Source organism: Tinamus guttatus, unplaced genomic scaffold (assembly GCF_059628265.1).
Source record: "Tinamus guttatus ecotype Peru unplaced genomic scaffold, ASM5962826v1 Tinamus_guttatus_pri_ptg000081l, whole genome shotgun sequence".
Taxonomy (NCBI): Eukaryota; Metazoa; Chordata; class Aves; order Tinamiformes; family Tinamidae; genus Tinamus; species Tinamus guttatus.
The window spans coordinates 862,006-1,006,184 of record NW_028288615.1 but is presented as its reverse complement, the minus strand read 5'-3'; the positions used below and the strand labels follow the sequence as shown (position 1 = coordinate 1,006,184).

The 144,179-nt window shown below is 40.7% G+C and overlaps 1 protein-coding gene and 1 long non-coding RNA gene across 2 annotated transcripts; both read right to left on the bottom strand.

The window, feature by feature from the left end:
• Positions 1-46,582: 46,582 nt before the first annotated feature.
• On the bottom strand, positions 46,583-98,368 carry LOC148595640 (protein hinderin-like). The gene is made up of 5 exons (XM_088520200.1): positions 97,920-98,368; positions 95,051-95,146; positions 77,951-78,135; positions 71,024-71,132; positions 46,583-46,796 (listed from the first exon to the last, which is right to left on the bottom strand). Exons 1-5 carry the CDS (start codon positions 98,366-98,368, stop codon positions 46,583-46,585), a joined length of 1,053 nt encoding a protein of 350 aa, XP_088376326.1.
• Positions 98,369-98,434: 66 nt separating this feature from the next.
• On the bottom strand, positions 98,435-141,881 carry LOC148595639 (uncharacterized). Its single transcript, XR_015913113.1, has 2 exons — positions 141,760-141,881; positions 98,435-98,614 (listed from the first exon to the last, which is right to left on the bottom strand). It is a non-coding gene; the product is annotated as an uncharacterized LOC148595639 (long non-coding RNA).
• Positions 141,882-144,179: the final 2,298 nt, after the last annotated feature.

Genomic DNA, 144,179 nt, shown 5'->3' with positions numbered 1-144,179 from the left:
TCAGTCTGGCTTTTCTCATTGCCCGGAAACGTCACTTCAAAGACAATGAAAATATACCTCAGGTTCAATAAAACAAAATTGGAATACGTACCATAGGGGCAGGTACTGGTTGTTCTCACCTGATAGGAACAGAAATGATACGGAACAGGGACTTTGAGAACTTTAGCCATTTGACTGCATGAATAAACTGCACAAAGTGACTGATGTGAAGACTGAATAAGTGTGACAACGGCATGGATAACTGTGCATACAGAATAGATAACTAAGCTCTTATATGACCTGCCCTGGTCACTGTAAAGTTACACAATTTTCATGGTAACTAGAAATGCAAATTAAGGTTTCTGTTCCTCTATTTTTCCAGTGGCTAGTCCTTTGTAAAAGTCCTGGGCATTTGAAAGGGGGGGTTGTCAAAAGCATTCATCGGTGTCCTACTGCAGCAAAGTTAATGGGAATCTTTACAATTACGTTCATGAACACCTTACAAAAGTCAACAAGCAACTGCAATTTCTTTCCCAACATTAAGGTCCTTTAGCTCTGCGAACAGGTACTTCAGCGTGTCAAAAAAGCCAGAATATCCTGTCCTAACATGCCCATCTTTCTTTTACTCAAGAAAAGACACTCTTGATATGACACATTGTAATAGACAAGCAGCTACACGCTGCCATTCTTCTGTGCAAAATCTCCTTTAGCCCCTTTATCAGGCCTTGAGTCACTCCTTTGGCAATAAGATCAATGGAAACCTCTGCATTTTTCTTCCATCAGTTAAATTATTTATGAGCTTTGAAAATAATCCCACTTTGTCTTCTAACCCTAGTTTTGCATATATATATATGTCTTTTTGCATGTCGACCCCTGTGAATTCTTCAGCTAAAATATGCATTCATTAGAAAAACATTTCAGGGTATTTTTTTCTATCCGCTTTATCTCCTCGTTTGAATATGTTGTAAACTTGATTAATGTTGCCTTCTAATCTCTGTTTTTTCTAGAGAGAACACCTGGAGCTCCTTTAACCTGCCTCAAATAAAAAATAAAACCCAAAAGCCCAACAACCCAAGCTGCAATTTCACGCCTTCACATCCCTTTCCTCTCCCTGGCCATCCATTGCTCCTCTTATAAGAGGCAAGGCACATGGGCAAAACTTGTGGCAATGAATCTACAGAGCCATGAGTTTCTTCTAAAGCCCCTTTCCTTATGCTCCCTGTAACCTACTTAGTTTTTAGCCTCCCTCTGACTGGAATAGTTTGGAGAGATTTATGACAGCAATTCTTCTGGTTCCTTTCACAATGTGTTTTTCACTATTCTCATCTATCGCACTGCCAACATGCATCATTTATTTAATACCAGTCAGTAGCCATATTAAACCTTTAAACCTTTTTTTTTTTTTTGAGGACATTTCCTCCTGTACCTGGGGAAACTGTCTAGGTAAATAAAGTCTGAGCCAACACTCTTGGACCTGCCTTCTCTGCCTCCATCCAAAGCTTTCCATGGGCATCAATCATCCTTGAATTAGAATTCTTCTCATTTCAATTATGTTAATATTGCCATAATTTCATTCTCGTTAACAGCAATTGAGTTCCAGTCTCTGCAGATGGTGGTGCTGGACAGTTACCAAGCCACATGCCATCTTGAAAGGAGTGCATGGACCAATGCTTAGCCCATGGCAGCATCACTCCTCACTGCTTCTGCGTTGCATCACTTCACTTCACCCATTTGTGAATGACATATGCTTTTACCTCATATGGGCTTTGAGGCTCATAAGCGAAATTTTTTAAAGTATAAAGTTCATTGCCCAGTTATCTCATTCTTGTTAAAATACTAACTTGCCTATTTTGATAACTTTAGGTCAAAACTATAGAGGAAATATACTACTGGTTGCTGCAAATTGTATAAATCTGGGAGTATGTTGCTAGAATAGACACCTTCCTCTCAATTTTCTAAGCAGAGGAGGTATAGAACTCTCATCAGAGCAATGTTGATGGGAAAGGACTTCTATGGTTTCCTAGTCTCACCTCCTCCCCAAAGCTTGACAGTGGCCTTGTTGTTCTCATGAATTTAAAATACCAAAGTTTAAAGAGGTAGACCTGCACAACCACAACGGTACCTACACTATGGGACAGGCATGCAGTGCAGCCCTCACCATTGTCCAACCTGGTGGGTCTACCAGGGTTTACTGTATCTCCCTTCTGGACTTCTTTTTTTTCTAATGAAAACCAGTGCAGGTAGGGAGGATGCTGTAAAGAAGCACTTATGCAAAGTGTTGAAGCATACAGAGGGACAAGGACTCCAGAGCATATTATGCACTGTACCTGCCCCATAGGGTAGGTCCAGGTCCACCCAGTGAAGAAGGCTGCTTCAGGCAGGCACACTGGATAGCTTATTAGTGGCTGCCCTCTTCAGGCCAGTTCAGAGTTAACGTCTGTGAACTGAAGACACAAGGTGATAACATGTGCAACCTCAGTATTAGAGCTCATCACTGAGCTGCAACAAGGGTGACTCAAGGAACAGTCACCACCCTCTGGCTGACAAGCAGAGAAAGCTCCTACTTAGACCTGGCTACAGATCAAAAAGCAGTACCGTGTAGGCCAAACTGCACCAGTCCCGGAGGAAGGGTTTGACATTGCAACTAGAACTCTGAAGAATGATATTATATGGATTTAATGTCTTTTTAAGCTGGGTACAAATCTAATGCAACTGATGATAGAAATTATGAAGAACTATTGTAGCCTATGAGCTAGAGAACACGCTAAAACCTCTCCAGGAGACAATATCTGAGCAGCTTCTAATGCACTTACTGCCTCTTCCCACCCCATTTGACAGCTGACCTTCCTCATACACCAATAAGACATGTTCCACAGATGGTGGCTGTACCACAGTGGTAAACACGAAAAGATCTCTGTGACAACTCAAAAAGTCAACATTTTCACTTTCTCCTATGTTTAGAATACCCTAAATAAATCAGATGATTGTCTAGGAACCTCGCCAGATCCATCCCCTTCCAAGCATTTACTGTGTGCGAGGAAAGAATGGGCACTATAATTGGAAGGGTGAGAAGTGGTTTCTCTCAGAATTTGTGTTGCATTGGGTCTTCTACAGATACACTTAGGATACATTTTTAATCTACATCAAGGACTTTGATTTGCTTTAAGGATTTCATATATTTTATAAACTGAAAGAAATAATTCACATATTTAAATGATCTCAGATATCTCAATACTAGTGAATAAATAATCTTCTAGTACATAAAAATTGGAAGAGCTGTGGCATGAAGAGCAAAAGAAAATTGTGTTTGTCTCAAGTATAAAAGTGGAATGTGCCCAGATTCTGGGACAGCTAATTTAGTGGGAAATGAATTAGAACATGAAGTTCTGAAAGAGAGTCACCTTCTAAGGGTAAAAGGTCTTGAATTCTGCTTGCTGATCAGGACAACACCAGTATTTATGCTGATGGCCCATAAGGGCATTTCTGATTCCAATTTCATTTCCAGAAAACATTAATGTTGCCTCACAATATGTTATTTGAAACAGCGCACATCGCCAGAGGTTGAATAAGACGGTTTCTCCACATTCTGGTACAGAGTACCGACACTTCCTAAATTATGCTGTTAAATACTGTAGTATGGCTATAAAATACAATGAAGGTCCATGGAAAGATGCCAGCCCTTTTCTGAGAAAGAGAAAGCACTTTTTGGAACCCTGCCTGTGGCCCGTAATTTTCACTTCCTCCTACTACAGTGTGAAGTGACATGAAAGGACTTGTAAAGTCAAGTCCAAGAGGCTGGTGGAGATTTGAAGGAGTAAAACTAAAAGTAGATTGTCGACAGCAGCATTTGACCTACTTGAACTTTATGGGGAAGAAAGGGAGGTAAAAAACTTCCCACATATTTTCCCCTGTAGGCCTCAATAAGGAAAAAAAGAAAGCTAGTCAACAAAACATTTATTTTTTAGCCTGGGTAAGACCAAAACATTCAAACTATAGAAACCTTAAAATGCCACACACTGTTGATTCACAAGCAGCAGAACTTTCCACAGAAGTTGCAACTAGAAGGATATTTCAGTATTTTATAGGAAGTAATGTGCAGCTAAGGAAAGGGCCAGCAGGAGAGAAGGGGAAGTACAGCTGGCCCAAACCAAGGCTCTCATCAGGTACTGTGGTGATTCACATGGACTCTGTGATGAAATGACCCCCAAAATGAAGTAAGGAAATAGTTTTCTTATGACTAATAACCCATGAGGGGAAAGATGGAGAAGAAGACAAAACTGATCTTGCTTTGTGGAGAATATTTCGGCAGGGAAGTCATGCCCATGTCCAGTGGCCAAAACCTGGCTTGTCTCACTGTAGAGGTACCCAAAGCCCTTCAGTGCAGGCAGTGCATGAACACAGAGCAGAGGATGCTACCTGATCCACAAAGGTTACAGTCTAACTGAGGAATGAAAAAAACCATCAGACATGAACTAATCAGAGGAACAAAGGAAAACCATATGACACTGCTTGTCAAACAACAGCTGCAATACACTGGCCACCTGCTTCCTGCCAAGTTTCTACAGGGGAAAGTTAATTTATTAGAGGAAAGATGAATCAGAAGAATACAATTATGAGATGGAGATAGCTAAGCAAAATTCCTTGGGTCTTGTCTTCCTAGCTTTATACATTATATTTATATATTTATGAATTATTGTATCTAAAAAAATACACAGAAATCCAGCATGCAGTCAGTCTTCAGAAACGGAACAACCATTCAGCTTAAATGTGCCTTCCTAGTTATCTAGGTTACAACTTCCTTGCAGATGGTCAAAATTGGAGAGCAGTAGAATTTTCTTAGTGACGATGTTCAAACAGAGGAGACATCAGACTTACCCAAGAAGCAGCAAAATGCCTTACCTTCATTTGTAGAGTCTGCAGTTGACCCCTGAAATCCACTGTCTCTGGAGCCACAGGTCTCATTTTCAAATATATTAGAAATTCAGAATATACTTAGTGGCTGCAGAAACACTTCACAAATATATTGGGCATAATGCGGTGAGTAAAGCTCAGAGCCACCTTATTCCAACGACTCGATTTTTTAAAACTCTGCCTAGTCCAAGAAAATGTGGACAGTGATTGCCAGAGCTACTACTTAGGAAAAGGATTTGAAAGGAGTTATTAAGGTTACTGATACACATTAGTCTAGAGAACTCATTCCTAGTCTCTCCTGCCATTACAAAAATGGAGAGTCGTGCTAGAAGGTGCTTTGCCTTTAGTACCAGGATCCTTGGCATATTCACAAAACACACATCCACCATTCTGGGGAGCACCACCATCTTTCTAAAATGGGTGGACCAGAAATGCATGAAATGACATTAAAGAAGGTTTTAAGTCCTGTAGCCCAAAATAAAGGTTATGTCAAGTAAAATCAACCATGTTAGCAGCATAGGCAGCACTTTCCTTGCCTCACTTTAGCTTTTCCTTCATCCCTATTGCACCCATGCAGCAAAATTCTTGCAGATTTATTTGTATTTGTCTACTTGTCCTCACTGTGCCTGTAGACCCGGTCTACTGAGCAGCCAAAGCCAAAGCCATTCACCCCCTTTTCTACAGAAAAATAGCTCAGAAATTTTTCATCTAGAGAAATATTTATTGCATATTGTACAGTTCACTGAACTGGCAATATTTCTGTTTCAACTAGCTTCTACCAAAAGAATGACAGAATTGTAGTGGGAAGACGCCTGGATCCCCAGCAGTATCAAAAACTAGGACTTTGTTTACAAAATCTTTAATTGATTGGGAGCTTCTTCTAGTGAATGATTTGGACCTAGGGACACACAGGTCTCCCAAGGTCTACCTCACAACACCAGAAGTCAACACCCTTGACTTAGGGCCAATCTATCAGGGAAAGCACTATGAGGGCTCTCATCCCAACATTAGCACCACCTGATAGGATGCACATTGTACAGGAATAATCACACAGCCATAGACTGCCCTCTTATACTCATATCCAAGTTTGACTCCCAAATTCTGCAAGTCTGGTGTCCTGGAAGCCTAGGATCACAAATCTCTCCTCTCCAACACAACAAACACTCACTGCCATCTGACATGCTGACCAAAGCACTTATCTGAGCCAGGAGTGTCACACTGAGTCCAGAGGATTCTGGCTACCGTAGATGGATCCACAGATGGATAGTTAGCATTCAGAAAGGGAGAACCACTCACCTTGCTGACGTGTGAGTAATTGGCAGTGCAGCTGATCACAGCACCTTAAGTGCGGATAGAGAAAGCCATCAGGAGAGAAACAAGCTATGCAAGAAGGGCCCTTTTAGCTTTTCAAAGAAACACAGTCTGTGTTTTTTTCCCTTTTCTTAGGTTCCATCACTTCACTTTTGACTCTTACAAGTAGCACTTGGAGAGCAAAAGAACTGGGGGAGAGGTGTGAGAAAGCACTCAGGCTGAGCCATACAAAAGGAAGATGATTTGGAAGTGATTTGAGGCACTGACAGACGAGCTCTGCAAAAGTTGCCACAGTTTCTTCAGGTCTTACCACGCATGCCTGCACGCTCAGCCCCCTGCCACATGCTCCTTCCCACAGCAGGGGCACTGGAGGAAAGCGTGTCCAGCAAGCTCACAGACCTAGGTTTTAGCCAGATCACTTATCAAGGTGAATTGTTACGACAATCAGCTGCCAGAAACAGGCACAGGTTTCCCTCTCTGCCACAAGAATGAAGGTCTCCAGCCAAGGGCTGGTAATAAAAAGCTGGGGATAAATGTTGCCTACTCCATGAGCAGCTGTTGGACCATGACAGCAAGGGCAAGGAAGGATTTAGTGAACAGCTACTACCTTCCTGACAGACTGCATCACATGTACTCCATCTCCTAGCACAGCCACCTGCAGATTGCTCTTGGTCTGAGGTTCCATTTGTTGTAGGGTGTCATTCATTTCTCTACCTCATACTTCCCAACTGAAAATTTTCCTTTCTGCACAAATTCCTTTCCTCCACTTCTTTCTCCCATTATAAATATATGAGTATGTGTCTTACTTCTTATGTGATCTCTCATAACTGCCAAAAAAAAAAAATCCTCTTAACACAAATTCTTTTGGCTCAGGTTTCTTGACAAATACGCACTAATTTTTCTTTATCCCTCACACCTCTCATCTTTCCCCAAACTCTCAGTAAGAGGTTCTGCAGCCTCTCAGATCTCAATTTCTCTCCAAGAAGGCACCTAAGGATAAGCCACTGTGCTGTAGCCACGGCTGGGGAACAATTTATTTGCCCATGAAGAATGAATAGGACAGAGAGCATGGGTCTGCCCCTAGGCACTGCAGCATATTCTGTCTTTGCAAGTATTCTTGTTTCCTCCATTGCATGCATCCCTCCAGGCACAGTCACAGTGGGAATGATCCCATCCAGATTTCTTTTTCAGCAGGTAGGTGCTTAAATGTGACAATGAGGTCTACACTCCCGTTTCAGTCAATGGAGCTTACCTGCCTTGTCCAACAACACACACATGGAACCTGTGACAAACAGCAGAACTGAGCTCCAGACCTTCACTGAGCACTGCAGCCATGAGACCATTCCTTTCTTCTCATCCTGGCTCTAAGATGAGATGAAACACAGGAATGCCCAGTTGAACCGATCTGCCCCAGCTTGGCCTTTTCACTGTAGGGGCATCCAACTCCTTCCTTCGATGTGCTCCCAAAGAGGATAAGAGACCTTCTGCTTTCCTGCTACTCACAGACCACAGAAATGGCACCAAAGCTGAGCAGAGGAGGAACAACTATCACACAAAGCACACCACGGAGGGAAAGGGGCTCCTTCTCCCTGGGATTAGGAGGTTAACAGGCTTGCTCTGAGGCAGAATGCAACCAGCCACCAGTTTTAACAGCCCTAGGCTAATGCCACTGAAATTCACACTCAGTGACCCTAGGGATGGAAGGGTTCTGCTAGGACCCACCTGGGGATAAACTCTGGGCACCTAATGAAGGAAATACTTAAATTTCCAGTCCAGTCATTACAGGTAGGGACAGACATTTTTCAAGGCTGCAGAGGGACTTCTGTCACTTAAGTTGGCAGACAGTATCTTCCTGTAAAAAGTCTTAAAAAAACACCCTCAAATGTCTAGACATCATTACCTCCTTCTGTAAAACAGCTTCTCCAGCTACCTAAAACACAGATGCAAGCCTGGTGCCTAAGTTAAGCAAGCCTGATCATACTTAGCTTTTGTGTTTTATCTTCACCAGAAGCGCCAGTTAGTGTGAAATAAATATATGGGGCAGCAGAGCACAGCAGCTGAGCTAAAGCACATAGATCATGGAGTTAAATATTCTACTGTGGTCTAAAAGTGAGTGCACACAGTTTCAGCCCACGTGTTGCCTGAAGTTATGAGCACACGAGAAAAGGGGATTTATAATAAGAATGGCAATTCAGCCTCAATTATAATGTGTGACTGTCTGCACACTATAAACTGGAGGTTTAATAACGAGGCAAGTATGTTGACGGAGAGAATTTCATTGTATCTGTTTCACAGCCTGAAATTCTTACTAAATTCATCAGATCACTTGAGTTCTACTGACAACTGTAGCAGTATAACTAATTTTAAAGGGGTTTATTGTACATTAAGACTGCAACAAAAGATACAGGCTGAGAAAACCTCACAGCAAAAGAGGACTCCAGATTGAGGACTATAATGTATATAAGATTTGAAAGAAGTAAGTGCTAAAAGATGTAGACAGCAGTTTTTCAGGGTCCTTAACCTTGATGAATAAATGAATATTATCCTTTAAAAAATTGCAGTGTTTCTTTCAAGTGATTTCCAGCATGTTAATGATCAAGAGAAGCTGAGAAAATTACTGGGAAAGGAGATGACTTTCCTCAATATGCTCTTACCAGAGAGACTATGAGACAGACTCAAATTGTAAGCAAATAATATGCATTGCAAAATATGATAGAGAAATGGAAGAGACTCTTTAGCTGTCCATAGTGCATTTAAAGGTTTGCTGACTGTAGGACTTTGTGATGTTGCCAAAATCAAAGATTTAATGGAGACATGGAGCCTCCCATTCCTTCCCTATCCTGGTACTTCGACTGCTTCTTCTCTATCTGCTAATCTTTCTACCCCAAACCAAAAGAGAATAGGACCCCAACTGAAAGAGAACAAAGAGAATAACTAGAAGGCTTTTATCAACTACCCTAGACAGCCTGCTGACCATGTACAAATGTCTTCACCAGCTAATACTGAATGCAGTATGGGCCTTAATTCCCCATGGTCCTCATTTCTACCAAGAAGGCCTCCTAGATTCTGTCACAATGTGAATAATTCACTATTAAAAAGCCCAAAAGTTCACCCCTCCACATGGTCCACAAAGGAGGCATCTTTCCCACCTCGTACAAGAGGGTAGATAGGGCATTCTGTGTTGGGGCATGTCCTTGGCCCAAGAGTCACAGAGGTTTAAATGAAGATGTAGATGAGACTGGAAGACTCAGGCATTGACTTGATTTTTTGAAAACATGGGTGCTCCCCAACTTTACAAGCTGCCATAGGAAACAAACAAGAAAGGGGTATTGAAAACCCAAATTTTGAAAGCATCATCCCCAAATAGCTCTAGACCGGAAAGGTTTTCACCTCTTACCAACTGGCAGTCGCTACAAGCAATGTTCCTGTCTCTCCCTCTGTCTTTGAACTCCCATAGCACTCACACACCCCTTTGCTCTCCTGGCCCCACCAACCTTTAGCTAATAACATAGCTGATTAGGTCTTTCATCATTTTTATTGTTAGCCACCTGCAGATTAATAAAATAGGGCTCTGACTGTTTCTGGCCGACCACGTTCCCTAATTTATCACAAAGTCTTCGCCCGAAATACTTCTGTGTGACACGTGGGCAGAGTCACAGTCCCTCCCAGCCAAGCATGTCCATGAAAAACTGCAGCACAACGGTCCATGGTGATATAACCTGCATTCTCACCACGCAGAGGAGAAGTTAACACTCCGCAACCAAGCTGCTAAAGTAAAATTACCACAGACTGGTACCAAAGGCACAGAGATGGAAAAATGGGGAGTTAACTCCAGCTCACTGGAGCACACTGCTTCATACCTGCAATGTCTCTTAATACAACGGAATCTGCTTTTAAAGCATTCCAAATTTTCTCTTTAAAGACAGTAATTACAAGGGTGACTTCACATGGCCTCAGGGACTATCCTGCAAGAATTGGAAGACTTGATTCCTTAAAAGTCAAGAAGCTGGAGGAATCAAGAAACCAGCAATGGAATTTTTTGACTTTTTCTTTTCTTTTTTATCCCCCCCCCTTTTTTTTTAATCTCTCCTTTTCAGGATACTAGTTTAAAAACAGAAGAAGTGCAAAAATCAAAATTTTTCAATGCAAAGCAGATTTTGAGCCCATAAATTCAAAAACAATCCCCCCAAATCACACAGAGCTGTACTGAACTAGAGGTATTATTCATTTATTTTGAGCATAGGACACAAACTGGACAAAGAAAGGTTTGTCATTTTATCTTTGTTGTCCGCCTTTGTTTTATCTTTTGCGGAGGGAGCAGCCAAGACTTAAAGAAAGAAAAGAAATGAAGAACTATAATTTGGACATCACTTTTTGTAGGATTTTTCATGTTTTAAATGAACAACAGAAGTAATTCCAGTTGCCACAGGGCTTCAAAATATCAACAGAGGAAAAAAAAAAAGGCACCTTTTATTAAAGAGAAAATAGAAAATTCTACAAAACTGATAAGGTTTTATATTAAAAATTCGATTTAATGAGAAAGGTCCATTCTTTGCTGAAAAACATTTTCAGGGGATACATTTCAATCAATCAGGACCGTTAGCTGTTACCTACCTTTCAATTACTGACTGCTGTCCTAACCCACATCCCCAGTGCTAGGTGCTCTTTGAATATGCAATAGGCAATCTTTGGTTTACAGATCTAGGAATTCATTTGGGGAACAACTGAGTGCAACAAGTAATGTGGGGATGAGGCTGGATGGAGACAACTTTGATGATGTCTGGGACAGTCTTCAGCAGGATCTTAAGAGGCTGAAACAAGAAGACGTCTGTGCAGCAAGTAAAAGACCCTGGAGTCATGGCAGGGAAGTCAATGGGGCTTGCAGGAACCTGGACAGACAGGGGAGACATGAGCTGCTTCCTCTTCCTTGACCCACGTCCAGTTGACGTGCACTGCTTCCTAGCATCCTTATTCCCAGAAATGCAAAGCCATGGAAAACTGCCATGGTTGCTGGCCTCATTTGGAAAAAGTGTGTGTATCTCTGCAGGAGCTGAGTACTAGCCACAAAAAGCAGAGATGTTCTAGTCCTTCCAGGGAAAAATGTTTTCCCTTTTTCTCTAATATGCAAAATATTGTCCTCACTTGAATCAGTTTTTAACCCAGTTACACGTTCTCCTTCTCCCTTTCACTTGTCTTTATTACTATGACGCTCCTCATTTTCACCTGAACTAGCCAAAATAAGTTTTTCTTTGGCTACAGCCAAAATTGTTTCCCATCAGTTCATTACTCAAGGCTAATTTCCTTTTGTGGGGTGTATGTGTCTTATAATTAGCCATCAGCAGGAGGAGACTTGTAAGATATTTGTAAGAATTGGTAGTCAGTTAGAGGAGACTTTCCTCCACACAAATGCCTATCTCTACAAAACAAGCAGGAACTTACCACCTCTGAGATTTCTTTCTCCTAAAAATTTTTCCAAGGCAGATACAAACATTAAAATGAAAAGGGCACCAGATAGACATCCATTACGCAATCATATTAACCCTTCCAGACTTAGGAAGCCAGACTTTGACAAGGGACATGCCTGTCCCTTCATCTCCTTGATGACCACCACCTCCAGAGTTAGGCTCCATGGCACACATAATCTTACATCCTCCAGCAGCTTTGCCTCTTCCTCCTTTCCCCTTTGCCTCTAAAAGCAAAACAAAACAGCCACAAAAATCAACTGAGACAGAAAACAGGGGATAGAAGGATCATCAGTATCAGGAATTTTCTGGAGGAGAGATCTATAGGAGCAAGTCCCCCAGGAACAAGTGATGTTCTGCCCAACAAAGACCAAAGGAAACCCTGCCGAATGCAGCCCACAACGAACCAAATACAGCTCCTTTAGCTTCCCACAGCCAGAGAGGGCCTGGTTCTAATTTGAAGCCCAGCTCTGCAGTGACAGATGCTGCCTGGAACTGAAGGAGAAATGATGATGCAGGGCCGTTTCCTCCGAGACTCTGTTCTGTCACCATGGAGGCATACAGCGCGCTCTCAACAAGTTTATCTGCAAAGTAACATGAAAATTCCTCACAGCAGGAGAGATTTGACGGGACGTGCCTAGAACAGCTTTATAAAAAGGTTTCTTCAAATGCTTCCAAATCCCATGCATCTTTTTCCTGCTTTATCATTCTTTTCAACATCCTTCTTTCTCTCCCTTTTTCTTTTTTAACGCCTCCACAAGGCACGTTTATCAACATCAAAGCACATTCTCAAACACTCAGTTTTTTCCTCTGTATCTTTTTCTGCAGAGTCCAAGCAAGCGCTACTCTCCACACCCAGAGACTTTAATAAGTGCAAAACTTGTCTTTGTGCATGAAGTCTCCTTCAAAGCCTGGACAGTATCAATATCCTAATGTAGGGACCAATATCCTTCATAACAAGGTGAATTCTGTCCAAGAGAGACAACGCATCTGTTTCAAATAATCCTCAATTGTACCATAAGTTAGATTTTGGTGACTGCCACCTGAGTGCATTTCACTTCCCTCCCCAACCAGACCCACATGTCAGATGTCTTCGGTAGGCTGCATTTAAGATGCTCAGCCCAAAACAAACCAGTGCTTTCACTCTGAGCTGCTGTCACCAGTAAGATGCTTAAGGCTTGGTCCCACAACAGCCATACTGCCCTGTAAGCATCCTGAGCTCGTGTAACCTGCAGGTCCCCTCTGTCCTCATAGTAAGTTATGTTCAAGTCCAAGTACTTAGCCTGGCATAGCACTCCCAGCCCACTCACATACCAGGGCACGACTGAGTGTGTGCTCAACTCACGGGTGTATCAACAAGGGGATACAACTCTGTGTTTCCTTCCCACAGGGTCGCCAATCATTTCCATAGGTGAAAGTTATCAGGGCACACATTTACATGGTGCTGACGGGGAGGCAAACTGGCGCTCAAATATAGAGTTAAATCTATCCTCTTGTTACTAGCTATTTACTAGTTAAATCTATCCTGTCTTCCTCTCCCTGTCGTCTCCCATTTTAAGAAAAGAGCTCAGTCAGGCTCCATCAAGCTATACAAATATGAGTGTTTTTATGTGTAGAGGTAGGAAGCCTTCACGAGCCCAGTGCTGATGGGTAACTATATTCCAGAGAAAACTGCTTCATACAGGCCTGATTTTCCTGGTGTGCTGACAGCTCTAAAAGCATTAAGGCAATACCTACAGGATCATTTCATTATTTTTAAAATCCAAACCTGGAACCTGACTGCATGCCAAGAGTGCCCTGATTTCCAAACCTTTCTCTTTGCTGCTTACAGCTCATAGTGATATTGGCTTTGCCCCATTGAATCATTGTTCCAGGTAAACAACCTTTATCGCCCTGCCATCCTAATCTAGAGGAGCCTTAAATGTCCTTTCTGTAGCACTGGCACTGCTCTGGAAATAGTCTGGACATAGGAACAACCTCTACACAGCTCTTCTTAGTCTTTTAGCAAATTCCCATCTGGATCCAAACTCCTTATCCTCAGCCCACCTAATGAGAAGGGCTTAATATGACTCTTAATTGTATCAAAGAGTAATTATCCAGAACAATTGCTATGGAAAGGATGGAAAATAGGCTAAGGGATGGATGTTTTAGTATAATGTATATTCACTCTATCTCGGTGTTAAGGAATGTTCATGTGTTGGGGTGGTGATGGGAGGGGAGAAGGTGAAAGGGGAGTTGGAATTGTGAAGTTTGAAGGTGAAAAAAGTCTTTATAAGTGGATTAGTGGAGTCCTGGGGCCTTCAAAAATAGTTAAAATTCCTTTTTTTGAGTAATGGAGAAGTAGTTTGCATTGATCTTAAGAATTTGCTTATAGTTTTCCCTGGAGTTCAATGTACTGGGGAGTGCAAAGCTGACACAGCTCAAAAGTTTTATGAACCTCAGGTAACAGCGTGAAAGGAAATTTTAATAAATATTACATTTATTTAAATTTAATTTTTTTCCTTGTTAATAATAAAAGCCAACCTTGGTCTTCTGGGCTTTTCTCATATGCCTGCTTAATACAGCAGCCAAATCGTGGAATTATTTATATTTTAACTTCGTTTTCAGTAAATCGTCAATCATTCACCTTTCAAAAGCATTAAATTCAGAGACGAACAGCAGGGGAGAGGGAGACGGAAAAATAAATATTGACTTTCAGGGGTTTGTTTTTTGTTTTTTTTTAACGGGGATTCAGAAATAGAAACTGTTGTGGGTGATGAGTAAAAGCTCAGAAAAAGGGAAAGACATTTGTACCTATAGATTTCTTCCCATCATAGATCTGCAGCTCGATTTCTGCTTCATTTGCAGGAAGCCACAGCAGACCAATAGGTAGTGGCCCTTGTTGGCTTATGGAGGCACTCGGGTGAAAATCTAGAGCCTTGCCATCATTGGGTGAATGATCTGGGTATTTCTTATGGAGCAGACCTGCTACTAAGCACGGATACTGGTATTGTAAGCACTGGCTGAAGCCCTCAGGAAAACCTAGGCACAACAAGCATAAAAAGACTGGGAAATACATCAAGATATCCATGTACTACTGATCCTTTTGCTATGGGATGACCCTCAAAATGACGAACCCTTAAGTTCCTCTGCCTTGAAGTCAGTGAGGAACCCCTGATGCTGGTCTCTCCTGTTTCCTGGGACAGAAGGACCTGCAATGAGACAGAAGTCTTTTTAGTTCTCTCTGAAGGCCTGTGTAATATTCAGAAGAATCCTACAGAATCCTTCGGAAGAATCTTTGTAGGATTCCTGCCTTCCTGAAAAAAATAAGAATAAAAAGGCACCTCTTAAATCCCCAGATAATCACCTGTCTCCTGACCAAACTCCCCCATTTCCTTTGACCTGCCCTACCCTTCTGACCTACCCAAAATCCTAGTCCTCGCAGGCTAACGTGAAGCAAAAGAGGGGGTCACAGCCTGTCAGCCATGTGGAAAGAAGGTAAAAGGGACATGTTTCTATGCTTATGACCACTTCAGAGAGCATTCTAGTAAGAGCTAGAGACTACAGCAAGAAGAGACCAGCCTGTGGCTTTGGATATCACAGGTTACACTCGCTGTGAATCATCTGATGAGCTGGGTTCAACTAACAGTGAAGAGTTTTCATTCAAAGACATCAGGAGATAAAGTCTCTACCAATATCCTTGACAGTTTGTTTACAGAGATTATAACTAACAAAATGGATGCTGGATTCCTGTTCACAACTATTTGTGTTCTGTTTACAGGTTGTGCTTTGCTGCCTTTCCTTTTAATCTGAAAGACACTTTTTCTAGCAGGCGCATAGACACAGCAAGTCATCACTTGAGCTTGCTGATGAACTGAACAAATTGCTCTCTTGGAAGCATTTTGCCCCCACTTGTGGGGGCTTCTGCATCCTCTCCGATTTCTCACTTTCCCTACTGAAATACATATCCCAGAAGTGGACATATATAGAGCTAGAACTAGTCCTAATCTTCCACCGATCTCCTTCAGAATGGCATTAGTTGGTCACTAAACCATCATAAAGCTTCAGGTCCTGATGAAGGTGATCCTAATGAGGCAAGATTCTTTCTTTAGGATCTCACAATACTCTCTGGAATCACTGCCTTCCAACAGACCTCCCTCACTCCATAGCTTTGACCTGCATTCCTGATCCCTATTCTTTCTCCCAATTCAATCCTGTGAAAATATATGCTTTACGTGCTGGGGTTACTGGTGAACCCAGAGTCCTTTGAACACATTCTCAAGCACTCTTCCAAATTTTAGCAGGCTGTGCTGTTTTTATTTATTTCCAGACCATTGATGGAAATATTACATCGTGCATCCAGGCTGGATTGCCGTCTCAGTAACACCACAAAATGGTGCACATTAAACACAATTCCTGCTCATATTTTTTTCCAAGATCTGATACCTACTCAGTTTTTAATCTATTGAATATTATCACATTAAAAAAAACCCTAAGATTTCCAGTCCATATAATCTCTCTATATCCTTTTTCTATCTATTTAGTAGTAACAGATGCCTAAGAAATGGCTACGTGAACAACTACACATCCTGCTCAGCCCCTGCATTCTCCCAATTTCGGATGCTCTGAAAGCAGCCTGAGGCAGCCACCACATACAAAATATTGTGTCCTACAACCAGCAGTGGACCTGAAATACTCCACTACTTTTTTTAACCTGTTTGCACTTCAGGAGTTCATCGTGATGAGGAATTCCTTAATCGAACTGTATGTCCTGAGGAAAAGTACTTTCTAGTGTTTGCTTTCAACTTATCCTATCATTTCCCTGGATGTTCTCTCCAATTTGGGTATGGGAAATAGTGAACCATTGTGCCTCCACCATCTAATCTCCACCTCCTAAGATTTCATAGACCTCCATTCAGATCACCTTGCTGTAGATTTGTCTATCACCTCTTCATAAATTTGTTCTCAGGGAAAACCTTCTATCCTTCCCGTTGCTTTCACAGATTTGACATTAAATCTCTGTGACAGGGTCTCGTCCTTTGCAGCCAGGACTGTCGCCTCACCCAACTACCTCTCCAGCTCTAGCTGGTTTGAAACCACATCACTCTGGGTTGCATCTAGTTGGGACAACATGCTTCTTATGGAAGCCAGAGAAGCAACTTCTCTGGTTAACAGGAAAACAAGCGTTGGAGCTGTTACAAGTTCCTGCCCTTTGCAGAAAAGCATTCTCCTTCCCTGCTGCCCTCCCCAGGCAGGCATGTGGCAGCTCACCAAGTGAAAAGCAAGCAAAAGGGGAAACAAAAGTTAAACAGAGGTTAAAAGAATGGAGAAGAAAAACAGATGACCCCCTGGAGTCTGGGGCTGAGCAGCATGAACAGTAGGAGCCCCTGGAATCCAGCTCATCCATCCGCACTGCCCTTGTTGCCTTCCAGTTCCCAGGAGGGGGCCTAATAAATTTTACAAAAGAGCAAACAGCTGAAAAATGCTCGTATTTAAAAATATATTGAGAGAATTTGCATGTTGTTCCCTTTTGTGTGGGGATGGCATTTATACGCCCAGCGTTTCAGCAGCACCACATCTCAGAGCACTTTACATAGCAATTAATTACACACTGGTAGTGGAGTGACTGTCTACAGGCAACCTCATCAGCCATTATCCACTCAGCAACATCCAGCGTACAGCTGTGAACATTTGCATTAGCAGAAAGTCGTCTCGGCTGCCATTAGCAGGGTGCGGCAATGTCAGGGAGGATGTCAGGGGTTGGTTCACCCCTCACTCCTTCCCAAAAAGCCTTTAACAGCTGCCGTCATAGCCTTCACAGCCAAACTTGTAACCCTTCCCTCATTCCACCCCAGCACTGGTCCGGGGACGTGTGTCATCGGCTTGGAGAAGTCCACAGTCCACACAGTCTGTGTCTTATGCTGCTTATGGTGATGTCCTGTCTTGGGGCAATGGAATAGGAGGCACAGGTTTCTTAAAGGGGAGACTTCTGTAAAAGCACATAAAGGATGCAAACGCTCAGTCTGCACAGAGGATAACTTTATGGTGTAAATTCTGTTTGTACTGTTTCATGTCATGGCTGTTTCATGGCTATCATCAGCCACGCTACAGCTCCTGTTCTCCAGGAATAGTTTCTGCCCTCAATGGAGGCATAAATCTGCACCACACACCTGAAGGGCCAATTTATGGCAACACTTGTGGTCTGGATGCCACTGTGAAATATTCTGCAAAGGCAGATAATTTCTAGAATATCTTCTTGTCTCTGTTACGTCCACACCAGGACAAAACCATCTATGTGAGTCAGGACAGAGGAAGCAAGTTAGTGATGATCAAGAAGAAGAATGCCAGGAGTGCAGTAATCTTTAGATAGGACTTAAGGACTTGAGACCAATGAGCAGTTGTCACAAAGGACCACAAGGTCTTGCTAGAGCTACAACATAAGCACACAGACTACATTTTTACCCACACAATGAACAGTTCCAATAGTGTCCTTGGAAACTAGAATTAGATGTACATTGTACAGAGTTGTTAGATACTACCTGCCATCTTTTTTTTTTTTTTTACCCCACAATCAATTTCCCAAATGCTACCTAGAGGCAGCCTGGGAATTAGCACAGGCTAGTGCTTGTTCTCGGTGGGCAATTTGGATGCAACCTCCCTGCTTTGGAGGGTGGAATGGTACAGATGCAGGGTATCCTATGCCAGCTGGACTCTGCACAAGAGAGCAGGCCCAGCCACAGTTAATTTACAGGTATGGACACAGCCTCAGAATCCTGGACAGCATCCAGCCAATGACTGCAACCCTCTCCTTTCAATTTCACTGACCCAAAATGCAAAACGAAGGCACAATGCTTCTAATCTTTAATTGCTGCTGTGTATCATTGAACCGTTGCTGTCTTTTGATTCTGGATAAGGTAATCTTTGAATTTCAGCAAGTTAAGGACTGAATGAAATATCCAAGGCTCTTTGGAGGGCCACATAACATAGGATTGCAGCACAAACTACAAGGATTTCTTTTCTTTCTGTCTTGTTTCTATTTCATGTGTCCTAAAATATTCAACATAATATTTCCTGTGTGAAAGACTGGCATGCCCTTCTTGCTAAGCCCACCAGTCTGGCTCTCGTCAGCAGGAGAGCTCTGGGAACCAGTAAAGATTAGAATCTCTATCATCATTTCACAGATAACAAATCTTATCCGTGTGGGAGATAAAAGTGCGTAGATCAAGGTCACGTTCCAGCCCAACAGCAGACCTAAGAAATGAACTGGGATCTGATCAGAGGAATGAGCCAGTATAACATACATTTGCCCCTCACATTGTGCTGTCTTACAGAAGGGAAAACCACGATGGAAAGCATATTCTTCAACCAGAACTCTCTAATAGTCCATGCTGTTTCCTATAAGCCTGAACACGCAAGTAATACTATTCACCAGAGGTCTTCAATAAAGTCTGGGTAACTTGAGATATACCTGTAAGCTCATCTTCTGTACCCTTGCCTCTTCAATCTGTCATTCAGCATTTGTTTGAATGCAAGCCCTTCTTTTGCATGCTCTTGCACGGAGATTGTGCTTCTCTGGCTTTTATGTTCCAGCAATTAATTCAGGATAGAGAATTTAAAAATAAACTACAAGTCTGCACTATGGTAGCAGAGATCTTTGTCCAGTTTATGACCTACAAGAACACAAAGAGGATGAGTGGTGAAAAGGAAGGGACTGCTGAAGGCAAACATGCTCTTCTTAGAAGCGCCATATTCAGTATGTAAATGCAAGCCTCCAGTTTTGAGCTTCCAACCATTACAACCACAAAACAAACAAACAAACAAACAAAACCAGACTGTTGGCAGATGAGTGCACTGCCTGAATGCAGAACTGTCCTCCTTTTCAATCCTATCTCTCTGTTTCAGAGGCTGCACATGCTGTCCACGACAGCAGGACCTGTGCCACTAGAGGCAAGCAGGTCTGATCTTGTCCCAGTCCCTCTTGCAAGGGACTGGGATGGCTGGAGAATGGGAAAAATCTTCCAAGGTAGCTGGTTTACACCAAAAGCATGGTCTTTGGAAACAAAATGAGATCATCTCTCTGGGGTTTCCTTTATCTCCTCTTTGCTGCCAGAACTAATTTCCTGATTTCTAACCCCTCCTTGAGATATGTGCAGACACATTTTAATGAGCTTTTGGGAGATAGTGCTCTTATCCCCCTCTTCAGAGAGGGCTGGATCCCATTCTGTTCTTGCTTGCTATTAAGTTCTTTTGCCTTTAATTACTTGTTGGTTTCCTGTGTGACTTTCCAGACTATGCCCCCCACCATCACACACTCACACGCACACACACACAACAGTCTCTAACTCCCTCAAAACCCTGGCAATCCATAGAACTTGCTTGCTCTCATTTGAGGTTTCAGTGGTGTGCCAAGTAGTATTCTGGGGTTCAGGAACTTCAATATAGACATACAAGTCAGGATAAAAATAAATAATTTTCCAGAAGGAATGGAAGAAATGTGCACAGTAAAGCCCACAGCTACGTGTCCTCAAATCAGATGTCCGTGCAAATTTCCTCTGAGTAACCTGCCATGAAAGCTTGGCTTGGCAACATTTGCCTTGGACTGGAGGACTCACTCCCCATGGGCTCCTGGATCTGTTTCTGTAGCTAAAGCAAAGATTTTCATGTCAGCACTATAGCAACTTACATTAGACTCATGTATTTTCCTGCCCAAGCCTTTATAGGAGAATGAATCTGGAATCCCAGAGCAGTAATGAAGGCTGGTTGATCTCCTTGGCCATTACTGATGAGCAGTAGCCCTGTCCACAGTTGTCCTTCAGATAGTGAAGGAGAGCTAAAGCTGTGCTGTGCTGCGCTGCAAGCACCTCCCCGTATCAATAAGCAGAGCTGAAAACCACCAGGCAATTTCACAGATTCCACTAGAGACCATTTCAGACAAGTCACTGCGCTTGATAATGTTGATTTACATAGTGGTAAAGCTTCCCTCCACCGTGGGAATTGCCGGGTGGAATTCTCTGGCCTGTGAGATACAGGAGGTCAGACTGCTGATCAGAATGGTCCCATCTGGCCTGAAAATCTATAAATTCAGATCTGGATGAAATTGGGCAATTTTGGATTTGGATAAGCATTCATGAATTTAAATGAATAAATAATAATATAATAATAAATCATTCATCTCACTGTCTAGCGTGTAAGTCCCCTCAAAGACCTGCAGTTCAGATGCAGCCAGAGTTTGACTACCTTTGCAATTAGAGCCAATGAATTTCAGATGAGGGGGAGGCAAGGGGAAAAACAAGAGAAACGAAATGTTTGTTGGGAACATCTATCTAAAATGACTTTCTCCTCCCTGCAGGTTGTACAAGGACCAGATGCTAAAAAGCTTGCATCTCTGCCAGCTCAGGGGTAGCAGCAACGGTGAGATTTGCCATCTCCCACTATGTATACTCACGACAAGCAGGATCCATAAACCCAACTAGTCCCAGATCTGTCATGATGACAGAAAGCTTGCTGTCTTCACAGTTAGAATCCCTGATTCAGTCTCGGGCTATGATGCTGAGCAAGTACTTGTCCTTTTGGTCAGTTATTGTGCAAAAGAGCTCGGGGCAGTGGTGTATATTGTTGCAAAAGCCATAGCAAAAGACCCCTTACCAAGACCGAGGACCATACTCTGCACTTTACAGATTAAGGCTGTTTCCCCCTTCCTCCCCCTGCATCGAGCAAAATTATGGGCAGACACCACAAAGGAGAGTAGACAAAAGGCTGGGCTACATTAACACAAGCAAAGTGCACATGTGATCTCTTTCTACCAAGAGCTGCCCCTTCATTCCTACTAATGGACCTTTACCAGCTGCTCCCTGCAATACAAATAACTAGCATTGCATTTTCCTCCTTCTTGTCTACTTCCCAACTCCCCTCAGTTATATTCCCTTGAATCATCCCCAAGCCAATTCTGTTCTGAGTCTCCCTTCTGTGTTGCTGCCCTCCCCAAACCTTTTATTTTATTTTCACTGTCTAAACCTGCTCTTGCAGCTTCCCCCAGTTTAGCCTCCTCCACTCATTTCATTAGCATGCTGTTTACTTCTGCTTGTAGATCATTAGCAACAATATTAAACAACTGGCAATTTGCCCAGGAGGCTGCTATCTCTGGGTTGATGACTTGTTTTATTTTCCCTCGCTGAGATAGCAGCAAAAGCTGCAGAAATGGGTGGACATAGAAAGGCCTGAGCCATGGACAGAGATGAGATGTGGCTTGCTTCCCTGTATCAGTGAATCTCTGCTCGTTTTTCTTTTTTGTTTGTTTGCTTAAAGTCCTCCAAACAGGGCATTCTCTCATGGACACGATTTTAATACATTGATGTGGATCTTTCAGTTGAAATAAGTCCCTGCCATCCTTTTCACCACTCTTGTTTTAAAAACTCTTGTTTTTAAAAACTCTTGTTCTAGACTCTAAGAGTTTGTATGTACGACAGAGTTTTAGGGGAATTTCTCTCCAGCCTCCTTCTACCACAAATCCTTCCTGCTTTACAGCTGAGAGCTGAGTCAAAAATAAATAAACAAACAAACAAAGCCAAAAAAAACACACTTTCTGACTGATTCTAGCCCATCATCTAACCTGGTCTTCATCAAGGATTTAACTCTTTGCAAGGAAATCAACCTTCATTGTTCATATTCTTTAAGTTTTCATAGCCCTCCCTCATGCAAATTCCCTTAAGAATCTTTTCTAAGATGCAGAAAAGTTTAAGTTCAGCTCAGGAACAGAGCAAATCTTTTGAGGAACCTAGAGTGGTCCAAAATGAACCCAAGTCAATCTGCAGAGAGAGGAGGAAGCTCAAACAAAGGCTAGGCAGCTGGTGTTCTGCAATGGCTCTTCTGCTGTGAATTTAGAAGAGAACTGGCTGCAGTTTTAATTTTCATTAAATATTCATCCCCTTTCTTTCAAATATGAATACTTTGGCCAGAGAAGCTGGAGGGAAGGAGGAGGTGAAGGGAAAATGGCACATTCAAAATCATGCAATATTTGGCAAAAATGTCAACAGTCACTGGAAAATTTTGACCATCTCAGAATGACCACGATCTTCCGAATGCTGCCACATACTCCTCAGGCTGTTGTTCATCTTCTCTTTGCATGCTTGACTAAAAGTACTATCCAAATAGAACCTTCAGGGACCTCCTGTTTAACCTGTCTAGCCCCCTGTTATCACCATAATCATTTTCAATGCTAATACAGAGCCATTTTAAGACTGTATTCCTTCTTCATTTGTTTTTTCTTTTCCTTAGGACAAAACTGTTCCCAGTCATCCCCAGAAAAGAGACTACTTCTAGGTCCCAGTTCACTAAAGACCAGTTCTCCCCAGTTTGTTTCTGCTCTAGCATTGCCATAGCTCTTTCCTCGTCTATCTGCCTACAAGGGCACTTAGGATGTACCACTGAATCCCTTCTCGCCTGCTAGTTTGCCTCATTAGCCAAGTCAAGCCCTTATGATGATCACAATTCTCTCCTAATAACTCAATGTTCAACAGTTCTTGCCATCAGGATTTGAGATGGTACATTCAACTTAAATGCTTTCTTTCCTTGTTTTGTGCAGCTGCTTCTCCTTAAACATCCCTCTTCTGTTCAAGTAACTCTAGTCCCTCCTTGGTACTCTGCAATTTCAAACAAACTTAGTAGTGTTTTCTACCCAAAGGCCTTCCATCAAAAGTGACATACATGGGGCACATTTTTTTTTTTGCAGTGTCATTCTTCAGCATTATTAATGTCTTCAACTTTCTTCTGCACTTCACTGCCAGCCTTTACAATACCTTTTATCGCTCAGGGCATCACACACTATTCCACCTGTATGCTCCTGTGCCCATCACCATGGGGACATGCACTGCTGAGTCCCAACTTTCAGCACTTTACTGCTGGATTGCATGACAAATGGAAGTTGAATTTGTTTTTCATGTCCGCCCAGAGGTACCTGGATGCCCTAGGATTGCCTTATATCTCTGCTCCCCTGCCCACTTATATTCCGTCAAGTTATTCCCAAGTCAAATGCCAAGCTGTAATTCTCTGCTTGTTTTTATAACCTCCCCAAACTCTATCATTTCTTCTGTCCAAACCAGACCCTCCAGCTCCTCCCAGATTAGCTCACCCACACATTTCATAACATGCTGTTTACTGCAACTTGTGGATGATTAGCAGAGATACCAAATGACTGGCAATCTGCCCAAAGAGACCACTCCCTTGATGTAGAAAACTTGCTTTATGCTTCTTTTCTCAGAATGGTGAGAGCAGCAGCAAGAGGCAGGTTTGGAAACTCCCAAGCCAGGCAGAGAGATCCTAAAGCACCTCTACATCTTGCCATTCGTGTTTGCCATTTTTAGCGCACCTGCAGGCTGGTGCTTTCACCCCATCACCATACAGGGTGATCAAAGGGTCCTGGCAAAATCCTAAGCAAAGGTCTCAGTGGTTTCTTATCTGATGGACATGAAGAACAGATCTAGGAGATGGTGCTACTATTTCCCTCTCTGCTCCCCAACACTAGTTAAAAAAATAAAAGAGGGTGGCAGCTAAACAAAAACATGCAGGACATCCTCTTAGCCAGGCAAAATGTGCTCCTGTGGACTCTAGCAGGTGAAGAACAACACAGCACAGAAGGACAGTTGGTCAAGAAGGCTCAACTTGTCCTCCTGATCATGCATGAGGGTGGCAGGATCTTACTAGTTGCAAATAAGGAGTGCAATTTCAGCCTGGTTAGATCTGAAATCAAGCATTTGTTAGAATTTACATCTAGGGAAATTATATATTTACAAGACACAAATGTCTACCCAAGACCTGGGGAACGGGGTAGAACTTGCAGCCTTTCAGCCTTCGCAAACTTCTGTGTTCCAGAAGCGCAAACTCCAGCAGGCTCCTTGACTTGCAATTTGGACTTCTATGTCACTTCTCCTACTTCTCTTCCAGCAGGAAAGACACTTTGCTGTGGAAGACCTCACCTTGCCAAAGCACCACCCAAGACTGAAAATCATCTCTAAGACAATTTACAGCTACGGAACTTGTTTCCTACCATCACCCCCACTTGATTCAGTGATCTTTGGAGCCTTTTCAGCCTGCAATATTAGTGTGGATCGGCAAGGGAGTGTCTCTGAGCAATGATTTTGTTCAGGAGCTTTCAGTACGACACTAGTTCCAGAACTTTTCCACATGTGAAGACTCCCATTCTCACTAGCCATATCGCTTCAGTGCAAGGATGCTCATCACCCTTTCAGAAAAGCACTCTCTTTAGTTTTCTTTTTTTTTTTTTTTCAAGAAATACAGATCTTACCTGCCTTTTATGCTCCTTTAAAGAACAACATGCAAAGTGATCTCTTCCCCAATGAATAAAATCACTGAATTGAAAAAGGAAAATGTACCAGGTGGCTCCCACTCTTTCCCACCTTAATGAAAAAAAATACAAAAAAAGTCTTTGAGCTGTTCTTCAAAGGCTGTCTGATTTGCTTTGAATAATATAAAATGATGATGGAGGGAAAAAAGAGAATATTAAACTCACGGCTGTAAAAGCTCTGAGCTCAGTCTCAGCCACTGAAAAAGATCCACGTACACTTTTCATAAAATAACCACAATAATCTCTTATTTTCTCTGTAACAGCTGGAGAATAAGTGGCAAAGCAGATCTGGGTCCAAACACGGAATGAATAACAAAAGCCAGGATGCTTTTTTCTCAGGGGATGTCTCTCCTAGCTGTGTCTAAGTTCATCTCGTGTGCCCCACACCTTGCTGAAAATTCCTTCCTCAGCCGTCCCAGAGAAGAGCTTCCAGAAATGGGAGGTGGACAAGCTGAATGCAAAAAAGAGGGGAAGAAGAAAGAGCGTAAAGGAAAGAATGAATGAAAAAGTTTTCTTCTGAGCTCCCCAGAGAAAATTAGTGTGAAGCAGGAAGGAGCTGATTGCTGTCAAGGCCTGCCAGAACCCAGATAGCTAGCTGCAATCCCCAGGCACAAATGTGATAATAGCCAACAAGCTAAAATCATTAACAGTAACGATTGCCTCCGAAAAGACCCTAGCATCTAGGAGGAAAAAACAGTGACAGGAGGGGGAGAAAAAATTAAAGAAGAAAAAGGAACAACTGCCATTTCCTTTTTACATTTTTGCACCCTTTCTGTAACACTCTCATCCCAGTAAATCCTGCTCACCTAGTTACAGCCCAGCCAGCCTTTCCAGAGCTGTCACTTCTACCATTTTTTGTCCTTTCTTCATTTGCTGGGGAAAGAGGTAGGAGAGGACAAAGGATGGAAATACTTGGTGCAAACAGCCATCAACTTCAGCTAGCTTTTGGAGGATGATGTCCCATTAAAAAGTGATCTTACAGCTCTTGAACAACTGAGCCCAGACCACACAGTAATAGTCCAGGTTGTCCACATGCCCCATGACATGTCTGAACTGGACCATGGGCTCTGGAGCAAAGTAAAAGCACCATCCTGCTTTTCATTTAGATCCTAGGTAGGTGAGAGAGTGTGAAGAACATTGTCCCTGGCACTGAACAAATGTTGCCACCTCAGAAAATCTGCCACAGAAATATCATGGCTTGGGGGACAACATTGCAATATGGAGGCAACAGTTCTCAGAGGGGTCACAGGGCACAGAAAGAGGGGGAAATAACTTTCCAGCAGTTCTCTGGAATTGCAGGTGGCCCTGAGCAGGCAGAGACCTGCGTATCTGGAAAGCAGAGGAGCTCAAAATTTAACCTATCTCCCTTTATCAACATAGAGCTCCAGCAGCCAGAGAGTAGTGGATATCATTGACTTCAATATTCTTGTACCCAACTATGACATTATGATGGCTGGACCACTATGGTGGTTGGACAAGCATAAAAGTAAAAAAGCTAGTTGAATGGCTGCGCTCAGAAATTCAAAGTGAATGGGTGATGCTCTACATTGATGCCACTGCAGGGCATCCTAGACCTGTCCTGGTTAACTTCTTTGGGAATAACCTGGAGGAGGCAACAGAGTTTGCAGACGACTCCAATCCATGGGGACAAGTCAACATTCCTTGGCTGCCCTTTGGAGGGACCTCAGCAGGCTGGATGAATGGGCCAAGAGGAAGCTTGTGAAATTCTCTGTAAAAAATGAAATGCCTTCAGATAGCCCATATTTTGCATAGTCCCCTTAAAATTTGGCAATTCATATTACCAACTCTAGGGAAGTTCAAAGAATTTCTTCTTATTTTTCAACTTCTTACCTTATCAAGACTTGCTCTTTTTTTATTCTTTTCTCAAAGCAAACTTAATGTGAGCAGCTGTTAGTTAATCAAATGCTTCTGCAAGGAAAAGAAAACAATATTAGCTTTTAAAAGGGAAAACAACAGACTTATGTTCCTGTTTATTTTGTGAGAACATTTTTTCTGGCACTGAGAGATGTGAGTACATATTTTATCTTGGGATATTCCCAGGTGGTTGCATTCATCCAGGGATAGATATGCCTGGGATGTGAAGACAGAAAATTGTGAGGCTACTCCTAAATCATTTGGCTCAGGGCATACTCTGCATAGGGCAGTGCTAATGCTGAGGGGAGAGCATGTCCCTCCAGTAATCCGCAGTAAATGTAGCCTTACATTATAATTGTGTTCTCTTTGAATCCACTTGCCTCATTGCAAACAACCCTCTGCAACGCCTGTGTACCCAATGTTCAGGAGAGAGCAATGAAGCAGAGTCAGAAGTTTTTTGCACCAGCCACTGAGGAAGAGGGAGGACTGTCAGGGCTCAGAAAGCATTTAGTAAAGCTATCCTGAAAGCTATCTGTTTGGATGCTTTGGAGGCTTTGGATTTGCCTGATGCAAAGAGGCAAAGAGTTTTTTTTTTCCCCAGGTTGTTCCTGGGACTTTTCTTCCTGCAGCTTGTCTGCCCCTCAGGATTGCTCCAGATGTCCATACACCCAGCTTCAGTCCTCTACTAGATGCACTTTTCTGCAAAGGTGGGAGGGAAATCCACATGCAAGTGGATTGGGGGACAGTGTGGTACTTTGTGGAACCCATCCCTCTTTAATTAGACTTTACATTGAGATCTTGAAAGCCTGTTGGCAAGTTCATAACAGGTGGAGCTATAGCTTGAGTTTCTCTGGAATATCAGGGAATGGACTTCAGATGGCCAGCATACACCGAGACTCATGAACTTAACCAAATTTGTTCAGAAATTAGGAAAAAATCTATACAAATATTCATTAGCTCAAGACTTAATGGAAGAATCTCAGGAGAATCCCCTGCTCTTACCCTCTGAATGCCTCTACTCAAAACAGGTGAGTTACTCAGTTTTGCTATTAACAAGAGGTGTCTGTGGACAATTACTGGCTCTAAGACATTGAAAGCAACTCGAGTCACATCCCAAAGTTGAAGTGATCTGATTTTCAGAAGAAAACAAGGGAGAAAAGACAGATAATAGTAAACGGAAGACTTCTCTTGGAATCAAAAGACTGAGAAATCCCGTATCACCAACTCCATTTGGAAATTTTGGCAAGGGCGTTTTGAGACATCAGTCCCATAAGTAGACAGGGGTAAGAACGTGTCAGGGGTAGAGATAATACACACATCACCTTGGTATCTAAATTAGCTAAGTGAGTTGGAGTCTTCATTTAAAAGTAAATTCTTCCCATTACTCAAAAAAAAAGCTGATTAAACCTTAAAAAAGTGGTAAACCAGACGCTCAGTCCAATATGATTTTGGATAGAGCTCGCTCAGAATTGTAGACATTTTGGGGCCATTATATCAAGTTTAGTTTCTCTTTTGTGATTTTCCATCTTGCTGCAAGATCTGCAATCTGGATTTCTCAGGAATATTTCTGGGAAACTGCACAGCAAGTGAAAGCACCATAGAAGTATGGTTCCATATAGAGCATGACTGGCTGCCATGTTTCATAGAACATCCTGCATTTTATTCAACTTTCAACTTCAACTTTCTATTGTCTTACAGACAAGCTGGAAAGCAGATATTCCCCATGCGACCGTACCCCGCCTCAACATCTTTGGGCTTGTCTATGCCAGGACACATAATTTGAAGTATAATGTAAAATGGATTAGTCAAACAACACCAGCAACTCCTCAAACACCCTCATTTAGTGCCAAACAGGTCTTATATATGTTTCAGCTCATTCCCTAAAACATAAATTAATGGGATCTTACTTTAACTTATCTTAATTTTGAGTGTTGAAACAGAGTCCTGATGCAGTTTAATTAATCCCCTTTAAAAGCGATTTTGAACTCATTCTCCCAAGGGTCTCAAAGCAAGACAAGTGCCCAGATATCAGTATATGGCTTAATATTAAATGTAAAATACCTTTTTTTAAGGTGAGCCACTAACCCTACCTGAAGATTTCATTTTCCTTATTGCTGCATGTTGGAGATTGACAGAAATCTGTTACAGGCATAACTGTCATGCTAATGATTTGATTGAAAGCTTCATGATAAAGAGGAAAGGTCTCAGCTCTTAGCCTCAAGTGGTAGAATGAAATTCTCCTCTACCTTGTAAGCTTATAGCTTTTGCAAACATTGAAATAAAGCTTTCAATTTTGATTATTAACATACAGTCAATAAAAACATAAAAGGTATTAGCATTTTTCTTTATAACTTTTTTTTCATATTTGTGGTTGGAAATATTACATTTAATAACATCTGCAAGATGCTAAGTACTATTTGAACAGATCAAAAGCTTAGGAAGGGAGCCAGGTAAATGTTCATAGAAAATTTACCAGCCCTTAAATTTAATTACAAATCCAGAACTAAGACTGTGTTCAATGAAATGCACCCACTGTGGTGGGTACAGTAGAGATGGGTCTGAGCCAAACCTCAAATATATGTCTCAGACTCTGAGCTCTGAATTTCACAGAGGCTGAAAAACCTCTGTGCAACAAGGCTGAAAAACCCAGATTTGAGCACCGCTTATTTTGGAGAACTCAAAATCTGGATCAGTCCTAAAGTGCATTCTGTTGAATAAGCCTGTCTTGCTTTCACATAAAATGGGACAAATTAACAAGTTAAAGTCAGATGAGACTCATCAGCTTTGGCTAAATTTCATAACAACTCCCAACTTTCCAGAGCAAACAGCTGAATTTTGAAAACTATACTCTGACCCCATTTCATATGATATGCAATACACATTAGTCATATTGCTCATCACGAGTCTATACCATAATATAGTGAATCATCCTTACTTTTTGACAGGAGCAGTGCTATTTTCTGTATGCCCAATAGAAGCAAACAGGCAGTTGCTCATTCTGAGTGCAGTCTGCCTGCATTTGGTCACTCAGGATGATATCCAGCTGGGAAGGGCATTTTCAGAAGCAAGGGGTGCACTGCAAACCCAGGTGCAATGTTTGCAACTTCCTCCTTCCTGTAGATACTACCATGAACTTCACCAGCGTTTTCCAGGGTCGGTTCGAAAGTGAAGTTCAGCCACACACAAACACATGCACGAAGTGGGAGGAAAAATGAGATCTGGCACATACTTACAAATCCACAGAGGCTGGCAAAACACTTTTGCATGGATTCTTGGCAAACAAAACCTAACTTGTCTTGGCTATCTTCCTTTTCCACCTCTCCAATGCCTGCCCACCTCTCACCCAGCCACAACTCCCAAAGCCTTGAGTCACTGCAAGAAGAAATCTCTTATTTTTCCTCACTTTCTCTCAACACTAGATCTCATCAGTGTTTGGCTGCCCAGTATCTCTGTTTGAGAGAATCAAAAAAAAAAGAAAATGAAAAATCCCATATAGCCACCCCTGCCAATGCCAGTCTCTGAACCTCAGCTGTACATAAACACTGGGCTCAAGTCACATGCAACCCTGTTGTGCAGAAATTGTCTAGCAGAATAGATGGGACTATAGCACCACAAGACTGTCTACATTTATTAGGCGAAATTGTTGCTTTCTCCCTGCAGCATTAAAAATGAGCTGGAGTGCAATATATTTATTGAACACCTCTAAACATACTCCAGACCTTCCTCCAGCTCCCCCTCTCCTGTTCATTCACGCAGAGGGCAGAGCGTGCACAGCTGCCTGCACCCTAGACAAGCTCTACCTCCTGCGGAGAGCAGAGGAGCCCAAACTGCTGCCCAATCCTTTGCAGTTCATCCCCTGGCAGCCAGGGACTTCGTGGCCAGCCCTTAGCCAGGGGACCAAGTCACAAGCCAGGAAAGTGAGAGATGAGCTGGCAGCAGGAAACAGGGCTTCGGAGAAATCAGAATTTAGCTATCGGAGCTGGCAAGGAGGACATGATAGATGATCCGCCACCCCAGGATGAAAAGAGAGCAGCAAATGAGGAGGAACTAATAAAGGTGCCCAAGGAGGTGTCTCCACAGCTCTCTCTGGGCCCAAGAACAAGAAGCAGGAGCAGGGCTGAGCCAAGATATCCACAGAAACAGGACCCAGCATTGCACAGAGCAGAGGGTACAGCAAAGAAGTCCAGATGCAACTGGATTCATAAGTCCTGGTTAGACCAGCAGTGACTCCTACTTGCCACAGCCACCAAATCCCTGGGGACCTATGGTGCAGTGACTCCTACTTGCCACAGCCACCAAATCCCTGGGGACCTATGGTAGAGAAACAAGTCCCTGGATTTATCCCCATCGTTTGATTAGCCTCATTCCCCCTCCTCCTCTCCCTCCACCCTATAAGAATCAATCCTCATGCTGGCATTTTAAAGGACAATGTGCACGTTTTATGGCTGTCCCCTATAAAACCATTCTGCATGATAACACATCCAGCCCTTTATTAGGGATGTTTGGCAAGTTTATTGGCCAGGCATTTTTCTGCACTGACAGATGAGGTCCTGCCATCACTTCTGTGAGCACGCAGAGCCTCTCCCTTCCCCTCCTCATCTGTCCCAGAGGAGTCAGCCCTGGCCACCCACCCTTGCAGCATGGGGATCCACAGAGGCAGGTCCCCTTCGTCCCCAGCTGGCTCTGCGCAACTCTCTGCTTAGTCCTTGGGCTCTTAGGGTGAGGGCAAGTGCAGATTCGCTAAGGACTGAGACAAAACATGTCTTTCTTGATAAGTATTTTAGGAAAAAGACAAAGGAGCACACATGAAAGCTCTCATTAACCAGCCATCAAACAGGAGCCAAGGGTCTTACAACATCCCCAGCACTAAAATCCAGCTAAGTCTGGGACGGAGTGTGTCAGCTGGCCAGAACGTGCATGCCAGGATTGTGTCATTGTACTTACTTTAACAAACTTCACTGATTCTGCATGGGAGCTGTCAGCACCTTGGGCTTTAGAGGGGATCTATCCAACCAGCTGAGGAACACGGGCAGCCGATGTCGGAACAAACATACCACAGCGAGCCCCAGGATAGCCAACAGCCCTCAGTATCTCTTCTACTTCCTCTCCCTGCACCAGGAGCTGCTTTTTGACCAGCAAGGCCATGAATTAACCAGGTTGGAGGGCTTTTAGGTATCCTGGTGGGGAGGGGGAATTCTTTCTCATTACAAGCTATGAAAACATTTGACATTTTTAGTTGTGGGTCTACCTTTCCCCCACCCTCAGGTAAGAAATTGACTTTCCTTCAACTCCAGTGAGAAGTTCCTGCTGCCAGAGAACAGCAGCATGGGCTCCTCCAGGTTGGCAGTGCTCCCTGATCACAGATTTCAAGTCCCTCAGTTGCATTTAAGTCTAAGTTGATTCAGACACTGGAGTTCCCTTGTTGCACCTTGTGAAGAAACGGACTCAGTCTGGGGTGCAGAGTGAGACAACTTTATTTCCAAACCGACTTCTTTTTATACTTTCTTAACACAAGTGTTGCAAAGCGCACAACCAATCAGCATCTGGCCACCTGCGCGGTTGTCTGGCTTTGTTTCTTTTCTTCTGGCAAGACACGTCGCACACGAGGCAGGGGGAGGTGTTCCTCAGTCCTCGTCTTTCTCGGCTCTGTCCCCCATCTGCTGCAAAGACTGACACCCTTGTGGTTAACTATCTGCTAACAAGGTACTATTGTCTTTGAACAAGCCTCCACATCTCACCCTTCTTTATTTGTTTTTGTTTGAACAGCCATGACTTAATTAAATGATCAATCTATCCTTAAACACATAACAAGAAACAAAGCAGGCATGCTAACAATAAACAAAATATACCAAATATCAACAGGCTGTCCTACTAGACAGGTTACAAACGGATTTACTGGACTAGATAATCTTCTGTGGAAATCCCTAAGGAGGGACGGATCCAATTAATAGTTCCCAAAAGTTTTTGAAGATCATTCAAAGTCGTTATGTCTGTCTTTAGGGTCAATGATTGTGGTCGAATTTGATGATCAGAAATTCTCCATCCTAAATATCGCCAAGGCGGACTTTCCTGTACTTTATCTTCCGCAATTCTTAATCCTGCAGCTGATGCTGCTCGCGTAATCTGATGCAGAGCCTCTTCTGCTGTTTCCTTTTGCTCTGCAGCAATCAATATATCGTCCATATCTTCCCATTGGCACAGTACAGGGTGGTATCGGAGTCCATACCATTATCTTAATTTCTCCTATGAAATCTGCGTTGATAACTGCAGGTAACACAAACAGCCCTTGTCTCGTTGTTGAAAATCGCCCAATCAATAGTGCTGCCATTCCTCGCCCCAGGGGGCCGTGGACACCAGTTGGAATTAGCACAACTGATGTATCAGTAATTAGCACTTCTATTGTGGTGGCCAGGTCCACCCCGGCGCTGCCGCCTGTGCTGGCGCACAAGCGGCGGCTGCTTCCCGGTGGGAGCCACTCCGAGGGGTGATTTGCCGTCATGGCGCGACCCCCCGCCGCGCTCCGCTTGAAGTTTCCCGAAGGGGCTAGCGGTCGACCTTCCTTATCAAATTTTGATCGACACTGATTAGCATAGTGTTGTCCTTTGTGGCAGCGCGGACATAGTCCAGGCGCTCCTTTGTTTGCTTGTGTTTTCGGACAGTATTTACAAATATGCCCAAATTGGCCACAAGCAAAACATGGCCTTTTCATAGACATTGTTGCAAATGTTTCGGCCATCAGTGAATATTCATACTGTTTGGTACCGACATTAATACATGCTTTTAGCATGTCATCAATAGTAGGATCCTTTAGTGGCCGCAAAACTCTCTGGCAATCAGGGTTAGCATTCTCAACTGCTAGTTGCTTAAAAATGTAGCTTCGTGCTTGTTCATTATCAATTTGTTTCTCCAGAGCCTCATTAAGCCGATCCAAAAACTTCATATATGGCTCATTCGCATCTTGTCTTATGCTAACAAAAGGTTGTCTTTGTTTACCACTCTCCGGAACGGCCTTAAGGGCGCGGAGAGCAAGTGCCTTAACTTGTTGCAAGCCCTCAGGGGGGATTTCTGCTTGTGCTGTTGTAGCACTGTGATCGCCCTCCCCCATTAGCACGTCCACAGTAACAGCCCGTAAAGGACCTTTTTTCGACAGCCGCTGGTTTTCCTCCCCCTGAGCTCGAGCAAGCTCTCTCATTTTCGATTCCCACATCGTGTATTGCATATCAGTCATAATGAGGCGAAACAAAGTTTTAAAATCATGGGGAGTAAAAACCGAAGAATCACAAAGAGATTGTATAAGGTGGGTGGTATATGGTGCGCCAAGGCCATGATCTGTCACCGTACGTCGCACGTCCTTAATAAGATTATACGACAAACCTTCCCAACGCGGATTCTGGTCTGGTGCACAGATAACGGGAAAGGCTTTCAGCATGCCCACATCCCCCGCCTGTTTTGCTCCTCGTTTTACTGAGGCCCATTTATCGTGAGGATCCGGGGGGTATAGGTCTGGCTCCTTTCCAGGGTCAATAGGACCCGGACCAAAAGGATCATCGTCCTGTTCATCAGGTGGCAGTACCGCAAAGGCTTTTGCAGCACGTTTTCTTTTCTGATTCTCATCAGGACACGATTGAGGTAAAGGAGGCGCGGAGGGGATGGCAGGGGCCCCGATCCCGTCATTTATGTTCGACTGCAACCCACTATGAGATTTCAATATTTCGAGTACAACTCGCCATTGTGGCAACAGGTTAGCAGCAGCCTTATCACCGCGCGTGGCACTATCCCACAGTCGGACCCCAATTTGGTCCCATCTTTCCAGATTAAAAACATTCTTACTATTCACCGAAGGATCGTCTTTAGAAGCCCATGCAAGAACCTTTTGCAGCTCTTCTTCACCTAATTTTTTTCTTTGCGGTTTCAAGTTTTTAGGAGAAGCTTCTAAATCGTCCTTTTGTTCCTTCATTAGGTATGAACCCATAGTTCCCAGCCGCTTACCTCTTTCCTTTCAAGAGGCTTTTAGTGTGCACACAAAGTAAGCTTCCTTTCAGCTTGATCCTTACGCTTCCTTTCAGCGTGATTCCCGGGAGTTCAGCTGGGCGGTGCAACCGGAGAGACAGCTAGTCTTCGAGCCCCACGTTGGGCGCCATTTGTTGCACCTTGTGAAGAAACGGACTCAGTCTGGGGTGCAGAGTGAGACAACTTTATTTCCAAACCGACTTCTTTTTATACTTTCTTAACACAAGTGTTGCAAAGCGCACAACCAATCAGCATCTGGCCACCTGCGCGGTTGTCTGGCTTTGTTTCTTTTCTTCTGGCAAGACACGTCGCACACGAGGCAGGGGGAGGTGTTCCTCAGTCCTCGTCTTTCTCGGCTCTGTCCCCCATCTGCTGCAAAGACTGACACCCTTGTGGTTAACTATCTGCTAACAAGGTACTATTGTCTTTGAACAAGCCTCCACATTCCCTGGTCACCAACTCACACTGCATCACCGAGGATGGCCATACTGCAGGCCGGGAAGCAAGGTGGCTCTCTTGGAGAAACAAAGGCAAAACAGGACGTAACAAGACACGTTCTGGTTAGAGCTTCACTGGGTGATGGATTCCCAAGAGCAGCGTGATGCTTTATCCCCTTCAAACCCAATGCTCAGATCATCACACTGCAAATACCAGATCACATTCCCGAAGTCCTTAAAGGAGGGGGCTGAGACAAGCACTGTCAGCAGGCACAGTGCAGCAGGGCTCTGCTTTCTAAGAAAGCCAAAACCACTTTGCTGAAGACTTTGCACACCCAACGTCGCAGAGGGTGTCTCTGTGTGTGGCTCCTCTCCCACTCACCAATGAAGTCCTTGTGTAAAGCCAGGCAGGAGGTGATTTAAAGTCAGCCGGGTGTTTTATTGCAGTGCGTCCTTCACAGCGGTGCACGTGTGCAAGGGTGAGCAGCCGGGTTAGCAGAGGTTTAATGAGGGATCAGGGACTAACGACTGAGACTGCAACTTATCCGTGTGCTTCCCTGGCCCCTCCTCAGCACGTTCGGGGGCTTTTGTGGCTGCTGAGGGATCCGATCCGAGTGCACCAGCATAGCTAGGATGGACTGCGTCCACCCAGGAAGGCTGAGGAGGGTGCCTAAAGGCACAAAAATGGGATGGGATTTTGGGCTGGGAAGGAGACTCCAAGCCCTGTGCGACTCTCATCCTGGGGAGCCCATGACTGTGGCCGCAGCACCAGTCCCTGTAAGGCCACGGCCAATGCTCTGCATCACCATCGGGGTGTCTTGATCATACATTTCACTGCAGAGCAGAGATGAATATAAGGCTATGTTGATTTCCAACCTGTAGGGAGGGAGCTGTCCGCTAAGCTCTTAGTTTCCAACTCTTATCTCAACATGTTTTCGCTCTTACCTCTCTCTGGTGTCACCAGGAACGTTGAGCTCCCCTTGCTTGTCGGCCCCCTGTACAGTGTTGGTTAACATGTCACATTCCTGGGCTATGTTATTCTTAAGTACTGTAAATCTCTCACTATTATTCTCCCGCTTGATATAGTGAGCTGTGTCATTTTGAAAGGAAATACATAACAGTATATTAAAGAAATCATGGATCTCCTCATTCATGTTTAAAACAAATTTATTACAATGTAAGAAACCCTGAATAGCATGAATTTATTATAATGATTTAAGGCTGCTGGCACTTGAGTTAAAAATGTCTCTCAATAAATAACTTTCCCTTGAAAACACAGCAAATTAATATAGTTTACCATTTCCAAAGTTATATAAATCCAGGAGGCTTAAATCAACAGTATGCTGGATAAGATTACTGTTGCTCAGCTAGAGCTCAGTACCAGAGCTCAGAAGCGTGGAAAAAGTAGTAAAAAATGGATGGCTTTTTTTTTTTTTGGTCACCTTTCTCTTCCTTCTAGCACCCTAGGCTATGTCTGTTCTGTGAAAGTCAGACTAATGTGAAATGGATGAAAGCAGCCGTGGCCTTTGCACACAGGTATCATTAAAACCGAGCGGCTACTGCACCATCAGACTCAACAGACGGTGCTCTGATATTTCCCCGAAGTGCATCTAACACAGGCAGCCCTGCTGCTTTCAGCAGCGCTGGTTTAATTGAACTACAAACCCAGCAACCGAGATGCCTCCACCTTGGCTGGCTCCCTGGACTCAAGTCCAGAGCAAACTGCAGGCTGTCTCTCCACGGCAGCTGGGAATGTGTAATGCAGCCGTGTTTTCAGACCAGTTTTTAAACAATCCCAACCATCAGGCTATTCTGTAATTTTTCAGTAGGGCCACCATGCCACCTTCGCTCTTTTAACTGGTCTCAGGAGTTAGGAAAAAAAGAACCCAATCAATACTCATATTTAGTAGAAAATATGTAAAAATACATATTTAGTGGATTTGTGTGGAAATATAGGAGAAAGTGTCTCAGCCAGCTCCCCATCCAAGTACCCCAATTGCTACATGCAAGTTCAGTGTGTCAGGCCGTGTAAGGTCAGTCCCCCTAAGGACAGATACTCCTGGCACAAGGTCAGCAGGAAGTGAAACCTTCTGCTTGGCTACCATCTGCACTGGAACTGACAGGACAGGACAGACTGATACAAAGCTCGGCCCAAGAACCATCTATGGAGCTCAGCAGCTTCCAAGGTACAACCTGTGCACGCTGAAAAGCAGCGTTTTGCCCAGCCAACTGCACAGCTTGGTATCTCCAGGAGACACGTTCTCCTGTATCTCACAAGGAGACACGTTCACCCTCTGCATGAACCTTCCTATCAGCAGAGCATCATGCAGACAGCAGGAGGGCTCAGCATCCCTAGCTGAACCTGGGAGCTCTTCCCATCCAGCTCTGCTCTCTGTGAGGACTTCAAAGGCTTTCTATTTTATGGCTTGTTTTTTTTTTCCTTACTGTCAAAGTGTCATTTCTTTTCCATAATGTAGATGATGACTGTTTTTTTTTTTTTTTTTAAACAAAGTAGGATACCGGTGATATTCTGACAATGTCAGTACAGCCAGGGTACACCCACCTGAGCTTTTCAACATAGGAAATCAGGGCTGTTAAGAGTCAGATTGACAGCCTTGGTAAATTCAAGTCCTCTGTGCAGCAGACTACAAGAACTTATTAGATACAGACAAGGCTTTCAGGTCACCCAGTCCATCTCCTAACCCACCTTTTAATTGTCTCCCTCACCCAAGCTATAAATATCTGACTCTTCTCATCTTGTTTCCTCATTATGTCAATTCCTGCAGTCCCTGATCATTTTTATTGCTCCTCACTGAAATCCCTCCAATCTGCCAGTAAACTCTCTGGTAATGAGATCCCTATGCTGAAGACTCTAGTGCAAATACAGGGACACGAGATTCACTGACAAGAAGCCATTTCTTGTGTAATTTGGAGGTGTCATTGCCTCCTCACCTGCAGCTCAAAAGTCTTCTGGTCTGTTTTCATTGCTATCAGATATCATCACCTTATGCGTTGTCTGCTCTTCCCCCTGCCGAGGGTTTCTGCGGTCTGGGTGTCCCCTTCCCATTAACCATGTGTCTTTCAGATCATTTAAAATGCAGATGCATTCGCAGATGCTACAGCTCCCAAGGTCACCTTCTAACCCAAACTAAATTCCCTGTTTTATTTTTTTCTCCCTAGTGTTTTTACTTCCCATTATTTCATCCTCCTCAGTTCTCCTAAAGGTAGCAGAATCTGCTGGTTTCACTCACTTTCCACTTCCAAGTAACAAAGCTATGATCTTAAGCAGCATGAGACCATGTACTCATATTGAAACCTCCAACAAGGTTCCTGAAAGTTTCAGATGGGAAATATCATACAGTATGAGGCTACTTTGTCACTGCACACAGCAGTGGTGACTAGAAAGAGAGCACATACATAATGTGGAAGAAGGGCTAAGCCACATGGGAAGAATATAGGAGTATTGTCAGAGAATAAAGGGATGCAACAAGGAAGGCCAAGGCCTGTTTGTAACTAGAGTTAGCAAGAGATGTCAGGAGCAACAGGAAGGACTTCTACAAATATATCATCAGCAAGAGGAATACTAGGGAAAACATTGGTCCTCTGCTGAATGGGGAAGGTGCCTTGGTGGCAGAGGATGCAGAGAAGGCAGAGTTACTAAATGCCTTCTTTGCCTCTGTCTTTACCGCTACGGCAAGTCCCCATGAACTACAGAGCCTGGAGACATGAGAGAGAACCAGGAGACTTTACGTCAGTCGAGGAGGATTGGGTTAGGGACTATTTAGGCAAACTGGACACCCATAAATCTATGGGTGGGATGCACCCAAGAATGCTAAGGGAACTGCGGGGGTTATTGCTCAGATGCTCTTCATCTTTGAGAGGTCATGGAGGGCAGGGGAGGTGCTGGAGGACTGGAAGAAACCAACATCATGACCACTAACAGAACTAGAGGAAACAGCCAGAAACCAAAGCATCGAAAATTCCACAGGAACTTAAAGAAAAAAATCTTAACAGTGAGGGTGACAGAGCACTGGAACAGGCTGCCCAGAGAGGTTGTGGAGTCTCCTTCTCTGGAGATCTTCAAAACCCGCTTGGACGCAGTCCTGGGCCATGTGCTGTAGGTGACCCTGTGTGTGCAGGGGGGTTGGACTAGGTGATCTCTAGGGGTCCCTTCCAACCTTAAGCATTCTATGATTCTGTGATCAGGAGCAGTCAGCATGGATTCACCAAGGGAAAGCTGTGTTCGACGAACTTCATAGTCTTCTACAATGGCATGACTGGCTGGATGGACAATGGGAGAGCCGTGCATGTGGTCTACCTTGAATTCAGCAAGGCTTTAGACACTGTTTCCCATAACATCCTCATAGGAATGCTTAGGAAATGTGGACTGGATGAGTGGAGAGTGAGGTGGATTGAGGACTGACTGGGTGGCAGAGCCCAGAGGGTGGTGATAAATGTGGCCGAGTCTGGTTGGAGGCCTGTGGCATCCCGCAAGGCCCAGTGCTGTTCAACTTGTTCATCAATGACTTGGACGAGGGCACAGAGTGCATCCTCAGCAAGTCTGCAGATGATACCAAACTGGGAGGAGTGGCCGACACTCCAGAGGGCTGTGCTGCCATTCAGAGAGACCTAGACAGGATGGAGAGTTGGGCAGAGAGGAACCTCATGAGGTTCAACAAGGACAAGTGCAGGAGGGGAGGAATAACCTCAGGCACCAGTACAGATTAGGGGTGGACCTGCTGGAAAGCAGCTCCACGGAGAGGGATTTGGGAGTCCTGGTTGACAAGTTAACCATGAGTCAGCAATGTGCCCTTGTGGCAAGAAGGCCAGTTGGATCCTGGTCTGCATCAGGAGAAGCATTGCCAACAGGTCAAGAGAGGGGATCCTCCCCCTCTACGCAGCTATGGTGAGGCCACACCTGGAGTCCTGGGTGCAGTTCTGGTCTCCCCAGTACAAGAAGGACGTGGAACTTCTACGGAGGGTGCAGCGGAGAGTGACAAAGATGATTAAGGCACTGGAATGTCTATCTTATGAGGAAAAACTAAGCAAGATAGGTCGGTTTAGCCTAGAGAAGACTGAGAGGTGATCTGATCAACACGTTCAAGTACCTGAGGGGAGAATTCAGGGAGGATGGGGCCAAACTCTTCTTGGTGGTGGCCAGTGATAGGGCAAGGGTAACAGGCGTTAAGTTGAAACACAAGAAGTTCCACCTCCATATGAGGAAGAACTTCTTTACTGTGAGGGTGCCAGAGTCCTGGAACAGGCCGTCCAGAGAGGCTGTGGAGTCTCCTTCTCTGGAGAGCTTCAAAACCCGCTTGGATGTCACCCTGTGCCATGTGCTCTGGGTGTCCCTGCTGGAGCAGGGGGGTTGGACTAGATGATCTCTAGAGGTCCCTTCCAACCTTAAGCATTCTGTGATTCTGCAGCTACAATTCTTAATTCGCTTCTAGTGTAAGCCCTTCAAGCTGGATAAATGTTGGAGAAAGTTCAAAAAAAGGCTTAAAAGTGATTTGGGGGGTGGAAAACAGATCTTACAACACAAGTCTTGAAGAACATCATCTTATCAAAGAGAAGGCTAAACAGGGAGTTTATCACCGTATATATAGTACTTACTGTCTGATAACAGGGAATTTTGTATTCTTGCTTCCAAAGGCACAACAATGTCCAACAGCTGGAAATCAAGGTTAAAAAAAATCAGCCTCAAAACAAGGCAAGCTTCTAGCAGCAACAGTAACTAAACACTGGAAGTTTTGACAAGGTGTTTCAAAGTTAGATCAGCAGTCTCTTGAAACAGACTCCTAAATATATTTTTTGGTAGACCTCGCTGGCTTGATAAAGAACCAGATTTTGCATCTGCGAATCTACCTCTAGTGATTTGGTTCCTTACCAGGTCTAGAGCAGGAGTTCTTATGTTGTCATCTAGGCTTGTAACACTTGCAACTCTGTTGAGAAAGTGGTTCCAAAAAAACCTCTACTCTTCAAAGTTTTAAGACAGTTACCAGTTAGCAATTAGGGAAGGTATTTTTTTCCAGTGTTTCACTTTCCCCCTGTTTGCAAACAGAGAATCAGAAAGCATAAACTTGTGCTCAAAGGCTGGTTAACAAACCGTCTTTTGGGTCTGAAAGAAGTGTTTTGTTCATATAGTCAAAATCACTCTTGAAACAAGGAATGTGAAATGGTTTATATGCTGAGACCATCTGGGTGTCTCTCACCTAACATATGTCAGGGCCTCATCTGCCAGTGACATCTCAGCTTCTCCTTTACCAGGGCACAAAACAGTTTACTTTCTCAAGGACTGAAATGGTCTCTTCCATCTTTTAATATTGGAGAATCTCAGTTTCTGGTTGTTAGATGAGATCAACTGCTCTAACAGCTTACAGGTTTGAGACAAACTGCTGTGGGCAGATCCAGTGCCTTATGCCATGGGCTCCAACACCAGTCACAGCAATGGTACATACACTCCTCAGCACCCTCCACCAGCAGAACCCAGAGCATTCTGCAAAGGGGGCAATGTCTTTACCGCCTCAAACAACCAGGCAGCTAACAGCCTTCCCAAAGCTGGAAATCAAACCCAGTTTCTCTGCGTGCCCATTCTTGCTGCGCTTGGGACACAGTGACATTCCCTTTGGATAACTGTGAGAGTTGTCAAGAATCAACATCAAGTTGGGTTTCTTGCTCTTTGTAGCTAGCTTCTGCTTCCATGTACCTTCCATGCACAAGGATGACTATTCTCCCACAGCCAAGAAGAACCACAGTATAATAAAAGAGCCGCGATATAATAAAAGAATTATTGCCACAGGGAGCGGATAAGACTTGCAGGGATGCAGGGAGCAACTCTGAAGTGGGAGAAGCATTTTCCAGACCAAAATCACCCCTTCAGAGCAGACTTTTCTGCTTCTGCTGGTTTAAATCATCTAATTCAATATTCTGTGTTGTCTTATGTAGCATGCAGTTATGTAAATTTATAAATCATATACTAATTAGCACACAATTTCACAAATTTAGTTACAGTAAAAAGGAAGGTTTCTAACTAGGCTGTGCTCTCTCCCCCTCAGCTGGTACAAACTCAAACACCACTTGGAGGCCACAGTTCAGAAAAGCTCTGCAGTAGCTTTTACAGTTTGACCGTGGGCTCACGTGTGCTTTTCAGAGATATCTTTTAGATATTTCAAGCTCACTCTCTCTCCAGCATAGCTAAGCCCCTTCCTCTCTTTTCATAATACCAAGCCTCCAAAGCTCATTGGATCACTGCAATACTTTTTGTTTTGTTTTGTTTTGCCTTTATTCAGACTTGCTGAATCCACTGTCAGATTCTTCTGTAATCAAAGTCCATACCAGCCTCTCCAATCTAGTCCATACGGTAGGTTATTATCTGGACTCGATCCTATTACCCTCATTGTTCTCTGACCTCCCTTTCCAGCTTCTGGAGAGGAGCTAATGTTGGATTGTTTCCTTCTTTCTCTAATTTACCAGGTATCCTTTGGGCAGTAGCTTCTCAAGTTCAGCAAATATTACTTGAAAAAGGGATGGGAAGACATGCGCATCATTTGGGAATCTCTGCTTTAAAGGATTTTCCACCCAAGGATATAAGCACAAAATTCCTGTCTGCTTATTTTATTTTAACAACTCCTCTACCTTTAGAGCTGACCCAGCTGCAACCAGCCTATAGCTTCTTTCATCCTTTGCTGCAGTTCTCTGCCTTGCATCCTTGTCCTGTCTTGCCTACACCTCCATCCTTTCTTCCTTCCTCTTGAATTCCACCTTTCTGATGCAGTGCATGGTGCTGGCTCCCCTCATTCTGCTCTCCAGCCAAATCCTTTTGTATTAAGACCTCCTCCGCCTCATCATCATCACTTCATGCTCCAAAAGAGGTGTTGATCTTTTACACAGCAAAACCCACATCCTGGAAAGAAAGAGAGGTTTAAAATTGGCTTATCTGTATCAGTAAACTGAAGATTGAGAGTATATATGATAAGATGATGTGGAAACTGGAATATATTACCAATGATAATTAATATATCTGAGCTGGATTAAAAAAATGAAAAAAAAACACACACACACAAGAGAACCCAAATAAATGAAGGTCTGGAAGATAAAATGAAACTCCCAGATAATTTATTACATTAAAATTTCACACACATATTAATATATGTTTAGGTTTAAGATGGGATTCAACAGTGGGAGTGGAGAGGCAAAACGTGGAAAGAGTGCGGTTGTTACAGGCCCACTGTGTGCAAGGTGCACGAAACAGAGGAGGACACAAAGGTGGCGAGTGCATGGACACGAGCCACTAAGGAAGAACACAAAGTGAAGACGGGGGCAGAGCCTCAGCAGAAGTCATGTTACTCCATGCAGCCTCATGTAAAACACAGCCTGATGTGCAGCTGAAGCATCTTAGCAGGGAACACTCTGGACAAACAATCTACATTTGGACTAACTCCCCAGCGGCAGCTTCCTAATATAGGAGCTTAAACTTAAAAGGACACTGTCAAGTGATTGCTTTTGCTAGTTTAATTTTTGCATTTCCTCTACTGCTTTAGCAGATGGAAAACAATTCCCCTCCCACTTCCAACTACTGATTTTGTCCTTTCCTATTTGACAATCATTGATTTTTTTTCTAAGGCTATAAATGTTTTAATAACTTCAGCTTTGTAGTGCCTCATGGCAAAATATCTTTGCTTGTACTGACTGCTAAACACTATTCCTAATGTACTGCTGATAACTAGAGCAAGAGCCTGTGTTATAAAAAATGATTTTTTCAGAGTCTACTAAATTAATAGCTCTTTTTTTCTTGGTTGATATCCTAGAGATAGTTAAAACATGAAGAGCTTCACCCATCAGATATTTCAACCATCTGAATTCTAGAACTTTTGGCTACAACATAGGGCTTTGTCTCCCATGTAGCTCTGACTGACGGACAGCACCTGGAGCACAGAGCCCACAATCTTGACAATGTCCTTTTAAAAAGAGTTACTAATAAAATATAGATTCAAGTCAAAAACCATCACCAGAATTAGAATAGTTAATGGACAAAATGAATCAGAAAGAACTGTAAAATAGTTAAACACTGGCACCCACAAAGAACAAAATGCTCCCATGCAGTGTTCTGGAATGTGTACACAAAGGCACCTTTTTAAGAAATATACATATACTTTTTGCTGTTTCAAAAGGTTAGTACTTATTAGAAAACGCAAATAAAGTTGCAGTCAGATTGGAAAAGAGAAGAAAAGTGACTGGACTGAAATTGAAGAACCACTTCACAAACGCCAAACCTTAAAAAAGAAAAGAATATAAAAACCTCTGAAAACTATGTGTTGGTCATGTCTTCATAGCTCTCCTGCTGCTTCTTGTGAGTTTTTCTCTTCCTTCCTTCTCCCTTTCCCTGAGTTCCCTCTCAAAGGAGGAGAGTATGTTCACCTTGATTCCTAAGACTCAGCCAACAGAAATGCATTGACTGAGAAAACCTATCTCCCCAACCACCGTACTCGGACAGGGCACCCACTGTCTTTGGAATTTTAACCAGAAACTTGTGCCCTAGCAGGCTCGGGGAGTAGAGCAAGAGGGACATACAGTAGCAGATGGGCATGTTAGAAAGAACTATGATTTTACAGACAGGCAGAAAGACCAAGCAAGGCCTTTCCTCAGCAATCATATTCTGGTCCAGTAATGCGGGTTCCCCCATCAAACTCCTGCAAACAGCTTTTAAAATTCAGCTGGGATACAAGAAAAGGACATCACTTAATTTGTGATTAAGACTGGATTCGCATGAAACAGCTCAGAACAACTTAAGGTTCATCTCCCCCTACTTTCTCCCTTTATTTCATTGCTATAGAAGCACCGGGCTGCTAGGGGCAGCTCCCATCAGAGAGGCATCGTGGGCCCCGCTGCCGAGTCTTGCAAGCTCCTTGCAAGCGCTTCACGAGAGCTACTGCACAAGAGCAAGCGAGCGGGAGGCAGGCAGCACCCCAAGGACCAGAACAGAGACTCGCTGCCGTTAAGATAAGCAGGGCTGCCTAAAGAGACTGTCACAAAAGCTGTACTGGCCCACGAAGTGGTGTTTGGGAGCAAATGGCCTAGAACTTGCCCATACTGGCACAATTCTACCTTTCCCTCGCTGCAATTTTACTGTGCAAAATGAGTATTTTAGCCTCATATTTCTAGGAACACATGCCGGTGGCTACTGTTACAATAAAATATGAACACTGCATTGTGGAGAAAATGACCATTAATCCTGTAATCTGCAGTCATTTTTACCAATTCTGCACATTTCTTTAAATAACCAAGTGCATGCAGTAGATGTAAGTGCATTTAAATAAACTGAAATAGATACAGCATGAATAATTAAAGCCGGCAGGGAAATGTGCATTGTGAGACGCTAGTGGAAATAATTACTGATTTGTCTTATTTACAATAGAGCCTGGATACGGGATCAAAATAGCGCAAGTTAGGGAAAATGTCTGAAGACTGCCCTTATCCTACAGCTACTATATATTTCATCTTGAAAAGTACATAAACTAAGTTTTGGACCACTACAATGTCTGACTGTGTTCCGCTATTTCAGGGTTAGGCTTCCCAGCATATAAACTATGTCAAATAGCACTGATTTAAGGAGGAATATATTTTGAATGGACATCTAGGGCATCAACCTGCAACAACATCTATTAATGTTATTAGACACTGTACAGTTGAGCTTAGGATATATCCTCTAAAATCCCAGCACAGTAAATATCAGAATGCTGAAGGCAAAAGTGGATCATAGAATCACTGGGAAAAGTAATAAAGTGCTTGTACCTTTATAATATGCCAGGTTTTAAACAGGCTGTAGTTTAATTAGAAAATAATCTACTAGGAATGTGGTGGTTCTTTGAGTGTTAGGCAGTTATTGCAAACTACTTTAGAGCTTAAAAAAAAAATCGATAATGAAATAAACTTTCGATATGAGGCTGGCTAAACTGACTTCAATCTATTAGAAAACATTGTGCATTAAAAAAAATCCTATTTTAGAATGATTACTTGGCATGTGAAAGGTTTTTTTTTTTTAAAAAAAAAAGTTAACACTTCCTGACTGGTCTATCCCCAAAATGTTCCTGGAGCATGATTGCTAAACCCAAACTGAGACAGGATGCTAATTAGCTATGCTTTAGAGGAGGTAAGACAATCACCAACCAAATAATTTAAAAATGATATGTGACACAAACAAATCAAAAATAAAAAAGTTCTAAAAATTCTACAGAAGAGATGTAGACCAATAAGCCTTGTCAAATGAAGAAAATCTCTTCGAGGAGCCGGCTCTCCTCTAGCTCATCTGCTCTGCTCCTGGGACTCTGAGGGGTCCGGTGCCAAGCGGACAGCCCGTGGTTCCTGGGACGAGGTGTGTGCATTTTGCTCCTGTCGTAGGATTCTCTGTAGAGGTGTCCTGGGGCAGATATGGGACTCATGGCCTCAACCAGGTCAAGAAGAGAGGCTTCATACCTGGAGAAACACATCAAGAAAATGCAGTTCCATTAAGCATCTTGGCATCACACACAGATTGAACCCAATCTTCCCACCCTCATAATTCAGACTACACCTAGATTTGCCCGATGAGTGCCACAGGAACAGGAAGGAGTTTGCTCTATGTGTTCCTATGAGGAATACCCATACAGAGCTGTGAAAAGAGTTGAGCAAAGCAAGGGTACACAGTTTATTTTAAGCTGTTTCATCAGATTTTCCATTTGAGGTGTATAATGTCTTAGTCACACTCTGGAGATTGAGGACAGAACTCAGAGATATGACAGCCGAATACACAGAGCAGGTACAAGGCAGACCCACAGAGGTAGCAGTAAAGTGACTTATACACAGGCTGCACTTTTTTGAAGAGACTCTACACTTGATTTAGTTTCCCAGGGATTTGAAAACAGCAGGAGCCCTTATTATTATTGCCACAAACTACACGTGCTTCCTGTAAATCTCTATGCACTATATGGAATCTGTCTGGTGGAAGCACTGAAGGAATACAATCTAAGCAAGGCAATACAAAATCAGCACTTCGGGCAGCAAGAGAGAAAGCAAAGATGCTAAACATTACTCAAACTGTCCTTTAAGTGCGAGTACAGATCTGGAGGAAGGTTGAAAGCCAATGTTCACCAGTAACGCACACTGAATAATGGCAGTTACTTTAGACAGAGACTTCCTATTAATATTCACACAAGACAAGACCTGATCTAAATACCAGCACAGGACTGATCATTACAATATATTTTTGGCTGTCCAATTTTAAATGTCTTAAACAAAACCAGTTCCACTGCTTTCCCAGGGAGACTGTTTTCCAGTTGAAGGGATATCACTCAAAAGTTTTACCCAAAAGTTCCTGTAATTCCATCTTGGTGCTGTTAGCACCAACCTGCCTGATTTTCCCAATGCCAAAGTAATTCACACACTCAGTGACTTGCACACAGAGATTATTCACAGCACCCGAACCTGGGCACCTGAGCAGCCCGTTATTTTTATGGCCTCCCTCTGTTGTAGGTGGAAAGAGAAACTCCTCTATCCACTAAAGGAGCATCTCGGGCTCCATGTTTCGAGATCCTGTGGAAAAGCCTCTGCTTTTCCACTCAGGACAGTGGGATCTTAGGAATACTAAGTAACCAGCCAGCTGGAGAAGATGCCTAAATTTGGGTGAAATGAAAACTTAAGTACAAATATTGACATCACTTTTTTAGATGAGCTTCCCAGACACGGCCTATCACTGAGCTCATCACCTACGTTGTTCACACCTCAGGCAAAGCAGCAGCATGTAAACCCAGCAGAGCCACATACATTTCACTTAGCTCCAGCGGCAGGAGCTGCATCCCAACTAGCCAGGGGACTCCTCGTAACTCATGGCTGGCAGAGACCCTGAAAGATTCTTAGCTCCCAGGAGTTAACTGTGCTAGTGAGGGGTTAATAGTCATGTTAATGCTAAATCATTAGAGTTTTCTTATGCTCTGATTGCACTGGAAAGTCAACCCTTTCATTTCCTTCAATCATTTTTACTGCTCCTTCCAATTTGATGGCTGTCATCATTCCTAGCAGTCTGACTCACGTTATTGCATTATGGTGCTCTCCCCACTATTTGGCTACCTGCAGATTGGTTTATTTTCCCTCAGATGTACCATCTCACATTTCTCCCAGTCAGAAACCCATTCTGCAAAATTCTTGCTTCATGTTTTTAGGTTGTCTAGGGATCTTGGTACGAACGGGCTGTTCAAATCAGCCCCAAGAAAGCCAAAAATGAGTGACTCCAAACAAGAACAAGGAAATCACAGGTAGTTTTGTTTCAGCTGGACTACATTAATGGCTGATCTTCCTCAAATTTGATGCATTACAATTACACTAATAAAAAAAATTCAAGACAAATGCTTTTCAAGTAGCTGAGCAACAACATTTAAGGGTCTTTGCATCCAGAAAGCACCCTATAAAAACTAAGACCTTTTAAGGACACCTTCAGCCTAAGAGGGGAAAAAGCCACACTGCTAGTAAAAACTAGCACACAACTATATTAGACAGACTTTTCATACAGAGAAAGTTTTGGACTAAACTCTATATAGATATACACAGATGCTTTGAACCCCAAAGAAAACCAGTTAACACATACACTGGTTTCATTAGCCACACCTAAAACTCCTTTTTAGATTAATCTAGTCTAGCATACAAATGCTTATCTCCCTCTGACTGTAGTGCTATCATAAAATTTTCAATTTCTCCAGCAGCCACATTCAATCATAGATTAGGTAGGGAGAAACCAAACCAGCCACTGCATTTTACAGCAAACGTGCAGGCCCCGGATTTCAGTAGTACTTTGGAGTTCATTTCTTCCACAAGTTTATCTAAGTTTTACAGCATTTCTGCTATCAGGAAAGCTAAATGATTTGGCAGATTACAAGAGCAGCAAATAGCAAAGATTATGTAAAAGACCAGGTGTTGTAAATCAGTCTATTTGACACTGCAGTTATATATGCAATAAAGTGAATGAACTATGCTAACAGAGTGCTATCTGATAAAGAGAATGCTCCTCGCAGGTATTTAGTGTTTAATCCCATGATAATAGTTTGCCCCAGTTTGTCTAGGGAACATCAGACAGCATTTGGCTGGAGGCAACACAGTAGACCTAGAAAGGTTTGAAGCTCAGAAAGACAATTTTCTCACAGATTATTTGTATCTGAATGTTTAAAGAGATGCAGTCAGGATGCTCAAATCCTAAAATGCAACATTCTCTAAAGCAGTATACCTATCCCTTGCATGATCTGAATAAATGCATAAGTAAAACCAGCCTTCATTATTATTATTATTATTATCACACTTTATGCCGGCTGCAAAGTCAAGGCACTCAAAAGTCAGGCTATTTCATATATTAAAACTGATCTGTCAAACTTGGCTTGCAAATACTGAACATTTTTAATGCAAATTAACAGCCCGGAGTACATTTATACTATTTACATTCCCCTAGGAGGAAAAAAAAAAAAAAAACAGGTAAAGCACTGGGCACATAAGTTACATACAGAAACTTTTCATGTATAGATGTTCAACCAAGCAACCCAAACGTTCTGTCGGCACTAGATGATATTTTGTCGTCTTGACAGAAGGAAAACAAGACAGGAAACTATTCCTTTAAGGATGATTCAGTCTCCCTTCACCTTTTTGCTATATTTGTCAGTATGTTAGAAAGTCAATGAGTACTTTCAACAGACTGAAAAACAATCTATTTTCTAAGTCTGATTTTGACACTTCCTCCATATTTATATTTTTTTAATCTAAGATTCATCAGCTCGAAAGTCTGCATGTTTCATCCTGGGAGAAGAAAATTCCTAAGTTCTACTCTACAAGCTTAGATAAGAGGTCCAGCTATTTAGATAACTACAATTTGATGAAATTAATCTTATTTCATAATCTTTATGAATGCCTTCAGCACAAAGAAGTGGCGTTCTGGACTTGCCAAAGGATAGAGATAGGAATAGAGGATACAGACCAGGCAGGTTATTTCACTACGGAAGCCTGACCTTTGTTCTAAATGTAAAATACAGCTCAGTAGAGAACAGCATGGAGATGACCAAGCTGTCTGAGAATTAAGGAACATTGGGATCAAACAAGTAGAGCTGTGTCAGTGCAGAATGGTGCCCTGGCTGGTTAAACCCTTCCTGGTCTGGTGCTCCTCTGGGCTTCAATCCATGCATACAATTAGCTGAAAATTTTAGTTGCTGAAAATTTGACTCCTCAGCCACTAAGGTGCTTTTGTAAATTTGTAATAAACTTTCAGCATTAGCTCCTAATTAAACAGAGAAGTATCTCATGGAGTTTACATACTCTCGATGTGAAAGCGTTTTGCAGCCATCACTAAGGTAACAGGAAACATCATAAAGCATTACGATTCAGAACAGCTCATTAAATGCTCACATTTTAAAGAGGAAAATGGTACAAAAACCAGGTTCGCACAGTGCCAAATCCTTCCTCCTGCAGTATTTCTCTTTCATTGCCTGCACAGTAGAAATACAAGTCTCAGAACATCCACAGGTGCACCTTACTTTGTATTATGTTTCCAACACGAATGGGGAGAAATGCTCTTGCATTTTTATGACAAACACGCAAATGTGGCTGTTGCTCTGGGAACCATAAACCTCTTATTCCCAGGGTGGTTGCTGAGAAATCACCTTAAACCATTTGGTTCTCTGTCAAATAAAGCCTGCTGGGCAATCAGAGTTCAGACATTCTTACAATGTACAGTATCTAAATGGTCTAGTTATGCAAAAATAATGCACAGAATTAATCATTGTGCAGGATAATAGCAAAAACAGCATTCTTGGAAGTAACCGCAAAACATCCTTACATCAGTTGGCTGAACAGTGATGCTTATTTATTTATTTATACTTTGGGGATGTGTCATTGAATTTTTAATATCTGTCTATTTCCCATGGTAAAATATGTGATATTTCCTGTACACTGTTCAATTTTTAAACTACACTATCGTATTTTCATATTGCACAGTCATTTACCCAATAATATCATTTTCTCCTTCCTGGAAAAACAGCACAATCCCAACTACATTTGATATTTGAAGGAGCAGTAAGTTCCCTATGAGGCAAAATAGCCAAACTTATTGGAAGCATAAATAGTCTGGCAGTTGGATATATGTATATTTCCTTAAACGAGCAATGTCAGATATTATTTGATCACCATGTTCTGAGATATCTTTTCATTTACAGTCTCTGAAAATTTATTCTTCAACCATAACTGCATACAAAACACACAGAAGGTCTGTTCTGCAAGGGATGGCATTTCAACAAAGCATCCTGGCAATACGGTCTTAGAGATTAGTAGCTGTGCAGGTTTACGTTATTTAACTGTATATACCACAGGAAATAAAAAGGTTTATTTTTATACTGCTGCTTATATTTTCAACATAAAGTTCAAAGTGATTTACTAATGTTACATGAATTGCCTTTGAATTACGCCACAGTATTGTGCCTAAGTACAAAGCCTAACACTATTTTGTATTCGTAAAACACCGCCTGCCTCCAAGCACTTTACCAACACTAAGCACAGCTGAAAAACACATTCAAGGGGTAAGGAACAGACCCATTTTACAGAAAAGGAAGCCAAGCTTACTATTATTTTAAGTAAGGTATCAAACTTCTAGATTACAGAAAACAAGTCAAATAAAAGTATTTTCCAGGGACAAAACAGAGGCAGAGAATTGGTAGCCAAAGACCTGAAAACAGACACATAGGTTGCTTCATGAGCATTTTATCCATGAAAAACTTGTTTTGATAAATGATTTCTTGTCCCCAAGGTAACGCAGGCTATAGGAGTGGAGAGCAAAACTCTGCTAAATTAACTGGTCCGCTGCAACCCTTTCTGTCTTGGATCATGCCATAAGGACACGTGAAATCCACTACTGGCTCAGACTGGGACCCTGACTTGTGGTGGTTGGAGGCTTTTAGGTGGTTGAAGAGGAAAGCTGAGGAGAGACTAACTTTGCAGTAATTTTGTGAAAGGCCAGAAGCCAGGAGAGAGGTCCTTGCCTTTCATGTTTGTACTGCATCTTCAGGGACCAGAGGATTCCCATATAGTGACTCTCAAGACGCTGCAATCAAAAAAAGAACAGAGTGTAATCTTCAAGGCTGAAGCATCAAGAGAATCAACAAGATGACACAGAGAGAATGAGACAAAGGGATTCTGCTAGTTAGCATGAGATTCCCATTTTATTTCACTTTCAAGCAGAACGGGTGCCTGAGTGGATGCTGTTCACTGCCGGACACAGGAAGGGTCAAATTCAGCTGAGCTGTATGTATTTAAATCAACTCCAGGTTGGGCCATATTTCCTGTATTTCCTGTATTTTTCAAAGGCACCTCCAAGTTTTTCTTAATTCTTAAAGAAAAAGATCACACCGCCAAAGATTTCAAAGCAATTAAAAAAAGATCTGAGCCTTTTATTTAAAATACATCACACAATGTAAAACAGAATATATTTACACAGTGTCCTCAGCAAGTGCCTCCCGGAGTGCTGTAAAACCCACACCCACGTAATAGAGAGCTTATAGTATCAGAGACTGTTACAGAACTCTCTAAGGCAGCATTCACAGCATCATAACCTAGAGAAGGAAAAGACTTATTAGATCATCCAGCCATCTCCCTGCTGACGGAGAACCATTCCCTAGACTGTGCTCCTTAATATTTGTTGCTAACAATCAGCCTCTTGCTATTCTCCTTGGGAAGCCATTCCACAGCCAAATACATCTTGCACTATCACTGCCATTATTGCTTATTTATGGGCTATAGCATAACCCGGAGGCGCCCTGGTAAGGATCAGGGGGACTCACTCCATAAACACTTCTAGAAGAGATGCCTTGTCCAAAAGGGCATATGGTCTAAATAGATGTGTCAAAGTCCAGGGAGGAAGATATAACATGATTAAGGAGATGAAGATAGCACAGAAAACATCACATATGTTTCACATATTTTTGCTTTGGAGTTTCACAGAAGAAAAAGGTATGACACAGACAGAAATACACCACAAGAAAATGTTTATGATAGTCAGAGTGTGTTTTTTTCCTTCCAGCCTCACACCATTAGTTATAGCTAAAAATCTTGCATGCCACTCAGAAATCTCCTTTTTTTGGTACAAATCCACCCTGAGCATTTGAATATCACATTTTTTTCCCTTCCACTCCCATCTCAGTCAACGTTTATCCAAGCCATACATATTTTCATCTTCTCTCGTATATCACTACCTCTAGCATAGCAACAGATTTTGCCACTCTCCTCTGATCTTTGACAGTATCTTTCCAGAAGGCGACCAGCCAGAAATGAGCACCACATTCCCCTGGTGTGGGGACACAGAAGCAGGGAGCAGAGCTGCTCCCTCCAGCACACACGCGATGCTCGGCTCATCTCTGCAGGCTTGGATCACACTGGCCGTTCTGTTGCTACTTCATTGCTTTCTAATTTGTATGTACTGATGCAATGCGCTCTAACATCTCTCTGTGCTACAAGACCTCCAACGCCAGCAAGCTGAACGCTTCATTCTGAGGGGTGGTTAAGGCTACTTACCACTAAAACTTGTAAAAAAGACAAAACAAAACAAAAAAGCCCCATCATCAGAGACTGCAGCTTTTTGTACTGGAAGTGGAGGCATTAGGAGAAAAGCAGCAGATTTTGGTAACATCATACTGTGCTTACTTAAATGAATCATGCTTGAAGGTGTTGTGAGATACCATCTTCAAAGTGCAACAGCAGAACAAAGGAGGGTCTCACTTTGCAAGAGGCTGAACACTACTTGCATTCTGCACACCAAGCAGGCCAAGTATATCAGCATCTCAGAAAACTTCTGTCCTAGATAACAGCTGATAAAACATTTTTCTTTCTCAGTTTTCACCCTGGTTTCACCTATGATAGCGTCCAACTGGCTGTCGTTACAAAACAATGCTTAGTGCCACACTCATTCCTCCTTGTAACACAAACAAGGCACTGTCATCTCTGCTTGACCTGCGGGCAGAGACCAACACCTAAATTTCTCACCTGCCCTCCCTCCATTCCCAAAGGCTCCTGATCCCACCTCCTTGCCCTGGTAACCCAACCTTTTCTACTGCTTCCACATTGGAGTTTGACTCACTCTGCTGTGATGTTACCAGTCTGTCAAAGGCAACTAAAAAGGCTTCTTTATTGCTTTTGTTTGTGTGTTCTTTCAGTGGGTTAAAAAAAAAAATCTAGATCATTTCTTTTAAGCTATGGCTGCAGGCAGCTGTACTAGCATAACTGAGGTTGTGATAATTCTGGAAAGGGAAGGATAAACAGAGAACTGAGCATTGATTAGGGGAAAACCATTTTAAATCAGATCTGCCAGCAATAAAAGTATAACTTAGAACAAAGTTTTAGTAAGAAAACAGACAGATATTACAGAACCACAGAGTTTAACAACCACCTCTGCAATCACTTGGTTTGTATTGTCCTTCTCTCCCTTCCCACACACCCTCTTCCATCTCATCAAGCCTGAAAGCTCTTCAGATCAGAAAATGAACCTTAGTGTATGTACAACACCTGAGGCCCTGATTCCGCTGCGATATTACATAATAACTTTGCACTTCAGAGCATGCTTAGCTTTTATTCCCCTTAAGCACTCTGTCATCACAACGCATCTTCACTATGATCTGCAACCTTTATTGTTCTGGGCCAAAACTAAGCTGTCATCATCTTTTCTGCCATACTTCAACTCTACACTTCTCCTGCATTAACAGCTTTTTTTTCTCTTCAAAATTTTGCTCTTACAAGTTTGTCCTCAAGCATCTTTCCCCATACAGCAACCTCTAATTCAAGGAATCATCTTTTAAATTGTGCTTTTTCTTTTAAATGCACTAGAGCCTTTGACAAAGGGTTGCATATATAAGTGGCAGCAAAATTCTGCACCTCCTCTCTGTTATTCTCTGCCTTGCCTCGCAATTCTGATTTCTTTTTTATGTTTTATCTCTTTTCCCTCATTTGCTTCTTGCAGAGTTAGGACTAGCTTATAACCCTGCACATTACTGAAAACTTTGGGGGTACTAAATAAATAAATAATTTTTTAAAGGGAATGGCTCAGGGAAAAAAAAATAAGGGTTTCAAAGTCCATCATGATTTACATGGATTAGCAGTCTCTCTTTCTCACAAGCTCAGTCCAAATTCTTAACATGCCAAATAATAAATCACTTTTTTTGCCTTAACAGTACAGTTACTGGGAGATCTGCATAGTTTTAGGTCAAGCACTTACAACCATTTTATGATTCCAAAGTTTCTTACCTTGTCATTTAGCTACTGAACTGTGAGCTTCCATTGACTTTCAAACCATCGTGGCAAGAAAGCTACTACCTGTGCAAGATTTAAAACCTCATTGAGCAGAGGAGCAAAATTGGACTGCAGTCATTTTAAGTGTATATTCGGGTGTAATCCTGACCCCGTGGAAACCGGTGCAAGTTTGGCCGCAGCTCAGTGGGATTGGGCTTCTTCCCATTCATCTGCAGTTCCTTTTGTCAGGGTGAATAGGTACTGTGAACTTTCCATTTTACACCGTGACACTTGGAAATCGGATGCCTCAGTGAATACTTAAGAATTATTTATTTTACTTTTTAGTTTTCCTTTTTTACTACCCTCATGAAATACATTGTGTACAGACAATTGCTGTATCTAAACACCTTCCTGCAGATCTATGCTTTCTTCCCCTCCTGCTTATCAGCTTAATTTCTTCTGCTGTAGCACAGAATATTTAATAGCAAAATCCAGCACTCAGATTCTTCTGTTTCTTAATTATCTCTGTCCTGTCAGCTATATCACTGAAAACAAGTTACCATTAGACAATTCAGATACCAATAAACACCAAGTTGTGATAATATAAAGTCCTATATTACTGTCATTATAGAAAAAGCTGCTTCAGAGAGGTTTAAAAAAAAATTAAATAAGCCCAGTACTTCTAAATGGCCAAAAATCTAAAGATATCTTAATTATTCTTCAATATCTTAATCATTCTGTAGAATCATGATCTTGTATAATGGCCATTTTAAATGAAAGGTTTGCTGCTCTGCACAGTTGCCACTTCCTTCTAATTGTGAATTAAAGCATAATTTAGCATGGCTCCATGCCAGCATGAGTAGAAAAATTTACAGACACTAAGTCTGGCAGAGTAAAGGAGGATGGGAGGAGGAAAGTAGTTAGATTTCTTTAAGTAATAGAAAATCACTCACCAAGTTGTACTTTAAAACAAAACACTACAGCTTTAAGTTGTCAAACTGATTTGAATTAAACTACACAAAAAGTGCTTGCACTGTAAATCTTACAGGGCAAAAGTGATGGTAGGTTATCATTCTGTTTATTAGCATGCACTTTGGAGAGTTCAGGGCAAGTATGGATACGCATTCTTTCCATTTTATGCCGCACATTACTGCAAACACATTCCCCATAAATAATTCATAAATACATTGTCTGAAATTTCAGATTCCAAAAATACAACATGGTTCTCAACTTTATGGTTGCTTGGTCTTCAGAACAGAAATAGACAATTGGATAGATGGACTTGGCAACCCTGATAAGAAGCCATCAGTCAGAATTAGACTCCGGAGGTAAATGCAAACATCTTCCAGCTCCTGATCCATGAAACAGCAAGGCCACAATGATAGCCCCTGTGCTTATGCTAGCAGTCCCTTAGCAAGGAGCAGGGAGAAAAAGAGAAAGAAAGAAAAAGTGAGAAGAAAGTGCTCAGTTGGAGGATTGATTTTAAAAGGAACATGTATTACAGAAAGCAATGCCGTGGTCTTCTCTGTTCATGAGCCAGGGACCTAGCAGGATCGTTGGGAAAGCAAAGGGGGCTTTACAGGATGGTGTGATAGGGAGCTAATGAGGCTGAAACTGCCTAGAAATCCAGAGGAATTTAAATTTCAAGTACAGTAGTCAAAACAGAGAGAACAGTCATATTTTGCCTTGTAAAAAAAAAAGTCCAATTTCTGGCCAGATTGTGCACCACAAATATGAGCGCCGTTTGCTGCTTTCAGCTTTTAATTGGTATGACTTCATTAATGCTAAAGGCAGAGTAACTCACATCATCTGTGATGCCAGTTACACTGGTAGGAGAGGAGAACACAAGATCTTGCAGATTCTCTAGCAAAGCAGCACCTCTGCGAGCAGCAGAGGGACCACCACTCACGATCAGGAGGCTGAAGTGGGCAGTAAAGAGCTTTACATTTTTCTACACAAAAAGAGCAGTGAAGCATTGGAACAGGCTGCCCAGGGAAGCGGCGGAGTCACTGTCCCTGGCAGTATTCAAGAAACGTGTAGATGAGGCACTTGGGGACATGGTGGTGATGGGTTTATGCTTGAACTCAGTCTTAGAGGTCTTTTCCAACCATAATGATTCTATGCCTTGTGATTCTGCATCTTACTGACATTATAGCTGTAATCTAGACTTGGTGGCTTCTTTTTCCTTCTCTACATACTCAGAAGCCTCACAGCAGAGAGCAATTGCTTTGCGTTCACTTACTCTGCTCCAGTCACCTCCCAGCGGGAGAGGCCCAAGCAGTTTCAGGTACTTTAGCTCATGAACTCCTTGGTGTCAGGAACCCAGAATCCTCCTATATACTAGCGCTTTTTTTGAATGCCTGAACCTGAGCTTTGCCTGAAAGCAAACACTGCAACGGAGCTCGCTGACACCCCGACATGTTGATTGCTTGGGCTCAGACCAAATCTGAAGAAGCAGCGTGTAAACCCCAACTGCCGTGCACCTCTCTGCTTGGCGCTGCTCTGAGGAAGGGTCGGCACTCACCACCGTCCCATTCACTTCCAGGTGCGCTCAACTCCCCAGAGTAATCTTTAAATCAGCGGAGATTTCACGCATCAAAGATGAAGATACATAATTCAAGAGAAGTCGCCGAGTGAAAACAGTAGGTGTAAAAAAAACCCCACCTCCATGCGCCAGTGGTGCCTAGTTTAGCATGTCAAAGAGGGACGAGGGCTGGCAGGGAGCCGCACACAGGCGGCATGGAACTGTGGCGTGTGGCAGGGCCATTGTCGCCTAGGGGGGAAACAGGCCCTGAATAGGCTCGACACTGTGCAAGCACTAAGCTAGGAGGCACCCTACAGAAAAAAGCAGCGGTAAAGCACGGAGCACAAGGCACTCGGGCCTGCTGTCCCTCAGCTAGAGCCAGCGCACGCTAACAACCTCTTTCAGAAACTTTATGCGGGTGGTAGGTGCCCCACTGGGATAAATTACCTACTTTTGGTTGCCGAACAGATGGGTAGAGCGAGAAATTTTAGTTTGTTCATTCCCAGCAGTAACTAGCAAAGATGATCTGGGGCTCCGCAGGATTACTTTGCGATAACCATACACCTGCAGACAAGCTGTGTTTGTGTCAGTGACAACACAGTGTCACTGATGCGCTTGGAAAGAAAAAGGCAAGGCACTCAGCAGCTCCAGAGACTGGCTCCAGGCCTCTCATCCCCATAATCCACTGAATATCTAACCATTAGGAAGAGAAAGGCTGGAATGTGAACCAAGCTGCTGGCCCACAGTGTATGTGAAACACAGAGGGGCCTCACATGGTGGTTGAAAACCTCGTTGACACAAGGCCAGGACCGACTAGCAAGGACTGCGCCTTGGCTTACCGCACAGTGCCTGCGTGGGGCAAGTGCTGAAGCTGCCGATGTCTGCAGAACAGGAAGCCCCATAAACCAATCCAAAACATGAACCAAGGGCTACCTTTGCACTGAAGGGTTTGCACCTCAGTAAAATCAGTCTGGACACACAAGAAATGCAATGACATACTTAAACTAGCCTTTCCCATATCCCAAGTATGTATTAATACATACTTTCACCACATCACTTGCATCTACTCACGCAAAAATACAACACAGTATAGCATATCATATACAGATATATTTTTTCCTCAATACAAAGATCACATATAGATGTTAAACAACCTAACAAAAATATCTTAGTATATTCACTTAAAGATTGCAAATATTTCTGTGGCAGAAATCCCTACACAACTTTACAGCAAGACCTCTCAAAAGAAACAGAACTCCTCTAAAAGAAGAAAAAAAAAGAGCAAAAAAAACGCTACAAAATGAATGTGACCCGGGGACTTACCCTTCTATGCAACAACACGAGTAGAGAGCAGGGAGACAGTGAAGTCCACAGGGCGTGAAATTAAAATTTTCACACACATACAATGAAGTAATGATACAATGTTACAACCTTGGCACAAAAATCTTCTGGTTTGAGTAAAGTCAATGTCATGTGATGTTATGGTTTGTGCACTGGTGGAAATGTTCTGCTGCTAAAAAGTTTATAACAAAACACGAATGAAAGGAACAGAATTGTGCAGCTAATTACAAAAGGCCTCTACATTCTAGTGAGCTACAAAGTCCTTAAGAAGCTCATAATAGCGCGCAGTCAGCACCACAGGCTGCACTAACAAAGCATAGGATTCTCTCATGCCTAGAAATCTAGGAGAGCTGAGATGCTTTTGGGGATAGAAAAAAAAAAAAGAAAACTTAAAAGGATTTGAATTTTGCAAGACTTGGATGAATGGCCAAGAATAGGGATGTGGGGAGAAACTACACAGAGTCACCAAAAGCTGCGAGAAGCAACAGCTGGAGAAGTCCCCATTTCCCTGTTCTCCTGTTACAGTAAGGGGGAAAGAAGCACTGAAATCATGGAGTTTCCTCCACAAGGGCAAAGCGCTGGGACAAAAGTGGTTCCAGAACATTTACCAGTAGATCCACAGGTAAGGACACGGTGAACGAATTTGCCACATTGGACCTGAGACTTGCAAAGCAAGTTACAAACTGCAGTCATAGTACTACACATATATGTGCCCAACACGACACTGAATTATTAGATGATCTTCATGGAGCAGGAAACATTTTCTTTCCCAAAGTCTGAAAAAGTTTGCAAGCTCATAAATCAGAAAGTTCCTCATACATTGTGATGTTTCACCACCACCTCATGATTGACAGAAGTACATGTATTCTACAAAATATATTTATAGGTCAGAACAATGGGAAATAAAATCTTCACTACATCTCAAATCACAATTTAATGGTCACAGGTACAGAACTTATACACTCAAACATTACTGTGTGCAATGCAATGCACACAACGCTTGCGTGCAACTCACCCTTCTAGAAATATAACAGAAAAAGTCAGTCTAACAGTGCAAAGGTCATTTCTGACATGGCATGTTTCTCACCCTACTGATCCAGGGCGATACACACAGAGAAACATACAGCCAAATGTGACTTAATAAAACCTTCAAGTCTTCAGCTTATTAATTCTTTTAAATTTTTCTCATTTCATTCCAGTGATTTCATTAGGTTAGACTTCTTCATCTTTATTAAAAAATAATCAGAACTGAAATGTTTCAATAAACCCAATTTATGTTTTAAGTAGTAAAAGACGATTCGATACAGATGAAGCAAAAATGAAAGTTAAAAGTACAATGGCATCAGAAGCTTTGAGAATCTCCTTTAAAATATTTTAAATACATAAATAATGAACAGAGTGTTTCTTTGCCAAAGTATTTATTTTTTTTCCTCTCACCCCGTTCTTGAGATGTATATATAAAATTAGATCATTTAAAATTTACAGACAGAATGAACCAAAGAAAACCCACACTTAAAGTATCTCTACTAAAGCAGGAAGAGATAACTTCATATAGTGAAGACACAGACAAAAGACAAAAACAAAGGTATTTGCTTTCAGTAAATAGCTTAATTTACCACTACGTTTTCAAATGACCCCTTCTTCCGATAAATTCTGACTACATTTTTTTTTCTTGCAGAAGGGCGTAAATGAAGTACCACCACATAAACATGGCAAACAGATCAAAACTATTACCCAAGACCCTAATTTCTTTAAGGATGGATGTTGCATTGACAAATTGATACACTAAATTAAAACAATATTTAAAATTTACCAAATTGCATGGAATGAAAATAATAAACAGATACAGTACTCTTTTAATCTTATCTAAAACACCAAGGAGATAACTTCAGTTTTCCAGTCACAGACTGTTTGCAAAGACAAACTTACACTTTGAAGTGGAACGTCTAACTTAGTGGGGGGAAAAAAACAAGTCCACCTTACTGTAGAAATCAGCGCATTCAACTCAAGCAAGAAACTGTAGGTTGACAACAGCAATCTAGCCGGGGGAAGCAGAGGTTACCCCATCAGTTCCTAGTCTCCTTCAAATCTGTATCAGGAAACTAGAAAGTATGTTACACAATTCAAACTTCACACAAAACCATATTAAACAGTTTGTTGTTGTTCATCATGAAAACAGTGCCATTATTTCCCCACCAAATTATGGGCAGATACTTCAGTTATTTAATTACCCACCCCATTGATTATTAAGGAGCATAACAACTCTTTAATTATTACGTCCTATTCTAATTCCACTTTTGTCAGTGAACCAACTCCAGACAGGCAACCCTACAGCACTGAGATTAAGTCTAGATATTGGGGTTTTTTTTCCTCCACATTAGAAAAGTCTTAATAAGGATTTTAAGAGATGAACATATATGTAATAAAATATGTTTATCAGAAGCCATAGATTAGGGAAAAATTAAAGAAGCTAAAAAGTCATAAAAGAGGAAGCCACGAGCACAGAATCTTGGCATATGTGGAGCTGAGAGCTCGATAACTACAGCAAATTGGGACTAACCGGATCTCTGCTCTGTCTCTATCTAACTGTTGCACACTTGGAATGTACCTTCTAATTTGGTTGGAGGCCCCACCGTTTTTATGTTTTTCCAGTAGATGAATCAGTGAAGAATTGTTTCCTATTCATTATCCCTATGTCACTTTTGATCTTACAAACTTCTAAGGCCTCCTCACCTTAGTCTTCCCTTTTTCCAACCTGAAGAGTCCTAGACTACCTTCAAAACCTCTCCCACATCTGAACAGCACAATGGGTTGTTCATATGTTACAACCGAAGTGTAACAACAAACATTAAGCACTTAGATTTAATATCCCCGTGGAGCAAAAATTCACCACCCAAGTCTTTCATTTCAGAAGAGAAAGTGATATAAACACGAGAAAGTTTCTGAAAAAAAATAAAAAGGGCAGTCAAAAGGGCAAAAATGTCTGCAAATGGTATACATTTGTTTAATGGTATCATACTGGGGCCCAAGGAAAGGCACATAACCTATGAAGAAAGACTTCAAAAAGATGAAACGTGGTCAGACTAGCTAAGTGGAACTGTAAAGGAGACAATTATGTCCACTCAGGTCCAAATATGGAAAACAGCAAAGAATAAACCCTGATAGATTAAAACAGAACACACAATAAAGCCCAGACAAGGAAAATTACAAGTTATCTTACTGAACACATAAAAAACAACTTCTGCTTTAAATATATCAAAAGTAGTAAGTCTGTCTGAGCATCTTTAAAAGCCAGGAGGAGATAAAGTTTGAAAGGAGCACCTAAGGATGATAAGGCCATAGCAGAAAAGGTCACTGAATTATATGAACAAATTCACCACGCAGGAACCTGCAAAGTTTCTGATGTCAGAGAGGACATGGTGGAAGACGTGACTCCAGCTGAAGTGTCGTATAAAGACATTACAGAACAAAGCAACAGAATGAAAAATAATAAAGTGAAGGGATCAGATGGTGCTCACTAAGATCTAAGGGAGCTCAGGTATGAAATAGCTCGACTATTAACTGTGGTGCGTGACTAATTGCCTAAAAGTGCCTCAATTCTGGTGCACTGAAAATTGGCAAATCTAAGGTTTTTTTTTTTTTTTTTTTTTTTTTTTTTTTTTTCATAAAGGGATCTAGAGTGGTGCAGGAAACTGCAAGTGAAAAAGTCTGACATTTAGACCAAGCAAATTGATAGAAATAATGGAATTCATAATACAGGTGACCTTGAGGTATTGGAAAAGAATCTATATAAAGTTATAATTAATCAGAGAACTCTAATAGATTTAGAGCACTATTATGCATCCAAAAGAAGGAAAATAAAGTTAGTGTCATCTATCTCATGTTTCAAAAGCTTTTGGAAATAAGCTATTGGAAATAACTGGGGCAAGGTCCTGCTCAGACCTCACAATCTGTATCCTGGTCACCGATGTTCAAGTTCTGTGGCTTTACCACTTGGTCACCTTTGAAAAGGATTCCCCAGTGTAGTGGCAGCTCCTATCCTTCTTTCTTGATTTGCATCATCCCTATTTTTATTAAATGTTAAAAGCTCATGTTCCACTGAGGAAGATGCTGAATGTTCACCTGCTCACTCCCTTTCCCAGAGTATTCAGTACCTAAGCCCCTTGATTTATAATGCAAGTATTAACATTGTATTAATAAACAACCCATTGACCATGAAGCACACAGGTTAACCCTGCATTTGCCTCCAATCTATAATCAAAACACGGAAGACACACAACTTATTTTTAGTTCCATATATTCAGCCACAAGAGGGATAAGATGTCAGCACCCATTACTCTAGGCTCATTTTACAGTGCACAAGGAGACAGGTATCACCCAAAGGTGATTTAGCTCATCCTAAAATAGCCCATCAACCATAAAGGGAGCTGAGGGTAACTAGCTCAGATGTCTTAAGTTAAGCAAGATGAATTCCACCCTAACCATACTAGCATCACAGTTAATCACATTTATTACATGGACCAACCAAGCATGGAGATTCACCGTGCCAGGGTCCTGTCCAGAAGAGTTTACAGCCTAAACAGTCAAGGCAGGCAAAGGGCAGAGAAAAAGAATACCTGGGGAGAATAAACATCTGGGTGGTAGTATGACAGGGCCATGTCTTGGGAGAGGAAAACAAAGAAAGGGCAATAAGACAAAGCAAAAGGAAGCTGAGGTTGGTTTTGTAACAAGGCAAGGTGGAAAAGTAGGAATAAAGCAAATGGCTAGTAAGCTCATAGGGTGAATGTTCAGACTAAACTGTCTGGATGGTGGATGGGATCAGCCTGCCGCTGTTCCTGCTGCCCTGCTGCAGTTTTCTACAGGGCCGTATGGGAAAACCATCCCAGCTCTAGAGTTCAGGAAGGTTGACTACCCTCCTGCAAGCTTCAGTTGTTCCAGGAAACATGAACAAAGCAAAGCTGCCACCTCGATACCCCGTCGAAGATACTGCTGCATCTGAACAAGGCATTTTCAAAAATGGCATCTTAAAGTAAGATGTGATTATTCTGTGTATGCTATATGTTATTCTGTGTATGCTATTATGCAGTTCTATTATGCTCCTTCTGATGGAGAAGGAACAAAGAAGCGACTAAAGTGCTATGAGAAGAGAACCATGTCCAATTCTTCAGAGAATCATTAACAGAGGAACCAAGAGTGGTCCTAATTTGTCAAGTTCTATAGAATCTTCCACAACAGTAATTCCTAGAATATGTTTAGAAGCCATGATGCATAATACTCAGAGTATCAGTGGAGAAAGGGAAAAAAATGCAGTCAAAACAGGTTTCTTGACAAGGCAGCAGAGCAAAGCACAGACTGAACCTGAAAACACTGAGTCTTGATTACAAGTACAAATGGGAATCACATCCAATGAACGAACATTCACTTCAGACTTAATGTGCTATTTGAAAACCTGCAAAAGCAGTGCAAAAAATAATCAAGATTTAACAATGAAAATTATGGTAAAAAGCAGGCTTAAAGGGTTAAGTCGGCTTCATAATATGATTTGTACTCTATTTTCCTTCTCTTATTATTACTTTCAAACTACAATCAACTTATTGTCATACCACCGAATGATGGAAACCTTGCCAACTACTTCAAAACTGACACGTTTTCTGTTGCACTGAACATTCCCAGAAGACGTTTCCCCTCATTTTAATACAAAATCCTGTCAGATCTACATAGCTGAATAAAAAAATGTGTAAAGGATATGTAGCTGTAATAGACCTCCCCCAACTAGTCAACTTTGGAATAAAAGACGATCAAAAAAGACTCAAAGATCTAGTGCTAGATTAATGCAAATATCTGCCTGTTTGCAAGTGTACTTTTTGATTAAACTGGCATACATCAAGTACAATTAGAAAGGTTATTTATAACTAAGAAATACATAATTCTGCATTTTAATGAGGGTGACAATTACAGCCAACGGTTGCTAATTAACATTAATCCTCTTGCACTGCAAGTCAGAGTTTCCCAATGTGATTTTCATTGTCAGCAACGGACACACCAAAACTGTTAGCACACAGCAGCTACTAGATTGATTCCTTTGACACAAATAGGTGCTCCTGTTACACAAAGTAAAGAATGTGATTATGCGTTAAGTTTGATAACCTCAAATGTACATACAAAATGTCACTTTAAAATTTATTTGATGCCTGCAATATGAAATGTAATCTGTGCTTATCATTTTCATGGCTGAACCCAATTGCAGCTTTCCCAAGAGTCAGTCTACACAGGTGAAATCTGATTTCGACACAAGTTTGAAATTTCCTATTGTTAAACTTGGTTTTGATCCCAATCCCGGTTTCACATCTACACTTCTTCACTCCAGAGACTTCAGAGCTTCTAATGGTAGTAACAGAACAATGTAGATAAGGAGAAGTGTGCCCTTTGGGGAGCAGGTTTTGAAGCGGAATTCCAGAGCAAGAACTTGAACTGAAAATGCTGCAAATTGATTTGCTACCACAACATGCACTGTTGCTGCAAAGTTTCTTATATAGAGTACCACAAAAAATTGGTTCTCAAAGTAAAAACTGAATTTCAAATCCTAATCTTTCAAAATTGCACTAATATATTTCCACTGGCTAACTAAATGCTTTCTGTAAACAAGCTCCCTGTCTATAATGATAACTATTGACCTAATTGAACACTTCTGATAGTCATGATTCTCTAAAAGAGAGATGACTTAGATTTTGCAGTTATGTATTTCCATAGAGAAGTTCTCTCTCTCTCAGCCACTCTCTTTTAGATACAAGAACAAGAAAGCTGCTTCTAACAGCTGCTTTTCAAAATGGTCTTTAACAGGAAGAGAGACCTGACACAAACGCCACCAGGATCAGGTGCAAAAGATCATAATACAGCCAGTAAATAAAGCCTCTATAAAGAGTGTCGAAGTGCTCACCATGTGGGTCAGGCAGTTGGAGTGGAATCAATGCTAGATATAAGTAAATGAGAAGGCACGAGAGGAGAATTGTGAGCTCTAAGCAAAGAAACCTATAATGCACTTCTTACAAAGCACTGTAAATTTCACATTTATTTTGTAAGTATGAGATAGATGGGTTATTTCTACATACAGAGGTGCCCAACTAAAATCAAGATAAGTGATATTAATGTCCTATGGTCAGTATTATTGAACCTCGAAAGCAATAAACTATGAGTCGATAAATATTACATTTGCAACATAGTTAACATTCTTCTGCTGTCTCTGGCACTTATTACACATTGTAACCGCAAGTCTACAATACATTATTCATATTTGGGGTGTCACTGAGTGATGGATTGCTGTAAGAGAGGCTGTCCTTTAAATAAATCAACAAATAAAAATGCAAATGTTAACATTTTCAGCCACAACTTTTTCCATCTTGAATGGGGAATGAAAATTTCACATTATATCGACAGCCAGCAGAGAGAACAATTAACAACCTACACTGTGAATAAGGGAGATTAATTTGCAAACGTCTCGTTTTATCACTTGCATAAGAAACTATATTGGACTTTTTGTACCGCTAGCTCTCCCAGGGAATCGAAAAAACTTGTGTCTCCTATCATATTCATCACCTAACTCACTGTTCCCCTGCAACTTAATTCTTTAAAATGCTCAAAAGTAAAGTCTGGAATGAAAGTTTTCTCCTCTTCTTCCTCTTTTTGAATACTGAAACGTATCTGATAGAAGGGGAAATAATCTGTCTTTAGAAGTGCTTGTTTAGATTCTACAGGAGAAGGAATTTCAGAGCACTATCTTAAGAGCAGAACCATATCTAAGCATCCAACACAGAGACCTGAAAGGCAACTCCGGCATGAGTAAGACAAAAGCTTAAATCTCACCACTGTCCTATAACCTAAATACTCAGCACAACAGATGTACCCTACGCTATTCCAACGTGTATTATTAAGCATACAGCTCTGCACATTATATTTTATATCAGATATTAATTTGCTTAAAAGTCCCTGAATAAACATTCACCTGAGATGTGCTGGGCAATTGGGTAAATAGTTTTGTTTTTAAAATGTCCCTAAACACAAATTTAGACAATACAATCTGTTTATAAAAACTCCAAGAGGCCACTGTGCTCTAACAGATAATAATACAGCTAGAATACGGTACTTATATTGCAGGAACTTTTAAATTGCTTATTTTAATGGCTAAAAGATACTTCACTTCAAGACAATGCAATCAGCGAGCATTAAGCTATGATTTAACACCGTGACAAGGAAAAACAGGCTTAATGCCGAAATCAGGCTATCACTCAATATCTTAATTTACCTAACTGTTCTTAAATTCACTTCTTAGATACCCAAAGCAAAAAAATGCTGCAGGAGAATTATCCGTTTCCATGGTAAGCAGAGCAACCTCTGCTGATGTCTCGTAAGCGCTCGATTATCTGCGGCGTTACAGGACTGGCTCTGCCAAATTTGACATGACCATGGATTCTGTGGGGGGAGAGGCTGACAATTGCACCGAGGCTGTAATCAAATTAAACGCTCTTTCACAAAGGAACGATTTACTTTTTTTTAATACTTCTTTTTTTTTAAAAAAAAAAAAAGAAACAATGGCTCAGCATTTTGATTTAAACAGCTTAATTCCTATTTTGCAACACACTAGCTGTTTTGCTGAAAACAGTGCTTGAAAATAGCCGAGGTAAGATGTAGTTTCCATTAAAAATTCTTCATTTCTAAATAAAAGTACATAAATACCATTACTTCCCCTTTCAAGCTTCCTTGCAATTCACAGGCAAAAAAACAGTGTCTTGCTTCTAGGCAAGTAGTAGGTATGAAAAGGACATTCCTGGTCACCAAAAAGGTGATGGTTAAGACTGTCAGAAAGCACTGTGCTTTAGGGATAAAGAACACAACTTATTCTTCCAAATGTGCCCAGCCCCAACACTGCCTGTGATTTTTTCCCCAATTATATTGGCTTTGGTTTAGATCAGTAAGTACATGGAACAGAAAAGCTTTCCCGATCTGCTGCGAACATAATTTCAAGGGCCTTGTGCAGGTGTAGACACTTGGCTTAATAACATCCTACAGCCAAACACGTAATGCTTGGCTGTATTATGAAAAGCAGCAATAGGCAAGCATAAAAGCATGATAGGCAAACAAATTAACTATTGGCCTAACCACGGTACACCCAATAACAAAAAACTACATTTCGCTTTAGACTCCCTTGTGATCCGCCATTCTGAGAGCCACAAGCTTGGTCCTTGTGCAGTTCTCACACTATAAATCTCCAAACACCCATCTTTACTTCCTAGGGACACTTAATTCCTGTCCCAGAGACTGTTCATTCAACGAGAGAGAAGAAAACAGCATTGTGGCATTTCTTGCGGGGGCGGGAGGCAGCTTTGATACACACTGGAGCCTCCATTTGAGGCCTGCCAAGAAAGGCTCTCGAGCCAACACATCTTTACCTGCCATGCCTGCTCCAGGAGCAGAGCTAGCACCCTAACACCTTGCGCTGGCAGGAACCTTCTGCCACCTCCCAACACCTTCTCCCTGGCAGACTTTCCATTGCTACTCCAGAGCGCCAGGGTTTGTGCTAGTTAAAGCTGGCACAAGCACGAGTTGAATCTCGTCCTCTAAATTTAAATAGTCAAAAGTAATTATATTTACATGTGCTGCCGAATAAATAAATTTGCTCTTCGGCTAAGGCTTTGTGTTGCAAGTCTCATGCCAGCTGTTGTGGTTAAGCTGTTAACCCCTCCCCCCCCCCAGATCGTGGATTATAGCAAACATGCTGACAAACCCTTAACTTTAGTGGCACAAAAGCAGCAATAATTCTCAATATTGATTAATTTAGTTAGTTAAACCTGCAGTCTAAGCTTATAACCATTCAGTGATAAATTGAGAGTGACCTGCTGCTCAAGCAGGTTTTTTGATGAAGGATAGGATCAGCTTTAGGTCTCTGCAGAACTACTTGCCCATTTACCATTTGCAATTAGGGAAGGCCATGAGTAAGGGAAAGCACAACATGGCTGCTTACACTGGTCAATCACACTTAGAGCACCAAGGGCGAGAAAGCAAGGGAGGGGGCACAGGATAGATCATTCCAGAAACATGGGATTTTTCAAGATTTGCCATCAGCTGGTACAATAAACCTTTAAAGATGACAGCTAATTGGACTGTTTTTACTGATCACTTTATCTGATATGATTTCAAACAGCATATTTCAACAATTATTTTACTCCACTCTCTGGAAAAGAATGGACCATCGATCCTCTTGAATAAAATTCCTTTTTTTTTCTGAGCTGTTGTTGTATGATGTGAATAATTATCTTATATCTACTCCTCAGTGCTTGAATGGAATCTCAACTTATCACTATTAGATGGTACCACACAATCTCTTATTCACTCTCTTTATCTGATATTACTGATTTCCAAAGGTAACGCTTGCTTCCAAAAAAATATGTTCCAACAATCCTGCAGTTTGTTTGTTTAAATGCACTGTTACTGTGGGAAATACAGCCCAACCCATCCAGTTCTTAAATCCTCCCAGAATTACCATCTTTTCCTTCAGAAGAAAAAAAGTGTTTCCGTAGCAAGCAAGCACAAATTTGTCAATATTGATAGTGGTTTTTCACCTATTATATATTGCAAGTTTCCTCAGAAGAAGGAAATAAAACTGCCAGCTGCTGCCAAGAGTACAGGGATGCTATCAAGCATACATTTTCCTAGTCCACTGGGTCAAGAAAAAATTCTATCTAATCCAAGTCCTCTCATTCTCCAAGAAACATTTAACTCTTCTCACGAACTGTTATATGTTCTAGCCATCCCACTGCACAGAGTAATCTAACTAATGGTGTAAAATATAGTAAATTCATACTTTAATCTGCATTTATTCTGCTGCTTAACTAAATATTTTATTACTAGAAAATGTGAGCAATGATAAAGGAAAATAAGGACTGCCATGTTGCTTTTTTAAGCACTTTTTACAAGAATTGTAATCCTGTCCAAAGAAGGCAAAGTTGTTTTTAGACTCAGAATTGTAACAACAATGTTGCTTTGTTTCCTCACTGGAGCCAAAGTGATAATGCTGCTTTTCCAGTGCATTTAGTGCAGATATATAGTGTAATCAGGAACTGCTGACTTAATGTGATTTTGTTGCTTGTCATTAAACATAAAATAACTTTGGTACAAAACATATAAAAAGAAATGCCATTTGATAAAATATGAGGGAAGATACAGGGGGATTAAAATGTTCAAATGGATTTAAAATCTAACAGGGGTTAACATCATCCATTCAAATTATTTACAAATGCATTTAATGTGTCAGGGCTGCAAATATAAAATACTTCTGTTCAAAATCTAAGTAAAATTAAAATGTTAGAGCTTGGCATATTCCTGCTTTTCTTATTCTAACAAGCAAATTAAGGCTTACTATAAATGTCAAAAGGATACAACAGTTTTTAGTTTATATTAACCAGCTTGTGCTAACATGAAACATCATGGGAATTCAGCCACTTCCCTGCATCTAGGGATATTGACTGTTGCATTTGCAGAATCTTAAACCAGAGATTACCGAGCATCTTACCGTGAAGTGTCATGCTGGATTGGTGATGTGGCCGTGGTTACAAACTCCTTCCTTCTCCCTGCCAGCACAGGAGATGTTGCTGCATCTTTTCTAGGCCCTGAAGTTGTCCCTGTGGAAGGAATTGAAGACAATTAAGCAGATATTAAAGGCTAGTAAGTTTTGGATGTATTTCACAATTCCACATTACTGAAGAACACCATGATCAAAACCTAAGCCATTCTTAGGTCTCCTGTATATTCAGTAAGATGGCAAATAGCCATTATCAGTTGACACTGTTGTGCAAAACATGTTTTTCAGCATCATGTGGAATAATGCAGATCAATGTGGAATAATAAGCCATAGATTATAGCCTTCACCTTTCCATCTGAGTTTTCACAGACTTGCACTGTTATTTCTTGTAACAGCCCACAGGATTCAGTTCTACAGATGTAGCTCTTGTGACCTTCTACAAGATGCTAGCTTCTCCAAGTTTTTTTTTTAAATGTATCTATAACAATATTTTGCTCTCAGTAAAACAGAAATGTTTGTTCACCCCTTCTTTTTCACAAAATACTTTTGGAATTAAAAAAATATAAGTTCAAAATGAAGTCTGGATATTATCTAGCACAACACTGTAGTCAAAACAAGGTCAACGAGATGGGATTTTGCAGGGATTGTCAACTCCATTTTCAAAAATCTGCAAGATTGTTTGAGATCTGTGCAACCTATTCCAAAGTTTGGCCACAGTGCAAAAAATTTCCATACAACTTATCAGATTTCCCCAGTCTGTAACCTTTGGCCATTGCCTTTTGCCCTGTAACCTCCAAGAAAGTCTTGTTGCCTGTTCAGTACCATCCTGTCCTTATGGAGCCAATGGAGTCCTGGATTGCATTAGGAAGATCCTGCTCCTCTGCTCGGCCCAGGTGAGGTTGCACATGGAGTCTCATGTCCAGTTCTGAGCTCCCCAAAACAAGAGAGTCAAAAAGCTACCTGAGTGAGTCCAGCAAAAGGCTACTACGATGAGAAGACCGTAGCATCTCTCTAATAAGAAAGGCTAAGAGAGCTGAGGCTGGAGAAGATTGAGAGGAGCTTGTATCAATACATATAAATATCTGAAGGGAAGGTGTAAGGATGGGACTGGAATCCAAAGGATTCTACTCTGCAGACCTCTCAGTGGACATCTGCCCTCTTGAAATGATGGGCTGCAACTCTATTGCAAATCTTTCCCATGTCACGACTAAACACTTCTGCGCTCTCTTAACAGTGATGTTATCTACCATGCAAGTTGAAATACAGCAATATATTAAAGTTGGAATTCAGTTGAAATGTCAGGGCAATATTTCTACAGGTTAATGTTCAAGAGACCAACATTACTCAAAATACTGTGTTGATTTAGAATATATAAACACACATGCATATAATCTAGTAAAACCACGTGTTTTAATGCATGTTACAGGAAGGCTAACAAAAGAATGGATTCTTATTACCATGCTCTAATGCACTGTGCTTCAACATTGCAAAATGAAAGCTCTAGCTAATTACCAGTGAAGGAATTCTTAGAAATATCCCAGGAATGTGTGTTGACTGCATGTCCTGGCAACTTGGCAGTGTGCCAATCCATGATGAGTGGGTATAGAATCATAGAATGCTTAAGGTTAGAAGGTACCTCTAGAGGTCATCTAGTCCAACCCCCCTGCATACGCAGGGTCACCTAGAGCACGTGGCACAGGACTGCGTCCAAGCGGGTTTGGAAGATCTCCAGAGAAGGAGACTCCACAACCTCTCTGGGCAGCCTGTTCCAGTGCTCTGTCACGCTCACTGTTAAGAAATTTTTCCTTAAGTTCCTGTGGAACTTTTGATGCTTCAGTTTCTGCCCATTTCCTCTAGTTCTGTCGGTGGCCACCACTGAAAAGAGGCCAGCACCATCCTCCTCACTCCCTCCCTTGAGGTACTTATAGGCACTGCTCAGGTCTCCCCTCAGCCTTCTCTTCTCCAGGCTGAACAGGTCCAGGTCTCTCAGTCTCTCCTCATAGGGCAGATGCTCCAGGCCTCTGATCATCCTCGTAGCCCTGCACTGGACTCTCTCCAGCCTCTGCACACAAAGACTGAAAGTCTCTTTGCTTGGGCATTGGCTTATGACCGAATATGAAATATTTAGAAACCATTTCATGTGACAGTGGAATGAGGCAGCTGGATTTTAAGAAACTAATACTAAAGTAATAAAAACCTGGTGAGCAAGGGAGAATATATTCAATTTCTTGTACGAGAAAAGGCTGGCACATTGTCGACAGACTGAACTCAAAGCAAAGTAGATATATTTCTCTGAAAAAGAAAATATATGGACCCAGAAGTGGCCAATACAGCCTCAAGGGGACTGTTCAAAGGCTCACGTTTGAAAACATTACTAGGGCTACAAATGGAAAACAAAAAAAGGAGCTAACTAGGAATATACTTAGGCTGCGCAGAGATAAAACAGAAGCAGAAAGAAATCCTGAATTAGTGAATATAAAAATAAAAACCTTTAAAAATAATATCAAAAAAGACATGAGTCTATAGAGGGAAAAAAACACCAAAGAGAAAGTAGGTCTATGAATAAATGAAGAAGATTAAATCAATAACGATCCTAAAATAGCCAAGCTCCTAATAATTTTAAAATACAGTAAAAGAAAAAAATAAGGATAAGGAATATCGGCAACTAGGAGGTAATGAAGACCTTGTTGATGTATAATACCTGCTTATACGAAGCTGATGAAAAGAAATTATCAGGAGAAAAAAAAAGATACAAATTCTTTCATCTGAAGGATATATATTACAGGGCTAAAGGGAATTAGCTAATGAATTTACGAAGTGACTGGTAATTATTTATGAAAAGTCATAGAGAACTGGGGTGATACAAATGACAGCAAATTAATTAGATCTGCAGGTGTTGGAAGACAGTATGAGACTGGAGAAGTTACAGATGATCTAGAGGAGCAAGAAACAGGTGGAAAGAATAGACACATTCCCCCTGGAAAAAGGAAGCTCATGCATGGTACCAATAATCTAAACTCTGATACCAGTGGAAAGTGAGAACCTGGGGCAGCAAAGAGCAGTTTGCCTGCAGGGCAAGGTACCCACAAAGCAAGTTACAGATGTCTTCTAAACGGTAATGTTAAGAACACTATTTTCAACTTGGTTAACTTGGCATGAGAATGACTTAAGTCATTTCAAAGACTCATTTTAGAAAATTTAAGTAACTATATATTTCTCCTTGACAAACAGACAGCTAAAAATTGAATAAAGTCAGGAAAATAAAGCACCCTGCATTTTTGAATGTATAAATACTGAGAAGAAAAAAAATGTTGAGACTGGTTGAAGCAGTAATGGGATGAAACCAAGCAATGGAAAATATAGGTTGATGATCATGAAATAAATTTTTATGAATCGCTTAGTACTAATACTCATAATACTTAACATTTATATAGTACTTCACATCTTCAAAGCACTTCAGTAATATTAACTAATTGCTCCATTGGATTGTAGGGAAGAGTCTTCCCTCAAGGGAAGTTCCAGATCCTGAATCGCTAAGAAGCTATGTTAGAAAAACTGCTGAAAAACAAACACTGTAGAGAAAAATCAGCCCCTGGAAAAAGTATGGATGCTAAGAATTAAAGAATTCTTCCTTCTCTTTTTTTTTTCTTCTTTCATATATAATGAAAGCTATGAATGTTAATACAATATAATATAAAAGCTCCTCTGAAGAAGGAAAAATACCTCCTTTGTTTCAATACAAAGATTTTAGGTAGGAGGTAAAGGGGCATTTTTAAAAAAAAAAAAAAAAAAAAAGAAAAAGCTTAGAAAAGCAAGTGCCCACTATGGCAGAATGTAACAGACAGAATCTAGTCTAGTTTCCCAAGCCAAAAGCAAAATTATCCAGGGTAGAGAGGAAAAGAAACACACATTTTTGTACTCTAGTGCTTTTTAACTAGACAAGTTGTTAGATTTTAGTACAAATTGACATAGCTGCTGGTGACACCAATAAAAACAATTTACTGCTGAAAAGATCCAAGACTTGAGGATTGCTTCGTCTGCTTAAAGTTTTGCTGGTGAAACTAAAAAAAAGTTTGGCTGCAAGACACAAATACCTACTAAAGCATAGGAATAAAAATTAAGGAGCAAACAGAAATAGGAGACATTAACTATTAGTGAAAGAAAATCTGATTGTCGGAGCACGGCTGGTAGCTTGAAAACAGAACAGAAATGCACCTTTCACTCAAAGAGGTGAGGGGACCAAGGTGGTGATGGTTTTTCCCCATTACTAAAAAATTACAGGGAGAAGACAAAGAGAGTTTCTTAAGAAATTACTCCTTTCATATTCACTCTATCCGTGTATAATAAGCCATCCTGTGGGCAGCACAGCTCTCCACCATTCCAGCATGGCCATGGTTTACTGGCTATTAACATTATTTCATAATAACGCTATTAACATTATTTCATCAAAACAAAATCTAATAGTACAAGGGTAGTAAAACAGGAAAGCAATAAAAATCCGATACAATCACTGGAGGGACACAGTTTATGAGTTGCAGGGTAGACACGCACAAGCACGGGGAGGCTGACAGAGCCAAAGGCCAACATCAAAACTGACACTGCACTAACATTTGCTGGGAGATAGTCCCCATCCTAGTGCATCTACAATTTAAATAGACAAGACAGACCACAGGCATGGGAAAGATTTTTTTTTCCAGTGCTAGTATAAAACTAGACTATTAAAAAATTTCAGTTCACGTGTTTATATGGACATGCATCCATCCTGGGGTCAGAAAGTACCCTGCTAAGAAACATCATCTTTCAAGAGATAGTTGAATGTCTCAAGATGTCATCATGTTGACTTTATCCGCCTTCCCCACACTGCATGGCTTGGCTAGAGCTTAGTTAAATGCACTGCAGTACAGGGATCTTGTTTCTATTGACACAACACCTACTGACCACGGTCTGGGGCAGACTTTCAGGCTTGATGGTCCAGTCCTTGGACGCAGTAAGGCAAATCCCACAATTTTACAGCATTCACCAAAGAAAACAGTATTTGTATTCCTGGTTTTATTTTTGCAATAAGCTACAATAATTGCTTCTTAATAAAAAGATAAACTCTGAAGCAGTGATTCCAGTTCAGCAACAGACCATATGATCTGGCAGAAGTAGGGAGAGAGACAAAAAATATCCAGAGCTAACTAGGATTAAGAAACTTGACCTTGTGCCCTCGTGATCTTCAAAGATGAGAAAAGACAGTTCAAAAGTCTATGTGTATATCTGTTAAAGCAGTCCAAACATATAACAGAGGGAAGCCAATTAAAAAGGTACTAAATACAGAAGATTTCAGCTCCAGTGATTAGTGCTAGGTAATTTGCCCTGTGATAAACAAGCCATTCAAATCAGTAATAGACCTGAGGTTGTTCCACAGCTTGAAAACATTTCTCTGAACTTTATCTGATATCACAGCAAGTGCCAATGTCTATAAGTTAAATTTTGCCATGCAGCGCTCTGTCTTCAAAGTTAGCAATCCCAATAAGTGTTTGTAAGAGCACCACGTTCTTCAGACGCCACGCTGACCACTGCAATCACGCTATCAGCACAGGAGCAGCCTGCTTGCTATGTGCAACAGCCAGATGCAGCTTGTAACTTCTCCTAAAGCACTAAAATGAAATGAATGAACAAAGGAGAGGCTGGGTTCGATTTTTTTTCTTCTAAATCTGTGGAAAATAAATTACTTTTTTGGGGGACTATCCCTATCCAAGGAACAAAACCCATCATCCAACAACTGTGAAAAATCTCAATTTCATCACTACAGTATTGAGAAGGAGGAGGGAGAAGGAAGAGGAAAAGAGAAGAAAAAAATGATAGCTGAAAAAAAAACATAAAAGAAAACCATCAGTGAAAATTGCCCCTGAAACTTTGCAGAATTGTAACGGCTTTCTCTTGCTTAAATTGATTGGTGTAGCAATGTTATAAAATGACTATTAGGATTCATTGTGCACAACAGAAAGTGTGAAATGTCAGCAGACTATACAGCAAAAGTAATGGGTCCTGAACCCCTGTTAGTCAAAAATGATTTTGTTTCAAATTAGAAATTGATTTTTTTGGACACAAGCCCTTTACAGGCTTCCAACTTTTGTAGCTGTGCCTTGGAAGAGATTAACCTCAGCCACTGTTTGGGTCCGGGCTGATGATACCCTTTTGAAAGTTTCTTCACAGGGACTGCTTTTTAATGTTGGTACGGTCTTAACCAATAACACAAGTTATTTGTTCCTTTGAGAACTGCACCACATTTCTTCTCATTTTGCCATTTTCTTTATTTTTATGCTGACATATAGAGCAAACTGGCTGACAAGTTAAAAAATAAATAAATAAATAAAAAGGCAAGCCAGCTCATAATTGAACCACGGATTATGTTCAAGGCTCAGCAGTGAAATATCCAAGCTGCTTTTGTTCCCAACTCTTTCTGCTTCTAAGAAAGGCTGTTTTCTCTGCTCCTTAAGTGGAGGTAGGGGAAGGATAGATTCTAGCTGTACAGATATCCCTGTGTGGCAAAATATCAGGTTGTAATGGTGGAGCCATTACTTGGGGAGGAAAAGAATGTGAAGAAGATTACATTTCAAGAACAAGCCCCACTGCACTTATTCTCTGCTTGCTAGGAAAGCAAAAAGAATTGTTGAAGTAGCTTTTTGAGATTAAAGGGCTATTTTTTGTCCCTCCCATCAGGAACACCAACCACGAAGATCACTTGTTGTTTACAACAAGGCTTTCGAGGTTATTACTTTAAACATAGCTACCTTCTCTTGGGTTGTTTTAAACAACTTGCCGTCCTCTGCCTTTAATCACACATTTTGCTTTGCACTCCTCAACACACACCTATAGCTTCCAGATGTGAGCAGCAACTCATGCAGCTGCAATCCGTATGCTTCACCTTACCTTTCCTTGGCCTGCTGCCTTCCCGCCTGCCCTGCATCAGGAGGGCTTGTCCATCTTCTGCGTTTGCAGTAAAATCGACTATTTTCTTCCCTGAACTGCTCCCGCCACTGCTCCCTGGTGCTCTGGAGACTTTGCCCACTGGAGGTGTTCTGGGGAAGTAATCTTCACTTTTCGATCCGGGTAAACTGGGGAGAAAGAAAGGTCACACACTATTACATGAGGCACTTCACAGGAGCCTTTTCACTGCAGCTTTGCTAGAGGTTTGAAAGTGTACCTCAAAGGCATCTTGGATCATCCACATGTACATATATAGAGGGAGACTGAACCAGAACTTACCTCTTTGATGATTGACTGGGCAATTAGTTGTTGGCCACACTAATGAAGTTTTAGTTCATAGGAGCTTAGCTAAGGAGGCATGATGATTCCGTTTTCTATCACTGACATTTAGAGGTGTTTTGCACACAATGATCTCAGTTCTGCTGCCTGATTCTCTACTGCCACTGGCATGGATTGTGAAACACTTGCACTCTAAAGCAGCCCCACACATGCAAGAGCTTCCAGAAACAATTCAGAATAGCAAGCATTGCAAGGACTGGGAAACATGTGACAGGATGACACCTTGCAAAGCTGTGTTACCAAGGTCTGCTTTCCTCAATCCCACATTGTGGCAAGACAGTTTTGTTTCTATGTCACGGTACTCCAAACATGGTGCAGCCAGGTTGGAAAAATAGTAATTAAAAACAAATTTTCACTTTTGCAGGAAAGATGAGAAGCAGAGAAGAATTTATGGGAAGAAAACTAAGGTCATGCTTTGCAAAAGAGAAACAGATACACTGGGGAAAAGGAAGGGTATAAAGAAACAGAAACACACGGAAGTGTGACAGAGAATGCACTAAAAACAATGGTGGCAGAGTATGTAGTGCACCAAGTGAGATCATTTGGATAGAGTTAAAAAAAAAAAAAGGCAGTTAAATCACATGTCCATTTCCAGCAAGAGAACATCATTAGCCCAATCTTTACTACGCAGTAAGCGTATACACAGATACACACCTATATATACATCTGCATACATGTATATATATGTACATATATATGTATATATATATAATTGGGATGATCCACATGGAAGGAATACAGTTCATCAAGTTACACTGCTCTACTTGCAAGCATGGGAATAACATACATCTTCACTTAGTGTAAGGGTACACAAATCTTTTTGCTGTGCACCAATTTTACAAGGGCATCACAAAGGGCTCTAACACGTTTGTGTCACTGGAAACATAGTTTTATGGCAGTTGATAAACAAAATAAAGATGTAAATACCTTTTGCATAAAAGATTACACTCCTGAAGTTACTGTACATCTGAAAAAAGCAGATATCTCATTTTCCTATGAGAAAATGATAGCTGAATTAAATGTTTCAATCAATGTGCTGTATAAGTCATTGTTCAATAGGGCCCACTGCGCCTGTTTGACAATTAGTATTGCTACTGTATTATTAATGCAGAACATTTATATAATGGCTCATGACCTGTAATAACTGGTTGAAGTGTTGGTTGAAACTTCTCTGAATAACCACCGTTTACTTTAGACCTTCAGACTGGATGGCTGCTGATAATACTACAAGGTGCTATTAAAATTTATGGTGGACAAAATTAGCAACTTAGTTGAATTATATGAAATTAAGCTACTAATTCCTGAAATCCATAGTGTAGTAAAAAGTGGGTTTGAACCCTAACTACCAATTAAAGAGGCTTAAAGTTATACTGGTTGACCAGATTTCTATGATAATGCACAACTAAGCATTTTAATCATCTGTTTCTGAATGATTAACAGCATGTAAAAGTTTTGAGCTAGTCATTATTTAGATGCTTTCTGAGTCTTTAAAGTACATTTAATTACAACCTACAGATCTTCTGTGAAGAGTGACCTTTGCCTTGTAGAGGAGGAGGAGGAGGAGGCAGCGTTTATGCCGCTGGTTCACTGCGATACCTTTTAGATGGTGAGGTTACCTCCAGAATACTGAATTGTGGTTTAGATAACACTATGCCAGAGGGAATTCAAAGAGAAACAGACATGAGGAGGAAGTTAGAGGAGCTAATTTATGAGGAAATAACAGAAGCAAGTGTATGTGGCATTTATAGCTACTAAACAATGAATTAGAGCTTGGTTTTCAGTGTTTAATCAAGGAAAGCTCACTGTAAAGTTTTGTTCAAGTAAGGATAGGGAATCAAACTGACAGATGACAATCTGAGATTTGTATAAAACAGAGGAAAAAGGATAATGCGGAGATTTACAAAAAAAAGAAAATAATTAGCAATATGTCAAAATTTTAAAAAAAAGAAAGCATGAGGAAAAAAAGCTATTTCAGAAAAAACTTATTAATCTATGGAATAATTAGTAAAAGTGAAGACAAGACTATTGCAGTCTTGGAAATTTAAAACTACCATATGGTCCAAACAGATCAGATGAGAAGACCAGTAGATCAGACAGGGCCTTCTCTTTTTTTCAGGTTCAGCCATCCATCATAATCACCCAAACACACCTTGGTTTGCAGGACCTCCTGCAGGACATTATGTTATCTGTTGAATTTTCATTATATTCCCTACAACTACACAACAGAGAAGACAGGCTAAATCAAGACCCTAAAAATTGACCCAAAATCTACCAACACAGTAAGGTAGGAGTGACAAGATAGTAGCATTAGAAAAAAAAATGAAGCCTCAGCATCACTGCCTCCGTATGAATATCAAAATACTTCAGCAACAAAGGAAAACACACCTCGAACGTTTTGCCATTTTGTCTATGCCTCATATCGCGATATCCCTGCTGAGTTTGAATGAGCAAATTTTAAATGTCATTCAGGACCCACAGAACACTGCTAGTATTTGCATTCCTTAAAAAGTAGAAAAAAACATTAACCTTTTGTTTTATTGAATTAAAATGCCATGGAAATGCTGGTGTAGTCTTCAGAGACTGAAATACTTTTACAAAGAAGAATAGCTGTCATTTATTAGACACAAAGAACAATTACTTGATAGGATGCTTTCTGACAAAAAGCAGATTGGTATTCTCATCATAGAAAAGGCATTGTAAAAAAACCCAGCACAGACCTCTGAGACTTGAATAATTTAAAGCTGCATTTGGTGCAATTTGAATTTTTCTTTAGGGAGGCAAAGTTAAATACCTTTAATTTGTTCTAATTATTTCAAATTTGCAAGTTAATTATGGCTGATCATTAAATAACAAAAAGGACTATCGTCTCCATAGAGTTTTACCTCCTACCCTCTGCATTACTTAAGCTAGATTTTAGTATGCATGAATTAACTTTCTAAATAATCACACGGTTTGACTAAATGGCTCAGTAAAATGAGCTCTGATCCTCAGAATAAGCATTAATGGACATTAGAAAGGCTATTGGGACCCATGTTACTTACATTATAAGTATTTTTAATGGGGTCTTATTTACTAATCTTTATGTACTGTTCAAGTTAGGGCACCATATAGATACATTATTCTGCTTTAATAGAGGAAAGTCAGTTCTTCAAGATACTAAAACAAATGTCCATTTAGAGCCAACTAAACTCATTTTCAAATTAATGCAGGAAAACTCTGATAGAATTTAACTTGCTTTATCTGCTTATCATGATGAATCAATCCAACATAATGGTAGCCTTGGTCTGCAAATGGAGTTTTACAGATCTATTGATGTGCTAAGCTACTCAAGCAGCTAAGACTCCTGCCACACAGCAGCATTTACTATCAACACGCATATACCTAAAAGGATTAATCTCTTTCCTGCTCCACACCTAGTGCTCCCAGTCATTGATTCTAAACCCGGATCCTCACCTTTCACTGAACTCTGATCTTTCCATGCATTTTTCTGTGCAGATCAGTGGTATCCAGAGAACACAACTACATTGCAACTAGTCAGAAACCCCAAATGTGAAGCAATTCATGCCTCCAATATATATGTTCAACAGATGGCTGTCTTAATGGTACCCTACTGCACCCTGTTGAGACAAGGGCTTGAGAGTTTTGCCATTTTCAAACTAACAGATTGTCTTGACAGGTTAAACTCCAAAGCAAACATGCTGGAATGCCATTTTCCTGTTTTGCTATTTCTGTTTTAAAAATAAAATAATTAACAGTTCATGTGTGCAATCTGCTGCAATTATATCAGGCCAAGAATGCATAACACTTAATGATGCAAAACTGGTGATAAGTAGACAACCTAAGCAATATGTTTTTGTAGCTTGATCCTCTATTACCATTTCAGGTGTGGTTTGACAAGCTGGCTGAAAACTGCTTTTTTTTTTTTTTTTTTTTTTCCTTCCTCTTTCTGGCTTGGGGAGTATTAAGCCAGATCAGTTTCCAGATCCAGCTCAGTGCAAAGCAACAGTATCACAAATGCTGGAACAAAGAAGAAAGTATCAATATATGATAGGATCTTTCCTTTTAATAGGGATCCAAACTTAGGCCAGTTCTACCAAACCACACCTTTAAACACTACCAGTTCCAAATTGGGCCGGTCCATGAAGTTGAGTTATGTCCAGGGAGTTATGTGCTAAGGGAGTGCACAAAGGCAGAAAAGGATCTGAAGAGTTTGGATGTGTGGCTGTAGGGAGCAGCTTCACTGGCCTCCTGGTCAACCGCTCCTTTCCTCAGGAGGCCGCCTCAGGTGCACACCCTGTGAGGTGTAACTAATCCCTGTAACACTACTTCCAAAATATCTACACGTCTCAGAGATCAAGTGTTGGGTTTTTTGTTTGTTTGTTTGTTTTTGTTTTTTTTTTTCCTCTCCTCTGAGAACTCATGAGTCATGGAAATATGATTATCCACATCCAAACCCAAGAACAGAAGCAAAGGGAAGACAAGAAGCTGATCTCTACAGAACCTCTGTTGGGACAGCAGGTGAACAGACACAGAAAAGAACCTAAACACCTTACAGCCACTCAAGTCATTGACAAAGGAGACTCTTAAAAGTAGAGACCTTTCCACATTGGATATGCTTAAAGCTAATTGTGAGAAAAAACATAACAACAGAAGTATAGTAGAAGATCTTTCTTTCTTCTCAAGTATCTTCACTGAAACCCGGAATCCGTCCCTGAGGTAATACATCATTCCTCTTCTTTAAGGAGGGCAAGGGAGAAAATTATGAAGATGTAAACGCCAGAGCATCATAAGGGAGAGGAAGGAAACTGGTCCAATAACAACAGCTTTTGTAGAGCTGTTACAGGGGTGCACAAGCCTCCTCAATCTTCCTGCCATAACAAAAGCAAACTCTTGCAGGGGAAAAGGAAATGTGTGGAACAAACTTCAACCCTTGAATTCCTCATGAAAAATGCAATCTGTTTATGTCAGCAGATTAGCAGTCTTCAAAATAAACCATTAAAAGCCTTTTTTTAATATAGAAACAAAGAGTGCTTCAGAAAAGAAGAAATCTCAGCTTGATATTTTTCTCTCATTTAAAAAACAGGAATAATACCCTATTCTAACACAAACCTTGAAGGCCATGTTCAAGCCAAGAGTGAGATTTCATGGCCCAATTATGAAACCTGGCATTTTGAGGCTTATGTTAGATGCATCAGCATGCTAATGACACTGGTGGGATCCAGCGCATGTTAATAAGAAACAGCTGCTTTCTTTTCTAGAAAATACGTTCATTTATAGTTTAAAGATCTTTAGGACAGAGCTCATCTCCTTCTCCATATATTTTTCTAGGTAAGAGATAGGAGGGCAGGGACAGATGGAGAACATCTCAGTAGACAGTGGGACTATTATAACTGAAATAAAAATATTATCAAATCTACTTGTAATAAAGCGATTTTTTTTTCCTCACAGAAAACCATATGCAGACAGTGATTGCCTACAATCTACTTGTCAGTGTGCACACAATATATTGCTAGGGAGTTTCAGCTCCTAGTCTTCTTCAGGCTCACTGCCCCCTAACTGAGGAACACATATGGCTGTACAAGGTTCCTCTGAAAAGTTTATTCTGCTAAAATTTCTTGGATCTGCTGTAGTACTTTCACTTCTCTCTCATTTTGGCAGTTATACAGGTATCTATGCAAAAGCTTTTTCATATTTTGTGCTCTACTAGAGAATCCAAAGCTCAGCTTCCCTAGACCACTCCTTCCCAGAGACTAGTTCCTTCCCTATCCCCTCAGCGACTGGTGCTATTTAATGCCAGCAGTGAGAACTGAGGCCCTGCACACCCTTAATTAGCAATGACCTATTAGAATGTATGAGCCATAGGTAAAACTCTGGCCACGCTGAATCAAAATACTGTCTTTATCACCAATGAAGTCACTATTTCATTTACTATATGCAGTTAAAGACCCATTTGTAGCAAGTACTAAGTTAAATTCCACCTAAAATTATATTAATGTCTTTCCTTTGAAGTGCTGTTCTCATTCTACTTTAGGTTAGTTTTATGTCAACTTCCCACATATTTTAAAGGGCTTTCCTTAATAAAGATTTGCAGCGAGCTCTGATTAGTCTTTCTCTTTTCCTCCAAATCTAAAGCAAAACCCCCTACTTGAGGGTTTTCAGGCAGTCATACAGCAACAGCCACAAAAAGCAGCCTGGCGAAGCTTTAGCAGTACAAAACGCGCGCTCGTGTGTTTGGCCTTTCTTACAGAGCATCGTAGAGCAGCTGTCGGTGCAGCAAGCAGGGCTGTCAGCCTTCACAAAAGAAAGTCATGTAAATGTCAAGTCATAGGTATAAAAACAATCCTTCAAAACAGTGTCTGTATATCTGAAAAGCCTGCCAGGCTGTCACCACTGAAAGTGGCACATGGAAAGGATGCGCACCCCTGTTTAGGGCAAACAAAGTTTTTGAACTAAATGCAAACTTCTCCAGGAGATCAAACTGCAACTCCCACCTTGAGGAGAACTATTGCATGGTCAGCAGCAAAATGAATGTCTTGGTGCCTCAGTGATCCCCAAGCATTTCTGCTTGGTTGAGAGCACCTTCTGTTCATTGAGCAAGTTGCACTTCAGAGATGCCAACCTGCAACATGCAGGGTCCTGGCACAATAAATTATCCTTCTTAGAAACTAAGTGAGGAAACAGAGGAGCAGAAAGTAAAAAACTTCTCACATTGCAAAGAAAATTAACAACTTGGGTGAATGCACCAGCTCCTAGTAACACTGAGGTGAACTCCTGCCTCACTTACTGTTCCCCTGGCATCACAAGGAATATGTTGCAGGAAAAATCTTTCATAAATGCATCAAATCCCATAATAAACACAATTAGGCATTTTATCTTTGCTGTTCTTTTGAAGTGACTGTCCTTGAATCTAAGTTCTCTAGTGAATAAGAACCATTAGCACTGAGCCAACAGGGGAGCACACTTACAGGAGCCTTTATTTTTTTTTTCCAGTCAAAAATCTGTCCCTTTTTTCCTACTTTATCTGTATCACAGGAAGATTGAATTAAGCATTTTAAGCGGGGATTATTATTGTTTTTCATTGTTACAGGGCTGTCAGCGCTGCAGTCATACAGATTTGGGGACCAGCAAATCTGTCTTCTGGAGACTATCAAGCTACATACGCTACTCTGTGTTATACTCTATAGCCATATACTATGCTTTGAAGCTATACTGTGAAGACATGCCAAATGCCTTCAAACTAACATACTATAAAATGGTATTATATACTATCCCATTTCTATTGGAAATGTCCATCCTGATGCATCTTCAAACTTCACTAGCCTTTTTTTAATGAATAGATCACATCTGTTGGACTTAGTCATTCTATGATTAAGTAGTATATTAATGATTTACTATTACACTAGTTCTCATCTTTATTATATTGCTTAGTAAAGTGAAAACATTGAGATTGTTTATTGATCTGCTTTTAAAAAATTCTCATAGCCCAAAGAGAGGTAAGACTTCGAAGTTTACTCAGATTGGTGGATTATCATACCCAACAGATATAGATCTGACAAGATAGCTCTTGGTAAATATTAAAAAAAAAAAAAAAAAATCACACCACTTCTGGCAACTTCAGTTGCCTTCAATTCACTAAACCTATTTATTTCACAGAGTGTGCTTGATGACTATGACTGAAAAATCGGCTACTTATTGTAAATATTTACATATAAACTTGGATGGATAACTGAAAGCATACAACTCAAAAAAAAAAAAAACCCACTTTGCCTGTGTGTTGCACACACACCAATAAATAAACAAACCTAAAGATTTCCTTTCAATGCAAGGACTTTATGTGAACGTGACAGAACCACAGAATACTGACACAACTGAGATGTTTATGGAACACATTATACTTTTTTCTGTTCTTATATTCAGAGGAAAAAAAAAGGCATGATAAAATTTAAATCAGACAGGAACAATTCCATTGCTAAAAGGTAAGTAGCTCTTTTAAAACCATTTTGTGAAACATATATTAGCACACATTAATGTTCAGTTTCCAACAAGGAGAAAAAGTCGTGGCCGGAGGCTATGTGAAGTGTGGCTGTGGGTTCTGTTCAGGCCCTGGGCCACAGGTTCCCTGTCCTTAAAATCTTAAACATTACAAATGCATTGTGAGGCCAGGCACAAATGTCTTTGGCCATGTTAGGTAGAGCAGCAGCTGGCAAATAAAAAGCAAATTAGATTTTACCAGTCAAAAGAAATAAACTGAACTTAGGTCTTGGAGGTCTGCACAGGTTTGTTAAAATCTGTTTGGAAATATATCTCCAGAACAGCCCCAGTGCCGGTCCAGCCTTATGATGTGGGTCTTTTCGGGCCTTGTAGATATTTGTGGTGCCTCAAGCATATCTGCCATACTGATCTTCTCTCAAAAACTACTTTCTGGAAAAGATGCAAGTTTTAAGTGCAGATTATAGAAGCACAAAGTTAACAAAAGGGAAACAAAAGCTATGCACTTTCATCAAGCACAAGGAGCTGCAGTTACAAGAGATGAAGCCTGACACTGAGCCCGACAAAAGGCTTAAGTCACTTGCACATTGTTTTGCTTCAAACTCTTCAGTGTGTCAGACAATATGTAAACTTTCCTACATAGAAGGGGTGACGACTTGTCACTTCAGCTAAACTATAAAACTAGTCTCCTTAGGCCACCGGTGGTTTCTTTAGAATACGATTCAGATTTTAGGGGAGCACACAGGACACAGACCCTCCTTTTGGTCAGTGGAAAGAGAAGAACTAGTTCACAGTGCTAGAGAGCATCATTCCAGAAACTCAGCAAATTAGGATGGGGGGTAAGGAGGAAAAGAGAGGAAACTCTACAACAAAGAAAAGAAAATGAAAAAAAAAAAAAAAAAAGTAAGATGTGAAAGAGGAAAGATCTAGTTACAAACAGACAGCCAGGGGCAATGTATCAGCGTGAAATGACTCTGTGGTTCCAAAAGTCAAAAAGAATTAGGGAATGTGGTAGTAATAGATGGCCAAAAGTTCAGGTAACACCCAAGAAAATGTTAAGTCTCATGTAACTGAAGGAACAGAAAAGAGAAAGTGGCAGAGGAAATAAAATGAGAAACAGCAGTGTAGATTTTTGCAGAGCCTCATAGGCTAGTTATGGCAGACAAGAAACTTTGAAATGGGGTTTCAAAGAAGCAACAGTGACAGCATTGGGAAAAAAACAACAAAAATATTGATTTCGGTAGCTTATTTTGAGGGAGGGGAATGAGTATTGAGCAGCCAAATAAGATTTTACAGTCGTCAAGGTGCAAGGTGAAGGACCAGAACAAGGGGGAGAGTTTTAACTACTGACACAACCAAAGTATGTTCATCCTGCAGAGCAGGAAGGCTGCTGACAACTACTGCATCTTCCAGAAAGGCCTGGAGAAGAATGACCCTGAGGTTACAAGTCTGAGTGACAGAAGATGTGACGTTATCAAAATCAGAAGGGAAGAAAGAGTCAGAAGAAAAAGTGAGTTCTGTTTTGGACAGATTAGGAATGATCTGAAGGCAAAACAACCAGGATTATGTGTCACAGAGGCACAGATATGCAAGACTAGATGGAACAGAGCAGAGGGTTTAAGAGTTATTGGCAGAGATGATAGCCAAATCCGTGTAACAGGATGTTGTCACTCAGGGATATGGGCACAGGAATCTTTGGGCAAATCAAGGAATGACTAAATCCCTTCCCGCAACCGCACAGAGGTTCATACCTAGTTCCAAAAGAAATTATCTAAAATAGTGCTGCAAAAACACGCATTAAGAAAACCCTGTCTCTCCATATAAATGAAAAGATCACACTGTTTCTAAAATTAGGGCAACCACTAAATGAAATTTAACCCAAACAATAACTTTAGCTAAACTTTAGGTCACATGCATTTAATATAATGAGATGAAGAATATGAAAAGGCCATTCATAATGGAATTCATCGAGTTAGGAATGCCATGCTTAGCTGCCTTATAACATATAATTAATGATCCTATAAAAATCCGGCAGCACGAACTCTCCCGGCCGCCCGCCGAACTGCTCTTTACGCCGGGTAGGGCAAGCCAACCTCTGCTTCCACAAATACTGCCCTTTGAGAAGCCAGAAAGCCTTTCCCTCCCGCCCCCCGGCTCCATCAGGGACCGCGCTGCCATTCCCAGGACACGCTGAGCTTTGAACCGTTACCCAAATCAGACTCTAGCATTTGGCAACCCAATGCACATCTGTCATGATAGACTGGTTATTGGTGAAATGTTAAAGAAAAAGTCATTAACTCTTTTCCATGGCTTCTAATAACCCGCCTTCCTCTAGATTATTTATAATCCCCACTAAACCCACCCTATATTTATAGTCTTTTAGCAAAACAGAGAAACGTATAGTGTCTGGAGAGCTGTCTTGCTTTATACCTCTCCCAGCCGTTTGGTACAACTCTCTCCATCAAAAGGCCTGATCCCTCCTGAAGCCTCCACGCTCAGATTCAAGGTTAAAGGATTAAGGCCTGAAGCAATGCGTACCGGAGGAAAGGAAGCCAAATATCAAAAGAAACACAAAAATCAATCCTGCTCACCGCAGGAGCGGCGCAAAGAACAAATCAGCCGGGCTGAATCTAAAATTTTCTCTGTGTGGCTCTCAAAAATTAGCACTGTTACAAAGGGAACGCTTAGTTCTGCAAAAACTCAGCTCTCGGGCAAAGCCGTGGACTTCAGCTCCATGCACCGGTGCAATCTGGAAAAGTTGGATGTCAGAATAATTCAATTGCAAACAGAAGAAGTCCGGTTCAGAGCGAGGGAGCGAGCACGCATGTCGTTATCTCCGTATGTCCCTTGGATATCTACAAGTGACAGATCTAATATTTGCTATAGTTTAACTTCAGCTTCAACTCGCGGTGTACTGAGGCTCAGCCAAGGTCACGACAGGGCTGGGGGACTGGGTTTAGCTTAGTGCCGCTGTGACCGTGGCCAGAACAGCAGGGTACAGGGGATTTCTTGCTTAACTTTGTAATTCCACTGGCTTTTGGTCTTAGTCGTGCCCAGCGGTGCCGATATAATCTTTTAAATGGTGTGAAAGTTGTGAGGGGGAGTTAAATTCTCCTAATTTAAAACCACCTCCTAGAACATTTTGTTTCTTCAGATTTTTCTTAACTTTTCCAACGATCAAATTTCAGGGACAAGCGAATATATAGATTAAACATCATTTTCTCTTCATCCAAGACTATTCAAAAATAAAAAGCAACAAAATGATATGTCTGGAGAAAGTAATCCACTCAAATTTATAAAAATAGAATTCAGGTTTTCAAAATTCAATTCAGGCAGTAAACTCACAGTATCTACGTTTCCCTGCAAAGGAGGCATCTGCAAATGACTTGCAAAAATGTCTCTCGCTGTCTGCAAGTGTTGGCAAGGCACAAACCATTTCAGGAGATGCATGAATTTTAAATATTTCAGCCCAAGGAAAAAAAAAAAAGAAAAAAGGAAAAAAAACACTTCTGTCATTTTCAGTTGTGATACACGGTATAACAGAATTATGCCCATGTAGAAGACTTGCAGGAAATGCAAGTTATGCAAGAATATCCAAGTACTGAAGTTTCACTGAGCCTCTCTGCACCGATTTATTCCTTTGCTTAGAAGTGCTACTAACACCAGAATTCCCATGGTTTTTGAAGACCTCACCTACAAATTAGCTCCATCTGTCTATTAAAGCTACTTACAGTAGCTTCTGCTTAGATCTTGTGCCTAAAGCCTGTCAATAGCCTTCATGCTCAAGGTTACTGTGGACTGTAATGGTAATGATGCTGTTTGCAGCTCATGTCATTGTGGGAACAGAATCAGCATAATTCAGCTAAATGAAAGACAGACAGCTTCAAAATCCTCTCACTGTTCAAAGCAAGCCTGAAAATGAGATTAGTGAAGCAAACAGGTCAGGGGAAATGAACTCCTCACTTGCTATCCCATAAATGATCAGTCTGCCTTAAAAATATATATATATGTGTGTATACATATAAAATATCTCTCTCTCTCTAGATATACAAAATATATCTATCTATATACCCTGCACACCTTCAAACAATCTAATTCCCTCCTTCCCTCCCATTTAGCAACAAGCTTTTAGTTACCACGTCAGTACAAAATCCTTCATCCTGAACGAGGAAACCTACTACCTTTAGAGTATTCACATGGCACTAATGAAGCAAAAAAATGTACAGCTAATTCCGTGTATACGCTCCGGTTATGTCACAGTCGACTACAGCAGCCATCTGTTGCAGTGATGCTGTGGCTATATATATCCAGACTACTCCACGAATGAAAGAAAAATTCCTATCTGCCACTAATTCTGTGTTTGCACTTTTGGCAGATCTGCGAGCACTTTTTTTACTGGCCAAGCAAGTGTTCACTCTGCAAATATCCCATCTAAAAATGATACAAACTTCTACGTAAAACACGCTGGCGGAGAAAAGGAGCTTGGGTGTTAAAGGGAACACTAACAAGTGGGTAGGCAGTTGCCAGATACACAGATTTTACGAGCCATTTGCAAAGCACAGTTGATTCCAGTCCCTTTTAATGTGCCAGTCTGCCAAACTTCAAAACATGGAAGAGATGAAAAAACCTGAAACTGTATTCAATAAATTCGTAAAAGTTGCCTGAGCACTGCATCAGATAAGTAGCTACAGCCCTAGAGACCAAGGAGAACTCACAGAGCAACTGAAGTTTGGGAGGTCTCAGACAAAAAGCAAATTCTGCCCCAGTGAATTGGTTCAGAGGTTCAGGACATGGATGACAGGAGATGACACCTGCCACTGCTGAGGACGACTGACAAAAATACTCCAAATACGGAACAAAATGGGTGCTGCCATTGCCACCTACTTGTGAACACTGGTTCCCTCTGGAGGAGCGGGGATGGTGCAAGTGACTCCCAAGGTGGCAGGACTGGAAGCTCACACAGGATTTTTATTATATTTTTAAAATACCAGTGGGGGAGACTGTGTGTCATAAACAGCATGTGCCTGGAACAGCAGGGGGAGCTGCAAGGCTGCATTTTTCTGCATTTATATTTAATTGTGTTGAATATTTGGACATGAAAGAAGTATGCTTGCACACCACCACAGAAAGATGTCTAAATGTCTAACAAACCCCAGAAAATGTGTGTGTGTAACAAAGTGTTGAACAAGAAGCAAAAGATAATTGTCACCTTCACTTGCAAGATAATAAAAGGAGCTGCACCATAAACATAAAATCTTCTAAAAGACTCCTGATAGCACTCCCTCCTGGAACTATCACCATAGCAATGAACACTCAAATAGTGGGAAAGTGCTACCAAATTCTGTGCTTGATATTTTCAACTAACTAAAAATATAAGCAGGAAAATATATAAACTGGTGACACAGAATGAAGTACATGAGCATAAAAAGCCTTGGGTTAAATGAAAGGTGACAAATTACACTTGAAAATCGTTACTACTCCACGAAAACAAATCCTTTAAATAGGCAGGATCCTCAGATCCAAAGATGATAAATCTGGATCACAATAAACCCCATTTGCTGCTTACTGTATCCAAACGTTCCTCACAGGGCTCGGGCTGGAGGTGCAGGGCAGCACTGTGCAAAATCCAAGGAAGGGATGTGAAGAGCGGGATGGGCAGAGCTCTACAGGAAACCTGAGAACTGGAGAGGCAGGGAGTTCTGCAGACTAAGATTTAGGCACCCAGTGCTATCCACGGAGGGGTACTCGCAAAACAGCAAACTCCTACCTGCTGTAGCTGGTGCTGTTAAACAAGGCTCATTTCCACGACACACAGCACCCATATTCAGAGGCGAGATGAAATAAAGGAGAGAAGGGAGGACTGTTTTAACATTGCTCTCCCCGAGGCAGGCGCCAGGTGTGCGCACAAAAGCAGCTGCCGGACGCACGGATCCTCCTGAGCACGCGTGGAGCGGGCACTTGAGGGCCAGGCCTGGGAGACGGAAAGCGCTTTCTAGAAAGGCCTTTTGATGCTTAACCAACACACCAGGTTACTGTTTTATTTTGAGTATTTTAAAGCGTCTTGCACAGTGGGTAAGGCTTGAAAAGGAGTTACACAGACAACACGACGCCTTGCCATTAATTGTACAAGTTACTGTCTCCACTGCTGAAAATCTGCGTTGGGGTCGCTCAGGAGCCCTCGGAGCTGCCAAAAATCGTCCTCACTAAACTGTGGCGCACCTCCCACGAGGACGTGTGAACCACAGTGGGACATACGGAAGAGGAAATATAGCAAAGCTGGCTGTGATTTGAAGTATCCCCCCCAACAAAAGTTTCCCCTTTCACAAATCAGCTTATTACAACCAAAAATGGAAACAAAGATCAAGCTCTGCTCTGTATTTGCTCATGGATTTCTTTTTTTTTTTTCAAGTAAGTCCAAATTAGTCCCTACAGGAGATGACAAGATGCCTTTTAAAGTACATATCTCATTTCTGACTACAATTACCTTTCAATAGCTTGGCACAGCTGCACACTCCTATTTGCCTTTTGTTTTTCATTAAGGGCTTCTCTATTATTTGTACCCATCCTATAGCATTTATGCCTGCCAGTGATGCACATTCCCTTGCTTACAATTTTTCCCACAGATAGTAGAGAATAAATTGCAATTAGATTTTCGTAATTGTAGATAATTAACTCAAAATGAGCTGTTAATTATAAAAAACCCTATGTTTTTCAGTCCTTGATTATATTATTTATTTTACTTCTAAACTCCAGTACCTCACTTTAGCAAGTTTAATATTTTTAAGGACTTTCACCATTTCCTTTTAGATTCCAGGGTATTACTAAACTAACTTTTGCTAATTTGAAGATCCAAAGGAAGGGTCGCACTGGGAGTTTTGCTTTAGGAGCTTTCATGTATGAGCTGGAGGTCAGAGAGGGCCGATTTTCCACGATGCTTCTGATAGCACTTGCTGCAACAAGGACCTTTCGGAAGGTCAACAGGAAAAAGGAAAAAAAAAAAGAGGAAAAAAGGAAAAAATTGCTCAAAGTCGATACAGTCCTCCCATCCCTTTATCCTTTCTCAGCCCCAGACACACACTTGCACACTCTCTCTATACTGAAGAAAACATTGCTTACATATTCAAATGCATAAGAGAGACAAATGGACTTGTCTTCCTTAGCCTCTTTCAGCCTTACATTAGAGTAAATTATTTACAGAGCATTCATCTGGTAACCTTTGCAAAGCTGAAGGCGGCACACAGGAAAAAACTTGCGAGTGCTTTGCTGCCAAACTTTGCAACCAGCTGGTATGGCAGCTTGGGATTGCACGAACGCACCCGAACTTTGAAAAATTACACTAAGTTTAACCAGGGGAATGCAGAGAGGGTTGGGACCTTTGGAAATCTGGAACTCTCATTTTGTAAACAGCACAGGTTTTCTTCTTTTCCTCTCCTAGGCTAGATAGTTTTTTGCAGGTTTTTGGCAACCTGTCACCAAGAAGCCCTGCGGATGTTCTAGATTATGTTTTTCCTCCAAGGAAACACATTAATCAAATGAAGATTCTTTTGTTAGTGATCATATGTTAATCACTGCAGTCTTTGTGAAAATAAAACAAAAAAAAGTCAGAATACAGTGAGGATTATGCAAGGACTGCATAGCAGCTGAGCACCTAGTTAAGCAGCAAGGATTCCAACACCTGTGTTCTTCTGAAGACAACAACCTTCCTTTTCAGTGGAGAGGGATCTCAAAAAGAAAAACCCAAAACAAACAAACAAAATCAATAACAACTGAGGTTAAAAAGAAATATAAAGGCACCACTTGACCCTCAGTTTATAAATAAATTAACACTTCTTCCAGTATTGTCATAGCTGGAGTGGAGAGGAGAGCTTATTATTTTAAAGACATCTCTTGTCCTTAAGGAAGGTGCCATTCAAAGATCAACTACTCCAATGGGATTCTTGAGTCACCACAGTTAGAGCAGAGAACAAGAATTTGTAATTTTTTCCAGAAGAGAGAAAAAAAAATTATAATTCCCATTTTTCAGCTGTTTTTTTTTTTTTCCTAATATGCTAGTATCTTCTTTTGGTGGTAACAGGAAATGCAACAAGGTATAATAAAGAAAATAGTAATAATATATTCATATGAGAGTTTAATGGCATGCAAAATTGAGATAAAACTAAATATTAGCTTAACTCAGTTATTTCCCACTTCTTTCAGTGGTAGTTGGCTCTGATTACTCTGAAGTACAGGTGCAGTATTGTATTTTTAAAAAGCATGAAACTCCACAGCAGTAGAAGATTTTTACATTTAAAAGATGTGTAACAATACTTGATTGGAAACTTATTTGTAATCTTATTTCTATCTATGAGTTAAAGGCAAATAAATATACTAGCTACCTCAGATCCAAATGAAGACTAAAGAGACATTCTCATCTTAAATGATAAATAACAAATATAAAGAGAATATTACATTTTGTGAAAACTCCACTTTGCACTGAGCTAGAGTAGCATCTTACAAGATGCCAAACAAAATCAGACACCACTACAGGAAGTAAACCCCCAAATCTTGTGCAGCAAGAGTTCAGCACTGGGCGCACAAACTCAAGGGCCAAGTTATCTTATCTTGTCTTGAGAGAAAAAAACGAACATATAAACATATAGACTGTGCAGTCAATAGCAGACAGAGTCAAGAAGATAGATTGACACTGAAATACGTAAAAACAAAGAGAAAAATTACCTTAGTCTCACGTCAGTGCCATTCATCATCAAACCAAGTTCTCCTGGTGCTTCACCAATGGGAACATCTTCCAAACCAAGTTCTTGGCCTTTCAACCTGCAAAAGCAGAGGTAACTGGCTCTGCAGCTAGTGAAATCATCATGCTAGGAACTCATCACAAAACGCTAAGATGTGTGGCCAGAAGCAAGGCATTTCATCATGCTAAATTCAGAAGCTTTCACAACTGTTCTCACTTTTTCAAAAGTACTTGTCTTTTGGAAAGGTACCTTATGTCCAATGCTTTATGTCTGAGGGCTACCATTAGGAAAAAAGGATTAGAAGAATTTAATTTACTCATTTCAAAAGACCTGCTCCCCTGAGTGCCTGGTCACAGTATCCATTAACAAACACTCCTGTTTGGCTCAGCTTACAGCTCCAGCAGCACCAGAGCACAAAGGCATCATGAAAGCTGCATAAAATGCCGGAGATGGGTCTGTCTCCAGAAACTAAAGGCCCACAGATGATAATCAGTTTTAATGGGGAACGACCTCTTTTTCCCCAGTGAAGGCAATAAAATAGCTTTCCCTTTTTATTTGAATAAAAATCCCGTTTCCAGGACCCATCCAGATGCAACCCTATTAATAAGAAACAATATTCTGCCATTTCTAGAATTCTCATCCATTCAGTTTGACTGCGCCTTTTCCCTGCACCCACACCACTCTTTTTGACAGCTGAGCAGCTATGTCACATGAAGAGAAAGAGCAACTGAAGTTGCTCACTTGAGCTAAATACGGAAAAGTGGGGAATTACAATGCAGATATGACACACTGTGGCCAAAATAAAAAGATTCAGTTCATAATCTTGCTAAATAGAAGAGCAAATAGCCAATAATTGCAAATGGTCAGACCTCCTGCTTATGATTCAATGACAATAGTGTCAGTAGCTCATGCCTTAAACAGGACTCTATCAATGCAGACGGTTAGTCAAAAACACACACTTTTAGTTTTGGAAGGTGAATTTTTGTTGTTAATATCTTGTGGTTTTGGTTTTAACTGTCAATTATTGTAAGAAATGAACTAGGTTAAAGCCTCCTGACAAGGAAGCAAAAGGTATTTGAGCTTAGGCAAATGAATTTTTTGTCTGCAGTGCATACAATTATCCTATAGTTAGAACTGAAACAGAACAGTGATGTTTAAGACAGCCACTCTTAAATACCAAACATTTATTTCTAAATAAATTTATATATATATATAAAATAAATATACATAAATATATATTTTGAGAGCAAGCACATTATATTTTAGTTGTTTTTTTTTTTTTGAAAGAACATGACAAATATGCATTTACTTCCAACCCCGGAAAGAGAGCATGAACACAACTTGAGCTCTCCGTCATCACATATGATTCCCTTTCAAAGCATTTCTTAAGGCAACTACAGCTCTGTAAAACATGCAATTTTTCAAAAAAAATAAAATAAAATAAAATAAAATAGATACAACGACATTAACAGGAACGTCATTGTAGAGATATTTAATGTTCCTTTCTGAGAGGCAGATGATGCCTCACAGAAGGCTTAAAATTATCCATTTAAGTAGGGGAAAAACCTCAGCCTGTATGTCCTTCATATTCTACTTGTTTTTCATTAGAGGGACACATGCCTAGAATTAAGGTATTTGATGATTAAGAATCCATCTGTTCCTGCTTATTTATCACCTGAAGTCATAATCCTTTGTTTGTGACCTCGGCCATTTTCAACACACACAGAATTGTGATTGCCTCTGATAAAACAGGCATTTTAAAAGCTAAATAAACATGCTCCCTTCCATCTAAGGCACAGTACAAAAAGGCATGTTAAAGACCACCTCGGTTTCAGCGTTCTCTTTTAGTGTTTGGAAAGTAACTGGAGGGCTGGCATCAAGAAACAAAAAAGTGCTGTATTCCTCTGTGGTGGTTATACTATGTGCATGTAGGAAGTGGGTCACTCAACGCAGACTCTTGTGGGATGCTGTAAGCAGTTACCATATTAAAATAGTATCTAAATCAGCATTCTTTTGAAACCCTCCTACTGCTTCGTCTAAAAGACTGCTAGATTTTCCCCACTGTTTTCCCTTCCTAATGTGGAAACCCTTGTACTCAGCTGCATCACACTGGCTCACACAACTCTTCCTTCTGTGGCTTTAGCGCTCTACCCTTCTCTCCCTGCCTCCCCAGCCTACATAAGGTGATACAATAAATCAGTTCCTCTCTATCGTCAGTCACCATTTACATTTTCAAGAAGTCTTATCTCACCTTCTGCAAGAAGCTTGAGCGCCTTTCAAGCCACAGTCTTTATTTCTATGGTTACTGCCTTTCCCTTCTTCTGGTTTCAAGTATGTGCTATGCCTCAGTCTTGGCATCCTCTCTTGCACAAATGCAGAAGCAAGGAAGATGGCCTTCTTTTTCCATACAGAAAAAGCTGTTTCTGTAAAAGACAGAGCTTCCAGACCCTGCATAGAATTTCAGAACTGACCTTTCAGGAAAGGAAAGGAAATGCCCTGTCTCCATCCTCCGTACTCAGTGTTTTCTTGCTTAATGTCCGCATTCCTTTAAAAAGTGCCTGCACTAATATTAGTCTCATTTTTCTCCACTGCTCTTCTTTTCCTACCTAGTGTTTTAGCACTGCTTTTCTTCCACCTTTTTTTCTACCACATACTGTTTTCCTCTGCTGCTTTCCACAGTTGTCCCGCTGTTTCTCAACAGTATATTCTAATATACTAAAAAGCATCCTCTCCTCTAAATCATTATTAGAATAAATTTCTGTTTCACTCCCCTACTTTAACTGCTGCCCATGTCTACAGCTTTATTAGAAGTTTTAGATTTTTTTAAAACTACTATCAATCTCAAAAATCACCTGTTATAATCCATACGGGACTGGTGGAGTTGCTGTTGTTTTAGCAGTAATTTTGCTTCTTGCTTCGCCAACAAATGTTGGAGCCGCTCCTTTTCGACTTCCAGCTCCATTTTCTGCAAAAGAAGCTGCTTTTTTCTTTCTTCAGAGAGCCTTTTAGCTTCCTCTTTAGAGGAAGCTTCTTTAGACTCAGTATATGCGCTGCTATTTTGCCCAGAAGCTTGAGAGAGCCTAGAATAATCACAGATATCATGAACTGGTCCAGAATGTCTTCTAGGCACCGGGCTGACGTGGTGGCTCTCTTGGACATTACCTGGGCTTCCTATATGCCTAAAGGTGCAGCAGTGACTCTTGTGCTGAGGGCACGGGCTCTGCAATTCATTTCCTTTCTGCTCTGTGGGCTGGGTTGGTTTCACACGGTGAGGGCTCATTTGCTTGCTTGAGGACATCATATTGTTACACTTCCTATGCAAGCCGTTGTCCACTTGACATTCCTTGAGACATGGCAGATGGCTGTGATGGATTTCAGTCCCATAATCAAAATTATTTCTGCAAGGTTGGGACAAAGCAACATGGCCTGGGCTTCCGGTCTTTGATGCACTATTGTTCTTATAAGAAGTTTGTGGTCGTATCATACCTAGATAGGAACCATTTAGCTCCAAACACCATTGCTGGCATGAGCTCTTCTTACAGGATGCCTGCAATAAGAACAACAATTTCTGGTGAATTAAAAAATATATATCGCTGCCCATGAATTTCATAGGGTGAACACATTCTTTCAGAATTAGACTTGCTGCATCATGCTGAGGGACATACAGCCCAATTTGAGAATACGTTTATCAAAAGACAGAAACAAGTCTGCTATCAAATCTACATTTCATTCCATCTACACAAGTGCAATAAATGTAAAACTACTGCCTGCAGGATCCTCAGCGTAAAATGAGTCGCTTCTGAGTATCAAGTAGTTGCGAGCATCTAGGGTTACATAAAATCAACTTGAAGAGTGGCAAAAACATTAAATGTTAATGTTTGAAAATGTTTAATTTTGAATACTGAGCCAAAAAATCCATTCAGACACTATAAATACTTTTTGATTGGCCATTACACAGCAGGAGATTTGATGTAAAACATTTCACCTTGCACTGAATGGGATATTACTTACCGCTGGAAATTTGATGAGAGTTTTTGAAATATCTTTACAGAAACACAGATAAAAACCAACTACTTTCAGTAAAAAATTGTTGTACATCAAAAGCTGTCATTTAAATACAAAACATGTTTAAATTCTGCTATAAACGTAAGTGATTTTTCAATTAAGTTGGGCAAGTGATTACACTCTGATAAAATTCTGAAGAAAGAAAGCAACCATAATTCACATTTGTCAACCTAGTGCAAGGAAATTTCAGTGGTTTTGTTATACTTGTGGACATTATGCAACAGACATCAAAATCCTACTTCCATGCTGGAGTATCTCTGCACCGTGGTTCATCTAGGTAGCTCCACATTCGAGTTGTTACGTGCATCAGAATAGCAGATTCAGGCACTTACTTTTCTGTTTCCACATCTGTGCATTAAGTTCAATAATACTGAATTTAAACTCGCCCAGCTTTTGGGACCTTTGACAAATATCTTTTTGCTAATCGATAAATCAGGTTTGTTAAAGATAACTAAACCACCTTAGCAGCAGTGAAGTTTGGTGATCAGTGATGTATAGAAAAATATTATTTATACTCTCAAAATGCTTACAAAATGCTCAGGAATTGTCCACATACAGTGGAAGAAAACCAGGAAGCCTCAAACCCCTAGAACTTAAGAATGCAAATCAGCACACGGCAAGGATTAGGAGAGAGATGTAATCCAAATCTATGCAATGTTTATATGTATTATTTAAATACTTGTTTTTATATATAAATAAACAAATCCCAAATATACTCTGCTGCCCTTCAAGGCACCCAATTACAAGTTTCCTGTAGACTTCACAGAATATGAATTAATGTAGATTAGCATCTGAATACTGATATTTTATTATTTCCAGATTTGTTGATACAAAAAAAACACATTTTCTCCATCATATAACAGGAAGCAATGGATGTCATGTCTTGCCCCAAAGGGCCCCATGAGTTGGAGGCATTTGCATTAATGTCAGTACTAAATGTCTGAGGAAAGTCAGGTGCATGGACAGGGTGCAAAGTGCAGGACATGAAAATATTTTAAAGCCAGAGGGGCTGGCAGGGCAACTGTGCAGAAATGCAACATGCTGCCAAAAAGACAGACTTTTGTTATTTATTATTTGTAGTGTGCCATCCTTTTCTGCACTATTTCTAGACAAGTAAAGGCTATAAAGACCTTGTAATCCAAACTAGACAACACACAGAAATGACCAACAGCAGAAAAAGGAAAGTAAGAGAATCCTGTGGTTACATTCTGCCTCTTACATCCCACTTCACCTGCTTTTACAAAGATACTACTCAGAGGAACAACAGAAAAAAGGGTTTCAAGATGTCTAGTTTTTTTAAATGCCCACGACAGAAGATGTCGGGAGATGAGAGGGTATTCTTAAGGGATCCTGTTAGAGCTGACAGAGTAGAGTGGTCTACAGAATACACATACTTATTTTTCCTCCAGCCCATAAACAAAAGTAGGCAAGAAAAAAAAAAGAAGTAGAATAACTTTTTTTTTTATATATATTTAGCAGTTTGTTTTTCTGACCGAAGAGAAAGGAGAATGATAAGAAATCTAAGCACATGAACGAAGATGGCACAAAATAACCATCAAGAGCAGATTCAAGAATAAAGGTCCAAGTCACAAATTAACTTCACGGTTAAGACTCTATTAGGAGTCCCTGGAGGCCCTAAAAGAGAGGTACCAGTTAGCATTTGTTGACCTTGGCTGCCATTAAAATTGCCCTGATGGTCTCAGAAATGGCATTGACATTTAAATACTTCATAACAAGGCAGAGAAACTTTAATGTTATTTCACAGTTACAGTATGTTTGCAGGGGGGAAAATTCTCATTAATGTCATGGCATGCAAGTGTGTTTTTTCCATTTCTTTTGATGAAGGAGGTCCTATGAGGTACCATGACACCCAGTTTGGATCTCACACGCCTTTAGTGGGTGCTCAGTACCTCGCAGGGTCTAACCCCAAAGAAAAAATAATCACTGGCAAGTCAGAAGTGAGCCAGCCTTTTCTTAAGTAATTTGTGTTTTCTCTTAAAGGTTTAATTGAAACCTACACCTGGAAAAAGGACTGACACTTGCACTTGAGAAGGATCACAGGACACTAGAGCATGCCATAAACAAATCTGTAAGATGTGGGCCTGGTGAGAGGGAAAAGAGGGGGAAAAAAATTGAGACTCATCTACTACTGTGAGTCTAAGGAGGCACAAGCATAAGGAATTAGGCACTTTTACAAGATGAGCTGAGGAAAGATGCTGCCTGTGGGACACATGGAAAGCATGACAGACCATGATGGAACATCTGGGCTTTCCTCTCCGTGGAGCCCTTCTGTGCTTGCTCTATGGTGTTTAAAGATACCACTTCCTTTAACGGAGTCTTAAACAAACAAGCAACCTCAGATTGCTCCTTGCAACATATGGAGTTGGTAGGACTTGGTCAGATGTGAAATACAGAATAAAAGAAAAAAAAGAGTTATCACAAAAACAGCTCAAATGATGTCTAGAAAGATTTTAAAAAGTTGTGGGTAAAGTCTGTGAAAGTCTACTGCAGCCCCTGGAATATCTGCTGAGGGAGTCAGAACAGAGCCTAAACGCACATTCGCTCCTTAAAGCTCCTTGCAAACAAACTGAGCTGCGGTTTTATACACGCGGCTCTACCATGTCTGCAAACTCCTCTCAGCCGCGGGGTGCGCGCTGCTCTGCACGGCGGTCTCGTGAACTAGCGCAGATCAGACCCCACACACTCAACACAGGCAAGAACACCGCAGATTTCCTAGTAGCACTGCACGTACAAAAAAAAAAGGTGCAAGCAGCAGCCGAAAATCATTAACTCAAGAAGTCATGCACCCTGCAAATAAAAGTGAGGGCCAGTGCACACACAGGGAGAAAATTGTCTCATTAAGGTAAACAGTAAAATTCCTATAGATGTTAACAGGGTCAGAGCTTAACCCAGAGTACCAGGCTTTACAGTTTGTACCTGAAATATATTTGAATACAGAAAAAGTAGCAATGAACTAAAATTGCTGTCGACGGTATCTTGAGCACAATTCCCTTACCTGACTTTCAGCTCCGGGATTGCTTAGGGTAGAGGAGCAATACAAGGAAGGACATGCAAGTTCAGGACTACTCTGCTGTACAGAACAGAGCAGGGAGCCTAAAGGAAGACAGGAATGAACAGAAGCAGCTAGCAGAAGAGAAACATAGGCAAAGAATGTTTAAAGATGAAATGAGATCCTCTAAACAGATAAACGAGAGACTACAACACTTAGAGGCACCCAGAAAGGTGTCAAGGGCATGTACAAGCAATGCAGGCAACACATCCCCTAGGGTAGACATCCTAAACCTGGTACTCATCATGTGCATTGCTGATGGATAGGTCTCTACTCAGGGAAGCTCAGTTCCACAATATAAGCACATGCTTTTATCACTAGAATGAAGATAATATAAATAAGTTCAAGCAGGAGATCTGGCCAACAGAAATGCTATTTTAAGAACAATCTATTTCAAACTAAAAGAGTATCTGAAGCGTATAACTAGTATTAAGGAGCTATTCTTTTCATGATTTTGTAAGAACCTACCAAGATGAATGTAAAAAAGTAAAGACTTTGAATGCAAAACTAGTATCTATTCATGTCTTATTTTTTTTTGAATAATACAATCTTTTATTAAAATCTTTACCATAAGAAACCTAATACAAGTCATTACAAAGCGCTAAGATAGTAGTTCACCAACTGCCTCCCTCAGGAGGTAGGATAAATGGAGCCAAGAAGGCAGAAGGTTAGCTGACCATTTTCAAGCGAGAAATACAGCATTGTTTTCTGCAGAAATTATGTACAGCCGTGATTGCCACATTCCCCTGAATAAAGCCAGCAGTCTCAACTGAAAGAAAGAACATGCAAATGACAGTCACAAGCCCATATTTTTCCCTGTAAAAACCCACCGAATTCCGTATCCTGAACAAGTGCGGCAAAAATAAATAAATAAAGCGAGGATCACATCACAAAAAGGCAAATCTATAGCTGTTAGCTGATAGCAGAGGAACACCTCCTACATTTGTGTTGCCTTCCCTTTTTTCTCCTCTTTGTTAAGAGGGCTTGAACTGGGATGCCAGGTGCACAGAAACCCTGCATTCGGGGTGGCACGTGGCATTTGGTGGCACTCAGCTTTAAGTGCATATCTAGTGCTCATAAATATGCCACCCTTCTCTCTAGCTACACAAATGGATATTCTCTAGCAAGCGTTTCCATTTCAGAGCAGCAAACTTGTTTTACGCCGCCTGATAAGGCAGCCATCAATAACCTGGCGTTCCAAGAAACCTGATATAAAATGAGGGCTGAGGGATGAAGATGTCCAGATGAGAGTTCTGGAAGCCTTGGAAGCAAGCAGAGTGCCCAGTAAACCCAGGGCTAGCTACACATGGCAATGCAATGGGCAACTGCTAAGATTAAGCAAACATGTTTGCTTTCGGAAACAAAACTATAGCAGACCTGTTTGCACTACACAAAAATATATTAATCTTGACAGCACCAGGTCTAACTTAACATTCAGTGTGCTGCCAACATTATAAAAACGAAAAATCACAATCTTCTGACTTCAGTTTTTTACTTCTGCCCTTTATTTTACTGAGAAATCAGTAGTTCAAGACCTAGATAAATATTTCAAAAACTATACTATTCGTGAGCAGAGCAGGTCACTACCATTTCCCAGTGCATTTGGAGTTCATGTGAAATAAGGGCAGAAGAGTGATGAGCTGCATTTTTAACATGGGCATACACAGAATAGTTGTCTAGCTGATAGAGAATGCGTAATGCAACATCTGCACGGTGCGCCTTGCCAAAGCCCCATCCCAAATAAATGTAGTGCATTCTCCCTAGTGCAATTAACTCTCAGACTCTGGCAGGTTTTGCTAGAAGATCATCAAGGTAGATTACCTTCCAGCATATGAACTAAATACTTACAGGTGTTATATCATCAGTTATTACTTACAAACTTCTGCATTTAACAAGACATCCAGGCAAATGAATGATCTAATTTATGAATTATTTATAAGAATTTCACAGCATGCTCCTGGCGTCATCCATGGCCTTTTCCAGGTCATATGACACCAATTAGAGCTGAATTTTAAATTATTCAATAACCTGAACTCTCTTGTCATTTAACATATAGATATCAATGCAGTAAACAAGTTAAGTCTAATGGGCCCTGGAGGTTTGTGTTCCTCCGCCCATCAGCAGCAGAGGCTTTAAGCTACCACTGGAATAGAAAATAATAGAATGCAGCAGTCAAAAACATTTGCAAGGTTTTAATAAGTTATTTTGGCTCCCTTAGGGATTTTAGTATAACTTACAAGCACTGAATCTAAAACATACTAAAGTCCTTAGCTATGTGCTTTTAAAACAGAATTAGGACATACCAAAAGAGCAAGCCTGACACTAACCCTAATTTAGGTCCCTAATTTGAAATGTAGTGGAAATTATGGAGTAAGCAAGATTTACTACACACAACTCATTACCTCCAGGCTGTGCTACAGTAGAGCCAAAAATAGCCCCTCTTCCCAACACATATACACCTGTCTGTAAAGATAAGGTTATACACAGGGAAATGAAAATGTTAATTTAGCAGCTACTGGTTGACAGGTGTTACTCACACTTCCTAGTCCTGGTGTAGAGAAAGGACCTCCACTACTCCTCTACTCTGACTGCACTGAGGAGACCTCCACTAAAAATTTATCCAGATTTTGATACCAGCTTCAAGCTGCTAACAGAGATAAAAAGCATGAGAAAAAAATCATTTAAGAAAAAAGCTACATCAGATTTTTATGGTATCTCTTGGTTAGAAATATTTGAAATTATTTGACAAACTTTTACTGAAGAAAATTTAGCCATGGGATTCTGCTGCAAAACAAAGTTTGGTTGATGAATGTATAGCACATCCCACCTGTGAAGAAGTTTGGAAGGCTCTGAGACATCTCAGGAGCTTACGAGCACAGTTTCATGGCTGGAGGGAAGCAGACAGACCACTGATGTAGTCAAGAAAGTCCAAAACTCATGGTGGAACAGAGAAGAAAACTTTTGACACTCGGTGCAGCTCTGTACAAGCCTAAACGATGCCATCGCAACTGGGTCTCAGAGTACTGGGCACTAGGGAGCTACACCAGCAGCAAAAGACACAAGGCAACAAAGAGTGGCTCATTTCTATAGAATCCTTGCTTTCTGAATGTTGCTGTACTAAAAATTCCAGATCTGCTCCTTCAGTCTCAATGATCCCACTGATCCACACACAGGTTTACTTTGTGCCTTCGCTAGTTGGCAAGGATTCCAAAATTTCCTGAGCTGTGCCCATCAGCAAGAGGAAGATGGAAAGGAAACCATTCAGTTTATCCTTTTGAACAGTAGCAAGAAGTTTTCTAGCTGCTGCTGTCAAGATGAATACTGAAAAAGTAATGAAGTTGAGAAAATATCAAGCTGAGTAAATAAAAACACACCTGTCCAAATCGTCTAGCCAGATTAAGCAGCAAAAGCATTCAGACAAAACAGCAGCACTGAATATCTGTTCCTCAGCCTTTAGGGACAAGAGGTATGCTATGAGGAACTTAAAACAACAAAAAACAAAAAGCACAACTTTATAAGAAAAATGTGGGTGTGGGAGAGAAAACAACTACCTAATCTCCCAACACACATTTTAAGAACATACAAAAGTAGCTATAAGGGCTTTTATTTTGGTTACTTGCCAGATTTAATATTGTTCCTACATTGGGCAACACGTAATTATTTCCACATTAAGAGTGGTAACACACTGGATGATAATAGGAAAGTTCATGCCAGTTTTCATTAAGGAGTAATATCATCCTGTATTTGATCCTTCAAGGTAACTTTTGTAGAGTTATTTTAAAAAGTAAACAGCTTTCTGCTCAGAATCACAAGTTTAGCGTATTAGGGGCTACACATGTTCTCAGCTACTTCCAGTCTCCCTGGAAAAAACGTTGATTGAATTCTGAAGTCTCACTTTCATAGCTTCTGGCACAAGAGAAAAGGGCAAATACAGGGTGACCCTCGGAAGTAGCTCTAATTACTGTGATCAAACAGAAGCCAGAAACTTATGTGGACAAGAATGTGTAGAGTTTGATGTGTGAAGACTACTGCAGGAGCAGACATTGAACCATCAGCATTTGCCAACATCTACCTCACCAGGACAGCCAATATCAACTTCCTCCTGTATTTAGAATAGGGATAACTGTGGTACTTCTTGGCCAGTGATGAATTTTAAATGACAGACACTGTTCACTTAGAAAGATTGCCAAAAAGTTTTACTTTCTTCAACAGTTAACTCCTGTAATACAGTGTTTGTATCTCCTGAATGCAAACATCAGCCCAGAAATACCTTTGTGGCAAAAAACAAAGTAAGAAATGGAAGTCTTTTGGAATTAAAGCATGCCCAGGGACAGTACACTGTGGAAAAATATACAAGCACAAAGTTACTTAAATAAAACAGAAAAAAACATAAAAGCGAAAACAGAAAATCCTTTGACTCTAAAAGAAAGGTGTGCCCAAGTGAGCGCATTACATCAGAAGTGCCCTTGCAATAGAGCCAGCCGGCATTTAGATTCTGCTAATGATCCCATCTCTGGGAAATAATTCATAAAAAGTAAACAGTAATTTTCATGCGTCTGCCCTTTTGATCTTACATTTGTAGGGAGTATCCTGAGGCTAGCCGCGGGCGCCCTGGTGGCTCTGCCTGATTGACCTCTAATCTGCCCCTCAAGTAACGATCGTGCCAAGGAATGACAACAAGAGTTGCATGTAAGCAGACATTTCAATGCAATCCCATTAAAGACAGGCTGACTCACTTCATCTCGTCAAAGAAGTTTCACATAACAAAAAAAAATTAAAGCTGCTTAGAACTAATTTTTATATTGCAATGATGCTGCACTTCAGAACAGGGACTGGAAAAAGACTAGCTCATCGAAAACCGACTAGTACATAGTACTACATTAACTGCCCAAAAGCTAGTGCACGACAGAATCCTATGAAGCCTCTTGATTCTGTGTTAAACAGTCTTGATAGCAGAAAATTAACAAAGTCCTTGAGAGGAGTCAAGAAGCATGGCTCTTGGCCTGTCTGTAATTCAAAAAAATAAATAAAATAAAATAAAATAAAATAAAATAAAATAAAATAAAATAAAATAAAATAAAATAAAATAAAATAAAATAAAATAAAATAAAATAAAATAAAATAAAATAAAATAAAATAAAATAAAGCAAAGCTGCATATTGGAACAGTTTGGTCTAAGGGCTTAGACACTGACTACTCACTGTCTCACCTGCTCTGAGGTAACAGCTTGTGTGCTTTTACCCCACATCATCCAACAGTAAACACAAGATGGAATATAAGGGACAGCTTATGTGTCTCCTACTGAGACTGAAGCAAAGAGGTAAAGCAACCATCCTCAAGCAGATGACCTGCTGGCATGCCAAAGCCCCTAAGGTACCAGGAGCACATTACTAAATTAAGAGAGTGGGGAAATTACAGATTATCCTACTGCAGTACACTGACATGGAAGCATAGACTATTTTTTATTTTATAGGAACTATTAATGAAAAAAAATCAAGAAATCATGTATATTCTGGACGCACTGAAGTGTACAGTGTTAGGGCAGAGTTGACTACAAAGCAGTTGAAAAGGCTAACTGCCTTATCTGGACAGCAGCAAAAGTCCATCATGGGCAGATATTACATAGAGATTACACCCCCAGCTCCTGCTTCAGTCTTTCTGTGGTTAGTTTATATACCTGTTTAATGAGAAATGTCACTCTTGAACTAGCGAGAACTCCGTTTCTGATCAGAAGTCCACGCCTGAGTTTACAGTCGTGTAGGAGGTGCACAGAAGCACAAATGCCACTCCACAATCAGCGAGGAGGGGGATGGTTTTGGTTGAGAACATATGTGTCTCGGTCTTGTGCAGAAAACACCAATTGCTGCAGAATCTCCTCCTAAATTAGTCCCAGCATGACACCTCACAATCTGTCACCATATTTGACAGCCTCCACACTGGACAGATGCCCCTGAGACTGCTGAGCAACAGATGCAAACTACCTCACTCAAGATCGGTAGGCTTGCTTCCCTAAATGCAGAAATTCAAGGTCCTCTTGGCCTACATACTGTGAATGCAATGAAAAATGAAATGCTTTTAATTGGCAGACATGCAATATATAAAACAGATACACAAGTTAACGGATGAAATTTTGCAGACAAAAGGGAATCAAGAAAGAAGAGCAGGCATGGAGCAAACAGCAACCTCACATTCTCCAGGACATGCCAGCCAGCTCTTTTTGATGCCTACCACAAGGACTTCAGAATACTCTCAAAATACTTGAAATGATACTGAGGGTAGATCAGCAGACCTTCTCCTTATTGTCTGAGATTCTCCAGCAGCTGAGGTCATTTAGCAGGGGGTTTAGTATATGCAAGCAGACAGCTGACAGAGCAAAATGACCTCTGATACATCAAGCTACAAAGATCAACTTCCTCTTGACCCATGGAAATGATCGTTTATAGTCCTGCTTGATGCCATAAAGTTTAGCAATGGTATCAGTTATTATTCGCATAAAATGGTCCTAGATGTGGTGTAGAACAGTTTGACAGTCCATCCTGATGGGTCTCAGCTGCAGAATACTGATATAAATGCTCTTCTATAGTTACCATAGGCCATTAGGTTGTCTGAATGGACATCCATCACTAACAGCTTGTGTGAAGGAGAACATTAAGTTAAAAGGGCATGACCAGGCATAAATTGAAAGGCCCTCCACTACTTCAGGGTGGCAGTGACCTTGTAAAGGAATCTCCTTCATTCTAAGACACAGCAATCCGGACAAATAGACCAAATTAAACCACATACAGATATCTGTTATAGGGGTTTGGTGGATAAATGCTTACAGACATCAGCAGCATTCACAACAGCTTGAAGAGAAATCCTTTCACAAAACTGAGTCTTGGTCACGAGCACAGAAATATATGCCGAAGTAGTATATACGTCTAAGGTGTCCTAATAGTTTGCAACACACCATGTCTTGCTTCCCATGTAAGGATGTGGGGGTACAGTATCCAACTCTGAGCCCCTGCAATGCAGTGTCCCCAGCTGGAACACATGTGCACACTTTCAAGACAGAACCAGAATTTCAACCACCTCTGTGAAGAGCTATTATCAAGGCACTGACTATACCTGAACAAGTGTTACATAACTCTTGTGCACTCCTTGCTCCCAGTACACTGAATTTGGTAACTAACAACGGTCATCCATTAGCAAAAATTTGATCTCAACTTGAGGAAAATTAATGTACGATTTTGGTTACAACATACCTGGTACATAAAACCACCAGGAAAAATCGCAAAAGCTTGTATTTTTGCATGACTTACCATTGCTGATTTCTGTAATTAACATAGACATTAATTAGTATGATAGCCTATGCAAGTGGGGCAAGCAGAAAGAGCCTGTGATCCAAAAGGTACAAATTTTAAGAGCTCTGTGGATGAAATTATAATGGACAGTGAAAGCTGGGCAGTCTGGGCTCCTAGGCCACTTCTTTGGACAGAGTTAATAACTGTATTTGGACTACTAAGCTTAAGCCTTTCTTATTTCATCTGAAGGAGCTACACTTCAGCTCTCCTTCTTGGACTCAGGACTCAAAGAATAGTAATGCTTTTGGGCTGAAAACTTCTAAAACCACTCAATATCAACTTTTACAGAAGTAGAATTAGGTCAACAGTAAAATTCACCACTTGGAGGAACAGAGTTGAACCATCCAGTTCAACACAGAAGAAATCTCACCAAGAGTTTCTGCATCTGCAAAACACATGGGACTTTTAAATAGTAAAAAGTTTTAACTCTAAATATTGTCGTAGAGCAGAAAACTACCCTACTGGAAAAGAAAAAAAGAGCTTCTGGGCTCTAGAATCACTATCATAGAATCGTTATGATTGCAAAAGACCTTTGAGATGAAATCATAGAATGCTTAAGGTTGGAAGGGACCTTTAGAGATCATCTAGCCCAACCCCCCTGCACACGCAGGGTCACCTAGAGCACATGGCACAGGACTGCATCCAAGCGGGTTTTGAAGATCTCCAGAGAAGGAGGCTCCACAACCTCTCTGGGCAGCCTGTTCCAGGGCTCTGTCACCCTCACTGTTAAAAAATTTTTGCTTAAGTTCCTGTGGAACTTTTGGTGCTTCAGTTTGTGGCCATTACCTCTAGTTCTGTTGGTGGCCACCACTGAAAAGAGGCCAGCACCATCCTCCTCACTGCCTCCCTTGAGGTACTTACAGACACTGATTAGATCCCCTCTCAGCCTTCTCTTCTCCAGCTGAACAGGCCCAGCTCCCTCAGCCTCTCCTCATAGGGCAGATGTTCCAGGCCCCTGATCATCCTTGTGGCCCTGTGCTGGACTCTCTCCAGCAGCTCCACATCCCTCTTGTACTGTGGAGCCCAGAACTGGACACAATACTCCAGATGTGGCCTCACCAGGGCTGAGTAGAGGGACAGAATCACCTCCCTCGACCTGCTGGAGATGCTCTTCTTAATGCAGCCCAGGATCCCACTGGCCTTCTTGGCCACGAGGGCACACTGCTGCCTCATGGTCAACTTGTCGTCCACCATGACACCCAGGTCTTTCTCTGAAGAGCTGCTCTCCAGAAGGTCAGTCCCCAGCCTGTACTGGTGTCTGGGGTTATTCCTCCCCAGGTGCAGGACCTTGCACTTGGCCTTGTTGAATTGCATGAGGTTTTTCACCGCCCAGTTGCCCAGTCTGTCCAGGTCCCTCTGAATGGCAGAGCAGCCCTCTGGGGTATCAGCTACTCCTCTCACTTTGGTATCATCAGCAAACTTGCTGAGGGAGCACTCTGTGCCTTCATCCAGGTCATTGATGAATAAATTGAACAGGACTGGACCAAGGACTGACCCACTGGTGGGGGACACCACTAGCCAAATCCAACCATAAAGTTGTTACACAAAAAATCTTTTGAGTGTCACAAACTATGAGAAAGATAGCAAGTGGCAATTATTCAGAAGAACTGAGTGAACAGTAAGGAAGAAGGGCCAAGAGTAAAGAAAAAAAGCAGGCCAAAATACACTGGTTCAGTCAGGCATTTAAAAAAGGGTTCTCTCTAATTAGCTAAACTGTAATACAAATTAAAACTGAATTTCTTGTTCACAAGGTATTCATTGAAGGGGAGGTGATGCAGCTGGCTATTTCCAGGGTAGCTCAACCTAAAGCAGACTCAGTTCTGCAGGACTGAACAGAAGCCAGTTTCCATCCCTCCCCAAAAATGGGAAAGCAACTTGGCAACAGGGTATCCACATGCAAGTTTCATCTCAAAAACACTTATGAAGCAAGACAAACCCGTGGCGACTGTCCCTGAACTCATTAAAATCCCTACGGATTATTTCAAGTCCTCATGCCTGACATTCAGGTCCTTATGTTTTTAATGACTGGGAAAAGAGGTCGCAGAGTCAGGGTATAAGTGAGGGCTTTAATACCACAGCTGATCACTAAGCGCCCAGCAAAAGGAGTTTATTGGCATGCAACATTTTTGGCTTGAAATACTGAACTGGATTGTAAAATTTCACTTTGTTTCTGAAGTCTTTTGCTTTCTGATGACAGAACTGTTGATACAAATGCCCAGCTTCCAGCTTGGATAATGACCAGCAGCAAAGTAATCAGATCTCTTGGATCAGTGTCTGCCTCATGATACGAGATAAGATTAATAGTTCCATGCTGATTTGCCATTTCCGAGCGTGGTGTTAAATTACAAATTTACAGGGGAGGAATGCGTACGGTACGCAAGTCTCAGAAAAGGGCAAAACTGAAGCATGGCTATCACGAGATAAAACCATAAAACAATCACAGCCCTCGGGGAACCAGCAGCTCTGCGCAGCCTCTCATGTGTCAGATCATCATAGGGTGCCTAGTTATTTTATGATAAGATTATCTCATGTAAATCTCACCACTAGAATTGCCTGCAATAAAAATGTTACCAACTTTCTAATTTTAATTATTGGGTTCCTGAAGATAACTACTTCAATTCTGCTAAAAAAAAAAAAAAAAAAAAGTAAAGGAAAAAGAAGAGAAGAAAAACTCCTCATGCTTTCTGTGAAGCTGGAAGTACTTCAGATATCAAACTTAGAGACTGGATGACTTCCAGTGTCTGACACTGTGACTGTTAATTCCTCTCTTCACTCTTATTTTCACCTTGTCCTGACACAAGACAGAATTATATGCATAAAGGATATCACAAATTGTTCCATTTCCTTTCCCAAAACACACACAAAATATAATTTCAATGCCTCAAATGAAATCCATGCTCTACCTATAAGAAGGCATTTCTAAAATGATGCACAAAAGGTAAAAAAAAAAATGATTTTATAACCCCAAAATTTCAACTTTATGGCCTTAGCACTTCCCAGCGGAAGTGGCAACCTTCACCATAACAAATTCAGAAGTAGATGCCTACAAGCTGATTCCCTGGATGTGTTTCCCTCTCCTCTAGCAGTATCTCAAGAACTTGCTACTAACTTGAAGAAACAACCTCGGTTTTCAGTTGCATCACCCAGTGTTGTAAGTAAAACACAAACACATCCCTTAAATTATAATTCTCACACCTGCAAAGCTACTTAAGCAAATATCCATCTCCCAGTGTTCAGATCACTGCAGCAGAGGACTGCAGAGCTACGAAACTTAATTATGGTCACTGGACTCCAACTGCAGGCAAAAAAAATTCAGGAGACACCCTGCAAAAGCCCCGTTGGGAAACTGCTTCAAGGGATAGTGAAGGGAATCCCCAGGAATGGGAGTGAATGAAAAACTCAGGGAGAAGAGCTCAACTTGGTCTGCTCCCCATATACACTCACACTAACACATTTAGAGTCCTAAACTTGCGTCTGACCTTTTCTATATTTTTTTAATCAAAGCTCATAATTAAGCTAAGAAAAGCATGTTACAACAGAGGGATATGGAACACTTACAGGCTGTGTAACAAAGTAAAAATCAAATAACTGTATCCTCATCACACTGTAATTGGCTATTGCAGTATTGTCATTCTCTATAGATGGAACTAGAGAATAGGAATGGTTGAAGGCAATTTAGAGGACAGATTTGCAATGCGACTCACTAGCATGAATACCCTTTGCTTATGCACCAGGTATTTTATATAAGCATATACAATATAGTGCCTGCATTTCTCTTGTGTTTTTTAGTACTGAAAATGGCTAGTGAGACCCTTCTGAAGCGCCTTTCTCCCAGGCTCACTTGCTCCTGCTGCTTCTCTCTCACCTGAAGCCATAATCCCATCTTTGACATCGTAATCATTTGCACAGCCACCGATTGAGATGTCACAAGTGGAGGATTATGGCCAGGTGGGGAATAAGCAGCAGGAGCAGATGAACTCTTAAGAAACCAAAATCTTGTTTTCATGCAAATGTCCTTCATAATCGGAACAAAAGAACAAAGGCATAAAGGTATAATGGAGCAAAAAGGCAAGGAGCGGGTTTTTTCCTAAATACAAGATCCCCCCGAGTGTCCTCTGAGGAGTCAGCCGTTGATCAACTACTGTGTAAATCACTGCAAAAATAAAATGAAACTTGACATCTGATGATCGAAACCCTTCCCCACACACTAAAACACACAATTTTCTTCTTACCATGAAATCAGTGAAGATACTTTGCTCTTTGAAAGAACCTGTAACCTTTAGAGGTGTTCATAAACACTAGCATTACTATTCCTTGCAGTAACATCATATTTTATTCTTGTTCAGCAGAAGACGACACTGAGGCCAAGAAATGTAAGAGACTTGCCCAAATTTGTCACAGTCAGATCAATCACACCCAGAGAGTCCAAGCTGTACATTCAAAAAATCAAAGCTAAAGAAGCCCAAATTTCAAATGAACAAAAAATCCCACTGCTCCCATTACAGACCTGCACAAGGTCATAACAGAAGTGCTACAACTGTTTTAGTGGACCTGAAGAGTTAAGAGAAATATGAACCATTTTTATATTAAAAAGATCATTCATAAATTAATCTGAGAATGATTCTATCAAACTGAATGTCAATATTCAGACACTTAAAGGAAAAAGTCACAACTACAATCCAGAGTCAAGACAACTGGATCTTTACACGTAAAGAGGAATTCAGTCAGCCATACTAATATTGCTCACACTAAAACACTGCTGCAAAAAACATCTACTAGAAATTCTACTGATTTCATTTCTACTGTCTTTTTACTTACCTTTGGGTAATCAGTGCTAAATTGAAGCACATTCTTGGCAACACTCCTACACCTATATCAGCAAATTCAGTGCTTCTGCATCAGTGTAATTAATAAACATAAGAAACCAATTCCTTGAAGAGTCAAAAAACAAGGTTGCATACTTGTGTTCTGTGTCACTATTGCCTGCAATGATACTGAATATATACCATTAAGTTTGACTACAGCTCAGACTGTTTCATCACCTGCCTGTACGCTAGGTCCCATATAGTCTTCTGGACACATCCTGTCCAGTTCTTGTCACAGAAGTGGCAGCTCATTTCCTCCACAGGAAAGCAAGGGAGAAATAAAGAGGAGGCACACTCCTCTATTTTTCACACTTATTTTCCTTTGTGTGATTTAAGATGTTAATGTATCAGCAGTATTTTAAGTTCATTTGAATTGCCCAAATAGCCTCCCGGTACCTACACATGCCATTTGACAAAGTTGTAAATTTAGAAAAGATGAAACCACTTGGCTGTGCCAAAAATTGCCCCATACTGTGGAAGAAAAGCTCTCTTCACCAAATTTGGAACAAATCCAAGTATAGTTATAAACAGCATTCTAAGCAACAACATACATGACTGCAAACTGCTTATAATTAACACACAATACTCTGGGTATCTGTACAACATAAAAACCCCTACATACTATATATGAAATTTATTCAAGAGTTTAAAGGAGTTGTTGAATAAGTCTAGGCTAATCTAGGATTTTATAGTTTGATAGACAAATGCCTGAACATCCTAACTAGATATTAATCAATCTATAATTGCTCTCAGGATGTATTTAGCTTTGAAATCTGCTCTCTCTCATTCCAGATCTGAAAAAGGTTTTCGCTGCCCAAACTGTGTTAGTCTTTCCAACTATATCACTGCAGTCTAACAAAAGATATTATATCTCCCCAGAAATCTAATCTTGCATTTGCTCTTAGATCTATATGCTTTATTTCTTGAAACAGAAGCCTTATTCACCTGAGATGTGTTTCTGAGCATCATCTTTAAACCTGTCATCTTCAGAGCCTAGCTGGTAAAAAGGAAAAAAAAAAATCTCGCTTTTGTACAAACTTACAGATATTATGCATTAATAAAACCAAAGTATCCTATAGTCAGAAAGCAGGTAGGGACATTTAGGGATAAAGAAATTTGATTTACAAAAAATGCATTTGTTATAAATGCAGACATTTGTATGTTGTTTTTCATAACAGCAAAGCATCGACAAAAATCTGCACTGAAAACAAAGTTCTATCATTGCAGAAAGGAGAATGTTGCTTCATGCTACGTAGCAGCCCTACCAAATCTTTACTTCTCAGGTAGAAGGAGCACAGGGTGGAATCAATTCTACACTAACTATACCTTCAAAGCCTGTATTTCCTTAACACCTTTGTAAGCTGAGCAGTACACACGCAGAGAACTACCCACTGAGCATTTCAAGACACAGCCTTTAGATAACACACTGCGGCAACGCATAATGGATACTCTAGCAAAGAGGCCAATAGAAAACTGCCAGTTAAAATAGTTCAACTTTCAGGAGACAGCAAACTATGTAGTATGAAAGAAAAATCCTCCCATTAGAAACATAAGCCACCAAGCACATCCATCACTCTAAGGAGAAACAGAGCACAAAGGCACTTGTGAAACAGCAATAGGAGACCAGGTCAACCACTCTGGGATGAAGCCTGAAGCTGAAGCCTGGGATGAAGCACTTCAGCCTGAGGAGGCCATGGCTTTCTGCTGCTAAAGGGAAAAAGTCTGCGGTGCAACAAGCCAACCAAAGCACCCACCAGTCCCAAATCCATATAGCTACAAAACTGATTGCTAAAAAAAGCTTTAAATAAAGTTTGGAAGTGCCATACCCTCAAAGGTTAGCTTGTGATTTCTGAAATTACAGGTCAATTCTATTACCCCTTAATGCTTGACTTCGGAAATTCCTTAAAATATGGCATTTGCTTCCTGCAACACACCTCATGCAGCCAAGCATATGGAGTCAATAAAGGTGTCTCTTCATCTGCCATCTGAAGCTTTATTTTTCTCACTTATAAATTACAACTAGTTTTAGTAATAGCAATCTCTGCACACAGAATTGAAATGCACTTCCATTTTCCACGTTGCCGAGCTATATGGCTTAGTAAATACATGCAATTTAGGTTCAAAGCCATAGCTTCAGGCATTACACATTAAAAATTTTATACTGCTGAAAATTAATGTCTTTTTTGCATATGCTTGAACCATAAATTTAAAAAGCTATGTCTTATATGTATCAGTTGGGATTTTCTTAGCCTTGATTTTTAAAAAGAATCATGCATAGAGAGTTGCATTTCAGTTTTTTCTCTGGGCTTTTAATAAGAGAATAAGAATTTATTTCAATTCATCAAAAGTAACTAATTAGAACTCTACAAGTCTCATATTTCGTACTCAAATTTGTGTGTTCTACTGTATCAGAATCAATCTCCAAATTCAGTTCTCAGAATGGAAAAAAATTGACACTTGCTTGCACTGTACTCACAGCAGCACCCAAGTCAAACACATGAAGAAATGGTAATTATTTCTTTTTGCACAGAAAATAGCGGCCACCATTTCAGAGTAGGGTGGAAAAAAATGAGGTTATAATAAATGCTTGAAAAGCAGTGCAGTGCTATGAAACTATGCTATACCTTGGAGAGATTTCAACTCCTCTTTCTCCCCTGCACACAGAGAAGAGAAACTTTTCTCCTGGTACCACCTACTCAGGAAAGCAGGAGGCCAAGGCGGTCTCTAGGATTCTCAAACGTCACACAGAAATGTCACATCTCTTCCTTTGGAGATTTGGAAGGAAGAGGTGTCTGGAACTAGGCTTTTCCTTTTTATTTTACCTTTCAGGTCTCTCGGTTGCTCTTGCCTTAAGCTCAATTGTTTTAATCAGAATTCTCCACGCAGTTACTTCCAGTCTATCTGGAATAAGCAGTAAAACTGGACAAAACAGGAAAGTTTTGTCTAGCTATAACCACAGGGCCAGTTTAGCATATAATTTAACACGTATTCACTTTGGCTTTTAATGCACTATATATACTGATACTGTGCTACATATTTGCTATTTGACTACCTACCATGATGCACACAGGCAACTACCTAATGTGACACAAGGTTCTTGCCATTTTTGAGCTATTCCATCTTTCAAGTGACCTTTCAGGCAGGGTTTTTGTTTTAAATTTTATAGTGAGTTCAGTCTGACTTTGATGAACTAAGAGGCTTTTTTTACAATAGCTTTTCAGCATCATCCAGTAGTATTCAACATTATTCTTCCAGGTAAAGAGGCCCCAGAAGAGGTTCTCTTTCTCCATGGTTGTTACATCTGAATTCTTTTACCTGCCAGGCCCATATTAAAATGGTCAATGCCAAATTTAGACATTGTTTGTTAGACACCAAATTTAGGTCTACTACTGAATGCAGAATGAAGGAGAGTAAGAGAAGAATAGTTTTGCCTTTCTGCCTCCTAACATAGTCTCGTAGCTACTGTAGAGGAACCTTCAACATGCAGTCTAATATTAAAATTTTTGCCTATAACAATAACTATTCAATAAACTAGTGGCATAAAGCAATGGAGGGAATCTCTTAGCTTATTCCTTGTACATTTTATGAGGTCATATGCCTTAAGAGGAATTCATGTCAACTGAGAGAATTCCAAGATACTTTAAATGTCTTAAGAAAAATCCACCAAAGAATCACATAAATTCAACAAATTTGAAAACATGTTTCCCTTTCATTTCTTTAGGGTAACAAGTGAGCCAGGTTGATTGCCTATTAAAAAAAATGAGAGCACTAGAAAATATGTACTATTAGAAAAAATACTTCATGCAATCAGTATTTTAAAGGAGCACACACGACTTGCACATAAGTCAATTTGAAACTAAAGTTCTGTTTGTTCTTAAATTGAGATTGTAGAAATCCAGAAAAATGTTTTTCCTTGATTTTTTTTTTCTTTTTTTGGTAATGGAATCTCTTTGGAACTGGAGCAGCGTCAAAACCTTCTATTCCCATTAGGCTTGGTCTCAGACATGGAAGTCTTCCTAAAGTCAGCTCTTGAAGGTAACTTTCAAAGTCTTATCTCTATTACAAATAGATCAAACACACCAAAAATGCATTTTTTTTAAATAAAATGTATTTATGAATCTTCAATCTATTATCCCATGTTCTCTCTTGGAAAAGACTTGTCAATAGAACAGCATCATCAATCAATCAAATAGATTTTGAGTACATCTGCGATGGATCTGCACTCCCATAAATTGGCTCGAGTCATTTAAAAACTCATATCTTAATGATAGGAGGAGAAAAATTATTATTTTGATCTATTCTTCCTCCCCTGTTAAAGCACCTTGGGCAAGGGCTAAGCATTAAAAACAACCAACAGCTGTATTATAGCAATCAAGTCAAAACGAAAATGACTGATCAATCCAGAAGAAAAGCTATAAGACATCATTCTATATAAACAACACGAAGATTTTAACTAAAAAGTTTTGAAGTGTGTCAAATGCATTGCAGTAATTAAACAAGCAGACAGGGTGCCAGAACCATAGGTGGTTAAAACACCCGCATTTCCCCCCCTTTCACTCTCTCTAGATTACCAAAGCATTTAAAGAGTGCCCTTCTACAAACACTGTTCTATTAAAGTACTTAGCAAGAGCACTGTAGGAAATGATGACCCAGAAATTAATATGTGGATTTCTCTGCTAGTATCAACAGCACCACAACAGGAGGGTCTACAATTCCCTCCTCCCTCCTTTTCATTAGGCAAAATTTGCAATTCTTTTTCAGAAACTATTCCATTACACGGTTTCCATTGCATCACTTCTGTCGGATGAATCCCAGCTATATAGGACTGTATCTCAGACTCCTATCAGCTTAAAAAGCTGAATCACAGAATGGTTGACGTTGGAAGGGACCTCTAGAGATCACCTAGTCCAACCTCCCTGCACACACAGGGTCACCTAGAGCACGTGGCACAGGGGAGCATCCAGGCGGGTTTGGAAGATCTCCAGAGAAGGAGACTCCAGAACCTCTCTGGGCAGCCTGTTCCAGTGCTCTGTCACCCTCATAGGAAAGAAATTCTTCCTCCTATGGAGATGGAACTTCCTGTGTTACAATTACACCCGTTAAATAATCCTTGTGCCTGAAAAGAGAGTTGTTGCTTTAAAAAAAAAAAAAATCCCATAATTTGATGCAGATCCTGCTAGCCACATAACATACAGAGCTAATCTAAGAATAATTTGATTCTTTCTGAAGGTACTGAGGTGCTAAATGCTCTCACCTTTCAAAGAGTCAAGAACACTTGATACAGTAGCGTGAGTTTGATCACATTTCAGATCAGTTCAGTGGAATATATAAGTAAAACTCACTTACGATATTAAGTATAACTGAGAATAGTAATGTAGATAGAACAGAATTCACAGAATTAGTTTTCCTGGGTAGAGGATCACCTGTACAGGACAGCAAACTACCCCTCACAGGACTAACCGCGAGCCCTCCGGAAGAATCCCAGGCCAATTTCTCCTTATGCACGGAGGCACTCAGACCCCTTTCTAACTATTCTCAATGCTTCAAGATCTTAGGAAGCTTCCCAAAAGCAACTCAAACTACATCTATTATTCTGTTCAGACTGGTTCTCTGTGATGCGTTCCACAAGGGAAGATTGGCTGAGATATAGGTGGCATCAGTGATAGCACCACAAAAACTGAAACATTACCCTTAAAAATGTTTGAGAAGAAAATGCTCTGTATTGTATTTCATACCACTAAGCATGTTACAGAGCATGTTTGATAATGGTCTTTCAAAGTGCTAACATTATAAACCTGAAAAGGCATCAATGATAGGCAGTCATCTACAACCCCTGTGAGCCTGTTAATATACAAACACTTAAGAGGAAGATGATGATAGCATGTGAATACAAAAAAGTAAACCCTAAAGAAAAGACAAATTACAGAAGATACTAAAAGTTGGTGTAACATGATAGAATAGGAAGTAACAGCTGAATGTAAGAAATACTTCCTGAGCAGACATCTTCCAGGGACAGCAACAGAAGGCAACTTTCATGCCATTCAGGCTGGACATAAATCTTAAGAGGAGATCAGAAAGGAAAAATCCTGCAGTGGAAAGCAAGGAAGGGAAGATGAAGGTTTGGTTGCAAGCATAAATTGAAAACTCAAAGATTAGAATACGTACCAAAAAAAACAAAACTGAAATTTCAGAGAACTCCAGGGGAGAGAAGGTGGGAAGGAAAGGAGCAGAGAAGTTGTTCTTTACCTGTCTCTAACATCTGATATTAGTCCTACAATTTAATGAAAAAAATGACAACAACAACAAAAAAAATTAACATACGCAGAAGCAATAAATATGGATTTAAAGAGGAAGATCTAATAAGTCTTTCCTTTTCCCACAAATGGAGGATGATGGCAATTCAAATGGAAAAAAAACATAGCAAACAATATTCATAATAAATGGTTTCCACAGGCTACAAAAATCATTGTGAGGTACTGTATACTGCAGAGTTTTATGACATTTTTTGGCTGAGTTCATGATTAGGAGATTACATAAGCTGTTTATTACTTGCTGCAGCCCGTGGAGCGCAAAAAATGAACTGGTCATTTAATTTACACTAAATTTGTACCAGATAGCAGAAAAGGCAAAGCAACTCACTGAAGACAAAACAAGCATGAAAATGCTGCCACTGAGAAAACAGCACTGTTTTCCAATATTGTGCTGCACAGAGAAAAGAAGCAGTTAGATAAAATGCAATTAGTATAAAAACGCTTTTGAACTCCGCCTGGACCCATGGATTAGTGCTTAGCTACAGATGAGGCTATCTGTATATTCACATGCGTGCATGAGCACAGTAGTCATGGATGGACAAGGGGAAGAGCAAGAGTGACATGGGGAAAGGGAGGAAGACAACTGCAATTGAGTTTTCATGTTTCCCCAAAGTCCCAACTAGAACTAATCAAAATGAATTCATCCAAATGTCTGTGATGGCCAAAAATTTAGTCACACACAGTCTGGCTGTCCAAATGAATGGTGAGGAAAGGACTCACATCAATCAGCTTCATCTAAGAAGATTGGCACAACTTCAATAGGGATTGACAGAGTTCAGTGCCTGCCAGACTGATGAGCCAAGCACCAAGCTGAAAACATTCTGACTATTCATAATGACACTGCAGTCTCGGCCCTTGATTAATTAATTCAGAGACTAAAGCTTTCAGTTACTGTACGGAGAGTATTTGAGGCAACCATCTCTCGTTCCTTATGTGTATTAGTATCATTTGTGCAGTGCCTTTAACAGCTATTTCTTCTTGCATTACCGCTATGTAGTATCTCATGTACCTTGCAGGTGCTTTTCCTCCCTCAATCAATTTACTTTCCTACATCATAAAACAATTGTAAATGTTCAGTGACTTGCCTTTGAGAAATTTTTCTAAAACAGCCTTCAAGCCACAAAAATCATTTTTTCTTAATTGTTTCTAATAATGTTATCCCTCAGTGTTCGTCAAAAAACATCTGACCAACTCTGTGGCTGTAGAATGGCTCTGCTAGAAATGTTGCTATGTAGCACTACACATGCTGACAATTATCAGCTATAAAAAAAAAAGGTGATAATTATACTGCATTATTGGTCAGCCAGAAGAAAATTCATTTTCATTAAGACCAATCTTTCAATTCATTCTCAGACCTAAATCAGGTTATAGGAAGGTAAAGTGTCTACTATATTAACGTATTCCAATTATGCAGGGCTGGGTAATGAAGAAATGAAACTTGAAAGTTGCACTGAAACAGGGGAGCAAATGCTGTCCCTTCTTTGGAAGGCATTTAACAATGTCAGACACATTAACCACCTTAGCAGAAAACCAGGAGGATGCAGAACATTATAGAGAAAACAGACTTAAAAGTCTGCCTTAAACTCTTTCCAAACTAAGTCAGTTTGCCAATACTATCCATATACTTGAACAGAATATCAAATACAGATTTCGCCTCAAAGTATCTGCCATCTCTCTCTTTCAGTTTACGCTGTTTCTCTTTAGTTAATTATGTTTTCTGATGATCCTCTACTATAGCTGCACAGAAAAGTATTTTAAAGGGAAGCAACAAGTTTGACAGACAGCAGAAGTGAATCCTTAACATACAGAATAAGAACTTCACCTACTTTTCCAATATGTAGTTTGTGACTAGCACAATTTTTTATTTTGTAGTTCCACTTGTCAAAAAAGCTTATATACTTCTTACTTGAGCAAAGCCAGTCTTTAAAAAGAATGTGGCTTACAGACCCAGTGAAATTCAGTAAGAATCACAAAAAAAAAAAATTAACAATCTGTCCTGCTTCAATATGAAAAAGAAAAAGCACACACTATTTCTTTACTTTTCACAGCCTCTTATACAGTCCTTTTCTTTCAGAATAAATCTTGCCCGGCAGAAGACCAGTAAGCCCGAAACCACTGAGGACTTGCAATTCCATGGCATGAAAGAGCCTCTGCAGGCTACACAGAGTGAAAGGCTAATGGAAATGCACCTGGCACCAGGAGACATGGTAAGCTCACTGGATTCACAAATTACCTGGGACAAGGTGACTGCAAGGCCTGTTAGAATCAAAAAGGCATATTTATAGGCTTGTGGCTGTTCACAACTTTCATGTTAGATTTACAAAGTTGCAGTTTCCCTGCTTGCGAATGCAAATTCCAAGCAGACGACTTTTCTCCTGAATACTAGGATGTACGACCTCTAGGACACACTGGCTTTGCTCAAGTGATTTTGGCTGCCTTTTTCGCTTCCCTTATTCCTTCTCAACAAATGTTACAGTATTCATCTTCATCTGCAAAACACAGTGAAATCTAGAGGTAGAAAACAGCTTCCCACTTAGCTCTAACAAAGTGGCATTTGGTTAAGAAGAAAAACAACTATTTTACTTCCTCTTAAAGACTTATTTTCTGAACAAGTAGCTTGCAGCAATTTCTTGTATCAGTGTTTCTTTTATTAAATAAGCAGTCTAGTACGTAGTGCTGAAGTCAGCTTAAATTAAGTTACCTCACTGTTTACTCCAAAGTAGAAGGACCCGCACAAGGCACTTGGTGGGACAGGAAAGGTGTGAATTTAAACTCATTTCTTCAACTTGGGCAAGTTTGGATGCAGACGAGACAATATGCAATATGCTCCAACCAAAAGCATCACCACACAGAACTGTGCTAGTTTTATTTGTATGCAGGGGCTCACCTTCCATTAAACTGCTAAAAGTTGACATGGAGAGGAAACTTGGATGCCCGGGCTCCCTGCTTCCACAGTGCTGTCACCGCGGTGCTCCTGGCACATCACCCCTACAAAAGCTGCCCAAATCTTGCAGATTGACTAACAAGATCAGCAATCCGCGCTCGACTGGTTCAACGGGGTGTTGATTCATGCAGATTATTTGCCGGAATGATCTCATCCGAGAGGCGTCAAATCTCACCGGAACCCTGTCTATTTTCAGTCCCTAATCCCTAAACCTTTCTAACCTGCACAGAACAAAAAAGGGAGCTGAAAGGCAAGGAGAGGAGATAATGATGCCCGCCACGGAGGCGGCTGCTCAGGCAGTGCCTCCGCCGGCCCCTGCGCCCGCAGTCAGCACCAGCTGCAGCCCAATTAAACCCGGCCGCTCACAGGTGTTCGTTGAAATCACTAACACAAAAGAAATTCACACTTCAGAACTGCAATATTTAAAAGCTTTGAGGTGGAACCAAGAAAGATAAAAGCCCGAATTAAGTTTATTGCCACCTTGTGCTTCACTCTAATGCAGGTTTTGAACAGGGCCTCCCATTGGTATTAAAAGTTGGATGAACATCTGCATTTAAAATACAGGAAGTCGAGCACGTGAAGTGCTTTTAAAACGCCAGTTGCCGTAGTGGATAGGGGGCTTTAGGATACGTTCATTTATTATTATAGTTGTACGGCAATATGGTAAAATATATTTGCCAAGTGGGCAACACAAACTCAACTCTAAGTCAACATAATACGCTAGATTGCTAAGATTTTCATAAATATTTTTGGTGCTTATTTTCCCTAAGCATAACTCTCATTTCCCAAAATAACAATTTCTTTCATTTTTAATGAGAACAAAACCACGGTATGATCTTCTCGTGCTCTCTTGCATTCAGATTAAAAACCACAAGAGGGGAGAAAAAGAGGAAGAGAGGTAGCCCCCTGATATCTCCCCATGTGCTCTTAAGTGATCGAGTGACAGGAACTAGTCAGTAAGTGAATTCTTTTCCTCCCTCTACAGAGCAGCAAACAAAATAGCTATAAAATGAACTTCTCTTTATGGTCCTATACCAAAATATGTATACAAATTAACATCCAAATGTCTTTAATTCCCATGATATGTCTATTAAGCAGCAATTCTCCATAAGGCTGTTTAGTTATCCAAACAGCAGCCTAAAATTATTATCTCTCTAAGCTTTCCATAACTTATCACTCAGTTCCTATGAAAAGCCATTAATTTTGGCCTCTCTCTATCTTGGTCTCACAGGAAATATTCTGCAAAGGGATGTAATAAAAATGTGATTTCTGCCATCATTTCATTAAAATTCCCTGTTAAATTTCTATCTGAACAGTGTACATAATATAAAAAAACTCAGAGCTCTTATTAATGGTGCAGTTCCTTATGATACAGGCTTTAAAAAATAATGAAGACCATTTCTTACTTGTAAGAATATTGTTCATTTTTCATTCCTATTAAAATTTAATCTGGAAGTTGTTTAAAAATGTTTAAGTTTCATTACATTTCAACATCTTAAGGGAAGGAGCTAGTGAGTTCATGAGCAGGAATGCTGTCACTTATCTGTCTCTTCCACTGATATCTCAGCAGTCCATCACTCAACCTATCTGCAACTCAAGATACCCATTTGCAACAGTTTACTACCTACACATCTCACGAAAGTGTGGTGAGACAGTGTTCTCCAAAGAGCTTCAGCTCCATGGATGGCGGATGGCAGAGAAGAGCAGGGGAGGAGAGGATTGGCTCCTGGGCTTTTGGAAGGGGACAGAGTGTTTCTGTGGGTTTCCTGCAGAGTTTGAGTAAGCTGAAATCAGTTCCGATGATGTCACTACGTCATGAAAAACACACAAAAAAGCAAAAGGTATTTTGATACACGACGCTTCAAAGACACCAAGCACTATACTGACGTGTGAAGTGGAAGAAACTCCTGCACATTTGAAAGCCAGGCTCTATTGCCAGGTCCTCCGAGTGGCAGGAAGCCAGCCCTCGCCATCGACTTCTACAGGAACGCTAGGATATCTCATGTTTTAAGAGCTTCAGATCAGATCAGGAGCCCAACTTTAAAATCGTCCTTATAAAACCCTCCTCACTGCTTCCTGCAACCATAAAAATGTAGTAGCAAGACAAAGATCGCATCCATAGGGTGGAATTTTTCTTACTTCACTGCCCAGGCTGCAAGAGCAGGCAGCATAGGGCACGTGCCTACATTCACTTCAGTAGATCCCTAAGTCAAGGGAATTAAATATATCATGGCAACATTGAGTTAAATTAACTGACAGTAGCCCACCAAGAAAACTAAAATTAAACCATCAGAACTGGGACATGCATCTCTCTACAAACATTGGGCTTAAGCACTTTCTACAATCAGGTCTTTTATTCTGAGGTTTAATTTTAGACATCTAAGTATAAAAACTCTGGCCCATACATTTAATAGAAACATGAGATTGCCAAGCTGAGAATGTTAAATCTAATTTTAGTTTTTCTTTGCATACTTGTTTTTTCACACACAATTTTTGCAAGTGAATAGAGAAATATCTGTGGTATTTTCTGGACCATATTCACAATACTCATTTTATTCTTTTCATTTTGTGTAGTTAAAACCTGCTCCAATGAATTGGAAAATTTTCATTAATGTCAGTGAGACCAAAATTTCACTCTCTATAATCAAAGCACTTTCTGGTGAATTTTTAGTCCTGAAAATATTTGTAATATTAATATATAGTGATAATATATGTATACATAGCCTAAATTAGAAACTAAAACTTCCATGAAAGTGTCCCTTTAAGATCTTTATATGCAATTATCATCCAGCAAGTAGGCTGCAGGCGATTTTTTGAATTTTATTCCTCAAGTATAATGTTTCATAACAGGGATATATTGATTTAAACTAGTTTCATTACTACTAATGCTCTGCTAAATTTTAAAGACAACTCAATATTGAACAGAATAATGTGTTCTATTAATAAGCATGCTGTTGAAATACTGAACAGATTTATTGCATTTGGTTGTCCAAATAAACACTAAGATCACTTTCTATAAATCATTTCCTGCCTGAAAAGATGACTGAAATGGGAGTTTGATTTTTAAGTAATAAAAACAATGAAGTCTCATCTGAAAAATTAACAAGTAGATTTTAATCAAAAAGACTATTCTCTAATCAGAGGTGTTTCAGCCTTGTTTAAAGCACTACTTATTACCACAGGTGCATAAGAGCTTTAAAGGCACTGGTGGTAGCAATAGCTTGAGGAAAGTTTGAAAGGAGATTCAGGCTCTATTTTGCAAGAGGGAAAAAAGAAGAGAAATGGCAAAACGAAGTCCACGCTGCACAGTGCTCGGCTCTCACGTGTATACTTAAGCTGGCTCAGGAACTAGGAGCTAAGTATCCATGTCAGTACAGAATCTGCTTCAGCTGCTAATTAAGCTTGCTGAGAAGAAGTAATTACTGATGCAGCTCTTCTGCTTCGGGGAGCAGGACTAATACTGCTGGGGGGTACAGCCCAACGGCCTCCCTGTAGCAGACCCAGGTGCCTGAGCAAAGCTCAATGGGTGGCACAGGCATGCCTGAAAGCAACTCATTTCTAGTAAAAAAAACAGATTATCAAGATTTTGTGTCCAACTTCACCAGGGACACAGTGTGCCATCTCTCACAGGCTCGCCTCATCTTTCTTCATGCCTCCTCTGCCACAGATGGAAACACCCTCGCAAGAATGTCTAAGCAAGTAAAAAATCACTGAAAGTAAAAAAATACTGGAAGAAAAGAGGTACCTGGTGATCACCAGCAGAGTTATGACCGGGTGGGTTTGCCCACACTTTGCAGAGGAGGAAAAGCTGGACGGTCTCAGAACAGCAAGCCCTGCTGCATCTAACAGCAACCTGTGGCAGATAACAGCAAGGCAGGCGCCGGGCACCGCGGGAGTACCAGTAACGTGCTTCTGGTCACCCTGTCTTTCCATCACAGCGTGCACCACGAATAAACCTTACAGGACAGGAACTCCCTTTAATGCACACACATGTAGCGCCTACCTAAAGCATTCAGAGATCCATGACAGGTGTCCATCCACCTCACAGCACCTCTGCATTAACACCAGCAGATACACTGGTAGTCCTCTGGATTTTGTTCCTGGTTTTCAGCAGTGGTTCACAAACCTTGTCAGTTCCCTCTGCAGTTTTTATGGGCTCCCAGGCTGAGCTCCCCATCACCCTCAGCAGTATCATCCTTGGCAGCAGAATATCACCAGATCCTTTACCAAAACACTGCATATTACTGACTGCCTTGCACAGAGTCAATGCTAGTGCAAACCCAACCTGTGCTCCTGCATGGAAATCCATATGGTAGGAGCCAGAAATTCTGCATCTTCCTTTTATACTCATGCTGTACCTAAAAGAGTAGAGCCTGGGTTCCTCAGCACTATTGCAACACAAAGCTACAGTAATTTTTTTTTTTTTTTACAACTTGCCATTTCTGCTTGCATATGCTGTATGGCTTACAAAAGGTTATGCATATAAAATTGTTAGGTTACAGTTATTATCTTGTTAGAAAGAGCATTTTAGAACTGTTTGAGGAATGAAAGGACTAGGGTATTTTTTAATGTTTCAGTAAAAAAAAAAATGAGCACATAGGATTTGCTTCTGATGTAGGAAAAAACTCATTTCAACTCAATAATCCAGCATAACTATATTTTTAAACCCCAACATGCCTCCAAAATCTTAAAGATATAAAATTAGGCCACTGTCACACTCTCACCCAACCTTCACTACCCTGGCAGAGACTTTCCATAGCCTAAACAAGCTCTCCTGTAATTACAGCTAAGTGGATTTTTTTTTCTGTCAGATATTTAATCTTTATTATCCTAACACTGATGAAATGTATTTTAAAGCATTTGTAGGTGTTCCTGACAATTTTTGTCATTAATCAAGAGGGACCTCTCACTGACCTGTACTGCAGTCTCTCTACCATTCTTCCGGTCACTGGATCCCATATTCACATTGCTGCTCCTGCCTATCACAACAGCATAAGATATCAGGCTAAACTCTGACATTCTGTCATCATCCACATTTTAATGTGCTCCTCTGTATATGAGGACAGCAGGAAACTGAGCCTAGCAAACTCGTAACACATCTGTGAGTATATACACCCTTCCTACACAGTAAAACAACTGTTCGAGTTTCTTCCAAGTTTGAGAGAAATGTCAACTCTGGATCTCACAACACCCTCTTACTAACATTACATACACTTTAGATAATCCTCACAATACTTATCGGAGAAGATTACCCGTTCAAGAAACAATAACCTGGATGAATTCTTCTTCTCCTGGGAGCTTCTACTGAAATAGCATTATCATAGTCCATAAATATCATCAACAGAACACAGCTACATCATCTCTGTTTCTCCTCTTAAACCTATCAACTATTTCTAACTTTTGTCTTTTTCTCACTTATATTCCTGGTTTCCACATTTACTCTCTCCAGATAATGACTTCTGCAACAAACAAGTTACAATGAACGCTCTGGGTAACCATTATGTAAATGTCAGAGGTCTTGTGCTTTCCTTCAGTCATTATCTATTCTGTTTCTCGAGTAAATTATTTGCTGACTCCTATTAGCCCACTTCTCCTTTGTGTCCTAAAATGAGGTTTAAGAGTTATGTTAATAAAATTAGGCATCTCAGGGCTCACTACCACACTGAGTCTTCAGGAAGTGTACACATCTTGGAGAAGAACAAGACTTCCAACAGAACTTGAGCATAAGGATTACTTCCTGCAGCCACCCAGCTTTACGAGACATAGGTGCTATGAGATTTTCCCCCCAAAAGAACTTAAGCCTGGAGTATCCAAATCGATTTTTCTCCATCCTTTCTCAAGTTGAACAGTAATTACTGAGGCCTCTCTTATCTTAATTTAAAGGTGCATTACAAGGCAGAGAAAGGAGGTTGAGTTATGCTGCCACTTCCCTGGAAGCAAGAACTTCTCAGTCCCAAAATAGCTTGCCTTTCAGAACATCTCTAAGGAATCTTCTTTAGAGCCTTGGTTCATTGAACAGCTCCCCAAATGTAGCAGTCCCATATCCACCAATTACGCTAAGCTACAATGAATCTCCCAGTATCGGCAAAGTTTAATAAATCCATTCAGGATTTCCCAGTAGCAGCTTTTGTTGCAACCCTCCATCACGGTTACTCTCCCTATTCCTATCCTAAACAACCCCCTGTACCAACGAGAAGCAGATCTCACCAAGTGCTCACCAGTAATCAGCTCACCACCTTGCCAGCACTAGTACCTGATGCTTTGGATTTTTTTCCAGAAAATTCAGGCACAATCAATTAATTTGCCGATATCTGGGACTTCTGGTTCTCATCTGAGGTTCTTCTGCTTATTTCTGACCAAGGGGAAAAGAAGAGTGCAAAAGAAGCAGTCTGAGAAGACTAACAATGCTGTTAGCATTTAAATGTACCATTTTACACAAGCACTTCTTACGGCTCTTTTATATCTTGCAAGTAGAAAAAAAAAATAAAGGAATTGATTCACCTCTCGCTCCAGCACAACTGTGCTTTCTTTTCTATAGAGGACTCTGGTGCAAGGGAGCAATGCCATTTTGAATCACAGCAATTCTCTGTACCTGTGCTGTTCATGTATAGAGCTTGAAAACCTTTACATGGGATGGTGGCAAGCTCTGTTAGCCTGATGGTACAGAAGAGTGAACTGAGGCACAGAGAGTGGAAGCAATTTTCCAAAGGTCACAGAGTGAGTCAGTGGCAGATCTGGGACAAGAACCCCCTCGTAATCAACTTCTCTAAGGGAACATCCCCTCTTACTGAAGCAAGGTGTTACACATACATCAATAACTGAGGTCACTGAAAACATTTTACATAGACACTGCAGTGAAGTCACCTACTAGGAAAGTGCCAACAAAAAGGAGGGTGCTTGATGAATTTGCAGAGGTCCTTTACATAAGGCTAGAGCATTCCAGGAGGAGGTGAAAGGAGAGGACATTTGCTCAGGAAGCCCACGTAACAAGACGGTGGTGACAAATCATTACTCCCAGAACACTGCCCAAGGAAATGTAATGCTGCTGTTTTCCAAATGCTTGGTTATAAAACCTTTCACACGCACAATATTTAAAACCGTGAATTACCTTCAAGAACGTATCCAAACGTCTAACAGTATCAAGTCACAGTAACGGTTATCTGTTTATAGGTCAGGAGGGCAGTAAATTACTGCAATGGAAAGTAGTAAAGCCGACATTGTATCTAGCTGTGCTGTTTAACAGGTGATAGTGAAAAGCAGGTGATGCATGGAAACTTCAAGTTTTTATAGCTCCTACCTCAATCTGTATTCACTTATATAAAGATGTCACATTTTTAAACATTTAAAAGTCAAATTGTCTGGAGAATAGATTCATATAAAATTTATTTTCAGAAACCGATATTTAGCCTACTGCTATCAGAGTTGATTGCTCTTATGTATAAGCTTTATTCAAGTTTCTACAGGTTTGGAAATACAAAGGCTGACATTTCAGATCCCATACTCAAGTGTGTCATTAACCAGAAATTGAAATGGGAACATTTCCACTTTCTCGGAAATACTCAGTTTGTTAGGGTGATAACTACTGCTATACACGAACTGCTTTGGAGTTTTTGTGAAGCTACTGAATATGACTCTAGTTCAAGATAGACAGCAAGGAGGAGTCACCCCAGCAAAAGAGAAACCCTGAATTGGTGCCTTACCCAGCTCAATATGCCCTGAGCATTCAATAGTTTCAAAGTGCTGCCAAAACAGCTATTTGTCAGTGGCTAATGGCAAAAATGTTTTATTCTGTTTATGTCAAAGACATGTTTGTCAGGCACTGGACAGCCAGACAAATCAGGGTCTAATTAGTTCAGTCAATTCCCTCCATATTATCCTTTCAGTCTACATTGAGCTACTAAAGCCTCAGAAATACAACACTTCCGAGACAGCAATAAGGGAAATAAGATGTCAGAATTCTATTAACAATGGCATTTTCAGGAAGCAATGTAAATAGAAACTCAAATTTATGAAAGAACTGTATTTCAAAATAATATTCAATATAATCACCCTACACTTATCTTTAAAGGAGAGGTCATTTCCCAATGACAAAATGTTTCATCTCCAAATGACAAACCCATACCCATAACTTATGTGGCACAGTGACCATCATTTTTGGGGGGTCTGCACAGTGTTTTGGACAAGAACAACTTGGTCCCCAAACCAAGTACTACAGTTGTACAAATAGCAGTGCATGAATAGCACTTACTCCACCCTTGACATTTAACCAGCTCAGAGAGAACGTGTGGCAGTTAAGCGGTTGTAAGATAAAAAGAACCGGAAAATGCCACATTCAACTGAAATGACAGGAAATATTTAGGTAGGCAGAATATAATAAATTTGGCTGACTTACAGGAGTTTAATCGTCCTTTTGTGAAAACGGATACATACATGTAAAAATTGTAGCTGGGAGGACCAGCTTTCTGTTAGAGGTGTCTAAATCTGATTTATTTGTACATGACCATCACAGAAGAGAAACTCTGCAGCAGGGACAGTTGTGCTGGTGGCAGCAGCAGCCCCCGGGTCTGTGACGAGTGTCCGGCAGCCACCACGACACCAGCAGGGCCCAACACTTCACCAGCGGCACCCTAGCCCCGTGCTGGCCCCTGCTTGCCGGGGCACTGCACACGGGGGCATCTGCCACCCAAGCTGCCAAACTTCGTCTGCCCTGAGAAGACAGGAGGATCTATCATCCTTCCACTTTGAAATAGCTCATCTACCACCTGGGTTTATGTATTACTGTCTGGAAAATCCATTTTAGTTCTCATTCAACAATGTTTCAAGTCCACAACCCATCCAACCACAAGACAAAAAGATCCTTCACTATAACGGAGGAAAAAACTTGGTCATTGCACCACCTTTACTAGCCAAGGAGAGACTTTTCTTTCTTTTCAAACCAGATCTCCATTTTACAGCATTTCTCCCATCTCAAAATTTTTCTGTAGTAACCTTAAGGTCTTTGTTATTTTTTTCTAAGCTCATTATTGGTCTCTTATTTCCACACGACTAAGTAAACCATGAAGGGGAGTGCAAATTCAAAACAGGCACAATGTTTTAAAGTCTGGAAGAAGGAAAGAGCTTTCCTGTAAAACACATAGTTAGGAAGCACAAATTTCCTAAACTGGTGCTGAGTTATCCAGCCTGCACTAATAAAGGGCTAAAATAACTACAAGTTTTGATTTTTTTTAAAGAAAATCTGTACTCATTAATATTTATCAGTGTAGTTATAAAAGCATCTTGACACTACATCAGTACTTCGGTTAAACCATTAGAACAGAATTGATGCTTGAAAACCAGCTGATAAGAATGCACAGGTGTGTGTCTAGCTAGCAGCAGACTCCAGTGCTGCTCTTCTCATGTTTTACTTACAGAAGCGCAGACTTCATTTCAGAATATGTGATTCCTTTCATGTCTGACGAATAAACATGCCTGTGAAGCGAATCATATAATACGTGTATCTGCCCTGCATCATACAGCATTGGTGACTTTTCCTCAGGTTGAGGTCTTTGCTCCCTAACCCAGCACAGACCAGAAAAAGCTCTGTGTTTATAAAAATTGACTTATGCATGGAAAAGTCCCACTCCAACCGAGCTCTCCTTAAACTATCTTAAACTCTAACTAGACCAACAATAGATCTTTGCATTTACGTAACGTTTTACATTCACGGAGCTTATGTGCACTAACAAACAGTGGGCATCATCTCCATTTTAAAGAGCAGAAAACAAAGGCAGAAAGCAATTAAATAACTTGATGGCAAGACAGTAACAGAACAGATTTAGATCCCAATTTATCTGCTCCGCAGCCTTCATCTACCTCACAGACAGCAGCAGCAGTCCCAGCAGCACACTTGTATGCAAAATTTTCATGGTCAGCACAAGTAATGAAAAATATTAATCAAAACCTCTCATGTCCCTTTAATGACATCCCCATGAATAAAATGAAAAACAAAAGCCTAAATATTTAAAGACTCTTCTGCATATGCGCCTGAACTTCCATTTCCTCAGCTAAAAAGGATTTCCTTCAGACAGACCACTGGCTTTGATTTTATTTGAAGCTTCGGAGTTCAAAAGGGCTGAAGATAATCAATGGACATCAACCTTTTGCTACATTATCTAGAAAGTTTAACCGAGTAAAACAAACTAACAGCCCACATACACATACAAAATGGCCCTAATTTCCCAGGATTAAGAGTTAGAAAACAGTAGAAAATAATACGTTTTCACAGCCAGAAACAATACTGTATTCAAAATGTGCTCACATGCACATCAGTCCAAATGTGAAGCGCTGGCACTTCAGCCACAGGTTTTGTTTAGAAGGTGCAGTATATTGATTTGGAAAAAAAAAAAAAAACAAAAGAAAACAAAAAATACAAAACGCACGAAGTTACCAGTCAATCTGTCTAGGCCATCACTGTGACTGGGTCACCCCAAGGGACTGAGAGGACGAGAACACAAATACAAATTTAATATACAAATTTAATGTCAAAGTTGTAAACGAAGCAATTGCTTAGCAATGGCCTCCTTCAACCCCATACCTAAATGGATGGAAAGACACAGAAAGAGCAGTGGGGTGCTGTGCAGATGAGGGTTCATGGCATGAAGGCATCTCAAGAATGAAATGGTAGCCACAATCATCACTTGAAACCCAGCAGAGTGAGCTCAGTTTTTCACAGGTTGCTCCCCCTTTGCAGCCTTCCCAAGCTCATTTAATTAGATTAGTTCTGTATTAAAATTTTCCCTTTTTTTTGTAACTGAATGCAAGTGGTTTTGCACTGTAAATTAAAAATGAGAGCACACTTAATCCTATCCGCACTAACTAGTCTCAGTCAAAATGCATGTAGCTTAAAAACATATGTTAATGTCCTGATTCAAGTGACATTCTCGAAATGACCGTGAGCAAGAGCTTCTGTTAAGGTTTAAGAGTGACATTAACCTTTAAGAGGTCCTGAGTCCTTGACCAAGCTGAAGTATCAAGGTCTCTTCTTCTTTGTGAGAAGTATTACATCTCAAATAAGACTTTTGGGCAGAAACACTCACCGGATGCACTGCAAATTCAAAGTCTTCAGCTAAACTACTGTATCTGACCCAACTCCAGTATAAGACACTCGGAAACCATCTATTACAGATTGACTAGAAATGACTGTTTATTTCAAGGCACAGACAATCTCAGGTAATCCAGACCTGGAAGACATGTCTGATGATGTCCCTTGGTTTCTTCTGCTTTCAAACTTATAAAATAGCTCACCCAGACTGAAGAAAAACAGGTATCTGAGCAGTGAATTTGACTACACTGGTGTCAAGTTAGCAGCCTCCTGGCACAGACTGGGTCAACTCTGACATTGCTGTGGTGAAGGCAATCTGAATCCTCCAGGGACATGATGATCCTAAATGTCTGCATGGTCCAGACCTGCCAATGTCCCAAGCTCTCAAATCCTAAGCACGAATTTCTAAAATAAAGACAAGCTCACAGAACTTCATATTTCAAAGTAAAAATAATTATGTGCATCATGCATGCTACCTTTCAGTAAACACTATAGATGCACAGAGCCACACAATTTGTGCTGATGCCACCTCACCAAATATACTGTATTTACATAGTAGGGAAATGAGCTCTCTCAAGTTTTACCAACACCTGGAATTCATCCTATGGGGATAAAGCCCCAGAGAGTCTAGAAAAGTCCTTATAATGCAAGTGGCAAACTGTGCATCAGACAGAACTAAGCCTGAACTTTTTGCAGCTCAGAATAAATCTTAGGGTATTCAGAACTAACTCGGAGATATTTCTGCAGGCAATCATCCTGGTACAGACAGATAATGAATTCCCACTTTCTTTGCTGACGAAAATTGGAGCCACGAAAAAGAAAATTCTGCCATGCAAAACCCAACCAGCCATGCTCTGAACCCTCACTCCCCTGACCCTTGTGACATTTCTAATTAAGCTCCCTGATCAACACAAAAACAAGTGCTTTGCAAGTAAGAGATGGTAACCAATTTCTCTTCCAATATATAATAACCACTAATGTCAAAACAGCTATGTAGGATTTAATCTTCTGAAAAAAAATTATTCAGATTATGAAGTCCTATATGACACAACAGCCTCCATTCCTCTCAATAAAAGGAAATAACTACTCTAATCATTTCCACCTTAAAAAAATAGGGGGGCCTGATTTTTGGACTACCAGTCCAGAAATATTTTCACTTCTCATTAAAACTCGTGCCCACTGAAACAGCTGCACTTGCACTTTGAACGGAGACGTGTGCCACTAAAACCCTGATACCAGGGGGTGCTGGTGAAGGTGCTTGCACAGCTCTCTCAAGAAGCATGATAGGGGTTACACTGAACAAACTGTATCTTCTGATTTGAGGACCACTTTCCCAACTCTTAAGGACAGGGCTTTGAGCACAGGTGGTCTTCTACCAGGAAATTCTCAAAGCCTTCAAAATACTGATATTATTAGTCTTGTCAGACACTATTGCAAGTCCAAGGCCAGGAGTATATTGTGCTGGAAAAGGCAGCGTTGTCTTTTCTCTAGATTTATTCCCAAACAGAAAAATCCACAGTAGATATATACATATATCCACCTATGGAAAAGTTTCCCACAGGAAAGGAACAGCTTTTAACGCCAGGCAGACAAAACAAAGTAAAAAGTTTCAAAGAAAAAAAAGATCCAAAAGATCCTAAAGAGCCTAGAGACAAGGTTGATTAAAGACAATAAAACAACAGAAGAGACAGAGAACTGGCAGAGATCTCAGTTAGGCAAGGAACTGCTCAGGTAGACAGGGCTTTTATGCAAGCCCTACAGCCCTACTGGTGCAAGCATTTCCAGGGCACTGAGGGCAGACGGGATTATATTGTGAATGTTAGAAACATGTGGGTATTTTGATAGTGATGTTTCCTTTTAGCTTAAATACTGTTGTTTGGTGGCATTATTTATTTTTAATATAGGTAAAAAAAAATATAATACAGGATAAAACAGGTAAATCAATTATTATAATTAACCTAGAAATGAAAAGAGAAAGCACATTTTTTTCTTCCTTGTACCAAGCTAACCTACTCCATACCACCCTGAGTTTGAAATTCCATTCCGCTTTTGACACGCAGAAAAAGGCTCCCAGAGCCTTACATTCTCAGCAGAAGACAGAAAGAATGAGGACAAAAAAAACATTACCTCCCTCTTACAGATAAGAGAGGCACAGAGATAGATCAGTGGATTTGCTGAAAGTAGTACAGGTAAAAGGAAAGCTATTCTCGATATTTACTCATGTTGAACCTTCGCCTTTGTCTGGCCTCCTAAAATTATTCCAATACCTTTGGGTCCACAGTCAAATTAGTTCTTTATTTATTATGCCAATTCTCAAGTATCTTTCAGACGGCCTCATCCACTGTTCCAGTCCAGCTGGGTAAACAGACAAAGTAAATTCAGTGATGCAAGTTTACCTTATAGCATTCAAAACCCTTTGCATACGTGGTATTTTTTTTTCTTTAAATAAGCTATGGATGTGTTTAAAGGTGACCTGGGGAGAAAAAAAAAACAACTTTAGGAGAAGCAGAAAGGAAGGGCTTCTGCTGACTTACTTTCTTCAATATCGCTTTCAAAGGAGAAATTCAAATAAACCAATATTTGAAGCTTTGGTATGTAATTGCCCTTATTAAAGCAAAAAATGACAATGATACAGACAAGAATTTTAGTCACTGACATAAAAAGAAAGCGAGACTTCCTAGTACTTCCAAGAAACAGTTTTCTTTGGATTTCATTGCAAAATGACACCACAATTATGTCAACAACATTTAAGATGAACTAGTGACTTTAAAGAAACAATAATATTAAAAAAAAATTTACAAAATTCAGCCTCCCTCTGAAAAATTCATCATCTTAAAATCTTACAATCTTCCCAAAGCAGACCACATCTTACAGCAGGCTTGCACACTGCTTACCACACAACAATATCTCCTTCCTGATGAGGGCCTCCAGCACTACTGGAATACAATGAACAAGAGACAGGCACAGGAAAAGGAGGGAGGAGATACCCCACTGAAAATAAGAAATTCTTCATAGTCCTTTCCATCTCAAATTCTACCCACATCTATTGCATTTCTACGTACAGAAACCTTAACAGACATACAGAACAATCTGTGCAAGCCAAGGGAATTAACAGATGCGCCGATCATCTTATACAAATAAGAAATAAAAGCTGCCAGCTGCACTTGTAAATTCAAAGATTAGCGGGAATAGACAAGGCAACAGGTACAACCCTTCTTTTAGATGGAGCCCAAGAACTCCAGTCCTGTAAAAACTCAGCCTCCTCTTCAAATTTTGGGATTCAAGTCCTACGCTAAGCTGCAGAACATCTCCAACAAGCTTTCAGCAGCCAGACACTTGCCAAAGTAAACTGGATTCTTGCCAGTGTTTGAGATGGCAGCAAAGCAGGGCCTGTATAACTAGGTCAGCCCTGATTACCTAAAACAAGGGCAATTTTCTTTACACCTCTGTGCAACGCTTCTGAAAATGGCAAAGGCTGAGTGTTTGGGAGCCACAGAAAGAACATCCAAAAATCATATTTGATAGAAGAGATTTAACTATGTTTTAATACAGATGGTATTTCTATCAATATGAGGGCAGAAGCCCACTGTTCAGCAGAGCTCTTCACTCCCTTTGCACACGAGCTATCGCTTCGAATCTGTCTGAGTCAACTTTAGTGACCACTTTAATATTCACTTTACAATTAATGCTTCTTTTTATGGGTTGGTAGAAGGTAAACCAATTTCAGTTCAGCTTCTAGGTATTGAATTTATTATAAAAAGTTATGTACTTAAAACTCCTATAATGAAACCAGAGGCATCATGAGATATTAACCTAGAGTTAATGCTGAGAAGGCCAGTTTGAATAATTCAGTTCATGTCACCTTAAGTATCTTTTCAAATGGAATTAACTTTATCTCATGAAAAAAAGGAAGCTTCATGTTCCAGTTACTGATTATTGACTCCGCAAGAGTTCTGTCTTAAATCATCTCACCACCATTTTCCCTGCAATTTTATTTCACTACTACCACAATGTCTCTTTAAATTTTGAGAGCTAGCTTTTGTTATAAAGGAGCAATATTAGGTAAGAGGAAAATGTGATTTCAGAATTAGTGTTCCCTATCTATGGGGCTAAAACAAACAAAAATATAACGTTAAAGTAGCTGCATTAGGTCACTGCAGATAAGCAGCAGGATGGTGTTTCAGCCACGCACACGCACAGCTACCGGAGTCATTTTACTCCCATGTACCTCCATGCTAACAGAACAAGGGAAGTTTGGAAACACTGCAGTTCTCTTGACCTGCTACTTTCCTCATTCTAACACTAAAATCCATCATTTAAACACCAAAAGGCAATGCTTTCAAATACCCGCCCAAGGCCAGGGGAAAGTCTCGTGGTTGGTGTTATCCTATTCTAAGATAAAGGGAGCAAGACAGGTAAAGAGTGAGGTACAGGTGCAGCACTGAAAACAAGTCAGAAAAACAGGGGAACAAAAGGGGAAAGTGAACAGAAAACAGAAAGAAGAGTTCATAACGAGCAGAACAAAATGATACTTTAGTCCAGAATGTAACCATGCACCTGATTTAAACATACCCAGTACTTCCTTTGCTCAGGATTCAAATAAAACTCAGGAAAGGCTTCTTTCAGCCCCATCTTTAAACCTGTTTAACTAGGACAGCTTTTCTCAACTCCAGCTGCAGAGGTGGAGAGAAAGCAGGAGCTTCAGCAGCCTAGGAAGAGCCAGGGTGCGATTCACTCGAAGCAGTAGGGAAGGCTTTTGGTCTCCTTCTTCCCAGTTCTTACTCCTAAGATCCTCTCTTGCTGTGCTCCTAGGGAATACCCCAATGATGTGCTACACCAGTATGCACATCCTTTTCCTGTCTGGCAAAACACTCGAGCAAAAAGTGACCCACCACAACACTAAGAGGTCACAGTCCAAGTATTAAGACATGAGACCGAAGACGGAAAACACAAACAAACAAAGCAAAAATAGCATCATAATCCAGGGACAAGCAGCCCAGGGTCTTTTTTTTTTTTTTGATAGGTATCATATGTTAGGGAAAGAACTGAAACAATAAGGTAGTCCTGCAAATTTTCCTTGTTTTTGAGTCAAAAGGAGAAGCACACTGAAGGACTTGTTTGGGAGGAAACAAACAAACAAACAAAAAACTTATAAAGCCAAATGCAGACAAAATATAAGTAATTCCATGTCCATCAAGACTAAATAGAGAAAAGTGAAGAGGAAACCTAACTCTTTTCAAGAAAATCAGAAATATTGTTGCACATTATGAAAGGGACCAGTTGAGATTTGCTTTGACAGTTTTAAATCTATGTCTACAGAGCTTTGAATGGGTTAAGAGAGCTAAGGTGATTTCGGATCTGCTGGGCAGGAGCTGTAGACTACATAACCATAGATAAAATACCAAGACAAGCGTGGACATAACATCTGAATCTGCAGTTGTGGACAAAACTTTCTGAAAGTATAAAGGGAAGGACAAGATAATACACAAGCTTGACAGCACCCCACAAATAGACAAGCCAGACAATTTCAAAATACTCCCTGTATATGCCCTGGTAAGAGTGATCAGGAACAGAAAGAGATGAAGGTGGACTGCTGCATTGTCAGATGATTTGACAGTTAACAGCCTTAAGTATAGTCTATTTTTATACTTTTGGGCATGGCAGATGGAGTGGAAAACTTTATACCAGTAACTAATCTGGGACAAAATACACAGGCTATCAATGAAAGCTTTCAAGCCCAGCTCAACCAAAGAGAGGAAATGCCATTATCCAAAATCTGGGCATGCTGTTGGCTTAAGTGGATCCTCAGAACTAGTTTTTCATTATGATCCCCCAAGCCAGTTTTAGGTTACAGATGAGCAGCCTAACACGGCCCAATCTCAGAGAAAACAGTTCTTATTCTAGGAAATTAACACCATCACGAAATGGATGTCTGAGAAATGTACAAAAGAATGAAAGAAAAATGCATAGAGATGCTAAAGATTTGATAAGCAGCTCAATATCAAAACCAAAGCACAAACTGACAGGATAAAATGAATTCTGTTGAAGACAAAGTTAGAAGTAGTGCTACCTGTTTCCTGAATAGAACTAAAAATGTACCCCTATGAACCCCTCTCTGCACAGACTAAACAGACCGGGCAATTTAGTTATCAAGGAACTACTGAGAGGCAAAAATCAGGCCATCTTCTGGAAACCTGCGACTGCATTATAAGCCTTTAAGATTCTTTTAGCAAAAGATCAAGGGCTCAAAAAGCACAGTCTTAGGCAAGATAGATTTGGGATGGAGATCTGCACATGAAAGCAATGGAAATAATAGCAGGTAAGAAGAACATTGGGTAGGGTACTTGCATGAACTGCTTTGTTTCTCTGGGTATAGCTACCTATCAATAGAAACGCAAATAAAGTACCTAGTTCTCAGGAGAAATCAAAGGACAACAATGTTTTTAAGTATTTGAGCAGATACAACTGAGAACCATTTTACTGCTTTGTTTAACATATTGTATCCCTAGTCCACATTTTCTGTTTTTCAACTGCAGGTTCAGTTTTAGTCTTATACGAAAAGCTCACATCAGATGGACTACCTTACAAACTTCATAAAGTTCATACTGACAAAACGCATTACCTGTAATCTCCTTTTCAACTATCAAAATCCACAATGAAAATTTTAAAGGCTTATCTAAGCGACGGCATTATTTTATTTTTTAATAAAACAAGCAAAGAAAATAGGAGGACACTTTATCTTTTTCTTTAACAAGGAAATGCATTCCTGTGGCTCCTACTGCATTACAAAATGGTCAATTAATTTCACCCATTTTATTGGTCCAAAACTTGCCTGTAATAGGCTCCTGCTTCCTTGCAATCCATGTATTAAGAAAGGGAGTCACAGGAAGCCAATGACAAAGAGTTTACAACCTTGTATAATACAAGATGACATGCTTCAGTTATGGCTCTAGAAAAAACAAAAAGATGTTTTAAAAGATATCATAAAAATGGACATGAGAGGAAAGACCTTACCTTCTGCTCCTTCTCCTTGGCAGCCCTGATTTCAGAGAGGGAGAGTGATAGCTTTTCCTGCTGCTCAGATAGGTACTTCTGATACAGGCTCAGAAGTTCCTGGCATTCTCTGTACTGTTGCTGTAGAGGTGAGACATCAAAAGTTAAGGAGAAAGTGCTCTTTAGTGTATAGTTACAGTCAAATAAATACCAACTTATTCCAGGTAAATTTGATTTACATATGTAACAGTTCAATTTAAAAACAGATACTGTGAGCTTGAGTACCGCATAATGATGATAAATCTACTTGGAGATAAATGTTCAAGTAAAACTTTCTTTCTACTCTCAAAGGAGAAAAAGAAGAATTGCACCAAATTCTTTTATCACTGGAGAAGGGATGGCTGCAGGAGGCAAGTGATCACATTGTTTCATTTGGTACAATTACAACCCTCTGATTTGTATCCAGACACCACCAATGTTTATTTATAAATAAATAAATAGTCAGCCAAGGAAATTTTGAAGCATAATCCAAATTTTTTTTTTTTTTTTTGGATTCACAAGCCCACATACCCAAATCCAAACCCCTTGCTTGAGCACTAGCAGCTCAAAAACCACAGCCACAGATGCAGAGTGACGGGCCTTTTAGGGACCAGAAATGATTTTGGGACAGTAATCTGCAGAAGCAGCAACTGTGGTGTTTGCAAGGATATTAGCAAGCAACAGTGTCCTGACTTGCTTGCAGCATTGAAATTCCAACAGGAGATAAATCTGCTCTTCACCTGTCATTGTGTAATTCCCTCCCTTGCCCATGTAGCATGGTAAACCATTTATGCTCCCCCTTCATCCCCCCTCACTTTTAATTATGCATGCAGATGGGATAAGGGCTCGCTGTCCAAAGAGATTACTCTGAATAAATACTTTAATAACAAGTCACCACAATTAAGGTAGGGAACAAAAACTTCTTCAGTCTATAAAATGGTGTTGAGTTACGGATTTCCTTAACATTTTTATGATCTAATCATTGCTTCTGGGCAAATTCATGTTGCAATCATTTTTGCCAATCACAGCTGCATAAATAACTCACTGCTTTGTTATTCCCTGTTATGACCCTGGCTTTTTTCCCCCCGCTACTTCTTTCCTTTCTTCTGTTGAGGGAGGGGATTTTTTTTCTTTTCTTTTTTCTTTTGCTTTGCTTAAATAAAAAGCTAAACAGAGGGTGAGCACAACATTTTAAGAAAGAATGAAGAAAAGGTTGTTAACCCCCAGTGTTAAATTAATAAGGAAAGCTCTTGGAATGCCTTTGCTCAGCACTTGGAAAAAATGAGAGGATACAAACAACAGTCCAAACACACTAAACGCTTCCAGAGTCCAACTGCCCCAAGCCTGGGCTGTTTTACATTTCACTTCATTTTGTCAGAGGGCACCAAAAGGCTGAAGTGATTTGTGATGGTCTCAGGAATCTCTGCCAGCTATGATGTATATAAAAGGAATTTTTTATTCCAGCTGTAACCATAGGCAGTAATGTTTATAGTAGGTGAGCATATTAGCCTGGACGCAGGGCATGAATTTTACTCTAGGAAAAGCCAGTTCATTTATACAGCCTAAGAGTTACATGTCGGCATTTGAAGACAAATTATAGGGAAATTCATTTAAACCCCTGTTATGTGGCAGAATATAAAAACAGACAGCCCTATCTTTATCAATTTCTACAGCCTCCTTAACTCACTCTGCTTTCCGCAGCCCCCTTCCCACAGAAGGGATTTCACCCTGCAGGCCGAGCGGCCTACGCGGCCTTGGGGCACCAAGCGACGGCCACGCGCCTACCCCCATCCTGCCCACGTTCACCTCATCCCCCCGGCCTCAAAGCTAGGGCAAGCGGCCCTCGCTTCCAGCTTAACATGCACAGGGACAGTAAAATAAACACCCAAGTTGCATTTTATAGATACAGAGCACTTGCTGTGCACACGCTGCTGCTAAACTTGGTTCCAACACAGCTCGCAGCACAGCGGCAGCATTAACAAAGCAGGTCAGCAGTGCTCATGGACCAAGGGATACTTATGTGACCACGAGAGAACAGGCAAGGATTACCATGAGCATGAGATGTCCCTGACATGCTTTGTTAAGAAATGGTCAGCACAGTACTGTGGTTAAAACTTACTCTATTAGAAGATTAAAAACCTCATTCACTCACACACCCAGAATAGTTCACAATACATTAAGCACAATATTGTCACAGCCACCTATAGGATAAGAATACACAAAGCAAGGCTTCGGATCAAGTAACTAAACATGATGCTTCAAAACAGGGGAAAAAAATGTTCTTTTTTGAAGGAACACATAGCCAAGTTCTAACTACAATAATTCCTCATAATGCGCTTGGTACATTTACTGCAGCATACTTCAAGAAATAAGCTTTAATATTAGATCCTACTTTTCTGTTC

Excerpts from the sequence above, each read along its gene's own strand:
- LOC148595640 (XM_088520200.1), bottom strand. The coding sequence starts at position 98,368 with ATGATGTCCTCAAGCAAGCAAATGAGCCCTCACCGTGTGAAACCAACC. Across the intron at positions 71,133-77,950 it reads AGGCAGCAGGCCAAGGAAAG|GGACAACTTCAGGGCCTAGA; the intron begins GTAAGGTGAAGC and ends TTCCTTCCACAG. Across the intron at positions 46,797-71,023 it reads ATCCAGCATGACACTTCACG|GTATGAAGCCTCTCTTCTTG; the intron begins GTAAGATGCTCG and ends GTGTTTCTCCAG.